The sequence below is a fragment of the Ixodes scapularis genome, unplaced genomic scaffold (genome assembly GCF_016920785.2).
Source record: "Ixodes scapularis isolate PalLabHiFi unplaced genomic scaffold, ASM1692078v2 PGA_scaffold2__306_contigs__length_199485367, whole genome shotgun sequence".
In the NCBI taxonomy this organism is placed as follows: domain Eukaryota; kingdom Metazoa; phylum Arthropoda; class Arachnida; order Ixodida; family Ixodidae; genus Ixodes; species Ixodes scapularis.
The window spans coordinates 127,254,433-127,398,611 of NW_024609857.1; the positions used below are offsets into that span (position 1 = coordinate 127,254,433).

The 144,179-nt window shown below is 47.0% G+C and overlaps 1 protein-coding gene across 1 annotated transcript; it reads left to right on the forward strand.

Annotated features, from left to right (window-relative positions):
• Positions 1–39,814: 39,814 nt before the first annotated feature.
• On the forward strand, positions 39,815–99,740 carry LOC120850176 (testicular acid phosphatase). Its single transcript, XM_040222609.3, has 4 exons — positions 39,815–40,146; positions 49,359–49,460; positions 52,118–52,414; positions 99,332–99,740. Exons 1-4 carry the CDS (start codon positions 39,824–39,826, stop codon positions 99,738–99,740), a joined length of 1,131 nt encoding a protein of 376 aa, XP_040078543.3. The 5' UTR covers positions 39,815–39,823.
• Positions 99,741–144,179: the final 44,439 nt, after the last annotated feature.

Consider the following 144,179-nt stretch of genomic DNA (forward strand, 5'->3'; position numbering starts at 1 on the left):
AGTAACTTTTAGAGCCCAAAGGAAACTCCTGAAAAAGCGCCAGCAGACGTGATCGACCTCTGCGCCGGTCATATGACGGCGGCGGCGCCCCGAAGCAGTTGAACTTGGGCGGCGGCGGCGACGGCGGCGTGGAGAAACGCGTTGAAGCGGCATCGCACAGCGCTCAGCGTGCGGCGGCGACGTGACTCTGCGGTGGCGGCGATGCAGCGCGGCTGCGCGCGGGCCTACCACGTTACCAGCGGCGGATCCCGCGGGCGCCAACTACAAATTCGGTTTGCGCCATAGATATAGCTCTAAATTTGTGTTCTTCGTTGTGAATTCATTCTATGATATTCTTTTTCCATCTAGCCTGTTTAAAAAAAAAAAGTTTTTTTTCCTTTGCATGTGTCCTTTAAAGGGGCCCTGCAATGACCTTTTTACTAATTTTTAATTTGCACCGAACCTGAGCGCACTGAACGTAGTAACTTAGTGAAACTTTTCTTTTCACGAAATTCCCTTTATTTTAAAAGTTATAAGCAAATTAAAATTACAAAAACAAGCAGAAAATAACCTCCTTCATGACGTCGTAGGTCCTGGCTTGAGTGGCCTTCAACTAGAGGAGGAGTAGTGAGCTCATCGAGCGCTCACGGCTGCCGCACTCCGAGTCGACGGCGCGAGAGGGCGCCATTGAAGCGTGTTCTGGATAGGATGTATGCAGCGGGCAGCCAGAGCAGCTCTCATTGCGTTTGCTGCGCGATTAAAGGCTAATTCGGCATGACACTTCATTGGCCACAAACGACAGCAACACGGGGTAAAGATCAGTTCAGAATGGGAGCTACTTTGCGCTGCCACACCGCGAAAGGCCAAAACGCAAGACAAAGCTTCTCGCCGAAGGCCTTCGGAACGCTCGGAGCCGGTCGGATGCTCCTGCCCAAACGACCGCAGATCCGCCGCGCACATCCGGGACCTTTCCGTGTCGGCGCCTGATCCCACTACTCCTTTCTAGTATGCGCCGCCTTTTCCACCGCTTGGTGGCGGGTATGTCGACGGGTCATTTCTTGTTTCCGTACTTTATGAACTGCATTTGTTTCTTTTTTGATCAAAAATACTGAACGAAAACTGCTTTTATAAATAAGTGAAACGGTTCGCGCCACTTATATTTTGTATTTCGACTAAAAAGAAGCTTTTAGCGGCTCTGACCAGTAGTAAGCCCAGGACCAAAGACGTCGCATTTTGCGCGCTTTCGGTACCGTGGGTCGCCCTCGTCGGTGGAGGAGGTTTCCGCGTCGTCCGGTTAAAATATGACGCACCGATATTTAGTTACTCTCTCCGTGCCTGCTGGCTTGCCCGAACCCCAAGAGACGTGGAAACCGCTTAAAAGGTGGACGCTTAAATATGATTGCAGGGCCCGTTTAAGTATATACACGCTAATGATAAATCTCTCTCCGCTGGTGCACTTGGTGCTGGGGTGACAAGCACGAACTGCGATACAAGAATGAGGTGCAGAAACTGGTGCTGGCGCATGTTCTTCCACTCCAGAGAATCGAACTCAGTATCCTTGATCTACTTGTAGTTGAAGAACCCACTTGCAGGCTTCTTCTTCTTTCTTGTGGCTTGTACAATTCCCTTCCCCCCCCCCCCCCCCCCAAAGAACGTGTTCCGGTCTTTCCCTTGCAAAGAAGAACACGCGTTACGGACGACTGATGCTCACGCATTCTTTACATTTTTTAGGGACAGCATTTTTGGCAATATAGAACGTTCAAAAAGCAGTCTTTGGTGGGAATCTAATCTTTTTTGACGTAAAGAACAATTCTCTCCCCGATCGGCACCTTTTATCTAAGAGAGTAGTTTGCTTCCACAATAGATTAAATGATGCAGCTTCATAGTATCACTCACTTATTCACTCTACACTTTGCTGTCGCGCACGTTTATGGGCCTCCTCGGCAAAAATGTGGATCCGGACCCGTGGACATCCGCATTCGATCCGCGTCTGATCCGCATCCGCAGACCATGACATCCGCATCCGATTCACAATCCAGCAAATCTGATTTCTTTTTATCCGTATCCCCCACCATAGACCTTTGCATCCTGTTTCCCCCCAGTATAGACCTTTGCAAAAATCGCCTTCTGCGCACTGCCGTGTACTGGGCTGTGGAACGCCTTCTGAGTTTGCATATAGACGGTGCGCATGCGTCCACAGCTCAGTGACTCAGCATTTTTCGCCCGGGTGATAAGCAATGCAAAGCTCTATCTATACTCTGTTCACCCTTAAGCTGAGACTAGAAGCACCGCTTTCAGCGCGAGCTTTCCGCCCTTGCTAGCACAAGTGTGAACGCGCGGACACGCGCAACCAAAGCAACGCGGAAGCCAGAGAGCTTGTGCTGAAGGCGGAGCTTCTAGTCTCAGCTTAAGGGTGGACGGAGTATAACGGCTGCAATAGCCCTATTGCTAAATTACCCAAACATAAAAGAGAATGCTGGGAGTGTCTGTACACGCGACAGACTCGCTCGCCTACCAGTATAAAATATTCGAAGTACCCAAAATAAAGCGTTGACAAACGCGCGTGCAAGATGCCATTTGCTTTAGGCATTTGCTTTAGAACAGTCGCTGCTGCAGACGCCAGCACGTGCAGAGCGTGTAACTACACTCACAGCATGCTCCTTGGTGCTTGGCCAATTGCAAAAGGTTTATTGGCCTTGAGACCCAGATTGAATTGTGTGGAAGCGTGCTTTTGCTCGGCCATGGTTCTCTATGAGGCACGTGTTGATGCCATCTGTCCACAATGCGGGTGGAGACAAAGCATCTACACTAAAGGCACAGAGGACGGGTGAGGGTTCAGAGCATGAGCTCTTTGATTCCAGTGCGGGAGTGCTGCCATGGGGCCTCCCATGGTTTCGTTGGTTTCGCCCTCGCGTGCGTAGCATCCGTTTTGCTGGAAGTTACCGCTCATTCACACTGGAAGCGGATCCGCGTTCCCAAAGCGGTTGCGAACGCGGTTGTATAAAGATCCAGTACAATTGCACGCGCACTTGATGTAATCGAGTGCGCGTGCCATTGTACTGGATCTTTATACAACCGCGTTCGCAACCGCTTTGCGAACGCGGATCCGCTTCCAGTGTGAATGAGTGGTAAGTGTAAAACAAAGCGTAGTTCTGCTTTTCACCACAAGAGCCGTGCCCATCGAATCTCCAGACAAATAGGCGCCCCCCAGGGCCGTGAGGGGTGATTCGGCTCCGAGACAGCGACCGTGCGGGAACGATGGTAATAAAGGTTGATTACATAGCAGCCTGCCTCGTCGATGCGCCAAGGAGAACGACGGAAGCCGACCGTGAGAATATACATCACTTGTATTGATATGAAATAAAATAATAGTGAGTTCTTGTAGATCGTATTCTACGGAACGCGGGCCCAGCGGGCGCGTGCTCAATTCATGGTTCAAAGTTACGGCACGAACTTCCGCTAGCAAAGCGTATAGCTTTCAAATACGGTTATTAAAAGTCTCAAATATTTATCTTTGACAGAACATCAGACAGCTTGTAGTGGAGGTCATATTTGTTTGCCATTAGTGTGTTCGCTAAACTGCCAGTCATGTGATCTGATATCGAACGCTACACAAAGGATACGTTAGGTTCCTATAGTGTGTCGAAGTTAAGGCTGAGGCTGTTTTGTGGATTAACAGAGGGATGCTTTTTGTTTCGTCTATCTGCGCTGGAATACGCCTCTATGCATCTCCTGTGTGTTCGACGATCCGAAAAGCACTACGGGACGACATTTATCAAGAGCAGTGATTCATAAAATCTACGTGGGAAGTATTTTTACAGCGGCAGTTGTTAGTGGGAATCTCCCGGGGAAAATCCATGGGCGTCCTTCGGGGTAACTCTCCGTGACGCTATTAATCACACGATCGTTCCCGGATGCTGTTAGAAAAAATAAATTACGTTTTTTAAGCTGGATTTGAACCAGCGATCTATGGATGGCAAAACTCGCGTCTTCTACAAACAACCTCCCTACCAACTGAAGTATCGACGGACAAATTTTTAGAGAATTCAGTGCAGTGTGCATTCCACATCTTTCTACCTTCGACGACGCTTCGGGATCTCGGGAGCATCGCGCGTAGGCGCGACGCCAGAGCACAACAAAATGCAGCGAGTGCGTGGTGCAGGCAGGACGTTCGAAAGAGACGCTCTGCTATTCTCACCTTGTCACTGCTGAGCCCAGCGTGCGATCTTCTCAGCCCACCACGCGCATGTTCCTTGCTTCAGAAAGCGAGCAAATCACGCGCCATACGCACAAACACTCAAATAAAAACCAACCAGGACCCTACTTTTTTTTTAAAGGTGTATAGACGATTGCAAGTGAAGCGACTGGCTGCCGCCACGGCCCTGCTCGTGCGGGCAAGCCCGTGCACCCGTGGAATAGACCCGTTGCCTAATAGACCTATTGCTATATTACACAAGAATTGAGGAGAATGCAGGGATTGTTTTTCTACGCGCCACACGCGCACGCCTTCCCCGTATAAAATATTCGAAGTAAATAACCAAACTAAGGCGTTGACGAACGCGCATGCAAGATGCCATTTGTTTTAGGTATTTGCTCTAGGAACGTTACTACTGGTGACGCCAGTACGTGCGGCGCGCGGAACACCAATCCCTGCATTCTCCTTGATGCTTGGGTAATCAGCAAGAGGTCTATTACGCAAGCATCAAAGATAAGGCCAGGAACGTAGGTACACGCGCTGCGCGTGCTGGCGTTTGCAACTGCGAAAGCAAAAATCTAAAGCAAGTGGCACTTCGCACTCGCGTTCCACAAACAATTTATTGTGAATATTTACTTCGATATTGTTTTTGTATTTGGAAGGCGAACGCGTGCGGCGCGTGCAGCAACGTTCCGAGCAGTTCCGAGCACTCTCTTTGGTGCTTGAGTAACTTAGCCACAGATCTATTGCAAGCTTGCCCGAGATACAGGCCCACGCTGCAAGTGCTTGCACATATGGGACAATAGTCGAGGCGCCCCGTTTGCAATGATCTACAGGTGTGGACTTGAAAAACACCACCAAGAAGACAAAGCATGCGCCTTAACCCCCCTCACCTCCCCAACACAAGTGGATCCACGCAGCGGCCCCTACCTTGCGTCAGCGTCGTCGACAGCGCGTTTGTAATGCCCGAGTGTCACTAAAGAGCGACAAACAGGCACAAACGACAGCGACAAGCCTCCGATACATGCAGCATGCTCATAATGGTATCTTTGGGCAGGCGTTTAGTAGTTCGGTGCTCGTGAAGTAAGCACAGGTGATTGCAAGCCTGCCAATGATACCCTCGCGTGCATGAAGCTCGTGTTTGAGCATTGCCTCCTTTTCAGTACGAAGCCCATCAAATCGCAAAAGACTGATTTTGGGCTTGTCGCTGTCGTTTGTTTCTGTTTGTCGCTCTAGTTGGACTCGGGCATAAAGACTTTGTTCTACTCCGACGTCGGGCGTAGCAAACGCGGCGCAACGAGGCGCACACAGATACCGATTGGTCGCACATATCAAGTTCGCGCTCGCCGGCCAGTGAAAGGCCGAGGTTCTGCACTACGCCGCGTTCGCTGCACTCAACATCGGGGTATTACAGAGCCTGTACAGTATCAAAAAGCAATGTTAGCACGTAGAAGGCAAGGCATGCGCGTGACATCATCGCTAAAATGAATCTGTGACCTGCCCCAAGTGGTAAGCGCGTCGAAGCTCGACGAGTGCCGCTGCAGAGCCGCAGACGCGTGCGCCCTGGCGTCGCCGCGTGCCGTATCCCGCTCATTGCCAGACGCTGCGAGACCCTCTGACTGCGATATTGACGCACGCTAGGCCGCCAGGCAGCGCTTACTGATGGTGAATTCGCGTGGTCGCCTCTCTCCTCTGACCTCGATTCAGCAGAGCGCCCCCTCCTCGCCGCCAGAGCTACTCGGGATCCTTTTCAGCCGATCACAACTGCTCGCTTCAGAGCGCTCCGAGATTCTCAGACCAGTCACGGAATTAAAATTTCTGGACATTGGTAATGCATAAAAACACGATCTTACAGCGTACAGTGGACGATTGAGCAAATTTTACGCTCGCAACGTGATGAAATAACTGTTGGGCCGTAAATTAGTTTACGCATCGGCATGTAAAAAAAAAAAAAAAAAGAAAACAGCAGTATGCGAATTGATTTTGCAGAACGTAACGAAAGCCAACACTTGGAAAGAGTTGTCAACTTATCGCGGTTTCGTCAGTGAACGCGCTGCGATAGCGGTCATGCGTACGACAGAACAGGCAAATATAAAATGATTAATAAACCGCATTTTTTTCACGGCGAAATATCGTGCAAGCATCGCAATGTGGCCCAAATCACAGTGCATTATATTCTGCTCTCCCTTTATTTTACAACACAAACCTTTCAACGCACTTTTACCAAACCTAAAAATTTCTTGAAGCGACCACAAAACCCGGTAAAACAGCGGCGAGCTCTGCGAGCTGTTTCTTCGTCGGTTAGGCTTAGCGGATTCACCGCCGTGAGATGAACGATCTCGTGAAAGCACTGGGAATACTTCACACGTCGACTTTTAGTGATACGGTCGCAAAGGAATGTCGTCCCGTCCGTCGTAATCCTCGCACCGTCGAATTCACAAGCACTTTGTAGAACCACATGTCAACCCCGCACACCACCACACACCACTGCCGGCCATCGTCAAAAAAACCACGTGATCCCCGTCCAAGTACCACGTGACGCCTGCGCCACTCCGCACTCCGACGGCTACACACGGAGTGCCAAAGAGCGCTCTGAGAGGGAGAGGCGCCCTCGGAATGAACCACCCGATCAGGCCGCAGCACTCTCTTTCAACCACCCGATCTCGCGCGCTCTGGAAAGAGCGCTCGAGAGCGCGCAGAAAGAACCACGCGAATTCGCCATGACAAAGCGGAAGAGTGTGCCGCTTCGCAGTGGCTCTCGTCGGACTTGTCCGTGTTTACCGCATGGAGTAGGTCGGGGACATAGAGTTATTATAGTGTACGCTAGAGGTTCAAGTGGCGCTAGTGTGCTGACGCAAATTGAAGCCGACAGCAACCAGTCGAAAATTGACTTCCGGTAATCCATTTCTATGGGAAAAAGTGAGTGCCTTTTTCTCCCTGCGCTTGATCATAAGATCAAATATCCCAAATAATTTGTACGTACTAAGTAGCTTGGAACATTTCTCAGTCAGGCCGACGAAATAATTGTTCAGTTACGGCGTTTTTCTTCCAAATTCATCGAATCAAAAACGGTGCTAAAACGGCTTCGTACGTGTATTTATGTGCACTGTCGGACACTGTTAGCGCGAACACGACGTCGGCGCTTTTCAGCACGAGGGACATACGTGCCAAACGAACGAAGAACATCTGGAAATTAAGGGAGACGGCAAGAGCTACAGTAACTACCCGTGCATGTACGATCAAAATAAATTGAAGGCCACGTAATCTATCCCGACTTTAAATAAGTAAGTACCGCTTTATTCTTTCTGCTCTGAGCGAAGTTATACGTTCTACGTTGAAAATATCACCCGCACGCTCGAAATCTTTGAGAACAAGTGCCCGTTAAAAGCTGCCCGCCAGAGAAAACAATACGAAAAGACACTTTGCATAGCCCACATAATTTATTCTCTACGTTTTGAATGTTTTCATCCGCTCATGCACGACGGGGTCATTTTCATACAGTGACAGGACTGGCATATTATCAATATATAAGCGTCACCTGAATGCTGCCGAGCCTTGAGCACACTCTATATTCCTTTCGATTGCAATTTCGCTTTGAATCGTCGCTTGTTTTTACACACCTGCTGCGGAACACACATTTGGGACTGAAATGTAGCGAAGTTAAACATCGTTCACTGATTTGATGAAAAAAAATGCGCTAACCAAAGCAATTACAATTTTACAGTGTTAATCAAGGTACATACTATTCGGTACAACCCAAATAACCAAAGTGTTCCGTGTTATTTTCCGGCGAAGAGACAAAATGCACGCGTGTTTTTCCATGGGAATGCACGGGGGCACCGCAAAAGTAGACTGGTTGCTGTCTGCTTCAATTTGGGTCACGGAAGTCGCATAGATACTATACTTCGTCTCACCCTAGCATGGACTAACCGCGAAGGCTGTGTTAGCGCATGCGGCCAGCCTTGATTGCCTTGACTAGAGCACTTGCTGCACGAGCGCTCGTGTAGCCGCCGCGGCTTCATTCAAAGTGACTAGCTCGCGCTTTGAGCACGCGCGGCTAACAATAGTACATACTAAGGTGAGACGAAGTATAGCGCCAGTTGAACCTCTGCGTACGTTAGAATAACTCTATGGTCGGGGACCTGCTAACAATAACGTCGTGCCTTTTCTGCTAGCTGGCATTGACTGTATAGTTGACTTCCCCCTTCCCCTTCCCCCCTCCCCCCGTTCGCCACGACCATCCGGGCAAACAAACCTGCAGGCTGTGGATAGACCTCGGAAAGGTCGTAATGAACATGAAAGAAAAAAAAAAAAAGACGGGAATTTTAGTTGCGGCGCGCCGAGAAAGATCGTCGTATAGACGAAGTACGCACGAGGCACGCGAGCAGAATGTAGAGAGGAAGCGAAAATGTCGTAAAAATTCTCGGAATCGTGCTCACAACGGGACGCAGAAACGAGAACTGCGCCAGAATGTAAGGATAGTGCGCAAGCCAGGCGAACTGACGTCGCTGTGACACACGTCGCGTATTAAAAAAAAAAAAGGAAAAAAAGTTTTTGTTTACTTTTTCTATCTCCGAGGTTTGAAACCTTACCACACATTTCAGTGCAGTTCAATTATCCGTTGAAGGGCAACTCCACTCCATTTTTACGATTTTGGGGTTATGATATATTTTAGTCAAAGTCGGCGACCCTGAATCATGAGATATAGTTTGTTTTTCAGTAGAGTGTAAAGTGTTGTAGATATCGCGTATCCAAGTTTCGTTCCAGCGGCATAGCGAAACCGAAACTACCGGCTTGAACAGTTTGGCAACACTGTTTAATCAGCGGCGCGTCGACGGCATGACGTAGATCTCGTCGCGCGCTCCTGAGCCGACGCACCGACACGGCGCCGGCTCAGTCGCGCGTGGAGTTTCAAAAGAGAAGGTAAGTTCCACTTTTTCTTTTTTACCGCCGAACGCCCTAAATATGCGCGAAATGTAGTGAATGTTAATGTGTATCTATAAATTTGCCGGCGGAAAAGCAAATCCGACTGCTATAAATAATACGACGCGGTCAGTGCCGGCAGAGCGTGACTGCGGTTGCTTCTTGCTCGCGGACCAAGAGAAAAAGAAATAAAGGGGGACATCTTGACTTAAACAGCGCAAATAAGTTACGTAAGGAAGAGACAACAGGAAGGAAAGAGCAACTCATTTTGGTAATGGAGGACAGATGAACAGATGGTACCCACAAGCGGCCCAAGCTGAGGTGCCGCTCTGTGTACGCTAGTTAGAGCTGAGGCGACCTGCGATCGAGTGGCGACTTTTTAATATCATCCGCGTTTCTCGTACTTCAAGACCTCTTCATAGCTGTTCCGGACTTATGTATACTACGCTCAAGGTACCGACAATTGCAAATGTGTCGTCCCGGTTGGTGCCCCATGCCTGCAAGTCCGTGCATTATGCGCGTGAACTTTGCCAGGGTGGCCATTGCGCGGGCTTCCACCATGTGCGGCGCCTAGATGCCGTGCTAGCAAACGTGTAGAGCGCGGTCGGCTCGGGTGACATGCACCGTTTATCCTCGTTTCCAGCTCCGGTGAAAGAAGAACTATGTAGACCGCGACCAAAAGAAAAGCATGACGATAATAGCCGACGTATTCAGATGATAGCGCAGCGCACAACGCAAGTTGTTTCCTTGTCACTCGCGAAAAACACTTCCGATCGCGTGAGGGACGCTTTACGTGAATGCAGCGTATCCCTTACCGTGTTCAGCATGCTATTTAAAATGGAGATTTTGGTCGTTTTAATGTTTCAGTATATGTTTGGCATCATGTAATCGGACAACCGTGGTAGCGCATTCCTGAGTTTGCTCTCATTTTTCTGTTTTTAGTTGAGAGTCATTGCCTGTCCGGTGCTGTGTTTTTTAGAGCGTAGCTCTTAGGCGCCCGTTTCCGGCTTGAGCGGCGTCGCCGTCGCCGTCACCGTCAGCGTAACTGCGCGGTGCATTATGGGAAATGCCCCATAATGCACCGCGTGGGACCCTCGTAACTTCACTGGTGACGTCAGGTGTGATGTCACGAGAGTCCCGCGCGGTGCAATATGGGACATTTCCCATGATGCACCGCGCGGAGAGGAGGACGAGGAAGGGAGGAGGAAGGTAGGTGGAGGAGGAGGAGGAGGGGGAGGAGCTTAAAGGATGAGGAGGAGGAAGAGGAGGGGAGGAGTAGCAGCGAGGATGAGGAGGAGGGAGGAGGCATATAGCCTCCCCTCAGTACCCTTCCCTCCTCCTCCTCAAGAGCTGCGCTTTAATAGACCGATCTCATCAGCCAGTTCGAGTACGCCACCGCTGCCGCAATGCATCGAGGGAACTTTAGTCTTTCTGCACGTGCGACAACCCCGCTGGAGCTCTGAGCGAATGGAGCCCGAGACGGCACGAGCCCTCTCGTGCACTGTCGTCTGCCCCCTGTGAACTGAAGTTATGGCAGTGACACGCATGCGCCGAACGCCTGTGAGATCGGTCTATTCAGCGTTACAGGGTGTTGTAGACGTCTTTCATTTTTTCTTCCCCGTAACTACCAACTAAACCAGTCCTCAACTCGCGGTAAGCACCTCTTGCCGTCAGCAGAATCGCAGAATGCCCCGGGAAACGAAGCGTCCGCGGCGTCCGTACGAGAACATAGGACGAAACCTACGTCGTTGCCGAGTGTTGCCTCACTAGCTCACCCGGTGCTAGTGTTGCTCACCCGCTGTCGGGCCACTAACCCAGCTGGAAGAAGATTTTTAATATCGGTTTTAATGAGAAATGCAGCGTCTGTTGGACGTGATATTTTGTGTATCACCGTTGTTTGACCCCCTAAAGCGATATCAGCCATTTGTATAGGATTAATTTTTGAGTGGACTTGTCCTTTAAGCAAAATGAGGACGCCAATCCCCCCAAAAAATTAAGTATTGCGATGTTTGTGATACTACATTTTGTCAACAACTTTACACATCCTGCTTGAAAGTTTTCGTAAATACGAACAAGCCCGGGAACTTTCGGACTTTTCAGACTCGAGCAAAAACGTAAAAATGCCCCTTGCGCGATCGCGCGTAACGTTTGCAATACAATTTTGCCCACTTCTTTTTTGTTTACTTATTCGAGAAACATTAGGAATTGAATTTCCTAATTTTCAAATATATATATATATATATATACATATATACATATATATAGCGGGTGCTTTTGCGAAGACTTTCAAAAATCCTAAAAATTAGGGTGATTGAAAAAAGAAGAAACTCTCTTCAGAAACAAACTACCAACCACGGCGGACGTCAGGAATTGCCAAAAACCTACTAATTAGCCAGATAATTAATTAAAACTTGTTAATCAACTTTTTAATTAGGGGAAATAGACATATGGTTCCAATTAGAAAGTTGCTGAGCGTTATTGAAAACTACTAAATCAGTCATTTTCAGAAAGACTTTAAGCGCGTGAGACGAGTAGTAGCGCACTAAAGTAACCACTCGTGGAGCGGGTACAAGGCTGGCGGTTGCGGTAAGGCGCCCGCGCGATTTTTCCGCCTCTTATCTAGCCCCAGCCTTGTACCTGCTCCACGAGTGGTAATTTTAGTGCGCTACTACTCTTCTCAAGCGCTTAAAGTCTTTCTGAAAATGACTGATTTAGTGGTTTTCGATAAGGCTCAGCAACTTTCTAATTGGAATCATATGTCGATTTCCACTAATTAAAAAGTTAATTAACAAGTTTTAATTAATTATCTGGCTAATTAGTAGGTTTTTGGCAATTCCTGACGTCCGCCGTGGCTGGTAGTTTGTTCCCGAAGAGAGTTTCTTTTTTTTTTTTTCAATCGCCCTAATTTTTAGGATTTTTGAAAGTCTTCGCAAAAACACCCGGTATATATATATCATAATCTGCTTAAACTTTGTCATCCTAGAACCACAGACACGCACGAACTTTGAGAAACTCATTATTTTATTATCTCCGAAAAGCGTCGTTAGTGGCGCTGCATACACTTTTCTGCGGTACGCTAACGCAAGGCTTGTAGTTTGTACCTAAAATGGTCTCATGGAATGCTCTTTAGAAATATACACCGGATCCAGGTGTAGCGGGCCGCTCATGGGCAGATTGAGGGCCTCAGACATCACCACCTGAAATAACCAAGGCTCTCAAACAGCTGCCTCTATTTCCCCGCAACTTCATCACACGCGGCTGGCACAAACTAGGCAACTGTGCCCGAGCTCGACGCCGTGCGTCCTTAAACGCAGTGAGAGGACGTCCGGCCCAGCCGAAAGGTTGCGCAGTACTTTTGTCAAATTCGTATCAGTTTGTCACCGAGACCACCAGAACCAGTGCCAGCCGATCAACTGTCTTGGACTTATTCTTATGTAATAGGCCGTCAACTGTCACCTCTGTTTCTGTAATACCAGGCATAAGTGACCACGAAGCAGTTGTAGCGACAATAGAATGTTCAAATGTACCACGATATAAAAGCCAACCAAAAAAGGTTTATATGTTCGGCAGAGCTGACTTTGATGGCCTAAGTTTTGATCTTATGAATTTTTTGCCTCGGTTTGAGGTACAAAGTGTATCTACCGATATAAACGCATTGTGGAATTTATTTAAGGATAAGATAAATGAACTGCATGACATTTACGTACAAACTAAGATAGTCAGTGCGAGGCGCAAGTAAGATAAGCCTTGAATGAATCCGGAAATTAAAGGTTCAATATATAGAAATAAGCGTATTTCCGCGCGGTATAAAAACACTAACGATTCATCTACACGCGATCATCTTAAAGGGGCACTGACACATCAAAATCATATTTTTTTTTATTATCCGAAACGATTGAAAACGATGCCGGGACATTACCCTCAAAATTTGAAATTTGGGAATTCAGTATTTGTGAAGTAAAAAAACAATTTCCAAATGCCGAATTCGAAGTTCCCGCGCGATCGGCGCCGGTGCCTTGACGTCAAAAATCGCGGAGACCTGAGAGTCGACTTTCTTTCACCACTCCCTGCTGTTGCCATGGCGACCCAAAGCGAGGAGGAAAGGAGTGAGCGGCGGCGTCGCGGCGGACCGGTTTTGAGCGGTGTCGCCTGTTTTCCGTTCGAGGATACAAATCCAGGAGACGGCACCACAACGAACTCCCGATTTTTGGTATTTAAAAAAGAAGGGCCGTAGTGCGTTCGCAATTGCGTTAAAAAACATGTTTTAGGATTGCCGTAATTAAATGTTATAGAGATGTCGCCTACAAAGCTTCTAAATTTCCTGATTTTTGACGTCACCGATCAAAAGAAGCGAGGAGGCGAGAGGCGGGAAAATCAAACGCCAAAAACAAAAAGGCGCGCGCGCGCGCGGGAAAATTTTTTTTCGCGATGCGGTTTTTTTTGCGTGTCTATGACTGCAACTTGCGTCGTTTTAGACAATAAAAATAAATACGACCTTTGGGGTGTCAGTGCCCCTTTAAAGAGCTTCAACGGGAGCTCAAAACTAAAATAAAAAAATGCAAAGTCTGATTATTTCTCATCATTTGGTTAAAAAATTAAAGATTGCCCTAAGGAGCTCTGGAAATATGCTAAATTTCAACGAAGAGATTGGGCGGGTGTCTCTCCACTTGTGATTGGCAACGCTCTTGTAACAGACGACAGCCTAAAAACAACTGCATTCAATGGGTATTTCAGGTCTGTCTTCTTAACTTCAACACCTGCGTCTCTACCGCCAAGTGTTGACGTAATTAATGATCCTATGGACAACATTACCTTAGATCATAACGGCATACGTTAATTATCAAGCAATATCAGACTGAGAAAGGCCACCGGACTGGACGGAATCCCCAACATTGTTTTGAAATCACGTGCTGATATCGTTGCGTCATATTTAACCATACTATACCCGAAATCGTTAGAAAGCGGCTGTCTCCCTGATGACTGGAAAAGCGGAAATGTGGTTCCAATACACAAGAACGGCGCAAAAAATAATGTAAGCAACTATAGGCCAATATCACTAACGAGTGAATGGTGCAAGATAATGGAACATATCTATTCAAGTTTGTTCCGTTATCTAAATAACCATAACTTCTTTTCTACAGTTCAGCACGGTTTCCGCCAAGGTTTATTATGTAATACACAATTACTCAAATTTTATCACGACCTTGCTTATTTGTTTGATAAAGGCTCGCAAACTGATTGTATTTTTTTGGAATTGAAGAAAGCATATGATGAAGTCGACCACTCGCTACTGCTTCACAAGCTGCGTAGTCTGAACATCGATACCAAAGTCCTGCAATGGATAGAAAATTATCTCGGTGACAGGAAACAACGTGTCGTCGTTAACGGAATTCACTCATCATATGTAGCCGTAACATCGGGTGTACCACAAGGTTCAGTTTTAGGCCCCTTCTTTTTCTGATTTTTATAAATGATATTACAAACGGAATCTCATCTCCCACCAGGTTGTATGCGGACGATTGTGTTTTGTAAAAAGAAATACTCGGAGACGCAGATGTTGAAGTTCTACAGAGTGACCTTGATAGCATTTTAGGGTGGTGCTACAGATGGAAGATGATTCTCAATACATCCAAATGTATCCATGTCAGATTTACACGAAAACTTAAAGTAATTCCTTAAGTTTTTCTTCTAGGTAACCAGCCTTTGGATCTTGCTACTGAGGTAAAATATCTTGGAGTGCTGTTGTCCAATGATCTGAGATGGAATAATCACGTCACGGGTTTATGTTCTAAAGCTAGCGGCATGTTACATTTCCTCCGTCGCAACTTTCGGCAAATTTGTGCAGACCTGAAAGAGACTCTTCATTTCTCTTGCGTTCGACCGATTTTAAAATACACGTGTATTGTGTGGGACCCATATACGCAAACATGTATTAATCAAGTAGAAAGGATTAAAAACCAAGCGGCTAGATTTGTTTCAAATAATAACTTCAGGGAAAGGTCCTCAAAAATAAAGCGCACACTGGGATGGAAATCTTTGCAGTTTAGAAGGAAATTTCTACGTTTAAAGTTTTTGCACAATTTTTATTATGGGAGCACACGTCTAGATAAGTCAAAACATTGTATAACGCCTTCCTACATTATCGGCAGGGCAGATAATTCCGAAAAATTCGAGAATTTTGTGCGAGGACTGATGTCCTAAAGTAATCGTTTTTTCCCCAGACGATCCACAAATTGAAGATGCTCCCGGATGCTTTAGTAGAACTTTCTTCTGTCTGCTCCTTTTTTGACACTATTATGTTGATGTAAGGTGCCCATCATCATTTGTTGTGTGATTTTTTTGTTTGTTAGCACTGTACTAAGGATATTGTTTTTTGTTGTTGTTTTATATGGCATCTTCTGTATATTTTGCTGTTCTGTGCTATTTCTCATGTACTATCTCTCCCCCCCCCCTTTACTGTAACGCCCACTGGGCGAAGTAGGTAATGAATAAATAAATTAAGAAAAAAAATTATGTCTGCGCTCGGTCTTCCACTGACGATGTCGAGAACTTTAGGCTGCATGAAATAGAACCTCGAGACATCCGATGATCATCTCCGAAAACTGGCTTAGGAAAGGTACGTCCGCCCCCAACTAGAACATGTATCAGTTATCTGGAGCCCCCGTCCGAAATACCTATAACCACTCGCGTCGAAGCAGCTCACAACCGCGCCGCACGCTTCGTAACATCACCCTATCTATTTAACGTAAGTGTTTCTCTCCTCAAACATCAGTGCTCACTGCCTTTGCTTGAAGTGCATCGCACCGTCTCCATCTTCCGCACAATTCGTAAGGTCTATTACACCAATTGTTATGCGAACATTTCTTTCCTTAAGGCGCCTAACAGATCATTCCATCGCAGCACAAACAGGAACATTTCTCTACATCGAAGTCCAAGATTGCGGGACATTCAGTTTAGTTCCCTAAACCGCACATAGATGGCGCCTAATGCTCCGATAAAGCTGAAGCAGCCTGAGAACAATCTTTTAGCTCCACCCACAAGCGGATTGCGCCCATCTGAAGTGCCTCCGCCGTCGAGAAAGTAGTTCGCTAGCAACGTTGCTTTTTCTTCCTCCAGGTAACGTGTCTTAAACTACTACAATATTTATTTAATTCATTCAGGACATTTAAATAAGTTAGAATACGTTTTTGTCAACAAAATAGCTGTTTAGTAAAGAAAGAAATTCATGTCCAATGTACCGTATTCCCAATTCATTTTCTGTCCAAGATACTGTCTAACATACCGTCTAACATACCTCTCAGCAGTGCTAAGCCTCGGGCCCGCTTCGAAATTTTCGTTGGCGATAGCGTCGCTGGATTCTCACGTTGTCGCGCAAAAACTGCTGCAAACGCAAGCCGATACCATTAAGATTTCGTGGCGTAACCTCGGGCACGTAAAACACGGTACAAAAAAGCAGAATAATTGTCACGAGAAACTAGCGTCGCGTTGCTAAGGCCAGCAGCCATGTTGAGCTTTTTTTTTTTTTTTCAAAAGGATCGCGATTGGTTTACGGGATCGTGACGTCATGAAAACGATTGGCTGGCGTTTCTCGGCGTAGGATTACATTTTCCTCTGAGAGGCATTTCCGGTTTTTTCTTAGCTTGCAGCCGACTATAGCTAAAGAAGGTAAAGCAGGGTCCGTTGCCGTCGAGAAGTCCCCCCCCCCCCCCCCCCTCCATTTTCTCCTTCTCTAATTCGGAGGCCGGGAGGCGTCGTGCGCTTGAGGTGCGGTAGGCTTCGGGCGAAAAGATTATCCCAGGATTTTCCATTGTAAACGAGTGATGGTGGCGGGGGGGGGGGGGGGGGGGGGGGTATTTTAAAACGTCCCTTTCGCATTTGAACCTTGCACATTTCGTCCCATTCTCATTTGGCCCTTCTTGTTTGAACCTTCTCATAAGATCCGAATCGTGTTTTTCGCAATTGGGCCCATTCTCATTTTGCCCGTTATCTGAAAACGTCCTATTCGCATTTTGACCGTACGCATTTCGTCCCATTCTCATTTGGCCCGCCTTGTTTGAACCTTCTCATGAGATCCAAATTGTATTTTTCGCAACTGGACCCATTCTGACTTCGCCCTTTCGCGCTACGACCGAATGGCACTAGTTCGCCATGCTTCTAACGTCGTTATGCCTTCGCGGTTTTGTTGATGAGACTTACCTTACTTGGGCCCCCAACATACCATCAGATATATGTTCTGTGTAAAGGTACGCACTGAGAATCGTACGATAACGCCTGCTTCCCTTCCTCTAAGCAAACGAGAAAAAACAAAGCTATGAACATTTAATTTGTAAACTTTGTTTGAACAGAAATAGCATAAATAAGAGCAGTGGTTCTCAACCATTGATGTTTCGCGGACCCCTTGCAGAAGGGCGTAGATGATGGAGGACCCCGTTCGCAGTGGTTCTCAACCATTGATGTTTCGCGGATCCCTTGTAGAAAGGCGGAGATGATGGAGGACCCCATTCGGGGTGCGGGGAATAGAAAGGTGTAGGTTATCATGATAATGATTTCATAAATGAATATAACTAATTGCTAGTGTGAAGTAGACTTATCTCATTGACATACACACGAGAGTACTCACCCGAAATCTGGAACGTTCCTTCTCAACGTGAAGAAAGACAACTAATATTGCCTTGCTTGACTGTTGAGACAGGTCTTCGCGGACCCCTAGGACGCCTTCGCAAACCCCCATTTGAGAACCACTGCATTATAGAAGTGGTGGCATTCTGCCAAGTCGAGAGGCCTCAAACAACGTGACATTTGGGAATATGATCTGGCTGCGATAAATAGTCGGTCTGTTTTATTGTCAGCTATTATTTTTTCACGACGACCTCGACGCACTGCTAAAATCATTAGCAGAGAAAGTATGCCTCTAGCGTGGCACACACACACACACACACACACGCACAAAATATATGAATGTATTTATTATTATTACCCTAAAAAACGATTTTGGTATAAAAAGAGTCAAGTGCGACGGGTCAAAGCGAGATATTTTTGAGAATGGCTGTTTTGAAAAGGACCGGGGGTGAAGGGCAACGCGAGAACGGGCCCAAATGAGGAGAATTGGAATGCCAAAGACGAAACGGGAAAAGGCCAAATGCGACGGGCCAAAACGAGAAGATCTTTTTGAGAATGGTTGTTTTGAGAAGGGCCAAGTAAGAAGGGCGAAACGAGAACGGACTCAAATGTGGAGGGTTGAAATGCGAAGGACGAAACGGGAAAGGGCCAAATGCGACAGGTCCAAGAGAGAAGGGCTTTTTGAGAATGGTTGTTTTGAGAAGGGCCAAGTCAGAAGGGCGAAACGTGAACGGGCTCAAATGATAACCATCCGGTGGGGGTGGGGGGCGGCGGTTTGTTTTTTTACTAGAGTTGGCCGTCTCTAGTTCAGCTTGGAGCCACAAAAGTTCTTTTTCTCCGTGATAAAATGTTTGGTTCTCGTCAAATTGTCCCGTCGCAGCGGATACACAAGTGGTCTCATTATCTAGCTGTACAAATCCGCACTTTATAAATAGTTACAGTTCTAACCTCAGCTAGGACTCTTATATCTGAAAACATTAAACTTGAGTCTCATTTTTTTATTTACTGTCAAAAATGGTTAGAAATATTATTCAACGCTGTTTGAACCCTTTTCCGGAGCACCGTTACGTCTTCCCGGTTACATTGAACTCTACCTATTAAAAAAGTTGACTCCCGTGGTATTTATTGTCATTTTTTGGGGGTTTTGCTTATTTGCGCGTAATACAAGCATGTGCAGGTATATTTTTGCGTGGATAAGTGAGGTAAATATTATAGTGCTGGGCGATTGATCGATTAACCTTCCAATTAATAGCGCAATCAATTTTCTGAACGACTAGTCGTTCTTTTAATTTGTATACGAGAAAAGACAAATTGAAACGCTTTTATTTTACTTCGTCTTGCTACCACTATAACGATGGTCAACAGGAACTGCCTCCATGCCAGAGAATGTGAACACACTTCTTTCTTCGAGGGAGGCAACACTTGGGTAATACCTCTTCAGATCGAGCTTTCAACTGCACACCGAACTATATCATAAGTAAGAAATGTACAGAGCGCGACACTGTTAGCGCGAACAAGCGATCGCCGGTTTTTCACTTTGTGATGCGATGATGCGGTTCAATAAGACAAGGGTTTCCGAGAGTCAATGTGGAGTCGCTCGTGATCTGGACATCATCAGAGGTTAGCAGGCGATAAGTTGGCTTTTACTGAGGTCAGTAACCCGCAACGCGCCACTAAAGCACTGCGGCAATCATCGAGCTCGCGCTGAAGGCGGAGCTTCTAGTCTAGGGAGAACGAAATATACAACAGCGATCTTTGTTGCCAGTACTTCCAGAGAAGCTGGCTTGCAATGTGACCATCTTGTGCATGTCGCGCGCGCGGAGCGTATTTTCCGAAAACATAACGAAAGGCCACACCTCCCGCAGCGCGCTCGTTTATGTGCTCAATTTTACATGTATAATCTTCACCGTACCTAGAAAGCGTAACAAGTTGTCACGAAGACCGCATCAAGAAACCGTCAAACGCCAACACCATTTATAGCGAATTAGGTCCCGCTAAGTTAAAAGTTACGAATGCATTGCAGAAATGCAAAATTGGACGGGCGAGGTATCGCCCACCAAATTTAGCTCACGGTGGTCACGTGACATCATCAGCGAGGTGGGACCACGTTTCTTCATCAGCATACCGTCGTCACGTGATACCAACCATGTGACAATGTCACGCTATCAGTGTTGGGTTAAGAACATTCAAAAAGTACTTCAAGTAAAGTACAAATTGAACGAGACGTGATGTACTTTAAGTAAAGTATTAAGTACACCGGGTGCAACGTACTTGAAGTCAAGTACTATAAATGCAATGTACTTTCAAAGTAAAGTACAAGTATTTTAACAAACCTTTTATGATGCCCTTTCATTCCCCTATAGTGATTTTTTAACTGGTATGCATTGCCCAGGTCCAGAGGTAATCAGGGGTGCATGGCCAATTTTTAAAAACAGCGGCGAATATTTGATAAAGTCAAGTGGCCACAGAGTAGTTATTTTCAGGAATTGAGCCAAATTCTTAAGTCCCTCTTCCGAATTTGGCGGCCCTTGCACTCGATTGTTGCACTCAAGGACGCTAAATATACTAGAAGAGAGCTTAACGTCAGCCCCGTGAGTGTGCAAGCGCGCTGGTGAAAATTCATCATAATGTGACACCTTAGATTGGAGTGCGAAAAAATGGAAGAACTTTCAGATAGAAGGAAAAGACAACAAAGAATGTCTCAAAACTTTGTGACGTTCTTCTCTGTTGTCTTTTACTTCGACTTGAAAACTTAATTGTTCCACACCACAGTCTCAGGCGCTACATTATGATTAATCTCGCTTTCCTAATATTTTAAACGTCCTCGCTTGCGCTGGCCGACCGAGAAGTAGCGAAAGTTCAAGAAGCTACGGGAAAGCCGCTACCAGCACAAATGGAGCGATGCGTCGTCTGCTCACGTTTCTGGCAAGAGTAGAATATCCCTGCCAGTTTTTCTTCGGAGTTGACAAGGCATAATTCCGTGATACAAATTTAACAAAAGAAAATTTAGGGTGTGTGCTTTGAAATCGGAAATTGTGCTTTCCTCGGAAAGTAAAAGAAAAAATACTTTAAATAAAGTACAAGTACATACCCGGAGAATGTACTTCAAGTAAAGTACAAGTTTCCTAATCCTACTTGAAGTAGTACTTTAAGTACAATGTACTTAAAGTATTTCCCAACACTGCCCGCTATACTACACAAGGCACGTGACTTGACACCATGGCGTGACACTAAAAATTACGATGTCAAGATACTATGACGCCACTCTACACTGTGTCACACGACGTGACGTTATGGAACACTACGACGCGACACTGTGACATCACGTGCTCCAACCACGTGACCATCGGACATATTGTACGTATGAAAGGGTTTAGAAAATCTCAAAAACAAATACCCAGCGCACTCATTATACGCTGCTCATTTTGTGTCTTGAGTATGCCCAAAGGATTAAGATTGATTTTAATTAATTATATTATGGTCATAGTTAAATAACTCGTTCAAGAACGGCAAGTCAAAAATGTATTCACACGTACACTTAAAAAAACACATCATTATTATAACTGCGCGGTAGAAATCCGCGTAATAATTTTTCGTTTCGGGTGCGTGGCGTTAGTTCTGCTTGATACGATTTTTTAACCTTGATTTGAGAAATTAGATGTAATATCGTATCTTCCTTACGAAAAATGCTTTCACCTCCCGGTAAAACGTTCTTGCTCCACCGTAAAACGAATTCGCGTTTCATTTACATTTCTTATTCAGGAACCGCAGGTGCGAACCCCGGGGGTTTGGCAAATATGTGCTAGGAATGAATGATGCACATCTATCATGTACAATTTATGGTTATATTAATTCACTTACTTCGTTATTATGCGCGAGAGACAGCTTTTTACTGCCCTAAACAACCCTGAATTCATTTGGAGAGCCGTGCCTTTTGTTCTTTTGTTGTTTGTAGAATTAACAGATCGCGACGAAAATATTACCATGATGTAGCTGGAGAACTGGAGCTTACATAACCGTTGTGAGCAACTCGGGATACGGAGTGGTTAATTTGTAAATCGAGTTTTAACTCAAATATTTCTCTGTAAATCACCGTACTCCCATACGTATAATGCTTTTTTTTTTCCAATTGCCAGTTGGCTACATTTATGTTAGACATACAGTCCTTAAATTTAGCACAATGAACAAAATGGGTGTCTATTAAAAAAAGTTCGCTGAGAGAAAAATAATGCGCCGTTAGAATTTCGTGAAATAAAAAAAAAAAATATCTAGGTCGTCCCATTGAGTTACGGGCCGTCTCGCCACCGCTGCCGATAGATGGCACACGTAGTGTCGGCGCGCTCCTGTCCCGGAATCCTGGCTATGTCACTGGTTCAACGAACAAATTAATTAATTCAGCTGTACTACGATGCATCCGCACATGAAACAAACTTCCAGTATCGTCACTATTGTTGACACCACACTGTTTTGTTAAAAATACTGATCTTGTTTTTTTCTATCTACTGCGTTTGTTTCCCTAATTAGGCTTACTTCGTTTATTATTCTATAGTATTGTCGGTTTTTCTCATACATTCAATTATGTATTTATTTTATATAGTTCAACTCACGTTTATTTGACACACTGAGTGCACTTCTACATTAGTTCTGTATATTATTATTTTCTACGTTTTCTTTATTTCTGTATCTGATTAAATGCTTCCCTTACACAAAGCTCTTAATGAGCCTGTAAGGTATTGTGAATAAATAAATAAATAAAGTTCTACAGTGCACGGGATGTGAATATTCTAGCTAGTATCGCCTAATTGTAGAGTGTAAAACTCAAGTTTGAATGCTGAGTTCCTGCGCGTTTCACGTACGCTCCGATGCGTTCTGCATCCTGTTGACTCCACAGCGCTTGTTCCCGATGCACGCAGCTGGTTCGCGCGTGACGTGGTCTGGCCTGCCGAAACACGTTTCACTAATCGCGGTACCCTTTCCATCACCATCATGTGCTCTCCTCTTTCCCTGGATTTGAAGCAATGAACGGGCGCGCTGTCGAGCAACAAGCGGATGGCAGCACGATCTTACGGTGTGGTGTCCTCGAAGTGCTATCGCATTAATCGCCGCGACTTTGATGGCATGGAACGGCCCATGTGTGACTGTAAGTTTTACTTTAACTGTTGATTTAAGACAAAAACAAATTTCGGGGACGTGAAAGGAAGGCACTAAGCAGTGTGACAAGTTACACGTCACGACGTGCCAATATTGTGATTGGTTAACGTTGAAAACGTTAATAAGATTGGAGGCAGAAAAAAATGTCAAGGACCTATGCTGGTTTCAGGGAACTAGCGTATAATCCTGAAACGAATTTTCAGAACAATTGTGAAGTACATCAGCGAGGTGCTTTAATGTACTTCTGTTTGGAACGGTAAACAACGTAATATGATACAGTAATATATTGTGGTAGTCTAAAAGTTTGACGGCAGTATTCTTAGATTGTACTAAAATGTACAAATTAGGCGTCAGACTTATTTAATATACCTGAAACATACGGTAATTGTTGAAAACCAAGTGTTGGTTCTGCTGGTTGTGTATACAAATTCCCTTGTTTGAAACTAGGTATTTATTCCTCACAAAATATATATGGCTAAAAAAACATAACAGATTTCCAAGGCGAAGAAACCCCAAAAAACTAGTTCCTTTTTTAAACGGTTGTTGTACTCAAACGAAATTTTTTTTTCTTTCTTAAAATTTATTTCTAAGCTTAAAGGGCAACTCCGGTCCATACTTTCGATTTTGGGATTATGACTGTTTTACTGCAGTCAGTGTCCCTGAATTGCAAGGTGTAATTTTTTTCTCTTTATTGTGCGTAGTTTTAAAGATATCAACGCCACAAAGTTTTGTTTAAGGCGCGGCCAACAAAACTGAAACTAGCCGCTCGAGGCCCCGGCAACACTGGAAATCAGCCGCTATGTGAACGCGACGTCAGGATCGTTCGCTCGCGTTCAACGAGTGCGCAGTCCGAGCGGCACCTACCTCTGTTGCGCTAGCCGTCTAAAGATAGGAAGTAAGTTGATTTTGTTTTAATTCTGTATACGTGGTGGTTATCCAGCATATGTAGCTAGAGTTCGTACGTATACCCTAAAGATAGCGACTGGAAAACCCGCGATCTCGTGCGATGCCGTACTCGGCGGCCGCCGCCGTGCGTGCATTATGCCGTACTCGCCGCTTCTATACCCAAAAGCTAGCGACTGGAAAATGAGTGAACTCGTTCGGTGCCGTACTCGGCGGCTGCCGCCGTGTGTGCGGTCTTCCGTACTCGTCGCAAGGCCTAAATTGTCATCGGGAGGGACTCCGTGGATGGAGCGGTGTTGCTCTACGCCGCGCTGCCAGTAACGTACAGTACTGGGGAACCTCTCGCTTTCGCGCTGCGGGTCAGACCCAGACACGAAGCTTTGAGGCTCTCCGGCGCGGGCCGCGGCGCCCGAACACACCTGTGCTGGGCTGTACACGCCTGTTTTTTCGTTCTTTTTTCCTCGGCCGCGTGAAAGCCGATGTCCAAAGTCCACTCGTCGAACAGCGTTCACCAATACCTTCTGCAACTTCCGGTCCGTTGGAAACTTGTGAAAAAGCAGCTCCGTGTTGCGCAGCGGGTTATTTGAGCAGCCCGCAGCGCTACAAGCTGCACTCGGCATCTTTCGAGGAACAGCTGGGCAGTCTTGGGCGCACCGAGTTGCTCGCTAAAATAAGTCTTGGAGTCCTTAGACGCAAATTAACAAAAGGCTATACCGAAGCTACACGGGCTACAGATAAAAGCAATGGCTAAACACGACAATCACAGGTAGCAACTCAAAGAAGCGCTCTCCGCGCAACGTCCGGAGTGGAGGAAAAAAAAGAGAACGATACTCACGTCACGGCCCAAAGTTGCTTTAGCGATCGGCAACCCGCTGGCCGCCCGCTAAGGAGCAGCGACTCGCGGCGGGTCGCATTTTTATTATCGGCATTAGTTGAGAATGCGACGTCCCACGGACGTAATATTTTGGCTGGGGCCCTCGATAAACTGAATCGAACAAGTGCACTTGCCCTCAAATCAATTAGAAAGATATTTGCAGACTGTCTTGAGGTGAGCGGGGTGGTATAATATTTAGATACTTGTATTGCTTATTTAAAGGGCAACTCCTGCCAAAACTCAATATGAAGTAAATTACTGGTATCGCTGTAGTGAATCAAAATTCTAAAATGTTATGGGATATGGACATTAGCCCTATCTTACCAGTTTACAAGCACTATACGTAAAAATTCGTTTCAGTAAGTTCATTTATTCTAAATGTGACAATGCAATGAAGCATTTGTCCTCCGTAGTATGTTCTCGCATGCGGCACTCTCCGATGCTGCGAACCAAACTCTTAGAAGAAAGGGTATCGATAGTCCCCCCTTAGGGGAGGAACGGTCTTGTAACCTATGTTCCTTTAGAAAGGGAGAAACTTTCGTCCCTGAAGCAGAGAGCGAATAGTTCCTCCGTCGCCTGCATCTCATTATGGCGGCCCCGGATCGAGCAAATCGAGCTCGATGAGGCTTAACGAGGACGCTACGTCTTTCGTACGGGACGAGAAGAGCAGCAAATAAAAGCGAAAACACGAGCTTTCCGCGAACTGTGTTTATTTTGAAGTCAGATTGCCTCTGCAGGCACAGAAACTGGCGCTTCAAAAGCAGTTACTCTGTGTTCTCGTCGTCAGCACTGCGATCTTCAACGGAGACAACCGCTACCCAGTTACTTGGCGCACTTTACGACTTAACTTTGCTGTTCCTCGATTCACAATTCCTTCGTCAACCACACACCACGGAGAAATGGCGAACGAATCCGCGAAACCAAAAGCCGCTTTCAAAAGAACAAACTCGAAGCCGCTGTTTATCGCGTGGCGTGAAAGAAGGCTAAATTGCTTGCCACCAGATGGCAGGGTCAAGCAGAGTAATTTCTTGATCAATGCGAAAATTCAGAGAAAGGGTGAGGAATGGATGAGTAATCTAAGTAAGAAAGATAGAAACGCAGCCAAGAAGTTTTGGGAGCACTTGAACTCACTCGGTGAAACGACGCAAGCTAGACAGAGGTTCATACTCTCGCATCAGGGAGATCAATTAGAGGGAGGTGATGCGATACGATATATAGGAGCAGTGATGGAGGAGACATTTCGGGAACGGGTACATGTGGAAGACAGGAGAACCAAGGGAAGTAGCAGGCCAGCTTGTGACATCGCGGATTTTGGACAAAGAGAATGGGAAATCATAAAAAAAATCGTAAGGGTGCAGGTGAGCTGGTGAATATTAACCATATTGAATTAACCTGAGACTGGGGTAGAGAAGAAACATCAAAACGTAGAAGGGACCGCTTTGCTGTAATCCCTCATTTTCATGACATCTCTCACAACCTGAAGGCATGTGTGAGGCAGTTTGGAGTAGACACTCTCTTTAGTTCAGATTTCAGATTAAGTAAACTGACGCCATTTCAAACAGGTGTGAATGAGTGCAAAAAGGCTCATCGGAAAAAAATCGGTATGTTGCGAGACTGGTGTTGTGTATGAGATCCCATTAGAGTGTGGATTTAAGTATGTAGGACAGACGTCACGCTGCATAAATGACAGATTAAACGACCATAAAAGAATCGTTAAGGACAATGCAGAAAACTCGGAAATAGCGAAACATATTCATGAATGTAACAACTGCACGGCACTCTAGTCCGAGACGAAAATAATACACAAAGAGAGGAACGATGTAAAGAGAGTACCAAGGGAGACCGTGCGGTTAAAATGTCTAGGCAACTGCATAAGTCAGGCTTCACTACAGTTTGGAAGCAATTCAAAAAGCTTTCTAAAAGTGTAATTTTTTAATTTTGTCATTTAGGTTGTTTTAAGTGCTTGTGATTTTTCAAAAGCTTGTAAAACTTTTTTGCTTTGTGTGGCTCTCCACGTGTATTGGCCCAACTATGGTTTCAGTGTTTGTTTTCTTTGTTTTTTTATGCGGAGAGGGCGTGTTGGGATTCAGAAGTATGAACTGTGTATAGAATAGTAGGGGAAGAGATCCTTTCGTTCAAGTTTGAGGGTGGATGGATGTTGCCTTATCGCGTCGACCTGTAAACGTTGTCAACGTTCTTGCATTGTGTGATGAAGGCTATGGCGCTTGATCTGTATAGACTTCGTCCTTTTGTGTTGGTGGAGATGACCTTGAGATTGAGACTATATAAGGAGAGGTGGACTAAATAAATGAGTTAGCTGAGTTTGAGACGTCGTCCAGTCTATTTTCTGTCCCTTCTATGTTTTGATGTTTCTTCTCTACCCCAGTCTCAGGTTAATTCAACATGGTTAAGACTGGGAAAAGGCGGAACGAAGAGTCCCTAGTGGCACGTCGACAGGCACAGATGGTATCCCAATCAAGCTGGTGAAGAATTTAGGTCCCAAATCTAAGGCAAAACTAAGGGAGGTAGTGAGCACTATGATAACAAAAGGAAATATTCCAGATGAATGGAGGCTTAGTAGGATTAGCATGATATATAAGGGAAAGGGAGATAAGTCTGATATTAGGAATTATCGTCTCATAACCGTGACACCAGATATTTACAGGTTGGTAATGCAGATTATAAACAACAGACTGGAGGAAGGGGTAGATTGCGAGGGCATACTGGGCGAGTTACAGAACGGGTTTTGGAAACAAAGAAGGTTGGAGGACAATTTATTTTCTCTAACACAGTGTATAGAAATAGCGCAAAAAGAAAACAGACAGCTCTAGCTGGCATTTCTGGATATCAGGGTGCCTATGACAATGTGAACCAAAGGAACCTGTGGGACATAGTGGAGAGCTTAAACCTAGATGAAGGACTAACAGCACTATTAAGGAACATTTACAAAGATAATAAGGTGATTATAACATGGGAAGGAAAGGCGACAGGGAAAATAGAGATAAGACGAGGCCTTAGGCAGGGGTGCCCGTTATCGCCTTTGCTGTTTATGTTGTATCTAAGAGGATTGGAGGATAGACTAGGGAAGAGTGGGCTTGGATTCGACCTTTCGTACAGTAAGCTAGGCCAAAAAATTCAGCAATCCTTACCGTGATTGATGTATGCGGATGATATCGCACTAAAGGCTTACAACAGGACAGAGTTGCAGGAAATAATGAGCATCTGTGGTAGGGAAAAAGAGAAATTAGGTTTAGAATTCAGTAGTGAAAAATGAGCAGTCATGATTTTTAATGATGATGAAGTTGAGAGGCTGAAGATACAGAATATTACATTTGAGAGAGCTAGTAAATACAAGTATCTAGGAGTATGGATATGCGATTGTGGAGAATATCTCAGTGAGCATGAAAAGTATATAATGGGTAAGGGCAACAGAAATGCAGCTGTAATGAAAAATAGAGCACTTTGGAATTACAACAGGTATGAGGTGGTGAGAGAGATGTGGAAAGGGGTCATGGTGCCTGGCTTGACGTTTGAAAACACAGTGCTATACATGAAATCCGAAGTGCATGCAAGACTAGAAATAAAACAGCGCGGAGTAGGTAGGCTGGCTTTGGGGGCACATTGCAAAACGCCAAACCAGGGAGTACAAGGAGACATGGGATGGGCGTCATTTGAGAGCAGGGAAGCGGTGAGCAAGATAGAATTTGAGTATCGGTTGAGGCAAATGGATGGGGAGCAATGGGCACGGAAGGTTTTCAGCTATTTTTACATGAGGAGTATAGACACGAAGTGAAGACAGCGCACTAGGAAATTAAAAGGAAAGTTTTTAGGCTATAGTGGAGATACGGAAGAGCAAGTCTCAGTTAAGAAAAAGTTAAGGCCACAGAAAGAGATCGGTGGCTAGAGGGAATGGAGACAAAGACGGCTCTGGAAAGCTATAGATTAAACAAAACAGTTTTTGCCAAAGAAAGCATTTATGACAATTCTAGGGGAAACTCATTGTTGTTTGAGGCGATGACGGGTGTTCTGCGAACCAGAACACACAGAGCGAAGTATCAGGAAATGGATGCAGTGTGCATTGCTGGTGGAGAGGAGGACAAGATGGCTGAGCACTTGATACTCTACTGTAAAAGTCTTCACCCTATGCCTACCGAAGACAACATATATTTAATAAAGTCATTGGGTTTGAGAGACAGCGAAGGGAGAGTGGATTTCAAGACTGTAGAGATTACAAAGCAAAAATTAAGTGAATGGTGGCAGAAAGATAGAGAAAACTAGGTGTTTTCTTATTAACTGATGGAAAGGAATTTTTTATAGCCTGACTTTTTTTGCAGTGCGGAGTGAATATAGATTTCACATTCAAATATTCTAAGCTGAAATGGTAAACAAAATGGCTAGGTGGCGTAGGCTACCGCCCCTATCCAAAGAGCTCAACCGGTTTCATCCATCCATCCATCCATTGCAAGTAGCTAGGCTGGGTGGTGCTAGGTACCGCCCAATTCATGTTCTGCAAAAATATTTTTATTTCTTCACGCCACCATTGCGCTTTGGGATCTTCGGGAACCTCTATTATACACACATGTAGACACATTGCACATACTACAAGCATCAGCTGAGCATGCACTAAGCGCATACACATACAGGGCACATACAAGCGTCAATACAATGGCACGCTAACCCGACCACTACATCCGAGCTCTGCGTTTCCGTCTTTTATACTGGCCGTTTTGAACGTACGGAATCTGTCGGTGACTGCCTAAGCAATAAAAATATTCCCAACACGTTGATTTTTTTCCTGCAATGTCATACCTCTGAGAGTATCTTGAATGGCTCAGGGGATGAATATTTTAATTAAAAAAAAACGCTCGATTATGCCGTAATTATTTGAAATGCAATAAATCAAGCCGCTCCATTGCGGTTCCAAGCCATGAGTTTGTTTTCTTCGCAGGGCACGCCGTAGCCAGTATTTTTATTGTAGTGTTTGTTTTTCTATTTGTGCTTTTCGCGCACGGCTGCAATGGCCGTCTTCAATTGATCTCTGTAAAGCGGATATTCACTCAGCTGAAAGTGATGCTTCACGGGCAGAGAAATCGCTTTTCCATCAACTTGAATGCAGTCAAAGCCGTGATTTGTGGCAGGTGTTAAGTGTACCGAGCTACTCCGTGGCGAGCTCGAAAACTTCTAGCGCTCATTCCAGCGCACCACTTGGAGGGCAGTTTCTTCAGGAACCGTATACCATATTTAAAAAGAAAAATAAAGGATAACTTTTTTTCGATTTTACCTACTATTTTTTGTAATGCTAAAATTCCGCACTGTAAATATATGTACTTTCCGTCATATTTTCGTACTGTTCAGTCCTTTCCCCAGAGCGCACTCGCACTCGGGGAGGAGACAACCGACAGTCACATTGGCCACTGTACGATAGAAGCTTACCGTTCAGACCAGCGTTCCAACATGACTATCCGCACGTCGATTGATTGCACCTAATCCCTCAAGTGGTCTTAAACTCTTTAAAGTAAAGCGGAATGTCAACCTGCGACACCCCGCTCCTCCTATCACGGCCCGAGTAGCGGCATCAATGCCCGACAGTTTACGTCGTCTCATCTTGTTTTTACACCACTGATACCCGAACACACGGTCACATCGGCGATAATCCTAGTCTTCTGTTCACAACGCACAACACTGCCATAAAAATGTTGCAGCTATGTTGCTGACACGCAGAAAAACAGAACCACGTTGATTGCCGGTTGGCACTTGGCATCGTAATACAGAACCGAACTCTGCACGGAAGGCACCCAGGCAGCCGTCAGCAAAACCTGCCGGTCTTGGACGCAGTTCCTGCGATTTCCCTAACCTGTGTCGAAAAAGTCGACACAGTTCCTCGTGGTTCCGCGTGGGTCCCGCAATCCCAAGGAGGTCATAAATACTAGGAGGGGGCTCGTTGAAATATATGTGAAGCCTAGTCATAAAAAGTTTAAACGATATTGTGCCCAACGTGACCACAGATATTTCTGGTAATTGGTGCGCGTGACACGTCACGTGCGTGATGGATGTTTGATTGTAGAAGGGTTCCTTGCATGCTTGCGCGCGCTCCTTCTGGTAGGTTTTATGAGATCGAAGTATAGACGCTTTGCAGCAGCTGTGCATGGACGCCGCCATAACTGACCTTCAGTTTTTGTTTCCTCTTATTTCGTTTATTTCACTTCATCATTACCATAGCAGGCCAGGTTATTGCCACATTAGATTCAACTGTGTTTTTTTCTAAAGCATCGGCCTTTGTAGAGGATCGTCAACTACCGTTTCAGTTGCTCGGCATCTCGGTAACACAAGAGAAGGTCAGCAATGGCGGCTGTAATTTGGCGCGTGTGTAAAGCGTCTATAGGCGTGAAGCAAGCAAGCAAGCAAGCAAGCGGTTGAGATTATAATGCAATTAAATGCAAAGGTGCAAGCGAGGTTGAGGCGGATCACGAGCAGACGACACACCGCTGCTCGTACACGGGACGATCAGGGCAATCGCCGCAAAGGAAAAAACGAAAGCCTGGCGTCGCCGGGGTGGCTGGTGCCACGGTGGCCGGGACGCTAATTTCCTCCGGCTACGGGATGGGCGCTTGCAGCGTGGTCGGCTGCCGCAATCGGACTGGCTTTTCTTCAGCGGGTGTTATTTTTCATTGGTAAGCCCTTGGCGTATTACACACACATAGTTTTACGGTAACAGGAATTGATCAACAATTCTCTTAGATTTCCGACGGTCGCCGAACTGCGGAAACAATGGTCGCGGCGGTGGCTAGACCCCATCGAAGTGGAGCGTGGTGTGCTCCGTGCACTTCCAATTGTCAATAGAACATCTTTCAACTTCGAGTGAAGTGAGTTGGTTCAATTTGTCACGACAGCAATAAAACGTCCCTGTGTACGACCTGCATAGCGGCCGCAATGAAAGGAAAAAGCCAATACGTATCGTAGCGTGATATAACATATGAGAGCGATGATAGCGCAGTTATCATTTGCAGGGGAGCGCGGAAATCATCGCCGTAAAAATTCGAAAGCATTGGTCCAACCTGTCGGGTCGACATAGTTACGCACTCATGTGTGTATATAATTTACTCTTGCTTTGGCTACTGCAGAAATTAGTGGCCAGAAGATAAAGAGAATACTCACCGCAGATGCACGGTACATAACCAAAAACATGCCAACAGCGCTAACGTTCCACGTTGCATACTATATTTTTCAGGATGGTAACGGTCTGTAGAAAAAAGAAGGCATAACGAAGCGCAGCAGGCGCAGAGTCGGTCGGCTGTGCGCAGGCCACAGTTTGTGGCTGTGATGACTGATGAATGAAACCCACCAGCACCACGCTCCCTGCTACCCGCAACCATTAAGTACGCGACGGTCACGTGCTGGGCCGATAAGTGAGGAGGGTAAGGAGGAAAATGAAAAAGAGGCGAGGCGTCAGGGGAGCATGGATTGTGGAGGCTACGCAGCTGACGTCATGCCCCCCCCCCCCTCCTACCTTTCTGATCTCCGTGCGCAATCCAGAGACGGCCATCTTACCCAGTGTATGTAGCGCTGCTGGGACTGCTCCGGAACTTTGCTGTTTTTAGCGGCTTCGTTTGCTCGTTTGATAAAATTAGTGGTAAAAACGTCAATGCAACCGAAATGTTCTGCACGTTTGAACTAGAAGACGGAATTACAGGTGGCCTTCGCTGCCGCTGAAGCTCAATCAACTTAACAACATTTATTAAACAACGTGCGCGAGGTGTCCGAAAAACGAAACCGAGGGCGAAAGCTTTCTCCCGTCTGCCTGGAGAAGGAGACAAACGTCTCTCTCGTTCCTCCCTTCTTCTCGTGCCCGCTTGTGGGCGCGTCAGTAAAGGGGGGAAGACGCGCCGTGTCTACCTTTTTCCTCAATTTTTTCTTAGAGTGTACGCATGTGATATGATGTAGGGTTTCAAATCAGTAATGCTAGATTAGGGAATTAATTATTAGTACAATAAGCGCTATTTTTGTATGCCTGAATTATCATTTCAGCCTAAAAGTCAACAAAACCAACCCCCACCTGTCGACGCGGAGAGCATTGGCGACATTAGTCGGTTGTTGCGCCATCAGATACTTTCGTCAGCATACGGACGCCATAGTTAGAAATTCAAAGTTTTTATTTCTACCTTTTAACCTAGGTAAGTGTGTTCAGTAAAAGTTTGATACACTTCAAGCACATTTTCCCGCCATTCCTGTACAACGATCTTGGCTCAATACGTTAAGAAACCTATTCATGCTATGTCCCCAAAGAGCCAACGATCCCTTTTACTTACGCTGTATATAGAGTGAGAATAAAGAAATGTTAGCAGCAGCTCGGTTTTGAGCAAATACATATTTGACAGGTTTTATCTGTATTTCATAATAACACACATTTTTCGGTTGCTAAGGTTACAAAGGGCACAAGAGATCTCGTCGACATCCGTACAAGAAAAGAACCTAATTGATGTACCTCGACACATACAGCAGTGCATTACTGTCACTACTGTGGCAACTGCCAACCAAGTTAATAAAGTAATCGTTAAGCTTGTTGGGTAGCGATTATCTTAAGTGTTTAGAATGTTGGCATGGTATTGGCATGGTGCTCTCGGAAGGTATCTTTGAGGAGAAGTCGAGACAGCCATCGCAAAAAACTTCAGGCAGGTGAAGGAAGTGTCCCCCAGCAAGATTAAAGTGGCAGCCAAAGAATTGTGTCAACACCTGGAGCTGACCAGCCTGGCAAACAAGGTTCAACAGGCCAAGAAGCCCCTAAGCGCGTTTTTCACCGCAAAAACGCACTAAGTAAAATGTCCGCTCAGGGCCATCGTGACTGAAAGAGACTCTTGGCAGAAGGAAGTGGGAGGATACCTTAGCAGGTAGCTAGACAATTTGTCCTTAGGGGCCCATTCCTATTCCGGAACTCCGAGGTGGTCTCACAGTTTTTTTTCTGAAGGGACTCGGAGTTATAGCGGAGGTTTTTAAGTAGACGTGGTAGGCCTGTTCTATTCAGTGCCGCATGATCAACTGTTCCTCGCCGTTAGGCGTTGCATTGGAAAAAATAGCGAGACTTCCTTCAGGAGTTCTATCGGTATGAGCTTTGAGTCTTTAATGAAAATGCTAACTTTATATTTTTTCTTAACTGTTGTGCCCTTTGATAATAACTTCTTTGCCAAAAGCAAGGGATATGGCCGCGCGCGTAGCTTGCCAAGTGGGCAGAGCGGCCGTGGTCTAACGGTTATCGTGCTTGCCCCCACGCGAAGACCCAGGTTTTGATTCCTGGGCGCCACGCGTCTTTTATTTATTCTTAAAATTTACTGTTCTGGTAAATTCGAGAACTCTCTTGCATCTTCGAGGTTAGAATGTTCTATGCGCGAACCTTCTACGCCGATTGTTCGAGAAGCCCACGCGTGTACAAAAGGGGCTCCGCGTGGCTAGCCGCAGTCAGTCTCGCCCAAGCGCTCGACCCTGCGATTTCGCCGACATCGACGCCCGCGATGCTCTGCTGTTTTCTTCTCTTCCCTTTTTGTTTTGGGCACAAGTTTGCCCCATTAAACGTTTAGTTTCTTCAGTTATTATCGCCTCATCAATAGTCATTCGTGACAATATGCATCGGGTCACGAGTCGCGCCAGTGTTGTGTGATATATTCTTAGCGGCATGTATCAGAGGAATATCCGAAGGCTTAGACATGGGAACGAACTTCAAGGCTTTTCGCTGCGTGGATGATGTTTTGGTGCTTGTGTGACATCCCCACGTCTGTAACGACGACATTATCAATAGAACTATAGCTGTTTTTTCCTCTAAATCACATGGCCTCACCTTCACCCACCAAACTATGGTTTCAAGACGGCTGCATTTCTTGGATTTAAACTTGCACTTCGAAGAGGTCCACGTATGCTGAAAGTACCAGCCACGCTCGAAGAAAGGCGTTTTGCCTTTTTCGAGGATTGTGTCGTCGTTGATGACAGCCTCCCTAGACAAGCCGTGTAGGCATAACATGGGCGAAAACTTTCTTTACCAGTTGTGACGCCTTAACACTGTGTGCTATCCAGAGTGTTTCTTGAAAGAAGTTGCAGAAACCCTGGTTTCAAAGGTTAAAAAAAGAAACGGAGGGGAAGCCGCCGACCAGGGAACAGAGACGAGACCGGTGGTAACCCACCCTCGTCCACGTGCTGTCCCACAGCCCAAAAAGAGTCGCCGCACACTTTGAGGTGCCCGTGGTATTCTCTTCTCCGTCAGAATTGTCCAGTGTGTGCTCAAAAATTAATAAAAAAAGGCAAAAAAAAAAAAAAAGCTGACTCTTGCGCCAAGAAACACGCCGCGCAGTACATTCGATGCGCAACGTCAGTTGCCTACAAAATACCTATGACTTGCGGAAAGAGCGTATATAGGGCAAACGGGGAGGTGCATCAACGACAGGGCATGGGAGCATGTTCTATCTGCTAGAAAGTTTCTATCGGGTAATCTAGCAATTAACTTTAATAGGTGTCCGTGTGCGCCTTATCTTGACGAGACAAAAATAATTAGGAAACTAAAAGAAAAGAAAAACTGAGAGAGAATTGTTTGAGGCCTAATGCTCTGTAGTAAAGCGAGAGGATAGCTGCGTAAGTGCACCATCAGTGCACTTAACTGAGAAAGAGTTTGGCATTTTGTGACGGAAGCTCGAATTTGTGTGCACATAGTAATTAGTGTTTCAATAAACGTTCAGTTGTAAGTTAGCGCTTGGTCCTGTTTCGTCTTCATCGTGTCCTCGTTTTTGAGGCGCTTTACAAGTTAAAGAATGACAACATTCCTCTTGTTGAAATTAGTAATTAAAGAAACGGATGATTGACGCTCACGGCCCAAGAACGTGTCTAAACGGTACCATAATTAATTTTAACGGGCTAACACCCGTTAACTACAACTTTTTTTTTTTTAATTTGTAAGTGAATACTTGACGAATACACCTAGAAAGGTGCGGCACGCCTAGAAGAACTTGGTTGATGATATCTAAAAATAAATGACTTATGACTGTCATGCCGGAAACGTACAGTGAGGGAATACGTCTGATTTATCTGTCAAGGCCTGGGGGAGGGGGCGGGCGGTTACAGATCCCTAAATCTTATTCATACACACTCACATAGCGCAAGAGAACCAGTAGCCTCTTTGTAGGACTCATGTGACCTTTAGAGGGGCAGACAACCCCTAATATATCTTTGTTATTATGTACCTGAGTAGGTGAACTGTCACAAACTAAACGTAAAAATATAGAGCAAGATTTACGCCATGTGTTAAATCTTTAGTTATGAGCGGCGCTAAATTTTCAACGCGTCTTAAAAGAAAAGAAGTTTAATTTAGAATTGCATTTAGAGACACTTAACTAACAAAATATATTATTAAGCGGCTGCATGACAGACGTGTGTTACAAGGTAGCGGTGTTTGGTTTGTGTAATATCGAAACACTAATCAACCATTTTTAGTGCGTTCAGTGCTTTTGTCCAAGAGCCCCTCACACCTCCCACCAGATGGACTTTGCTTAAGAAAGTATTGTGCCTGAAGAACCTCGCGAGAATTTCGTTTGTCTTTCAATACATTGATCCTAGCGTAATGCATATTTAAATAATCTTGAAAATCCCGGTTTGCCTCACAGTTTTGCATTCAATTGGATGATATATATTATAATGTCAAAAGGCGGTGTAGTTATAGACAGTCACATGTGGACGGTAGGATACATTAAAGTTGTCAAGCGAGAAATAATTGGTAAAAAAAGAATATTTAGAGCAGGGTGTTGAACCGGAACCGAACCGAACCGAAAACCGGAACCGAACCGGTATTTTTTCCGGAACTGAACCCGAACCCGAACCGTTATATTGTTATCGCGATGAACCCGAGCCGGAACTGAACCGGAAAAAAAAATAACGGTTACCGGCTCATGGCAAAACGGTTCGGCCACGCGCTGTTGACAATGAATGTGCTATCAATGCCATTTGTTTTTAGAGCGCAGCCCTTAGGGGCCCGTTTCCAGCCTCAGCGGCGTCGGCGTCGGCGTCGCCGTCGGCGTAACCGGGGGGGGGGGTCACGTGATCCCCCGAGGTCACGTGACCCCCCAGGTCACGTGACCCCCCTCCCACGAGATCACGTGACCCCCCGGGGTCACTTGACTACCCGCAGGTGGCGTGACCCCCCTCAGTACCCTTCCCTACTCCTCCTCAAGAGCTGCGCTCCAATTAGGCGTTACAAGGATTTGTAAACGGCTTTCATTTTTTAAGTGCCGTCAACTGACACACACCTCGCTTACATATTTTTCTTCTCCACTCAGTCTTAGGAATATAAACGCTGCATCCATGAATCTTGACAAACGCTGCATCCATGAATCTTGACATACGAACCAGTATTGCGCTGGTCGCGGCTTGCACGGAAAAAAAAAATTGGAAGGCTGTGCAAAAAAAAAAAAAAAAAGTCGCGTCACGGGATTTCATTTTCCTACAATCTCGTAAATCCTAAATGCTGCTGTGTGCTCATTTCATAACACGTTTCTAGAACGCGCGAGTTCTTGAAGCTTGCTTCCATCGGAATGAGAAAAGAAAAGGCTGTGGAGTTTGATAATGTTTGAGGGAGAGAAAGAAATTTTATTTACAGTTGAAATGAGCATTCATGAATTATATCTGCTCTTCGCTGCCCCAACCACCGGTCAGAGTATATCGAGCTATGAAGTGTCAAGATTTACATGCCGTATTTTTTCGTACCGGAAACTCGATAAATGCGGGAAAAAAAAAACAGGGATACAAACCCTAGTCGCTCGCGGAGAAGCGAAGCTGCGCGCACTTTCGAATTTGACAAAGGATCTGCCGAGCTTCTGTTGCTTCCGTCGCCTGTCCAGCGTAGTCATGGGACTCAAGCGGGCGCGTGCGCTCAAACCAACGCTCAGCAGACGCTGGAGTTAGCGCCCGTGACAGACAGCCCTGTCATCAGACAGTCGTTGTTTGCCGCTTGCATTGGCTACAGGCTTTTATAAACGTTATGCACTACTAGTTTCGACTACTTTTCATTTGTTTTCATCGGTGTCCTGCTGATTTCAGATGTTTCATTTGTAATTTATTTTGATGTTGCAATTTGTCATTTATAATTTCCGAACCGGTTCGCGAACCGGTTCGCGGATCGAATCAATCGAACCGGAACTGAACCGCAACAAAATAAATTTAGCTAAACCTGAACCGTAACCGAACCCGTATTTGTTTCGGTTCGACACACTGATTTAGAGATTGTTTTCGACACTTTTGTATTAGTTGTTTGCGAATATTTGAGTTTAAAAATTTAATCAGATAGTAAGTGCGCGAATAATTTGATTCGAATTTTTTTTTTTTTAATTTACAGCATCCAAATTATCGAATAGTTTGGCACGTCGAATGCCGATGACCAAAAATCGGGTTAATTTAAGAATGTTGTTTCTATGGTGACGGTTCTCGCTTGTCTATGCTAGATCTAAAGCAAGCCTGCTTTAAGAAGTCTTGACTTAGTGAATACTTTTTTAAAAGAAGTAGTTTGTTTTCGTTTGTTCCGGAGATGCCCTGGGGCTCTGAGTTGGACATTCGGCGAGAGAGCCGGCGAGAGGGCTGACCACCGCGATTGGCCAGTGCCAAGGTCAAGCGCTGGTCTATCGCATCGGTCGGCGATCTCGCCTACTTCCCCGCCGATCGCCCAGGTCAGAGCCCCTGCCCGCTTCTAGCAGCTGCTACCGGCGCAGAAATGAGCACGCACAAAGAAACGGCGCCGTGACGCGCACCAAACTAAATCACGAAAATACCAGAAAGAACAAGAACTGTCATATGGAGCTGTATACAGAGAAAAAAAGCAAACAAAAAACTGTAATTGGAGGCGCATACGAAGACACCTGGAATAACAAAAAACATATCTGTCCGCCCACTTATTATTCTCCCCTGAGTTTTTTTCGTTTTTCAAGAACGGTCTCTCGTTTCAACTATTATGCTTACCTATATATTAAGTTTCTTTTCCAGTTTACATTTTCTTATTTATTTGCCGACCCTGGAGACAGTGACCAATCCTCAGTTCGGCGCCTTAGCCACAATGTTTGGAGACCCTCGGTCTAAGCGTTGCTTGTTTAGTGTCTGTTCATTGCCGATAAAAGTTTGGCGTTGAATATTCAATTACATATTATACTGTTTGGCAAATATTCGGCGCTACTAAATCCGAATTAGGTCCGAGCTGAGAATTTACTATTCGCAAAACTTTTTTTTTATATAGTTTTGTGGCATGACAATCTAACTCTAAAAAAGACCGTAGTACTACTACTATAAGCCTGATTCACATGGTGCGATTTTCCCCGTGATTTCGCAGCTGCGGTCTTGAGCACCTCAGCCTCCACCGCGCTTCCTCCACGCGAGCGACATCGCACTGCGAAATCGCAAGTAAAATCGCACTTTGTGAAAATGGGCTGTACAAGGTAAGTAATAATTGTTTTAGTGTAAATATAAAATCTACAACCCTGTACCCAGCACGATGAAAAAGAAATAACAAAAAGTAAGAAACATATATTTACTGTGACTTTTCAGGATTTAAATTAACCTCGACGTACGGCTATTTTAGTACCACCAATCTTGAAGCAATTCCGCTACAACAGGTATAAAACCTTCTTGTAAGGTTAATTCACATTTATAATGCAATTAATTCAGATGTGCAAGAGAGCTGAACAAGAATGACAATAATAATCCCCGGAGGGGGGGAACAAAGAAGAGAAAGAACCAACATAAATCTCCAAACGCAGCTAGGTGACTGGTGCGTGACCGAAAAATTCCGCCTGGTACTCATATCAAACCAGGGACCTCTTCATTTTCAGTGGAGCGCTCTACCAACGAGCTAACCAGGAGTTGGTGGCATCTGATAAAACCTGTTTGCTATACTGAGGTGTAACTCCTGATTTGTTCTGTTGGTAGAGAGTTCCACTGGAAATAGAGAGGTCCCTGGTTCGATACCAGGACCAGGCGGATTTCTTCGGTCGCGTACCAGTCACCTAACTTTGTTTGGAGATTTGTGTTTGTCGTTAGTCTCCTTTGTTCCCCCCTCTCAAGGGATTATAATCGGAATTCACGTGTTAAAAAAATTTACGAGGGCAATTTGTGTTGTCTAAATCGTAAATAATGTAATACATTTCTTTTTTCAGAATCAGAAAAGCAGCATGGTCCATCCGTCGATGCAAGCCTTTTGTCTTCTTGTGGTGTCATCATCGCACGTCTGCGTTGACGCTGATCAAAATGAGTTTGTGCCTCGAGATTTAGACGTCGTGATTGGTCTTCTACGTCATGGTGACAGAGCACCACTGGGGACATTTCCGACTGACCTGAACCCGAACAGCACGTACTGGAAATACGGCTATGGGAATCTCACCGATCGGGGTATAGAAACCATGCGGAACGTCGGCAAATACGTCCGGGAACGTTATCAAGGTTTCTTGACGGATGACCCCGAAGAAACACAGGTCCGAAGCAGTTTCTCTTATCGGTAAGTGTTTTTATTGTATCGTAGACTTCATTGAGTCTAAAACACAATCATTGAACAGTGGCTCTTTAAAACGCACATAGGTTTTCCGCGATATAAACTTAAATCTTAGAGTAGCAATTTCTAGATCTTTTTAGGTAACTTTTCTTCGACAGAGCGTATATTGAATATTAACCATAAAAAATATTTTATCGTTATTCTTTCATGCTAAGACTGTAATATAAGGCCATCGAAGAGTTCCTTTTCAATAATTGTTCAATCTAAAAAAATAAATAAAGGGAGATACGTATAATTTTGTCCAAGGATCATGCTGGAAAAAATTTCAGATGTACAAAGAGGCACACAATTATTTAAGCTATATCCTACCTACACCTAAACTAAGTTTTATAATGATAATTAGTGCATCTATTGTGTTTTGAATTTAGGGTAGCGGCCAAGTTACGCTTTTCAGTATATTTCCTTTATATTTATTCTTTAATATTGACCACTGTGATTAAGTAGCTGATTTTTCTGTTGGGCCATTAACTATTTGAATTTGCACGATGCCTCATTTTTTTGCAGACTGGTGAAATTTTATCTTGAGGGTATTTTGACACACAGACCCGAGGCAATATATCGCTAATAACGAAGGCGATAAATGGTGCTATAGGTCGTACGCTAAAATACAAAGTAGAAGGATAGCGTGCACTATACAGATGTGTCACGCAAGTCAGGAAATCTGCGGATTCTTGGAGACAAATGTGAAGCATAATGTGGCACCAGAAAAGGGCTACCTGGAGATTGCACCTCGGTATGAAAGTTCTAAATACGATAAAAGAAAATGCCCAACCCTCAATAGATAGCCGTCCTTGGTTTTGCCTAGTTCGTCCCAAAATAAACTTACACATAACGCACATAAAAAAAGCCGACTCCTACAAATCGCAGAGCGAAGGTTACATCGGCAGCAATGGGGCAACTTTATTCTCAACTGTAGGTTATCTTGCCATTTTCGCCGAGTTTGCAGGGGCCCTTCCTTACTGTGTTTGGAACCACTCAAAGATAAAGTTGGGACGTGATTTATCGGCAAAAAGCACGCACATTCAAAGCACATGTAAAGAAGAGCAGCAGCCGCTCCGTGGCCGCCATTGACGAAAAGCTGGCGTTGGCTGCCTTAAGGAATTCGAAACATATAGCTATAACAGATGGATAAAGCACTCAACTTTTGGATTTTACGAACGGAGTGACAGCTATCATCATCATCGTTTCTCTAATAAAGGGTGGCTAAGTTAATTTATTAAAAAAATGGTTTATACATGTAAGGATTTCTAATAAAGATAGAGCGATATTGAAGCTAGGAATGAACTTAACAATTGGCGATGAAAAGTACATATTTTTCAAGCTTCTCCTTTCCCTCTACCTTTTCTGACCATAGCCTCCTTTGTTCTGACTCATCGTGCGCATCGTGCGCCGTGTTGCCAACCAACACCACAGAGGTAAGCAGAAGGCCTTCGCACCGTCATCCCAGTCAGATCGATCGAGGCCTAAGATTGGGCACGAGTGCTGCGTCAGTGTTCGACCGGAGCTCGTGTCCAATCAGCGCGTCCAAGGTCGGACTCGGGCCCAATAGCCGAGTTAGCGTAATCCGACTGTGATGACGTTTTATGAAGGGAGAGGAGACGATGCGGAGACGATGGGGGGCATTATTCTAGGTGGCGTTGCGCCAACTCGCTGGCGCCGGCGCGCCGGGAGTGAAGGGGACTCGGATAACCGTTCAAACCGACGCGGGCGCGAGCGGGCGGTTTAGGTAGGTTCGTCTGCTGCGGAAGGAGCGTTTTTCGTGATCGGTCTGTGTCTCGGGGTTTCGGTGTCCGTAGGAAACTCATTATGTTTGCAAAAACCCTTTAAATACAAATACTTTTCGTCGCCACACCGTCTGCTGTGCCAAGTGGTGCGGAAATTCTTAGAAATGCGCGGTCAAGTTTTGGATACCCGAACGAAAGGTAAGGTTCGCTTCTTTGATGTTCTAGTTTAGGTTACAAAGGATCATTGCCGTAGGGCAGGAAAAGCAGCTGATTTCTTTAAGCGAAATATAAAAAGTCATGCTAAAAAAAGTAATTGTTATGCCCTTTTATGCTTTTGTTCCGATCAATCTTTTTACGATCGAATCAAATTGCCACAATGATGGTATAGCGCGATATTTATTTTCATTGAATACGTTGACTCGTCGCAACGGAAGATGTGAATTGGGTTGTATTTACAAATTCCCTCATTTTTGCTTTAACCATGGCTAATTGGAAAGTAGGAAACGCACGAAAGACTTGAAAACTTCGTTTTCCACACTTATTGTTTGATTTCTTAACGTTTCCTGTTGTAGCTTGTAAGACCCGTGACACTTTTGCACTGATAACTGCAGTTAGCCATCAAATTAATTTACCTTCTAGAAACTCTCGATGCGAAAGCGTTGGATAGGGTAAGCTCCTGTGTCAGCTACTTATTTATTAGCTAAGTGAGACATGTAGTTAGTGGCGATCATGATTTTGTTTTTCTTTTGATTCCGGCAGTATTTAACGTAAAAAGTAAAATGCAGTTTTGATGGCATCGAATTTGAATGTAATGTCGGGTCGTCTCTGCAACCACCATATCTACACGGATACAAGTGTGAAAGTTTGTGCCGAGAAAACAAAAGGGGTGGCGGTACAGCTATCTATTTCAAAGATAACTTGCGGTACCGGGTTATGGACAATATAACGAGAATAAATGAAGATATAGAAAGCTTACTTGTTGAAGTCTCAAACACCGTAGTTGGTGCTTTGTACAGGCCACCGTCTGGCAATGTGTATGAATTTATGGCTTTTATTGAAACCACGCTGTGTTTTCTTGGATCTGTATCCGCCTCATTTATAAATCTCGGGGACATAAATATTAATACGCTATCGGACTATCACCACGCGAGAGAATTCCGAGACGTAATTCATCAGTATGCATGTAGCAATATAATAACAGTACCAACCAGAGTCACTCCAGACACTGCAACAGCCCTTGACATCTGCCTCACGAACGTAGATATAAATCATGTTACGGCCGGTGCTATTTTATACGACATCAGTGACCATCTGCCCATATTCTGCATAAGGTCTTTTACCAATTGGAAACAAAATCGTTCTATGGAAAAGTTTTGGTACCGCATAATTAACGAAGAAACGCTTAGTACTTTTGGCTACCTAATAGAACGGGAAAGTTGGGTCGACGTCTTTAAAGAATACAATCCTACAGTTGCCTATAAAAGCTTCTTGACGAAATTTAAACACTGTTATGATGCTGCTTTTCCTCTCCGGGAAAGTAAACAAGGGCCTAGAAAAATTAGAAAACCGTGGATAACTGGTAAACTGTATAAAAGAATACGAAAAAAAAAAAAAACTGCATGTATCATGCTTTTATAAAAAAATCGTGATCCCGCTCTATTGGATGACTCCAAAAAGTTTAGAAACAAATTGAACTCCGACCCAAAAAAAGCAACGTGTGAATATTATCAAAATAAATTTTTGCATATTCACAATGACCTCAAGAAAGTGTGGGAGACGATTAACTATCTAACGAGCAGGAAGCAAACACGCAGTAGCGTGAAGGAAATGTTGATAAATAACAAGACTGTTGTCGGTACAGAACTTGTTGACGAAATGAATCGGCACTTTACTAGCATAGGCACGTGCGCGGGAAAATATGCAAGCTCAGATAACTGCATGCTGGCAGGAAATCAAATGGAATCTATCATGCTTTTTCCAACGACATCAACTGAGATTGATAAGATAATAGGTAGTTTAAAAAAATGATGTTGCAGCTGGGGACGATGAAATAAAAGTTCTACCAATTAAGTACACCGCGAACATAATAGGTCCAATATTATCCCACATAATAAACATGATGCTTGAATGCGGTAATTTTCCTGATGAATTAAAAATCGCGAAAGTAATTCCTGTCTACAAGGGTGGCGGAGAGACCTTAATTAATAATTATAGGCCCATTTCAGTACTCCCGGTTTTCTCCAAGATTTTCGAGCGTGTAATCAACGACAGGATAACAGCTTTTTTTAAAAAAGATATTATATATTACTCCTGCTCAGTATGGTTTCCAGAAGGAAAAGTCTGCAGAAGAAGCGCTAATCGACATTAAAGATAAAATTGCGGAAAACATTGAAAACAGATTGGTCACACTGGGATTGTTTTTGGATTTAAAAAAGGCGTTCGACACTGTGAAACCATGATATTTTACTTAAAAAACTTAATATATATGGTATACGAGGAATAGCGCTAAAATTAATTAAAAGCTATCTAAATGAACGCTACCAATATGTATGCTTAAATAATTGGTCATCCAGCAAAATGAAAATAAAACATGGCATTCCCCAAGGCTCTATTCTAGGGCCTCTACTATTCCTTGTCTATATAAACGATATAACGGAAATACCTGGCTCCCCTCAGTTAATAATGTACGCAGACGACACAAACGTATTTTTTGCTGGTGAGAAAAAACAGATCGTAGAAAAATTAGCCAATGATTATCTTTTAAAACTCTCAAAATGGTTAGAAACAAATCGCTTAGGTCTAAATACCAGTAAAACAAAATATGTGATTTTTAAGCCAATAAACAAACGCGATCACAGTACTATCAACATAACATTTGAAGGTACGTTGCTGGAGCAAGCTACAGAACAAAACTTTTTGGGGTTGTGGTTTACTGAGGACCTCTCTTGGTCAACTCATGTTAATATGCTCAAGGCTGAACTGTCCCGAGTTACTGGTAGCATATACAAAGTGCACAGTTTACTACCGACCTGGCTTAAACAAACATTATACTACTCTCTATTTTACTCAAAAATGAGCTATGGCATTTTGGTGTGGGGAACTACAACAGAAACTATTTACAACAAACTAATTATCTTGCAGAAAAAAATCTTGCTTATGTATGAAAATTATAAAGGAGACAGAAGAAATTTAAGCACACAACCACTTTTTAATAAATATAATATGCTAAAAGCAGATCAAGTATTTTATTTCAAATTATTACAATTGATACACAGAAGCAAGCTCCACACTACAGCAACATACAATCTGAGCACGTACAATTTTGAAACCCAATAAGGAAGATGCCGGCAATAAGAACTAACTATGGCCGAAAAAGGCTAAATTTCCAGATAAATAAAACTCTGAATAGAAAAGATATGTCCGTAGATTTCCATCAACCTTTTAATAGTTTTAAATGTGCTCGTAGAAGGATGCTTGTCGCAAGTGAAATTGCTTTTTCGTTAATGTTAGTGCCGTAAACTTCATGAGTGTTATAAATATGTCTGATTTTTGTGCATATTTCCATTCCTTGTTTCTTGATGTTTAAGTGTGAGAAAAAAACCTTTTATTGATTTTTATTAATACCACTGTGCGGTGACAAATTTTAATGTGATGTATTGTATACTTGTATTTTTTTTTTTTGCAGTTTACAACAGAAGCATGTCTTTGTTCCTGGTCGTTTTCAATGATCAGCGTCTTTTTTTTATTTTTTTTTCTTATGGTATATGAAACTCTAATTTTATTTATATATTTTTAGGATGTTGCAGAAATGCTTCGTTTCATTTACTACTAACAGATCGGTTTGGCAAATGGCGCATTTTGTGTCTCTGATGTATTTTCCATTGTGTTTTTGTACTGCACTGCTGAACTGTACGGGGGGCAGAGGCGCTGTCAGGCACCAAGCCTTTATCTCTGCCCCCACGCGGAACTTCCCGCAAAACAAATAAATAAAAAACAAACAAAAAAAAAAAAACGTATGATAGTTTAGATTGGCTAGCTGGCTGATACCGAATCAATTTACAGGTTCCGCCCGAGCTGCAAAACTGCAATAAAATGAATGTAGCTGACTTGCTTCCTGGGCAAGTCTGTGAAGACAGAGCGACTGTTCATCGAAGCCTGTGCATGGAGACAGCGGCTCCGCTCAGCCAAGCTCAGCGCATTGCAGAAGACGGGACCACGCTGACCGACCAACACATAGGAGATTTTTTTGAGTCACTGTACCAACATCCTGTTTAATGAAAGAAGCGCAAGAGATGATCGTATATTTTATTGCGCGCCTTTCGTGTGTGCGAAGAAACAAAGAGCGAAATCGCATGAGCCTGGAAAACCCAGCAAAGAGCGGAACCGGGTGAACGGGGGGGGGGGGGGGGGGGGGCGGATGAATGGGTCCTATTTAATTTGGCGCCGCCCAACCTTCTGAATCCGTCACAGACCCATGTAAGATGGCGCCGCCCTATGGTTTTGGTGGGCCACCATCTTGATTTTAGCATCGCCACCCAGACCTCAGGGGATTCAATTGGCGCTGCGGACGCCCATTTGGCAACATATGGGCAGTATAGGAAGATGCATCTCTCTGGCTCTAACCTCTATCCAACTTTATTATTGCGTACGACATGGGATGTTGTATCGAGGGTACGACATAAAAACTACAAAGACACTTAACACTGCTAACGTGTCAGAATGCGAAGCATTCGTATACGTAACGCATTCCTTCATGCTACGCGCCGCGCAGAGCCCGGCCGGGCGACCTCTGCGGAGACTGCCCGGGCGGGCTCTGTGGCCGGCCACCCGCTCCCTCTTACCGGCAGCCGGGCCGCTCTGCCATGTCGATGGGGCGGCGTTCCTTGGAACTATGCCGCGCACCTGCGAATGGGAGTCTATCCATCAAATCTCTGCTACAGAATACAGGCTTCGCTCCATCGGACAGGGGCATTTAGGTGCCGTCTGGCGCGGCTTCAAAAGTTGATAACGCAGGGTCCGGTCCATAAAACCAGATAATGCTTTCGCATTAAAAAAAAAAAAAAAAAAAGGCGGTTCGATATGTGGCTTTGGGTCTGTGGGGAACCGGTGAAAATGAACTCCGAAAAAAATCTAGCAACAAAATGAACGGCGTCTGAAATTTCAGTCGTTGTCACACATTAACTCCAGTGTTGTAGGCGTTACCGGAAAAAGTACCGATATACGTCACTCGTCCCTTGCAAATTAAAGGAACGTGTTATCGACCAACGTTACTTTAAAATAAAAGAAACGCCTTATAGTTACCGTTACCTACAAAAGGTAGCGTACGTTACTTTTTGCGTTACTTTTTTAATTATGAATGAACACGTTTTACTGCTTTGACGTTAACGGTTTCACCTATATACTCACCAAAGAAAGCCGCCCAAAACTGAACAAACTAAAAGGCTTTAACGCCTAGAGAAAAAAAATTGAAGTGCAATGCTTTTTGAATGTTTGGGAAAAATGGGTAACGAGTAATGTAACTACGCTGCCCGTTACTCGAAATAAGTAACGTAAGTGCAATACCCGTTACTGTTAAAAAAAGGTAAAGTAAGGAGTACGTTACTACGTTACCAAAGAAAGTAACGCGGTACCGGTAACGCCGTTACTTGTAACGCATTACCGCCAATACCGATTAATTCCATGTGGTGAGTGACGGTCTCTCGAAGGTGTTTTGAAAAATCGGTCGCCGACTTATACCCGTGCCACACGGGCAACTCGAATGCCATTTACAACGAATGACATTTGTGTGATCGGCGAATCAGCTCGCAATCTGTCGCGCGTGGAATGCACCACGCCCGGAGTGTCGCGCGCTGATTGGCCGTCCGCTCAAATGTCATTCGTCGTAAATGGCATTCGAGTTGCCGGTGTGGCACGGGTATTAGACCTGTCTTGATAATATGACTGAATATTCTTTGTTTCAATGCTGTGATAAGTCGGGGGCTTTTTGTAGATCGTATATTGCAGATTGCAAGCTCTGCGTCTGTGTGTGCTTATATAGTGCTCAAAATAACGGCGTGAGCTCCCGCTAGCAATGCGAAGCTTTTGCGTACAATTTATAGTGAATAAATTTGGCAGCTGCGTTTTCATACTTCGCTGTCTTTGTCCCTTCCTTTTTCCCTGTCTCGTTTAGTTAAGAATGTCTTTGTTGTCGTTTTGTATTCGGTCACCGCGGCGCTAATCTTGGTATCTTTCAGCCTAAATTGTAAGCTTAAGTCCTACACACTATTCTTGTAACTACACCCATCTTTCGTTTCTTTGCTTCGATGTTATGTTCTGCTCTGGAAACACAGCTATAGATGCTGCACACTCGATCGAGTGAAGGAAGTTCGTCAAACTAACTTGAAGCAGAGTGTGCTCTTCAGCAGTGTGGCACACCACTAGAATATACTAAGCGTGCTTACTTAAAGTGACACTCAATTAGCCTGTCTGACAGAGGTGTAAAAGAGGCTGGCCATCGCACAATAGATTTGTTTATTCTATCCGTTAGCACGCCTGTCCCATGAACACCACGTGACTTGAACAATTTTCAGCCACTGAGAGCAAGCACGTTAAACTCGATATATGGCCGATTGGAATTTAGGGTGCTCGCTCACTACCACCAATTTAAGGATATTTTCGCCTTGTGATTGACCCGAAGAACTCTTAGAACTCTCTTTAAACTCGCCAAACCTCCATTCGGCGGCTCAAACCAAATAATGACAACACTCATTCCATATGGGATTATGCTTCATAATAGGCATAATCGTTATTGTTTGTACCGCATTGTGGAAGGAAGGGGTGGTGTATATAATACCTTTAACGTGTGTGAGTGTTTGCATAGGACAAACCGGATGGTGCGTTAATGACAGGCTAAGGGAACACGAACTGGCAGTAAGATCTTCGCCCTCGGGTAATCTTGCGATACACTGCAACCGATGCGATTGCGGCGCAAAGCTTCTGGAAACCGTTATCCTGAGCAGAAACCGTAACAAAATGATTAGGGAAATTTCGGAGGCGTTTTTCACAAAGAATTGCAACGGCGACACGTGCATTAGCGCCCCATCGATAGCATTGTACGATTTGGAGGTGGCGCATCTAGAGTGCTTTGTTAGCTCAAGCTAGAAAAATTATATGTAGATTATTTGACAATGTATTTACAGGACGTGGATGGTTGCTCATAGGGCATATATGTTTCTTCTTTGGTGTAAGTCAGATTAAACCCCAGGTGCAAATGCGTTCTACTGTGTGTATGTCTTCTTTTTTGGTCCTTGTTTTTTAGCGCTTTTAATCCTGAAATGTACCGCCAACTAGCCCAAGTGAATACCCTTCTGCTTGCACTCTTAACCTGTATAAGAAACTGCAGCGAAACAGGATGTAAGGATAAGAAGTTTACGTCCTTTGTTAATTGCTTGGCAGGTGCGTCATGAGTGCACTTCTTCTGCTAGAGGAACTCTACCCGTCCAAATCGCCCGATGAATCCAATCTGGCAAGAATGCCCGAGGATAACGATAAGTATACGTAAGTAAGCGTAGGCTGGTACGACCTGTTATTCATAATTGTGGGTGCTAAAACCCTTCTTGCGTTATGGACATAGCGAAGTCCAGTAAATTGTTATGCAATTAGTTTTAGTAAGGAGCGGCTGAAAACAGCCAATGGAAGGATGAGAGAATTTCTGAATAACATATCAATTTTCGCGTATGTTTTTTAGCAAGGATATGATTTGCAGTATTATTTAAAAAAGAATTTCTTAATACTATATCAGTTTTCGGCTATGTATTTTAGCAAGGATATGATTTGTTGTATTATTTAAAAAAAAAGAAACTGTGGAAATTGTTATTGTGTTTTAAATGAATAACATAGTTCTGATTCAACGCTTGCTTCAAGAGTAAGGGAGAAAAAAACGTAAAAATAGTTTCTAGACAAGAACACAAGGACAAACTGGCTCCATAAAAGTAGGTCTTGTGTGTAGAGTAAGCGGCAAAAAAAAAAAAATAATAAACGATAAAATATTTTTAGGTTTTTTTCAAATTTTAAAACACTAAATATATAGATTTTAAATTTAAATGTAGAATATAGAATATCTAGATTGCAGTATAGATTTGTTAAATTTAAGTGTAGAGTGTATAGTTACGATATTGCGGTAAGTAAACTTACTGAGCGGAGTAAGCGAAACAAAAAGTTAGGTATCATAACTGTAGCATATGTCTCACGTAGACAAGTGCAAATCAACAGGAAAAAAAAAAAGAAAAAGAAAAAAAAAAGAAACTTGCTTAAATTGCCACTTTAATGTATATGCCCATAGCTCCGTATATACTGACAAAGCCTGGCAGATAGCCACGAGAACCGGCCACCGAAATGAAAAAGGTGGAGCGGCAGACAACGGATGAGAGGAGAGCCACGTGACTGACGCCCTGCTGCGGCGGGACGCCAAAACGAAGCGGCGAGACGCCAAAACGCGGACGCGAGAACCCGAAAAGTACGTTTCTGGTTCTCGCCGCTGCAAAAGCTGTGCGCTGACGTCCAGGTTCCCCGAGAAATGGCTCTTTGATGCTCTGTGCTATAAGATCCTCGCGCTCGAAATCTGGGACCGGGCACTCTATGGCTCCGTCGTCGAACTGCCAGTCCTTGTGAGTATAGAGAAGGCCATGATACGCCTCACTTGGCTTTGAATCTCGATAGGAAGCAACGCAACTGGCGAGACAAAATGAAACGCCCTATAATAAGAACGAAAAAAAAAATCGGAAATATAAAGTGTGTATGCATGCTGGTTTCAATAGCCAGTCGGTGTACCTGAAGTTGTCAAGTGAGCCTAAGCATGTTTATTTGAAACAGCTTCCAGCCCCCTTCCCCTCTCCGAAAAAAAAAACAACAATTCCGCTTACGCCAATGCATAATGCACCGTCCTGCTTAAGCATTGGTGTGTGATGTGCTGAACATACGCGGTGCCTTGTATTAAACACGAAGAATAACAGAGACAAAAACAAAATAAAATATGGCTAGCAGCAATAATTGCAGTGCTTGTTGCCTGCATAATACTAAGAATATAATTTTACCTGCCAGCTAAAATCTAAGATTAAAAAAAAAAAAAAAACACCTGGCCGTGGTTGATCCGAAAGAGAGTGTTTTTTTATTTTTTTACTCTGCAGCAAGTAAATACGGTACTTCGTTTTCCTTCGTACATAGCTTTTTATATAGGGGTATGAGTACGTCCTGTTTTCCCTCCGCTACGTACCTATCAAGCTCGGTGGGCATTGCATAAGGGGATAATTGTCAGGGTAAGTTGGCTAATTTACAGAAATCTCTCGATTAACTTTTAATTTTTGGTTCTTGGAGTCATGGTGGAATTGCAGTATTGACGGCCGTCGGTACTAAATACCACACAAACTAAAAAAAAAGCGAAAATGTTATGTTTTTTTTATATTAAGTGATAAACGTTCGCGTTTTTTGTTCGGATTTAAAAACTATGCTCAGAAAGAGCGCGTAAGGTCCCACCCACACTGACGCTCGGAAAAGTGGCGTTATTGTTTCAATCCTGTCGCCACTCTCTCGGCAGCGTGTCCTTGGTGGGTGCGCCGACGGCACCAGTGACGACGTAAGCGCCACGACATTGTCACTCTTTCAGGCATCAGGATAGCTCGTTAGATTCACTTGCACCTCCTGCACCGGTGCAGAAAAGTGTAGGGCGGTGTACTTCCGATCGTATCTCAATGCACATACCGGAAGTCCACTGCCCTACACTTTTCTGCACAGGTGCAAGTGGTGCGGGTAAATCGAAGGAACTATTGCGGGAAGTGCTTGATAATGCCCTTGCTTTGAGCGAAAACGTTTGAATCCGAGGAAAAACGCGAAAAATTTATCGATTAGTATCTACGAAAAACATTACCTTTTCGGAAAATATTCAAATTCGCCTCGCCGTTAATAATGATTGTCAATACGGCAACTGCAACATGGCCCCTAAAGCCAATAATTAAAAGTTTATTAACGTAACTTAGTTAATTAGTCAACCTACCATGCCGAGAATTTTTTCATATTACATTCGCCGAACTCGATAAATGCACGGTGAAAACGGCACTCATCATCTAACTCTCGCCCCCTTAAAAAAAAGTCTGGTCGATTTAGAATGAAACGCCCCCTTTCATCCACCCACTGAACCTTTTTTTTTTTCTTCTTGGCAGGTTAATTTGCGAGCCTCAAATCAAAAAGCAATTATTGAAGCTGCTGGATCCATTTAGCGGCTTGCTGGACCTGACCTGGTTCCTTATTAGAGCCACACATGAGCTCGGACTTTCTTTATTGAGTGACGCAACCAAGGTTCCAGAAGGTCTCGACGCCGTACAGGTTGAGAAGGAGTACGGCTTAAGCATCCCTAGCTGGTTCGAGGATCGACTCGATCTGCTATCCTACAATTCTCGAAGGCTCTACGCCCTGATTGCGCAAGCGTTAATAAGGAACATGGGAGGTGAACTTCTCAGGTAAGATGTTTTGACACGGCGCGTGCCGAGGATCTCATGTACCGCATTTCGCATTTGAGTTATACGACAATTTTCTGCCTTCCTAACAAAGCTGCACTTTTTCTACGACACTGTGAGACTCACCCGCGCCATAATGCGTCCATGGAGCACGCACAATCGAGTACAACGTTATCTGTAATTACCGTTCGATGCACAATCAATTTTACGCTCCGTTTTACGTCAGGTCTGACCTCAACCAAGCCCATGATTTCATGCGGCCAATTCAACAAAGTCCAAAGTGCATCTTAGGGCGCTCGTCGTGCAACCAGCTACGCACAAACAAAAGCGCAGGGTCACGGCGCATTCAGTGCGCGCGATTGGTTTCACCGGTGGTACCAAACGCACGAAGACGACGAGCACAACCAGGACGATACACTGCCGGCACTGATTGATTGGCACCGGTCGGATTGTAGCGTTGTCTGCGTTCATCCTTGATCTGAAACGGAGTATAAAGGTCCCGCCCTAAGCACGTTGAGCCGGAGCGATAAGCAGCTCGTGTAGACGAGTGTACTATATAGGTATACGATTCAGCCTAATCGTGCGCATAATGCTTTGGCGGGCACCCATGTTCCGCACAGATATATTGTCACGGGTGGTGACCAAAAAAAAAAACAGGAAATAAAAAGGAAGAAATAAACGTTTAGTGTGGCGAACTTGTGCCAAAAATAAAAGGGTAGAAAGGATAATAACAGAGCTTCGGATGCTGGGGTGAAACTGACTCGCTCGCCTGGCGGAATCTCTTATGTACCCTCGTGGGTTTCTGGATCGTTCGGCGTAAAAGGTTCGGCGCGTAGAACATTCTAACCTCGAATCAGCCAAGACGGTTCTCGAAATCACCAGAACATCACATTACAGTGTCAACAAAAATGTGTGGCCGCGGCCAGGATGCGAACCCTGGCCTTCCGCGTGGAAGGCAAGCGCGATAACCGTTAGGCCACGCGCGTGCTGCCTACGTGACCAGCTGCGCGCGCGGCATTACTCCCCCCTTTAAAAAGTGCATCGTCCCGATGCAACCCAAAAACAAAACAAAGCAAATAAAAAGTGAAAGCCGTTTACAAATCCCTGTAACGCCGAATTGGAGCGCAGCTCTTGAGGAGGAGGAGTGAAGGGTACTGAGGGGAGGGTAGACCCCTCCTCCTCCCCTCATTCTTTAATATGCTCCGGGGGGGCGGTCACGTGACCTCGGGGGGGGGGGGGGGTGTCACGTGACTTCGGGGAGGGGGGTCACGTGACCTCAGAGGGGTCACGTGACCAAAGGGTCACGTGGGGTCTTGGGGTCACGTGGGGTCTTGGGGTCACGTGACCTTGAGATGACCTTGGGAGGGGTCACGTGACCTTGAGATGACCTTGGGAGGGGTCACGTGACCTGGAGGGGTCACGTGACCTTGGGGGTCACGTGACCTTGGGATGACCTTGGTTACGCCGACGGCGACGGCGACGCCGCTCAAGCCGGGAACTGGCCCCTAAGAGCTGCGCTCTAAAAGTGAAAGCCGTTTACAACTTCCTGTAACGCCGAATTGGAGCGCAGCTCTTGAGGAGGAGGAGTGGAGGGTATATTCCTCCTCCTCCCTCGTGGTCATGCCTGCTAGTCCTCCTCCCCTCCTGCTCCCCCTCCCTCTCCTTTACCACCTTTACCGGGCGGGGGAAGAGGGGGGAGGAGGAGGAGCGGAGGGGGAGGAGGAGGAGGGGGAGGGGCGACGCCGACGCCGCACAGGTTGGAAACGGGTCATGTGACCCCCTCCCCCCGAAGTCACGTGACCCGCCCGGACCATACTACACAATGAGGGGAGGAGGAGGAGAAGGAGGGGGAGGAGGAGGAGGAGGGGGAGGAGGAGCAGAGGGAGGGGCGCGGTTACGCCGACGGCGACGCCAACGGCGACGCCGACGCCGCTCAGGCTGGAAACGGGCCCCTAAGAGCTGCGCTCTAAAAGAACGGTAAACTAAAGAGTCATTTGGAACACATGAGGTCCACAGTCCTATCGAGCGTAGTACGGCTTCAGTCGAACGACGTGGACGACTTCCGGTAGTGGAGGGCGGCGTGACGAGGTCCGTGTTCCGTCGGGCATCACCTCGTAGTTCAGCTCGCCGAGGCGACGAAGTACCTTGTATGGTCCAAAGTACCGTTTCAGCAGTTTCTCACTGAGGCCGCGGCGACGGATGGGCGTCTACACCCACACCCTGTCTCCGGGCTGGAAGTGAACGTCCCTGCGACGAAGGTTGTAGCAGCCCGCGTCGACGCGTTGCTGGTCTTGAATCATGAGTCGGGCGAGCTGGCGGATTTCTTCGGCGCGTTAAGCAACCGCCTGGGCGTCGTCACTCTCATTGTCAGATGGCTCATGTGGCAGCATTGCGTCCAGCATGGTCGTTACCTTCCGACAATGTACCAGCTGGAAAGGGGTAAATCCAGTGGTCTCCTGAACCGCCGTATTGTAGGCGAACGTGACATAGGGCAACACCTCGTCCCACGTCTTGTGCTCTACGTCGACGTACATAGAGATCATATCGGCGATTGCCTTGTTGAGTCGCTCGGTCAGCCCATTGGTCTGCGGATGGTATGCAGTGGTTCGACGATGGGCGGTGTACCTGAGACAAAGGATCTCTTGCGTCAGCTGGGCCATGAACGAAGATCCACGGTCTGTGATGAGGACTTCAGGGGCGCCGTGCCGGAGGACAATGGACTCGATGAAAAACCTAGCGACTTCAACAGCCGTGCCTGCTGGAAGGGCTTTCGTCTCGGCGTACCGTGTGAGATAATCGGTGGCGACAATAATCCAGCGGTTTCCCGATGTTGACGGCGGGAAGGGACCAAGTAAATCCATTCCGATCTGCTGGAACGGTATAGACGGGGGAGAAATCGGATGCAGAAGTCCTGACGGCTTCGTTGGCGGTTTCTTACGTCGCTGACACTCGTGGCATGATCGAATGTATAGGTGAACGGTCTTCGGTAGCCTCGGCCAGTAGTACTTTTCTCGAATCCTGGCGAGCGTCCTGCTGTAGCCAAGGTGTCGAGCCGTTGGGTCGTCATGGCATCCTTGAAATATTTCGTCTCGAAGGCTGGCAGGAACAGCCAATAGCCATGCTCTGTTGTTGTTGACGAAGTTCTCCTTGTACAGCACCCCTTGCCGCATGGAGAATGTATGCAGGATTCTTAAGAAAGCACGGGGAACCGAACTCGCTTGTCCCTCTAAGTGCTCGATGAGCGCTCGCAGTTGAGGGTCGTCTCGTTGGAACGCTGCCATGTCGCTGACATCCAAAGCGCCGAGGAAACACTCATCGTCGTCGTCTTCGATACAGGAAGGACCGGCCTCGACAGGAGGGAGCGAGCTCTTGACAGGCAGTCGGCGTCATGGTGCTTCCGGCCGGACTTTTACACAACGGTCATGTTGAACTCCTGCAGTCGTAGGCTCCACCGGGCGAAGCGTCCGGAGGTGTCTTTCAGATTCGCGAGCCAGCAGAGCGAGTGGTGGTCCGTGACCACGCGAAAAGGACTTCCATACAGATATGGGCGAAACTTTGTTATTGCCCAGACGACAGCAAGGCACTCCTCTTCAGTTGTAGAGTAGTTCCTCTCCGCCTTAGACAGTGTCCGACTCGCGTATGTGATGACTCGCTCTGCCTCGTCCTGCCTTTGAACAAGCACCGCGCCAAGTCCGGTGTTACTGGCGTCCGTGTGGATCTCTGTATCAGCGAACTGGTCGAAATGGCCAAGAATCGGGGGCGCCTGGAGTCTTCGTTTCGGCTCATCGAAAGGCCGCTGGTGTTCGTCTGTCCATTCGAACTTTACGGCGTCCTTCGTGAAGTGCGTCAGCGGTGCGGACAGCTTGGCGAAGTCCCGAACAAATCGTCTGTAGTAGGCACAAAGTCCGAGGAATCTCCTCACGGCCTTCTTGTCAGACGGCGGCGTGAATGCAGCTACGGCGCGGGTCTTCTCGGGCTAAGGAACTTAAGTTCACCATAGGCGAATCGACACTTCGTTGGCTTGAGTGACAGGCCGGCGGTCTTGATAGCTTGAAGCACGGCTCGAAGTCTTTTCAGGTGCTCGTCGAAATCTCGTGAAAATACCACGACGTCGTCGAGGTAGACGAGGCAGCTCTGCCATTTCAGACCTGCCAGCACGGTGTCCATGACACGCTGGAAGGTGGCTGGCGCAGTACAAAGCCCGAACGGCATCACTTTGAATTCGTATAGTCCGTCGGGAGTGACGAAGGCAGTTTTCTCCCGGTCGCGTTCGTAGACTTCAATCTGCCAGTAGCCACTCTTCAGATCCATCGACGAAAAATATCGGGAGTGGCGCAGTCGGTCTAACGTATCGTCGATGCGGGGGAGCGGATAGACGTCCTTCTTCGTCACAGCGTTCAGTCGACGATAGTCCACGCAGAACCGCAGGGTTCCGTCCTTCTTCTTTACAAGGACGACTGGGGACGCCCATTGACTTCTTGAGGGTTGAATGATGTCGTCGTCGAGCATTTCTTGGACTTGATCCTGATTCACCTTCCTTTCCTTTAAGGAGACTCGATACGGCGACTGGTAGACAGGGAACGCGTCGTCGTCGGTAATAACGCGATGTTTCGCCATTGGTGTTTGGCGAACTTTCGACGACGTGGCAAAACAATCACGGTATTCAGCGAGGAGATCAACCAGTTGCCGGCGCTTAGGAGCTGTGAGCTCGGGGTCAATGTCGATCGGCGGCGGCGGCGTGCTGTTCTGCTATGACGACGAGGTTTCTTCGGAGATTGCGGTGACCACGGCTGGCGCCTGAAGCTCCTCAATGTGGCCCACAGTGGTACCCCTCGTTAGGTGCTGCGGCTCCTCTCGGAAGTTTGTCACAAGAACAGTTGCACGTCCTTCTTGGAGATCCGTTATGCTTCGTGCGACGCCAATTCCTTTCTCAAGGAGCAGTTGGACGCTGCCTTCCAAAAGAGCTTCACCGTGCATGGCTGCATCGGTTATGACAGTGACGAAAACACTCGACCGCGGCGGTAAGTTCACATGATCGGCGATAACTCGGATCGCGGTTGACGTCGTGTTGGTCTTCACCGGCGGTAAAACAGGCTTTCGCAGCGTCAGCTGGTTTGCCCCGAGGTCGATGACGGCGCCATACTCGCAGAGAAAGTCCATTCCGAGGATACCGTCCCTTGAACAGCCTTGCAGAACGACGAACTTCACAGGGCACATCTCACCGTGGATCTCGACGCGAGCAGTGCGTCTCCCGACTGGTGTGATGAGGTGCCCTCCGGCGGTTCGTATTTGTGGTCCATCCCACAGCGTGGTGACTTTTCGAAGGCGGCGGGAGAGCCTCCCACTCAAGACCGAGTAGTCTGCTTCGGTGTCCACGAGTGCTGATGCGTCGTGCCCGTCAATGACGACGTTTAGGTTATTGGACACCGCTGCCGGGGCGTCGTTTCGGTCTCTGGTAGCGTTCCAGTGGGGGCCCTCCGACGTTCGTGGAGGATCTTGGCGTCGGTCGTCTTCGGCGACTCCACCTCCAGGGGTTGCCGCGCATAGTTTTCCCGGCGTGGAGCGAGGAACGACAGGCTTTCACGTCGGGGTCGGTGCATCGGCGAAGCTGGACATCGTGGCGAAGGCGACCGGAACTCTCGGCGGAACGCAGGCTCGGGGGACTGAGGTCGTCGCAGGTACTCGTCGATTTCCCGAGGGCGTTCACCATAACGGGGTCGCGGGTCGTTCGGGTGGAACCCGCGGAGCCCGAGTCGACGGTATGGGCATCGGTGGTAGGTGTGGTCTGCTTCCCCGCATTGGAAGCACAGAGGGCGTCGGTCGGGCGTTCGCCACACATCGGTCTACCGGGGTGCACGGGGCTCCTGGCTGGCGTACTGGAACTGGTCCTTGCGGCGTCGGTCGTACTGCGGCGCAGGAGACTGACGTCGGGGCGGCGCGACATAGGCGCGAGTAGGAGGCGGTGGCCGTCGGGCCACTGCGGCGTAAGTTAGCGTGGGTTCTTCGGGGACTGCCACGCCGATGGGAGCCTCTGGTTAGATGGCTCTCTGCACTTCTTGCCGCACGACCTCGGCGATGGAGATCGAGGCGGGGCGATCAGTGTCGGGTAGAATTTTCCGGAGCTCTTCCCGGACGATGTCCCGGACAATTTCACGAAGGTTGTCAGCGCGGATGCGGCCCTCGTCGATTCGGGAAGATGCCAGCGTCGAAGCAACAGGCGTGTCGGCGAGTCGGTTGTAGTGGCTGGCTCAGGCTTGCAGGGCACGCTCGATGTTCGTTGCCTCGGCGACAAAGTCTTCGACAGTTGTCAGAGGGCTGCGGACAAGGCCACCAAAGATGTTTTCTCTCACGCCCCGCATGAGGATTCGTAGCTTCTTCTCTTCTGTAGCCCGAGGGTCGGCGCGGGCGCTCAGGCACAGGATGTCCTCTACGAAGCCGGTGACACTCTCGTTGGGACCCTGGGTTCTGGTTCGCAGTAGGTCCTCGGCTCTCTCTCGGCGGCGGTGGTTGATGAAGGTAGCCTTGAGATCGGTCTTGAAAATGTCCCACGACGTCAGGGAGGACTCATGATTCTCGTACCAGTGCTTGGCGGTCCCCTCAAGCGAAAAATAGACATCGTGCAGGCGCTGCTCGTCTGTCCAGGAATTGTGGCGGGCAACGCGTTCATACTGGTCAATCCAGTCTTCGACGTCTTCGTACTGCTCGCCGTGGAATGGAGCCGGTGTCCGAGGAGCGACGGGTCGGTAGACGACGGCAGGAGCGGCGGGGGTCGGCGACTGGTTGGCCATCGTCGGCTGCCTGGTCCTGGGTGGTCAGAGTCCGTATTCCGGGTGTAGCCCTTGGGTTCGGCGACTTGATCGAGTCTCGATCTGGTATTCGTTGGGTTCTCGGGAGCTTGGGTTCGGACTTGTATTGCGGGAACTCGGAGGGCTGCGCTGCACGGACATGCGGTACCCAGCACCCCCACTAAAATGTCACGGGTGGTGACCAAAAAAAACAGAAAATAAAAAGGAAGAAATAAACGTTTAATGTGGCGAACTTGTGCCAAAAATAAAAGGGTACAAACGATAATAACAGAGCGTCGCGGGCGTCGAAGTCGGCGTAGCAGCAAAGTCGGACGCTGGGGTGAAACTGACTCGCTCGCCTGGCGGAATCGCTTATGTACCCTCGTGGGTTTCTGTATCGTTCGGCGTAGAAGGTTCGGCGCGTAGAACATTCTAACCTCGAATCAGCCAAGACGGTTCTCGAATTCACCAGAACATCACATTACAGAGTCAACAAAAATGTGTGGCCGCGGCCACGATTCGAACCCTGGCCTTCCGCGTGGAAGGCAAGCGCGATAACCGTTAAACCACGCGCGTGCTTTTTTTTTTTCTTTATTGCATTAGGCTACGCGCGTGCTGCCTACTTGACCAGCTGCGCGCGTAGCAATATGGAGGGCGGTCCAAAGCAAACCGCTAATAAAGCACGCAAAGAAAAAAAAAAAAAAAGAAAAAAAAAAACAGAATTTGTTTTTAATTTTCTTTTTTATAACTTTTTCCTTCCGTTTTTGTTTAGTAAAGCGTGCGGAAGTGTATGAAAGAGAATTTATGGACAGTCTACCGAGACGCCAGAGACGGGAAAAAAATGTTCTTGGATGGGAGGAAACGGAGACACTGAAGACTGCTTACGTGTAATATACACTAAAAAAAAAAGCCCATGCGTCTGCTTTCCCGCACAACACTCGGAGAGCCAATCACCGTAACCTACGGAGGCAGCTCAGCGAATGACGATGCCGAAACATATGTTTAGACCAAAAAACGCGGTCTGAGTTGCGACATTAAGCAATGCAAGGGTGACGTTTTGCATTGCTTAATGTCACAACTCAGTCTGCGTTTTTTGGTCTAAACATATATTTCGGCATCGTCATTCGCTGTTCTGCCTCCGTAGGTTGCGGTGATGGGCTCTCCGAGTGTTGTGCGGGCAAGCAGACGCACGGGATTTTTTAGAGTGTAATGCGAGAGCATTCCTACCCGCGGCGCGTTCCAACAAGCAGCACTTCACGTCTTCCTTCTGCACACGACGCTCTGGCGGTGGCATCACAATCCCCCACTGTGCAGGTGCGGCGAAACCCGCAGGCTTCACGACGGCTTCTGTGACGAAGCATTTGCTGTGCTGTGCTTTTCTTCGTGTTTTTTTTTTTTTTTTCTGAGGCGCGTCCGCTTTCTTTTGGAGCGCCCCCGATGGCTACCGTGATGAAGCATCTGCATTGCTGTGGTTTTGTCTGTTTTATTTCTGAGGTGCGTGCTTGATGAGGTAGTTTTATTACTATCTTTCGGGCACAACGCCGACGATTTTTCGCGTAATGGGGCAAGTAAGGAAATTCAGTGGGAAAAAAAAAAAAAAGGACTCATGGCGGGAGGTTGAAAGTGAAAAGGCTCACTTTGGTGGGATCTTTGAGTGACTTCGAGGGGAGAATACAACAAAAGAAACTGCTGTCCAAAAATCAAGGTGCGTGTTCGTTTTAAAGCGTCGGGGCATTGATCGAAAATTGAGCGTGAAGGTGCGAACTGATGCCGAGCTTAGTTTATAGCCCTTGTCGCTACATAATACCAACCAGCATAGCGCACGAAAACTATAAAATCATTATAATTAAAAAATAAAAGGAAAACATGCCAATCCCAGTTAAGCCACAGCAATCACCACAATCCACGTCCGAGTTTAGCGTCCCTTGTGGTGTGTTTCCGTTGTTTGAGATAATTTTAAGCGCATCCTGAAAGCAATTTTCTCGCATGTGTTGGCTGCATTCTCGACATCTGTTGCAGATGCGTCATGAATAATGCAACATACTTTACCCTAAAAAATATTCAGTCAGCTAGACTGCTCCTATGACGCGAAGTCTTCGTTCCCCACCGAGGTATTAACTATAAAGGCAGCTAGACAAAATATTCTACAATAAAGTGCCCTTACAAAAATATGTATGGACACTTCTAGGACGTTCTATAGAGCAGCGTCCATAGGCAGAACAAAAGACGTCTATAGGCAGACCACAACCTCTGTTGCCTCCGTGAAGTCGTCCTATGGCTGCCCTATAGAATATTGGCCAATGGACGTTCTATGGACGTCCTATTCTATGGATGATGTGTGGTCATCCTATGCCCTCTCTATGGTAAGACGCCATATAGAGTCCATAGGGACTCTATAGGGTGTCTACACAAGGTCTTTACGGTGTCTATAGGGTGCTTGCAGAAAACCCATACGAAGTCTACAAGGTGTCCCTAGGGAGTCCACAGGGAAGCCATACAATGTCTACACAGGGTCCTCATGGGGTCTGCAGAGAAGCCATACAAGGTTTACAGGGAGTCCCTACAGGGTCCGCAGAGAAGCCACTCAGGGGGTCTGCTACGGGGTCCGCACCGACCAACCTTTCTAGAGAAAGTCAGTTGGGAAACGCTAAAGAGCTTGCTCTGAAAAAGCGGCACCTGATCTGTACTCGAAAACCGAACTAATTTCGATCGCAACGCCACCATTCCACCCGCAGAGGCCACTCGGACAACTGCACGACCGCGTGTGCTGGTTTAGGACTATCGATATTCGACAACATGTGACTGTTCTGCTTTGGCTTTAATCGGCCACTTTGGCGCCGAAACATATACGGTAGAGAGGGGTTTCAGGGATGCCAACCCCCGTCTCCCAGGCGGACGTTACGCGAATTGCAACCGAAGTTAGGACGCACCCAAGTTGGGACGCGCTACCTGAAGTCGTTGGTGAGGCATGGCTGTAAAAAGAAATATTAATTGTGCCGCAAATCCCTGTAAGCTAAAAGTGTATGCAAACATCACGCCCTTGTCATTTTGTACTATCTCCAATAAAGGTTTCTAGAAAAAGAGCTTTTTCCCATTTGTTTTACGCGAAAACGTGCTCTGTAAAGGTCATTTTAAAGAGTGTAGGGTCCTTAGGGGTCTGCAAAGAAGCCATACAAGGTCTATAGGGAGTACGTACGGGGTCCACAGGGAAGCCATACAGGGTCCCCAGGGTAGACATACAGGGTCTACACGGGCTCCTTATGAAGTCTGCAGAGAAGCCATACAGGGTCTGCACGGAGTCCCTACAGGGTCCATAGAGAAGCCACTTTAAGCGATGGTGGTACCGCGGTGTGAGAATCGCACTCCCTAGCTCCTAGATGATTGGCCTCATAATAAAATGGCTTGCCTACACTTTCGTGACGTGAAAAAAAAAAAAAACATAAAGTAAGGTTTTGATACTGCGCGCATACAGCATACCTAGAATTACTTACGCGTCGCGCGCAGACCCAGCCTAGTATACCGCTGTTTTACGACGATCATCTACATGACCGCAATTTCGATAGGCACCAGTGCGCCCCCTATGGGTTGTGAAAGTTGCGAATATCTACGGGAGCCGCAGCGACCCACATTTATCTACCTCCCACTGAGAAAGTAAAAACATTATTCCGGCACCATACTAAACACTTCCATCTCCACAATGAATATACCCTGAGGTTGGATATGCCTCCAGACATCAATGTAACATATTGATACCCGGAACTTAATTAACAACTCTTTAACTCAGACACCTCGCTACACCTAAAGAAAACGTCTACCCGACATCACTTTATTAATGTACCAATATATAGCTCACACCATAGAGAGGCAATAGGATGTCCATAGACTCACCAGGTCCATAGAACGGAAATAGGAAGGAAGGAAAAACTTTTTCTTTCGCGAAGATCTCTATAGCATTGTTGTGTCCATTCTGTGGCAAACCAGTGGTACATAGACGGTCTAAGAACTGTCTACAGGAATCCATAGGATGGACAAAGGGGTAATAGAACGGCTAAAGTATGGACATAGGACGTTCATACATATTTTTGTAGGGGTGACACCACCACAGCGACGGACCAAGCATGCGCGCTGTAACCTTTCGTACTTCAACTATCGCCCTTCTCTTCTTCGTAAGTTTTCATCACTTCATCGGCCAGACACTTGACCGAAAATGGACAGTTTCAAGAGATTTCTAATTTTTGAGCAATCCACATGTTTTCCAGTGATAGGGCATCATCACTTAACAATTTTCCAATTATAAATGAGAACGACTGACAGCTCTGCGGAGATTTCGGAGCACTTAAGTCGCATGCTGCACCCGATCTGTGTTTCTCGGCACATGCTATCAACTTTATTGCAGTTGTTGACAGAGCAAACGCTCGCAGCATGATATATGTCTCATTAATGCAAACCATATAATCTTTGTGGTGTCGACCGACGTGACTGGTTTATTACTATACTCTTTGTAGGCTTTAGAATGTTTAGCAATTCCTTTCGCCCTTATCCTGCTTCTGTTAAACAAGGTGCAGCAGTACTGACGTATCACTTGCGTAAATACATTTTCCTGAGAAAAAAAAAACGATTTTAGGGCACCGTGTAATACCACTGTGCGCAATTACACTGCTAAAATATTGACTCGTTTTCCGCCCTTTTTAAAGAACCAGAAAAAAAGTCTTAATCGCTCTGCAAGCTTGATATGCTGCTCGGTTTGAAGAGTTATTATTTACCGAGTCAAGCATCAATGTGCACGGATGGTACTACCTATGGAGAATTGTCTCAAACTTAAGTGAGTTGCATGGACGTTAGTCAAAATATAATAAATAAAAAAAAGAAGAAACGTTCAGCCTTTTCACTCTCGTGAAGAAGAAAGATCAGCGGAGCTGTACTCGACACACTATGTGCTTATTCTTAGTAAAACATATAAAATAGCGCAACAGAAAGACAAGGACAAGAAGTATACAGGACAGGCGCTAACTTTCAACTAGTTTTATTCATGAAAATTGAACACATATATACACACGACAGGCAAAGCAGCCCCACGCAAAAGTTGATTAATTTTTCACCCGATCACTCAAAAACTGAAATTCATTACAATGAAGAACAATAGAAGTGTCGCTGACACATGCCGTCCCACTTTTTTTTTATAAAGAAAGCTTCCAATAGCTCTCGTTTGTTTTTCGCGCTGTTTCCTACGATGTATTCCCACCAACGCGCCCAACTATCCATCCGTCTATTATAGCTTGAAAGGTTGCCGCCATCTACGAGCGACGGCGGAAACCATACTGGTTGTGTGCTTGCCGTCGTCGCGTATAGATGGCGGTAGCAGTCAAGGTAGGTTTGTGTCGACATACACGGACACGACCTGGGGAACCTAACCATTCACAACTCCGTTTAAAAAAAAAAAAAAGCCTTTGCATTGATTTATTTTTTGTCTTTTGGGAGCATTTATTGTCGCAGCCACCTGCACAAAAGTTAAAAAAGACCCCCACTACCCTTGGTGTTTTAGTTTTTCCCCAATGTAGCCCTGCATCCCAAGAAACCTGAGTGCTCGCTTCGCTGCAGAACACAGTGGCAGCCAATATCTTCTCTAAAAGGGGGATTAACAAATTACAAATCGCAGAATACAATTGGACTACAGAAATGCGATTTGCGCTAAGACAATCTGCGAATGTCTTGGATTGCTCCTTGACTGAGCGCACATCGCACTGTCTTAGGCTAGTGTCTCTGAGCTTCGCCACTGGCTAGGATCCTTCCGTCTTTGGCAGTGATTGACTGTGTTATACTCTGTCTCATCCTACGATGGACTAAGACCAAAGCCACGTGCCGTCAGGTCCAATCACGTTCCACGCTATATTATGACACGCTTAACATTGATTAGGGGTGGACGAATAATGCTTGAATCCAAAAACGCCGCATCGTTTCTATAGCTTCAACCCTGCAAATAGCCTATATGTCGTGGGCTTCTATGCAATGCAAAATTGTTGAGTCACTCAGTGCCCTGCGATTCAAACCACTGTCCACCCGAGACGCAAGCACCGATACGTGCATCGAAGCGAAATACCGCACAATTTCTAAGTGGCTCGTGATTGTACCTGGCGGTCCGTAGCTTTCGCCTTTAGTCCATCGTAGGGTGAGACGAAGTATAGTGTCCTCAAAGAAAGGTAAACAGGCATGCAGATTTACTTGAAGTGTTACAACAGCTGTGAAGGGGATCCCGAACTCAGAACGTACAGTTATGAAAGTAAAAAGTAAGGAGCGAAATTTTAAATTTGGCTAAGACTCAACGTTTGACAACAAATTAGGAAGAGGCAGATTGTGGCTGGTCTCGGCTTCATTTTGTAGAAGGCGCCAATGGACAGCATCCACGTCGAGCTGAATGAGCGAGTCGTCTCTGACGCCTACCTCCCTCGCTCGCCGACCAAGGAGTTTCAGGTTGTCATTCGAGATGTACAGTGAAAAAATACGTAGTACTTGGACAATATGAGCTTAAATAACCCTTCATCTTTCACTGGCGTACCTTTCGGTTTCTGAAAGTGATTCGATCCAAACTGGTAATAGAACGCGCAAAGTTTAGTTCCCATTCTTTGAAATATATCACACATCGAGAGATAATAAAAAAAATGGACGCTGAAAAAAACAGGGTTGGGGGATTCCGCTCGTACTGTTCGCAGGGGGGGGGGGGGGGGGGTTTGTTCAGATATCGTGTTGGAGTGCGATGCTAATATAGGCGGATCACGTTTTTTGCTGGAAATTCTTCCCCCGGATATATATGTAAGTTCTGAAGCACTTTCTTCATATCGCAAACAACTATTCCTACGTTTGAATATCGTCTGAGCTAAATCAGAACTCTCCCTGCTAAAAATACTTTATTTTTTTTTTTCTTTTGTTTTTGGCCGACGAGCCGCACCTAACTTACCAGAACATTTATGCCAAGAATTACCTAATTGTTGTATCGGGGATGCAATAAGCGCGCATTGCCGAGCGCGTGCTCACGCGCTTCGGGAACCCGTTCTTGTGACGCCGTGCCCAGCTACCGGCGTAACGTCCCCCCCCCCCCTCGGGTGTTCGGTCACCCGATGGCTCCGGCAGTCTTGCAATAGACCTTGTACAGCGAAGAACCCCATCGGCCTGGCCCTCTGGACACTACACACTGACGACGAGGGTGGGATGCATGAAGGGGAAAGAGGCTGGTCTAAGCTTTAAAACAGGTGTGACTCCGAAGTTCTTCAAAGCTCGAAGTATGCCGTTCACACTGAAGCCAGCTGTAGAGGAAGAGCTAAAAAGGCTAAAAGCGGCTGGCGTCATTGAAGCAGTAGCACATAGTGTCTACGCCACACCAGTCGTTCCGGTAATCAAGAAGGTCGGGTCTGTACGTCTATGGGGGGACTATAAAACAACAGTTAACCCATGGCTAAATGTAGAAGAGTACCATTGCCCAGGTTGGAAGACAAGCTAGGAACGGCGGAGTGAGCGATGGTTTTCTCCGAAATTGACCTATGTCGGGCGTACCAGCAGGTTCCAGTCCATCCCGAGTCACAACAGTATCTTACCATCAACACGCACAAGGGCCTGTTGTGTGTCAAGCGCTTGGCTTTTGGTATCGCGTTAGCACCAGCAATATTTCAGCAGATAATGGATAGTTTGCTAGCGGGAACCGAAGGAGTTACATGTTATTTCGACGATATCCTGATAACGGGGAAGACAGCTGTGGATCATCTCAAGAATTTAGAGCAAGTACAGAAGAGGCCAAGTGACAAGGGTGCCCGAGTCAAGTCTGAAGTTCCTAGGACATCAGATCAGCGAACAAGGGATAGCTGTGCCGGGAGAAAATGTGCAAGCAATCCAAAATACGCCTAGGTTACAAGAGTCCAAACAGTTACAGTCGTTCCTGGGGATGGTCACATTCTACGGAAAGTTTCTCCCTGATTTCTCGACTACGCTAGCGCCGCTGAACGAGCTATTAAAAAAGTATGTCACCTGAGCCTGGAGCAATCGTAATCGTAATCGTAATCTTTATTTGCTCAGGAGAGCCGTGGCACCGCGGAAAGGCGACAGCCCGTACCATGGAGGCCCGCGGTGCCACGTCTAGTGATGATGATTATGAGATGATATATACAAGGGGGGGGAGGACGACGCGGCCTTCTCAACATCGCAAGCAGCGTTGCTTTGGGGTTTGCCAAGACACTTCTATCGGCTGTAAGAAGTGCCTGGGCGAACGGTGCTGTCCGGAGGCTTCACCGTGCGGCTGGGAAAGCCTTGGCAGTTTGATGGTGTTGAGGACGACGTGCTCTTCTGATCCGCCGCACGAGTCTTGGAGGTTGGGCGGCGGTAGGCCAGTAGGCAAGCGAGCCAAGGTGACCTTCGGAAGGCAGTTCAGTGGACCTTCTGGATGGTAAAGCCCTGGAGGTTGATGGTGCGCTCGCTCGCTTCGTTGAAGGCAGCGGCTCCAGGCGGTGGCCCAGTCAAAGTAGACTGCTGCCGCCCCCGATGCATTGACGTCCAGGGCTAGAACGTAGCGCCCCGGTCACCCGGTATAGCTTCCTGGCATCGTCGTCGTCCAGCAAGCGCTGTCAAGACGCTTTTGACATGATGAAGAAGCTTCTGGTTGTCGCACCTGTTCTGGCACACTACGACCCAAAAGCAGACCCTCAAGTATCATGTGATGCATCGGCATACGGTCTTGGAGCTGTCCTGTCTAGTGTGTTCTCCAGAGGTGACATTCGACCTGTTGGCCTGGACGAAAGGAACCAGCTTGGACAGCGTTTGGATTCGAACTGATTTTTTAATCTTGCGCGCTGCAGAGGCATCTCCACCTCGTCGTCATCGTCTGTGCGACATGAGCTGGCCGTGAGTGTCGCTACAAGGTTCCCACCTGTAGAGCGGGAGGCCCCGAGAGGGCTCATGTGATGTGCTTTGGGCTGTTTGTGCGCAGCGAAGGTGGAGACGGGGCGGCAGGGGTTGCAGCAGCAGCTGAGGAAGAGATGTTGGCTAGATATGCCAGCTCGACGTAGTCGGCTTGGTGACGTCACGACGGCCGTTGATGTCGAGTGTGACTGTCATGGGTTTTCGATCAAGCTATCGGAACGGTCCGCCGTATGCCGGTACCAGAGGTCGATGGAATTGGTCGCGTCGCAAGAAAACGTGCGAGCACGTCTCAAGGTCTTGGCTAACGAAGACGTGTCGATGGCTCCGTTGAGCTTGTAGAGCGGGACGGAGAAGACGAAAGTTTTGTCGAAGGTCGTTGACGTAGCCATTGGGGTCTTCTCTTGACTCAGATGAAGGTGGAGAGAAGAAATCGCCAGGTAGGCGCAGTGGCGTGCCGTAGACCAACGGGCCGCAAAACCGCCAAGATCTGCCTTGAGCGCCGAGCGAAGGCCCAACACAACGAGAGGAAGGCGGTCGGCCCAATGTTCTCGCGGCTCCTACCTGGCAAGAGCTGCCTTCAACTGGCGGTGCAACCGTTCTAACATGGCGTTAGCCGACGGATGATAAGAGGTGGTGTGGATGTGTCTGATGCCCAGGATGGTGGTGAAGGTGGCAAACAGAGCGGACTGAGATTGCCGCCCTCTGACAGTAGTGACCGCAGCATGGCAGCCGAAACGAGTCACCCAGCCGTCGACGAAGGCTGCAGCGACTGTTTTTGCTGTGATGTCAGGTACAGGGAATGCCTCGGGCCATCTCGTGAATCTGTCCACGCACGTCAGCAAATAAGGGGCTCTCTGTGATGATGGAAAGAGTGCCACAAGGTCGATGTGGATGTGTGCAAACCTGGAGTCCGGTGGACGAACGGGTGAGAGGAGGGTGATTGTGTGTCGGGTGATTTTAACGCGTTGGCATTGAACGCACGTTCGTGCCCAGCGACGTAATTCCCCATTCATATTCCACCAGAAGAAGCGAGCAGTTATAAGTTTCTGTGAGGCGCCGATTCCGGGGTGGCTCTTGTTGTGTAGATGGTGGAAAAGAGCGCGACGAAACGCTGGTGGTATGAACGGGCGGGACACGCCAGTTGATGTTTCGCAGGTTACCGTTATCGGGGAAAAGGGGAGGGGAACGTCTGCAAACTTTAATCAAATACTTTACTAGGGGAATACATTCCATTCCTCTCAAATACAATAACCTCGGCGCGGACAGGCTTTCTAGGCTTGGCGAAAGCCATCTATCGCGGGGGAGGTCTCGGTTATCGGGCGGAAAATGATGATGATGATGATGATGCTTGTTCTACATACCAAATTGATTGTTGTGAAAATGCTGGAGACACGTGCCGCGCACCACTTCTGGGAAGAACATGGTGTCTAAAATCTAGCTCAGTGCTGCGCCAAATACTTTGATGCGCTGTGCCGCCTTGATCTTCACAAGGGTTGCACGTTGCACGTGCCTAGTGCATCAAAGCACCTTGCGCTACTTCTGAAACGGGGGATCGGTAGCCGAGTGGGCTAAAGCGCACACCCAGCTCGACGCGCGTGGAGCGAAAGCTCGCGCTGCAGAACCCAGGGATCCTGGGTTCGAGCCCCACCCCTGCCCGCTTCGATCTGGATGAGCATCGTACCGGCGTGCGCTCGTGTATCACTACTGCGTGGTGCACGTTAAAGACCCCAGGCTAGCGGTTGTACTGCGCTGGCTAAATTGCTCATCTGCAGCGTGTGACTCGTCGCAACTTTAATGGCTGACCAACTACACGCTGTATAAATATCCCCATAACCCAAAATTAGTTTTGAAACATAGAGGGGCATTAGGTAAAATAGGAGACGGCACCGCCGCGGCCGCCGCGAACATCCAGGTGCGCATGCGCGTCAACAGACGCGGACCTCCCCTCCGTCAGGGCCGGATTCGGCGATGTAGGCGTTCTGTCTAATCCAAATGAGCGGAGTGGAATGTATTCGCCCTGGTAAAGTATTTGCTTTAGTGATCCGGGAGAGGCGCGCAAGCGCTGGAGCTCAGGATCGTTTCCTTGAGCGGTTGCCGTCTCTCCCCGGTCTGGCGGATGTGCCGAAGAAAGAGCACCGACGCGGGAGAGTGCATCAGCAGCAGTATTTTTATGGCCGCTGACATGACGGAGATCGACGGTGAACTCTGATATGAAGCACAGGTGCCGGGTCTCACGCGCTGTGTGGTCGCTGTGGTTTCGTTGGAATGCGAACGTCAAGGGCTTGTAGTCTGTAAGAACGTGGAAGTTCCGGCCCTTGAGGAAGTGGCAAAGGTGCTTGATTGACAAGTACACCCCTAGAAGTTCGCGTGTAAAAGTGCTATACTTTTGTTCTGGGTTCTTCAGTTTACGCGAGAAAAATCCGAGAGGCTGCCAGCCATTGACGCTCTGTTGAAGAACCGCACTGACAGCTACACACTTAATCTGGGGCCACCTAGGGAGCCACCTATAGCCAGGACAAATGAGATCCAACTTATCACGGCAAATTTTGGGGCCACCTAAAACTGCCAGCCCGTTTGCCGTCCCTTTTCAGGTGGCCCCAAAATTTGCCTTGCCAAGTTGGATCTTGCCGGCCCGTTTTAAAGCTGGCCTGTTTTATAGCTGGCCCATTTTCTAGCTGGCCCGTTTTCTAGCTGGCCCGTCTTCTACGTGGCTCGTTTTCTGCTGGTTATAAAAATGTCCCGTCGTCCACTCCCCCGCAGAGTATCTCGAAGGTTCCAGGACTATGATCCACGAAGAAAGCCAGGGGATTGAGAAGTACTGGAAAGTTTCACCGTAAAAATAAAGCTGTGACGTGGCACTGAGCCTGACGTCTTCTTGTGAGACGTCATACACATAGTCACGTCGCAACTTTATATTTGAGTCGCAGACTATAGTGGAAAAGCATTGCCAAGCTCAATTTGTATACTTTAGAGATCGACTTCCCGAGTGCTCTAGGGGAAAGTAAACATACAGGAATTGTTTCAAGTGCAAGGCCGATGGTTTCTAAACATTTAAAAGAACAGTGGGTCCGCAGGTAAACAATCCATTTATTTGTTTAAATTAGATGCACAGCTGAAGATACAGGTTGTGATTTGTTGTAATAAATAGCACATTCAAACAATAAATAGAAAAGTACGTGAAAACTTTGTCACTTGCTGAAGCATTGGTGGAAGCATGATCGTTGCTTTCACTTGACACACTTGGCGAACTAGGATCCGCCGCAGTTGAAGGTGCGCTACCCAAGCCAAGTGTGTTGCAGTCAGCCGGAGCTTCGTGCCACAAGACGGGTCTCCGCAGCACGTCCGAAGGCCAGTTGCCTCTGTCGTCAAGGCATGATGCAGCTGCGATTGAGATTTTTCATCATTTTATTATAAGAGAATAAGGGAGACAGAACATTTCTTGTATCTTAATAACGTTCTAAAATTTATCAAACAGCTGTCTTTTTTTTTAGAAAGTATACCTTGCTGGACGTTAGAGTCTATTCAGATGCTGAGTCATCGGCCACAAACATGGCCACTAACATAACGTTTATTCATATGCTCTACGGAAAACAAAAGAAAGCAAAATAAATTCGCCGATTAGATAACCGCAATTGCTTTCGGCGGCCATGCTTGTTTGTAGTTACTCTACATTAAAAAGCAGTCTGACGTCATATGGATAGACCCTATTGCTTTGGTGGCAGTTTGAAGAGTGGGAACAAAACAGTAAATTTTGACGCCACCAGGCAAGAGAGCTGAGGCTGTTCACTTGCCAGGATCTACAGGTCCATGGCTATATAATACAGGCTGCGCCATGAAGCCCCAGCTAAATCGTTGCTCAAAAGCTACAGGTTGCACATAAAAAGCTAATTTTGTTTAATATAAATATTCATAAAGTTTGACATTCAAATAATTTTGGTGTAAGAATATTTGAATAATTAACTTTCTGTAATTACTAAATTTAAAAGTATGATCAGGTCAGGGTAAGGGGCTTGCTAAACTGCGTCAAATATAGTAAAACAGACAGTTTGACATTTTGTTTTTTTAAAAATATTGTTTAATACAATACATTTCTTAAATTCAGTGAGCCTAATTAAAGCTTATAGGGGGCATTCATTGGTCGCCATATTTGAGGGCGATGTTTAGGGCGCATGCCCAGAACGAGCTTACATTAATTGCCTGCTAAGAACGGCGATCTTGATGGTGTGGAATGCACTTTGTAAAAGAACTGTGTAAGCTCGCCGTCAGCACGCGTTCAGCAACCACGCACACGGAGATGGCCGCCAGTGAATACTCCCTATAAACTCATTCACACAAAAATAACGTTTCGGCCGACGTCGACGGTCGCGTGAGCAAACGAGGGTGCACGCACAAGGGCAAACTAAGTGTATTCTAAATGTTATATTCATCATCAACTTTAGTATAAATGTTCCTTGTGTGGCCGTCCTTTGCTCAACGCGATAGTCGACGCCGGCCGAGACGCGCGACTATATACCTCGGACGGGGCAAGCTGATGAGTGCGCCGTATACGCCGTGCTCTATCGGCGGGCACTTCGGCAGGAGAAAAGTACCCCCTTATAAACTGCTATTTACACCTTGTCGCTGTAAAATGCTGTTGGCCACCGTCGAGGCATAGCCGGCTAGCTTTCTTTGCCTCACCTTACCATCGGCAAACCGTAGGGGCTGCGACTGTGTCCCGACAACATTAAAAAATTTTCACCCACCACGAGTGCTTTTGCACAGCCGAGCCGGCGTCAAATGCGAAGAGTCCGCGCTTGTAGCCGTTATGGTAAGTCCATGCTAAGGTGATACGAATTAAACCTGCGTTCCGCTTTCCACCGACGACGTCAGCCGGTATCCGAATAATATGAAAAGAGGCGATTCCAAACGTGCTTCTTATAAGTACAAAAATATTGTGTATAGATACCTGTATCGTCCAGGACAGGGTCTCACTTGTCCTCTGTTGGCGAAAATAAAAGTTACTAGTTAGAATTCTTTCAGCAATTGACTCGAATCCGTTATTAGCCAATGAGCTACATAATTACCCAGTCGGTTATCCCGAAGAGGACTGTGCCCGCAGTAACGGCACCAGCCAAGTTGGCTCAGTAATGGTGGTCGTGCTGGTCGTGCCGCCAGATCAGCGGGCCGTGTCAACCCATCGCATTCACAAGTTTCCTCATGGTTACACCGCCCGCGTCGAATTCCTTTGGTATTCTTCGACGTGAGCATCCTGAAGAACTAACTCACTGTCCCGCGGCTTCGGCGCATTCTCAAACATAGTCTTACATCACCATGATAAGAAAACAAATGTGACCCGCAGATGCTTCCGATTAGATTCTTACTTTGTACGTTCGAAATTCATCGTCCGTGCACACCGAGAAGAGAAATGATCCTTATGCGCATGCGTGCCCGCTGGCTGCGCTCGCGGGGAATGCTGGGCGGCCTCAACTGCAGCCATCTAGCGGAGAGCAGAGTGTTTTTTTTCCCGCTATTATACGCATAGCCGGCCCGTTTTTGCCGGCCCTGCACAAACGGGCCGCAATAAATTACAGGGCCGCCTGCGGAGCCACCTATATAGCCATTCGCAGCATCAAAGGAGAGAAGGGCCAACTGCAGCCGTGACGCTGTACACGGCTATTTTGACGGGGCCGGATCAGTTCGCGGCTAAGTCCTGAAAACTTTGAACGTCACGGCTATGGCCGTGACGTTTGACGGCTCCAGATTAAGAGTGTACGCATGACGCGTCGGTGACGAGTTGTAGTTCGGCGTCTAGAACGGGGTGACTAAGCATTGCAGCGTCAGCGAGCGCCTTTTTCGTTGAAGAGAAAGCAGAGGCTGCATCTTCGTTCCACTCAAGCGGCGCAGAGGGCTCTTTCTTGGTGGCGAGCGGGTCGGTCAACGGCTTGATCATTTGCGCGCCACTCGGTAGGAAGCGGTATGTGGGGAAGCGGGTAGCGGCCAGGCTGGGTGTTGGCATTGAGGGCGCGGTAATCGCAACATACTCTCCAGCCTCCTGGGCCTCTCTTGGGGACCATCTGAAGTGGGGAGGCCCAGTTGCTCGATGATGGACGAACAATACCAAGTTCAAGCATATGCTCAAACTCACGACGAGCAATGGAAAGGCGTTCTTCAGGCAGGTGTCGAGGACGAGCGAAAACGGGGGGGGGGGGGGGGGGGGGGGGCAGAGGTGGCAGTGTGGTGAGTGATGTTATGCACGCTTCACCGGCGACTCCCTAGTGTGTGACCTCGTGATCTTGGGAAAATTTGCGAGGATTTTTTCATAGGCCGATTATGGTGAAAATGTTCGAAATACTGGTGCCATGGTCGTGGAGAGCACGCCATTCAGGGAGAGACATGTCGTATGGTTGATGAGGCGTCGTGAATAGATGTCGACGGCCAGCTTGTAGAAACTGAGGAAGTCCGCTCCCAGGGTGGCCTGCTTAATGTCGGCAAAGATGAAGAGCCATTGGAATATGCGGTGCAGTCCATGGTTTATCGTGAGGGACCGCTGACCGTAGGTTGCTATGGGCGAGGGAGAGGTCTTTTGTTTGCGTTGTTGGTCTAAAAGAGATTCCGGTAGAACGCTGACCTCGGCTCCCGTGTCGACCAGCAAGTGATGGCCAGCCATCTTGTCAACTACATAAAAGAGAGACTCTCCTGTTGACCGGTATCATTTGCCGCCGTCAGTGACCGGTCTTCATAGTTTCTCGCCGAAGAGCAGGGTTGGGCTGCACTTGCGGGCAGCGTTGACGAAGGTACGGTGGTACCAACAGATGCCCGAGCTCGAGTCAACTTGACTGCTCTTGGAAAAAGTGGAGCGCTCTACTAAGGTTGAGAAAAAGCACAGGCTTCGGCGGGAGTGCGACCGTCGTTGATGGCGTTTTGACAAGGGTGCGAGGGTGGCAAGCTGACGACTCAGGGCCTCGACATGGTCCTCAAGACGAAACGGACTGAAATCTTCCGAAGTTGTTATGGGTGCTCGGTTAGTGACAGCCCTCATGCCAGGGGCTCGCTGCCAAGGTTGACTGGGAGGGGTCACCGTCAGGGAGCGTTCGACGTGACGGAATGAGCCATGGAGCAGCAGAACTTGAAGGAGCGAGTTCGGTTCCGGGTCACCAAATCTGTTGGAGCGGGGACAAAAGGAACCAGCTGGGACAGCGTTTGGATTCTAACTAATTTTTTTAATATCGCGCGTAGCAGAGGCACCTCCACCTCGTCGTTATCGTCTGTGCAACATTAGCAGGCCGTGAGTGTCGCTACAGGCTTATCGCGTTTGCGCCGAGAACTTTGACACCGAGTGAGAAAAACTACAGCCAGCTAGAAAAAGAGGCACTAGCCACTGTATTCAGCGTGAAGAAATTTCACGTGTACCTGTTTGGACGATCCTTCTTGTTAATCACAGAAAACGAACCGCTGCAAACAAATGTTGGCCCCAAGAAGGGAATTCCAAACATTGCCGCGGCACGTCTCCAGGGGCGGGCGACCACCCTGTCCGCCTACCAGTACCGGTTGGTTTACCGGCCGGGACGACTGAACGTGGAAGCAGTCTATTTGTCACGACTTCCCGTTCCTAAGTGCAGAGAAGAGTGTTATGTACATTTAATTACACTGAAGCTATGTACATATATACAGGTCAGGTTCGGGACAGTACATGATGGACTGGCGGTTCGATCAGCGGTCCGAACTGCACGAGCACGAGCACTCACAAACCTTGTCACTCGTCGTCTTCTTCCATTGACGCGAAGGTACGCTCGCATTCGCGCCTAGCAGGCGCATATCTTACACTCCTCCCTACTAGACTAAGGCACATAGTCGTTAAGATAAGTAGGGCGGCGTGTTGCTCTTTGAGGTCTCGAAGAGTTGCTAGGGGAAACTGTTGTAGAACCAGCTGGTTGGACTGCTGGTGTGGCATCGGACCTAACGTCCGCTTCTTCGGAGACCGCTTCAGGTAGAGCAGTTAAACTGAAGTCAACTGAAGAGTTATCTTCCGAGTTTCCTGCAGAAGTTGTCGCTGACCTCCTGCGCAACTGGTCAACATGGCGACGCCAAGATCGTCCATCTTCGGTTTCAATCCTATAGGATAGTGGACCGGTCACGGCTGTGACTACTCCAGGGGTCCACTTGGCACCGGACAAGTAATTTCTTGCATAAACGTTTTCGCCTACTGTAACTAGTCGTGCCTTCTTCCCTTCCTGGAGAAACTTGTCCTCTTGTTTCCATGATGAATGGAACTGAGAATCTGGATGCAGGCGATCTAATGCTGTTTTCAGGCGTCGGTTCATCAATAGTTCCGCAGGACTCCTGCCCGTTGAGGAATGTGGCAGTGTATGTTGACGGAACAAAATCGCGCCAAATCGACGTTTACGTCGCCTGAATTTATGTGAGTGAGTGCCTCCTTGGTTTCTCTCACCATTCGTTCGGCCTGGCCATTCGATGAAGGGTGGTAAGGTGCCACTGCCACGTGTCGAATCTGGTTGCGGCTTGTAAATTCCTTGAATTCGGCCGAAACGAAGGCTGTGCCATTATCACTGACAATGACGTCTGGCACTCCGTGTACGGCAAACAGCATCCTCAGTTTCTGTACGACGGCTGAGGAAGACATAGAATTCATAATACATACATCGAGCCATTTCGAGAATGAATCGACCACGATCAGAAAGATCTTTCTCTTGAAAGGTCCTGCAAAGTCAACGTGTAGACGTGACCAGGGATGTTGCGTCGTCTCCCAGGGATGCACTGGTGCCCGTGGCATTGATGGTCTGTGTTCTTGGCATGTGGAGCAATTTGCAGCCTTTTCTTCAATGTCATGGTCGATGCCAGGCCACCAGACTGTACTCCTCGCTAGTGCCTTCATCCTTACAATGCCTGGATGGGCTGTGTGTAAGATGTCGAGTACAGTGGATTGTGCCACTTTGGGAATAACAAGCCGGCTTCCCCAAATGATGCATCCCTTATAAGTTGATAGTTCATCTTTCCTAGTTGTATAGGGTTTGAACTGTTCGTGTTGCTTGTCATCTGGCCACCCATGCATGATCCAGCGCTGGACTCACGCAAGCACGGAATCTTTTCTCGTGGATGCTGCAATTTTTTCGGAGTTCCAAGGCTGTTCTGGAGCGGTCTCTAGCATCCATACGTCTGCGACTGGAATGTCGTCCAGCCCTGTTGCAGGTATAGGCAGTCGACTGAGTGCATCAGCGTTTCCTATCTTGCTTCCCGGACGGTACTGCAGATCGTAGTGGTATGCGGCTAGCATTAGACTCCACCTGAGAACTCTTGGTGACACCATAGCTGGAATTTCCTTGTGCGGACTCAGCAATCCTAGCAGAGGCTTATGATCGGTGATTATGGTCACCGGGCGGCCATAGATGTACTGGTGAAACTTTTTGACACCATATATGATCGCCAGGGCCTCACGATCAGTTTGCGAGTAATTTCGCTCAGCTTTGCTTAGGGTTCTGGACCCGTAAGCTATTGGTGACTCTTGCCGAGAGTCGGCCACGTGACTCAAGACAGCTCCAAGACCGTAAGGCGAAGCATCGCAGGTCAATAATAAAGGATTGCTGATATCGTAGTGAGCCAGAACTGCCGTTGATTTGAGCAGTTCTTTCGCCTTGCGATAAGCCTCAGCTTCGAGAACGGTCCATGTCCAGCTCGCCCCCTTATCCAGCAGTCTGTACAACGGCTCCAAGGTGTGAGCAGCTCCCTTGAGGAAACGATGGTAGAAGTTAAGCAAGCCCAGGAATGACTGTAGTTCCTGTTTGTTCTTGGGCTCTGGAGCTTCATGAATGGCCTTGACCTTGTCTTCAGTTGGTCGCACCCCGTCCTTGTCAATCCTGAATCCCCAAAACACGACTTGCATGGTGTTGAACGTACATTTTGCCTTGTTAAGGCGTAAACCGTCTTCCTTGAATCGCTGCAGCACAGCTCGCAGGCGTCTATCGTGCTGTTCTTTGGATTCTCCGCCGATAAGTATGTCATCTAAAAAAATTAGTACTCCTTCAATTCCGGCAAGTAACTCCTCCATATAACGCTGGAAGATCGCTACGGCGACGGATACTCCAAATGGAAGACGGTTAACCTTGAAAAGTCCCTTGTGCGTCGTGATGGTGAAAAGCTTTGCCGACTCATCATCGACGGTCAACTGCTGGTAGGCCTGTGCAAGGTCAAGGTGTGTAAGGCGACGGCAACCCGCTAAGTTGCTCAGGAGTTGCTCTGGCGTGGGCAATGGGTAAGATTCCCACTTCACTGCCTTGTTTACGGTACTTTTATAGTCACCGCAAATCCGCAATTCACCACTCTTTTTCAGGATTGGAACTATCGGTGTAGCCTAATTTGAGTGTTTTACAGGTTCAAGGATTCCCTGCTGGACCAACTTTTCTAGTTCTTGCTCCACTTTCGGACGCATCGCATAGGGAACTTGCCTTGACTTGCAGAACTTAGGTGCAGCAGATCTGTCGACCTCCACACGGATGGGTGGTCCCCGACTCTTTCCCAGGCCAGCGTCGAAGATTTCCTTGAACTCCTCCAGGAATCCGCTACCCTCCTGGGTGTTCCTGAGTTGATGGACACCTGTGAGGCCGATTCCTAGATGCTTGAACCAGTTTCGTCCAAGAAGGCTTGCGTACTCTCCCTTGACCACCAGAAGTGGCAGAGCTGCCGACCTTTCTTTGTGTTTAACCTCCACGAGTACTCTTCCTAGGACGATAACAGGCTCCTTCGTATATGTGCGTAGCGCAACCGTAGATGGTTTCAGCCTCTGATTTGGAATATGAAGTCGTGCCATTGTTCTCCTGCTTATGACAGAGAACATGCATCCTGAGTCAACCTCCATCGCTGTTGGCTGTCCGTCGATGTCGACGTCTACGAGGATAGCAGGTTCGTTGGACGAGAGGTTGTACAGCTCGTACATCTTGGTGGTATCGCCGTCTAAAAGATCAGCTTGCGCCGTCCCCCGTCTTGCTCTTGGAGGACTTTTCCTAGCCTTCTTTTGAAGACAGGCTTTGACAATATGTCCTTTGCGGCCACAGAACAGGCATGTGGCGTTCTTGAAGTGGCAATCCTGAGGAGAGTGTGCCCCGTTGCATCGATAGCACACGGAAGTCGCTTGCTTGGTTTCAGGCTTCGCATGATGTTGTGCAGGCGGTGACGGTCCAGGTCCATCTTTAGCCACGCTGTGGATTTGGCTGACGTCCTTAGGCGTAGTCCTAATCTCCATGGCATTGTTCTTCGCACATTCCGCTGCTATTGCCAACTTCTCCGCTTGAGCCAACGTAAGCTCGGCTTCGCTCAGCAGACGTCGTTGCAAGGCCTCATCGTTAACTTCACAGACAATCTGGTCGCGCAAACTGCTGTCGAGGGCGTCTCCGAAGTTGCAGGTCACTGCAATACGGCGTAAGTCCGCGATGTACGCAGCCATGGGTTCGTCGCTGTGCTGTGCCCGCTTATGAAACTTAAAGCGTTCCACGATCTCCGAGGGCTTTGGTGCAAAGTGATTTCCCAACTTCTTAATGATGTCAGCGTAGTCCGTCTCTGAAGGTGTCGTTGGCGCGCAGAGGGAATGCAGTATTGCATAGGTCTCGGCTCCGCAAACGCTGCAGAACACGGCTCGCTTCATCTTGGGTGTAGCGATCCCATGGGCTTCAAAGTGGAATTCCAGCCGTTGAAGGTATAATGGCCATGTCTCCGGCTTACCTGCCTGGAAAGCTTCAAATGTCAGCGATATCCTTTCAACCATGATGAGTTGCCGGAGTCTCGCCCGCTTTTTTCGATTTCCTCGTCGCCAAATTTGTTATGTACATTTAATTACACTGAAGCTATGTACATATATACAGGTCAGGTTCGGGACAGTACATGATGGACTGGTGGTTCGATCAGCGGTCCGAACTGCACGAGCACGAGCACTCACAAACCTTGTCACTCGTCGTCTTCTTCCATTGACGCGAAGGTACGCTCGCATTCGCGCCTAGCAGGCGCACGTCTCCAGGGGCGGGCGACCACCCTGTCCGCCTACCAGTACCGGTTGGTTTACCGGCCGGGACGACTGAACGTGGAAGCAGTCTGTTTGTCACGACTTCCCGTTCCTAAGTGCAGAGAAGAGGATTGCGTTGATGACGTCGCCGCGTTTCTCAATCTCCGCCTGCATTTTTTTCCAGTGAGTAGCCAGCAGATGGCTCAGATGACCGCGAAAGATAAAGAGCTCTCTCAAGTCGCCAGATTCCTCTTCGCGTCATGGCCCACAAAGCTAGAAAATGGACTAAAGAGATACTATGCAAGCAGGAACCAGCTGACCTGGCACCAGAATTGCCTGTTGTGGGAAACGAGGGTTGTGAATCCACAAGGACTGCGCGAACGCGTTCTGGAAGAGCTGCATGAAGGGCACCCGGGAATCGCTGGGATGAAAGAACAGGCGCGCAGCTATGTATGGTGGCCAGAGGTAGATGCAGACATCGAAGACCGCGTCAAGTTGTGCGACCCGTGCCAGCAACAGCACAGTCTTCCCGGTCCAACCCCGCTGCATCTTTAATTTTGGCCAACTCGTCCGCGGCAAAGGCTGCACTTGGATTTTGCGGGACCCAAACAAAACCACAGGTGTCTGGTGAGCGTCGACTCCCACTCCAAGTGGTCCGAGGTTTTAGTGATGAACACCACCTCGGCTGAAGCTACTAATGAAAAGCTCAGGGAGCTGTTTAGTCGTTTCAGTCTGCCAGATGTTACTGTTAGCGACAATGGCCCCCTATTTTGTTCGAAAGATTTCTACAGTTTCTTGCGAAAGGACGGCATGAGACACGACAGGACCGCCCCCTAACACCCGTCCAGTAAAGGTGTATCCACACGACGGACCAAATTGCTGTTTTGGTCCGCGGGCCACGCATCACGTGATCTTACGTCACCGCTTTTCGAGGTCCGCCGGCGGTCCGCGGCCGCGCTTGTGAGAAATGCCAAGCGCTTTTCTCGCCCCGACCTTGGCGGCGGACCGCGGCGTTTTTAGTATAATTAAGTGCTAAGTCTGGCAACAAGCTGACTTTTGTTGTTTATATTGGAATCCAAATCCAAAGTCGTGTTCTTTTGGCGCCAACTGTTGAAGACAAAGAAGACGAACCCTATGTTGTGCGACGATGGCGGCATGGTGCGACGATGCAACTTTTTACTTCATCGCGCTCGTGGAGCAATTCCCCGCTCTGTGGGACAATAGATGCATGCCCTTTTCGGTTCACCTATGTCCTCCTCGTCCTCAATAGTCAACGCCAGGCTTTCGTTTAACCTCCATCTTGGCTCCTTACAAATAGCCTCAAAGCAGATCGTTGCATGTGTTTGGCGGCGCTGTGAGGTCGAGGGTTAGACCGGCCCGTTCACTCTGTCGTCTGCTCTTTTGGTCCGCCATGTGGATGCTCATTGCAGCCGGGCGGCCCGCGGGCCGCGCATCAAGTGATCCATCGGTCCGCGGCCCGGTCCGTCGTGTGGATACACCTTAACGAACTGGCCGAGCGCTTCATTCGTATCCTAAAAGAAGCTTTACGAAACGGCATGCCAGATCGACCCCTGTCCCTGTGACGGGAAAATTGCTTGTTCACTTAAAGGAACCCACCTCACTCCACAACCCAACGAGGTAGAGGGGCTTAGAGCGATAAACCGGGGTTCCGGTCTGCACTCGAAAGTTAAGGTGTATCCACACGACGGACCAAATTGCTGTTTTGGTCCGCGGGCCGCGCATCACGTGATCTTACGTCACCGGTTTTCGACGTCCGCCGGCGGTCTGCGGCCCGCGCTTGTGAGAGATGCCAAGCGACTTTTCTCGCCCGGACCTTGGCGGCGGACCGCGGCGTTTTTAGTATAATTGAAGTGCTAAGTCTGGCAACAAGCTGACTTTTGTTGTTTGGATTGGCAAATCATAAGTCGTGTCCTTTTGGCGCCAACTGTTGAAGACGAAGAAGACGAACCTTTTGTTGTGCGACGATGGCGGCATGGTGCGACGATTCAACTTTTTACTTCATCGCGCTCATGAAGCAATTCCCCGCTCTGTGGGACAATAGGTGCATGCCCTTTTCGGTTCACTTAGGGCCACCGCGGCCAAACGTCTCTTTCGTTCAACCTCCATCTTGGCTCCTTGCAAATAGCCTCAAAGAGCTCGCTGCATGCGTTTGGTGGAGCTGTGAGGTCGAGGGTTAGACCGGCCCGTTCACTCTGTCGTCTGCTCTTTTGGTCCGCCGTGTGGATGCTCATTGCAGCCGGGCGGCCCGCGGGCCGCGCGTCACGTGATGAATCGGTCCGCGGCCCGGTCCGTCGTGTGGATACACGCAAATTTGACCACTCGTCACATGACCAAACCAAAAACGTGACGTCACAGGAAAGATGTCAGCGCCCATGCAGCGGCTGGCCCCAGCTGGACCGGAGCATTGGCCGGAGCTTGTTGGTTGCTTTGTTTGTTGTCGTTCGTTTCGGCGAGTTGATTTTAGACGCGGAAGCCGTCATATGAGGTTGTATGAGGCCGATCGAAAGCGACTTCAGAGTTCAGCGTGGCGTCTGACGTAAGTATAACGTGAAAATACGAAGAAACGGTGTGCATTTTGTCATTGACCGACGGGGATATTGCCACGAAGGAGACAATCGGCCCTACGTTGCTCGGACCTCGGATTGATTCGAACACCGCTAGGTTAACGAGAAACGTCGTTTCTGTGCTCTCGTTGACCATCGGAACCTTCGAGATCTGCAGTAAAGCGTGTGCAATATATTTGGATACACAGTTTAGCGACGGAAATTGCGTGAGTCGTGCTTGGCAGTGTGCAATCGTGGTGCCGCTTCGTTCAAATGACCGAAGGCTCACTTTGGTTGTGCGGTGCACCGGAGAGCTGCCTTGCCGCTTGTAGTTCCCGTGCCGTGCTAAATGATACTGTGCGGCTTCCTAAATTGTTCCGGCGTAGACGCGCACTTTCACGGAGCACAGGTGTGCAGCGCGCCGAAGAGCTGCCTTCAAGCTGGTAGTTCCTGTGCCTTGCTTTAGGTGATGTTGTGCTGCCTACTAAATTGTTCTGGCGTAGACGTGCACTTTCACGGAGCACATCTGTTGCAGTTGGTATTGATTCCGCTGGTCTGTCGCACGCTTCGTCGACACCAAAGTTTCATCAACACTATTTACGCGAATTGCAAGCTGTAGGGACATTTCATCACGCATGTTACCTACCCAGTCCACCCGTTCACGCCGCTTTGCGACCACAGTCTGCAGCGGCTCATTACCAGAAAAGTGGTCCCACATTGATTTCAGTTCAGCTCGTCCACGGCAGTCGCCAGACCCCGAAGGAGAGGATTTATTCGGTTAGAATGTCACTAAAGCAATGCAGCCTAATTCTTTAGTGGTCAGGATAGACTCTTTTCTGTCTGTTTTGTTATGTTGTCACGGATGCTTGCTCCAGTCCTATTTTCTATCAATATTTACCATTCTGGAAAGTTCCAGGCCATGCTCAGCTGTCATTGTATGTTCTGGTGGAGGTGCTGCGCACTTTACCCATAGTCCTTCACTCTGTGTGGACCCTGGCGGCTCCTCAGCCGAGTTGCCCGATAAAGAGACACGGGTGGCACATTATCTCGAGTCTTAAACCCCCGGCGAGCCGTGAACCAAGTCCTATCCCCAGCCCGGCAGAAAAACTGCAAGACGAGCGAGTACCACAAGGACGAAACTCGGAAATACACCACGAAGAACTTGAAATCCAAGCCAGTCGCTGCTACCAGCAAGAACCACCGGAATTAGGTTTCTTGCCAGAAAAACCGAAGCTGACTAAGCCAACAATGACAAACCTGTAGCAGCAAACCACGTCCGCTCCCACCATCGTTTGTATGCCCGTCGCACCTTGCACTCTGATGCCCTTTCACAGTGCATAATACGTCGAGGGCTGGATTGAACAATATTGTCACGGGTGGTGACCAGAATAACAATAAATAAACAGGAAGAACTAAACGTTTAATGTGGCGAACTTGTGCCAAAACAAAAAGAGAATAGAAAATAATAACAAAGCGTCGCGAGCGTCGAGGTCGCCGAGACAGCAGAGTCGAGCGCTGGGGCGAAACTGACTCGACAAGGTCGCGGGCGGCCTCTTATCTAGAGTGCGTCGCTATCTCGAAGATTCGGCGAAAGCGGCTCGAGCGTCGCGTGATCGGGCGAGAATGAACACGCACTTTCTAGAAAACAAAATCAGGAATAAATGATAGAAGCTACGTGCGGTACATGAATAAACGAGAACTTTCTGGAGGTCCGTGACCGAGCGTTGCTTTCTCAGCCATGGGCGCGGCATTATCCCCCCTTTAAAAGTGCATCGTCCCGATGCAGCACAAAAACGGAAAACAAAAAAACAAAAGGACAGCAGAATTGCTAGCCGGAGTTCACAGTCCACAGTTCACTCGTCGACGAGAGTGGAGAGTCCTATCGTTCGTAATACGGCTTCAGCCGGACGACATGCACCACCTCGGGTCGCGGCTGACGTCTTGTAGATGGACGCGTTCCGTCGGGTAGAACTTCGTAGTTCAGATCGCCGAGGCGTCGGATGATCTTGTAGGGCCCAAAGTAGCGCTTCAGGAGTTTTTCGCTGAGACCGCGACGACGAATCGGCGTCCACACCCAAACCCTGTCTCCGGGCTGGAAGTGGACGTCCCGACGACGAAGATTGTAGCGGCCAGTGTCGATACGTTGTTGGGCTTGAATCCGGAGTCTGGCGAGCTGACGGACTTCTTCTGCCCTTTGGGCAACCACCTGGGCGTCGTCGCTTGCGTCGACAGCCGGTTCGTGGGGTAACATAGCGTCCAGCATTGTCGTTACCTTGCGCCCATGCACCAGTTGAAAGGGTGTCACTCCGGTGGTCTCTTGTACGGCCGTGTTGTAGGCAAAGGTGACATACGGCAACACCTCGTCCCATGTCTTGTGCTCCACGTCGACGTACATGGAAATCATGTCGGCGATGGTCTTGTTGAGTCTTTCCGTCAGCCCGTTGGTCTGAGGGTGGTACGCCATGGTGCGACGATGGCTGGTGTGGCTGAGACGAAGGACATCTTGTGTCAGCTGGGCCATGAACGAGGATCCACGGTCTGAGATCAGGACCTCGGGAGCGCCGTGCCGGAGGACAATGGATTCAATGAAAAACTTGGCAACTTCCACAGCAGTTCCGAAAGGAAGGGCTTTCGTTTCGGCGTATCGCGTGAGATAATCTGTGGCGACGATGATCCAGCGATTACCTGACGTCGACGGCGGAAAAGGGCCAAGTAGATCCATTCCGATCTGCTGGAAGGGTGCCGTTGGCGGAGGAATTGACTGCAAGAGTCCGGCCGGCCTCGTTGGAGGTTTCTTTCGTCGCTGGCATTCATGGCATGATCGTGTGTATAGGTGGACGGTTTTGGGGAGCTTGGGCCAGTAATACTTTTCACGAATACGGGCCAGTGTCCGGCTGTAACCAAGGTGTCCGGACGTCGGGTCGTCGTGGCAGGCTTGGAAGATCTCCTCTAGAAGGTCGGTCGGGATTACCAGCAGCCACGTGGAGTTGTTGTTGCCGAAGTTCTCTTTGTAGAGAACTCCTTGTCTAATGGCGAAGGTCGGCAGGGTTCGTGAAAAAACGCGTGGTATGGCACTCCCACGCCCTTCCAGGTACTCTATTAGTGCGCGCAGCTCAGGATCGTCTCGTTGACGTCGGGCCATGTCGTCGCTGTTCCCTGCGCCCAGGAAACACTCGTCGTCATCGTCGTCGTTGCTGTCGGAGGGTGTTTCTACGGGAGCTCTGGACAGGCAGTCGGCGTCGCTGTGCCTGCGGCCTGACTTGTAGACTACTGTCATGTTGAACTCTTGTAGTCGGAGACTCCATCGCGCAAGGCGTCCTGACGGGTCCTTGATGTTCGCAAGCCAGCAGAGCGAATGGTGGTCCGTGACTACGCGGAACGGACTTCCATATAAGTACGGACGAAACTTCGTGATCGCCCAGACGACCGCAAGGCATTCTTTTTCAGTCGTGGAGTAATTTCGCTCCGCCTTGGACAATGTCCGACTTGCGTAGGCGATGACTCGCTCGGTGCCCTCTTGTACTTGAACCAGTACCGCGCCAAGTCCTGCGTTGCTTGCGTCTGTGTGAATCTCGGTTTCCGCATCCTGGTCAAAATATCCAAGAACAGGAGGCGCCTGCAGTCGTCGCTTCAGCTCGTCAAATGCCTGCTGCTGCTCCTCGGCCCATTCGAACTTCTCGGCGTCCTTCGTGAGGTTTGTGAGCGGTGCGGAAATCCTTGCGAAATCTCGAACGAAGCGCCGATAGTAGGCACATAGCCCAAGGAACCTTCGCACGGCCTTCTTGTCCGTCGGCGCTGGAAATGCTGCGACGGCGCGAGTCTTCTCTGGGTCGGGGCGAACGCCTTCATTACTGACCACGTGACCTAGGAACTTCAGCTCGTCATAGGCGAACCGACACTTTGACGGCTTCAGGGTGAGTCCGGCGGTCCGTATGGCTTGGAGAACAGCTCGTAGTCGTCGCAGGTGCTCGTCGAAGTCGCTGGAAAACACTATGACGTCGTCGAGGTAGACGAGACAGCTCTGCCACTTCAGTCCTGCCAGTACGGTGTCCATGACATGCTGGAAAGTTGCTGGCGCCGTGCACAGTCCGAAGGGCATCACCTTGAACTCGTACAGCCCATCCGGCGTAACGAAAGCTGTCTTCTCTCGGTCCCGTTCGTCGACTTCGATCTGCCAGTAGCCGCTCTTCAGGTCCATCGATGAAAAGTATCGGGAGTGGCGCAGCCGATCTAACGTGTCGTCGATGCGGGGGAGTGGATAGACGTCTTTCTTCGTCACCGCGTTCAGCTGCCGGTAGTCCACGCAGAACCTAAGCGTTCCGTCCTTCTTCTTAACCAGTACGACTGGAGAGGCCCAGGGACTGCTTGAAGGTTGGATTATGTCGTCGTTCAGCATCTCTTGAACTTGCTCCTGGATCACTTCCCTTTCTTTAGCGGAGACTCTGTACGGTGACCGATGCACAGGCCGCGCGTCGTCCTCGGTAACGATGCGGTGCTTCGCAACGGTGGTTTGGCGCACCTTTGACGACGTGGCAAAGCAGTCGCGGTATTCGGTGAGGAGGTCACTGAGCTGTCGTCGTTTAAGGCCCAGAAGCTTAGGGTCAATGTCGAGCTGCGCTGGCGACGTACTGTCTTGCTGGGGTGGCGAGGATTCGTGAGTAATGGCGGCGATAGCGGCGGAGTTTCGGAGTTCCTCGACCTGGCCCACGGCTGCACCTTTTGTGAGGTGTTGCGCTTCATTTCGGAAGTTCGTCACGAGGACCACAGTGCGGCCATCCTGAAGTTCAGCAACTCCTCTTGCGACGCCTATTCCTCTTCCAAGAAGCAACTGGAGGCTTCCTTCGAGCAGAACTTCGCCGCAGAAAGCTTCGGTGATCCCGACGGGTACGAAAACACTCGACCGCGGCGGTAAGTTCACGTGGCTTGCGAGGACTCGGACCGCAGACGACGTCGCTATGGGTTCCTCCGGTGGTGAAACAGGTTTTCGTAGCGTCAACCGGTTTGCTCCGAGGTCGATGACGGCGCCATACTCGCAGAGGAAGTCCATTCCGAGGATAACGTCCCTCGAACAGTCTTGCAGAACGACGAACTTGACAGGGCACGTTTCACCGTGGATCTCGACGCGAGCAGTGCATCTCCCGACTGGTGTGATGAGATGTCCTCCGGCGGTTCGTATTTGGGGTCCTTCCCACGGCGTCATGACTTTTCGAAGGCGGCGGGAGAGCCTCCCACTCAAGACTGAGTAGTCTGCTCCGGTGTCCACGAGTGCCGATGCGTCGTGGCCGTCGATGACGACGTTTAGGTTGTTGGACACCGTTGCAGGCGCATCGTAGTGATGCGTGGCGTCGGGAGAGTGGGAGCGCTCCGGCGTTCTTGGAGGCTCTTTACTCGGGTCGTCTTCGGCAACGGCACCTCCAGGCGTTGCCGCACTTAGTTTTCCCGGCGACGCAAGGGCGACAGGCTCTCTCGGCGGGGTCGTGGCGCTGGAGACGCTGAACGTCTGGGCGACGGTGAGCGGGACTCACGGCGGAGCGGCGTTGAAGATGGCGAACGTCGGAGATACTCCTCGATGTCACGAGGACGTTCGTCGTACCTTGGGCGCGGGTCGTTCGGGTGGAACCCGCGCAGCCCCAGTTGTCGGTAGGGGCATCGACGGTAAATGTGGCCGGCTTCACCGCAGTGATAACACAACGGGCGTCGATCGGCCGACCTCCACACGTCGGTCTTTCGTGGCGCAGCTTGTTCTGGGCGAACGTACGCCCGATCTTCGTGGCGTCGGGAATACTGCGGCGCTGGAGGTTCACGTCGAGGTGGTGCCGTATACGGGTGAGCAGGGGGTGGTCGTCGGGTAGCTGCGGCGTAGCTCAGCTTCGGTGGTTCAGGAGCGGCGCTGGCGAGAACTTGTGGCTGCAGCGCCTGCTGCAGTTCTTCGCGGACAATCTCGGCGACTGAGGGCGTAGCCGGGCTTGTGGCAGCAGGTAGTAGCTTCCTGATTTCCTCCCGCACGACATCCCGGATAATCTCGCGGAGGTCCGGGCTGTTGTAGCTGGAAGTCGAGAGGGCAGCGACGCCGGGAAGTCGCTGGTAATGGGAGGCCCGTGCTTGAAGGGCACGTTCAATGTTCGTTGCCTCCGTGATGAATCCTTCGACTGTGATAGGCGGGGCTCGCACAAGGCCGCCGAAGATGTTTTCCTTGACGCCTCGCATCAGGATTCTCAGCTTCTTTGCTTCGGAGGCTTGAGGATCGGCGCGGTTGCTGAGTCGCAGGACATCCTCCACGAAGCTAACGACGCTCTCGTTAGGTCCTTGGATCCTCGTTTGTAGAAGTTCTTCCGCGTGTTCTCTTCGTTGTTGGTTCGAGAATGTTCTTCGTAACTCAGCCTTGAGTTGCTCCCAGGAAGTGATCGATGCTTCGTGGTTCTCGAACCAATTCCGGGCGGTTGCTTCCAAGGCAAAGTAGGCATTTTGAAGACACTGTTCTGGTGTCCACCCGTTATGACGGGCCACTCGTTCGTACTGTTGGAACCAGTCCTCGATGTCCTCGTGTGCGTCTCCGTGGAACGGCGTCGGAGTTTTGGGTGCGACGGGCAGGTATACGACGGCAGGAGCAGCCGGGGCCTGCGCCTGGTCGGCCATCGTCGTCTTCTTCGGCTTGGGCTTGTCCAGTAGCAAACCGTATTCAGGATCCTCTCCCTTGATGCGCCGGTTGGTCCGAGTTTCGGGTTCCGCGGGGAGTGGTCTTCTCACTGGGCTTGGTACCGGACTTGCACTGCGGGATCTTGGACGGGAACGCTGTACAGGCATGCGGTACCCCGCACCTCCACCAAAATGTCACGGGTGGTGACCAGAATAACAATAAATAAACAGGAAGAACTGAACGTTTAATGTGGCGAACTTGTGCCAAAACAAAGAGAGAATAGAAAATAATAACAAAGCGTCGCGAGCGTCGAGGTCGCCGAGACAGCAGAGTCGAGCGCTGGGGCGAAACTGACTCGACAAGGTCGCGGGCGGCCTCTTATCTAGAGTGCGTCGCTACCTCGAAGATTCGGCGAAAGCGGCTCGAGCGTCGCGTGATCGGGCGAGAATGAACACGCACTTTCTAGAAAACAAAATCAGGAATAAATGATAGAAGCTACGTGCGGTACATGAATAAACGAGAACTTTCTGGAGGTCCGTGACCGAGCGTTGCTTTCTCAGCCCTGGGCGCGGCAATATGACCGTGTCGCCCGCCACAGTGGGAAGATGGACAACCAGCTCCTGCAGAACCTATACTTCTCATGGAAGAAACTGCGAGGCACTGGTTTGAGAACCACGAATCCTCCTTAACGTCGTCGGAAGTTTGCAAGATCGAGCTGAAGTGCACGTTCATCAGCCAACATTGACGAGAGAGAGCCAAATTCCTGATACTGTCGAGTACACGGCCCCAACTAGAGTGCCACCACCTTCGTGGAGGATGTTTTGCTTCTGATCGAGCACCCACGCCAACCCTGATGCTACAAAAGACAAGAAACTAAGAATTCCATGTCCCTCATCTGAGGGACACCACCTTCGGTAGCCTTGTCCGCAACCCCACGACACCAGTCGAAGGGTTCATATCAATGAGGCTTCCAACATTGAATGTACATTGCAGGCCCGAGCCTGTCACTATCAACAACTCCCCAACGTCTCGACACTCCAGTCATCCAGCTGCAACTTCGACGCCAGGCCCCAGACATCCGTGATATCATCCACAACGGTGTCCAGGAGGAGATAAGGAAGCTAGTCCCCGCCATCAGTTGCACGGCTTTTATTTTGATCACCGAGATTGTTTCAGAAGAAGTTCGACAGGCATTTCTACTGGAGACTGCTTCGAGCAAAGCGGCATCTGACGAACCGAGGGCAACTTATGCCACAAATTCACAACGACCACCACCGGCTACCCGTTACTATTCAATGCGAATTCAACGAGACACCCCAACGCCGAAGCATTCCCGACATCGGGAAGAACCAGTGTAGGTCCGCGCTGAAAAAAGTACACCAAGGAAAACAGAGGTACTGCGATTGGCCGACCGGAAACCACTCTGCTACCGCTGCATGAGGCCGACCATGTCTACTGGAGATGCCCGTACCAATGAATTGGCCTGCAAGAATTCGTGCGAACGACCCTCGACCTCATTTCGACGAGCGTCTGCGGAAGATTAAGGATTCTCTTCGGCGGTCTTTGTCGCTGTTGCCGACATTACCCCGAAGCTCGTGATCTACTTCATCTGGACGGGAGGTAAGCATGGCAAAGCAGGTGAGCGGCAATGCAAGAAGAGTTGATCTGGTGACGGTTGTCGTCCAAGAACAATACCTAATAATTTGCTGACACTAATTATTCGTGTCCACGCCACGAAACACACAATTTCCAACTTTGAGGGAGAATGCCGCTCAGTGATTTAAAAAAATAGAATGGTTGGTTGCTCTCAAAAGTGGACTGCAAGCATCACGAGACTTCACTATGCCACACAAGACTTACACAAGTGGCAGTGGTCGTGGGATGCAGAATGAATCTTCATTTCAAAATGGAAGTAAAATGGCTTGGATAGCAAACAAACATTGTTGCCAGCTATCAAGTCAACGGTACAGCAAAAGGCACAGCCACATAAGCAATTCATGCCCGAGCTTGCTACTTTGATGCAGAAAGCTACCAGGAAAATTTTGCGTATTAGAAGCCAGCCCTGCAGCTTCAGTGCATCAGATGTCAGTGGCCGCACATGACGTATGATCACAAGATGGCATCAGTCGGTCGAAGTTGCTACTCGGCCAAACTGAACACCGACGTGCCAGGAGCGTCATCCCACAACAAGGTCCACAGGTATTACGACTGAACGCCTGACAGGAGACTGTCGCAGAAAGAACTCGTTCTGGAACCATTAACTAAGAATCAATAATTATGTAATCCAGTGGAAATAAACATATTTGATACACTAACCAGATAAACATATTTCCGCTTGCCTTTACGTCTTGAGAGTTTATACACCAAGAATTGTGTTCACCGCACGTGCAGGTCCTTTTGAGGACACTCGCATCTCTGACCCTTCAATATTAATTAATGGGACATACCAGACTGGCAGACTTGTTGCATTAGGCTGGACTCATTCCACTTCTCCTGAACATGTGGGACATCCGAAAACCAACTCCAGTGATGTGAAAATGTTATTTATTAATTTATTCCCTCCAGAAGCCTTCGTAGGCATTGCAAAGAGGATACTTAAAACTACACACATGATAACAACATTAAAGCACACTACTGTAACTTGTTGATTGCAAAAACAAACACACCTCCAAGCATATACTTTAATAGTTTGTGTTGATGCATTGTTATATAGCAGGACACTTCATAAACGTATGACACAAGAGACCCTTTGCAGAACCCCATCAAGCAACACAACTGTTACCATTTTTTTTTTCGGCGTAAAGCACACAAATGGGCCCCAGTTCACGTAGAATGCTAAAGCAGCATTAGAGTCCAATAGGCGCTGAGCCGAGTTCACAGTGATGGCGGACATAACATTCTTGTTATGTCCGCGCTCTGTCTTTCTTATTGGCTCGAGGGGGCTGTGGCGGTTGCACATTTCCAGGTTACAATGATACAAAGTATAGGCAAGCCATACTTTTCAAAAAAGTATATTGAAGAGACCGAAAGGAATGGTCAACATTTTTCAACAAGACTGCTCTTCAGGCAAGGAATGAACACAAATATGAATCATCTTATCCAAGTAATTAGTACAAGTACATATATTGAGGTATTTAGCGCACAAGCTAGAGAGAAGAAGGAGAGGACAGAAAAGAGCGCTTTACAGGAGAAGTGCCCGATGCAAAAGCCCAAATGTCAACTTTACAACAAGTAAATAATTGACTGACTAATGCAATGCACTCTTGATGAAAAAAAGTATTGCTGCAAGAAATCCTACGAAAAAGAAAAAGGTGCAGTTAATCTATGCATACACCGAAATAGTAAAATATAACAAAAATATCGCAAGGGTGCAGGCGAGCTGGTGAATATTAACCATGTTGAATTAACCTGAGACTGGGCCGATAAGAAACATCAAAACGTAGAAGGGACAGAAAATAGATAGGACGACGTCTCAGGCTCAGACGTAGTCCTGTCTATTTTCTGTCCCTTCTACGTTTTGATGTTTCTTTTCTAGCCCAGTCTCAGGTTAATTCAACAAGACCAAAACAGTTGACCCTATTGCAAGTCGAATAGCTTTGAAGCAGGTGCCTGCAACGATTTATTCATCCCCACACTCAATAAAACGTCATCCTTGTAACTGAAAATAAGTGTGCACTTCGCACTCACCAAAAAAAAAGGAAGAAAAGCGGTCGAATGTAGAATCGTCGATTAGCACAAAGGGTACAAAGATCGCAGAAGCTTCCTCGCTAAAAGTTGCTGAGATTATGTACTTCTCAAATTCCCCTAGGCCCTACATCCGACACATACATTTCGCGTCGATTTTCAGACATTTCAACGTTCAAACAAAGCTAAGAGAATGCGAAAATTTCATGCAAAAAGCACTCAAAGTTCTATCGATCCTCGAACAGATCCCGAATCCGAGCACCGGTACGGCGATACGGCTGATGCTGTCTCACAGGTGTTAATATCCAGATGATCCAGAGCGATCTTGCGCAAAAAGTGTATAAAGTCTCATTCCTTCATATCTTCACATTATACCTACGTCAGCGAGCACGAAAAAGCCCGAAATCGTCGGAAAGCAGCTGCACATCACGGCTGCCACGCACCGAACAAACTCGCATCCGCCAGCTCTGGGCGCTGCCATCTTAACTGTGACGTCACGGTTCTTGTGAGGTCACGTGACGAGTGGTCACATTTGCGTAAAACATGGCGGCAACCGGGGTGGGTGCCACTTCCGAACTTCCGGTTTATCACTCTAAGCCCCTGTACCTCGTTGCCACAACCCTTCAGAGTCCGGCGGAGTTGCTACTTGGACGGCGGCTCACTACCCGGCTGGATAGACTTCGACCCTGCATCGATGAAATTGTTCACTGCAAGCAGGATATGCTACAGGTGAAACACAGCGGTCATTCGCAACATCTCGTACTTGGGGATAAGGTCTATGTCAAGAACTTCCGGCCGGCGAGCTGCTGGTTTCCCGGATTTGTCGTGGCTCGGTCGGGACCAGTGTTTTACAGGCTCCGCGTGACTACGCCGAGGGGAACCTTCGTGTGGTGGCGACACCAAGACTATCAGCGATTGCGGGAGACCTTTACCCTGGAGACGCCAGAGGGCGACTTGCTGTACCGAGTGCCCTGCCAACATCGTCACCCCGAGGGCAAGGGGAGCTTGAGAACGAGCCGCCTGCAGGTCAGCCATCGATGTTCGAGGGGCAAGAAACTGGATCAACTCCCTATGCGCCCCCCCCCCCCCCCCCCCTTACCACAGCTTCAAGGAACACTTCATCGGTACCCTCTCCGACACCGGCGTTTGCCTGATAGGTTTTCGCCATAAAGAAGGAAAGTGTGCCGTCGTATTCTTATCTAAAACCGTAAATACTTCAGGTTTCTTTCGTGTGTGGGTTTGTTTTATCGCAATAATTCGCGCGGACGTTCCTGTGACCGCCGTCGAAGGGTGTATTTTTTATTTTTTTTTTACCAAGTCTGGGGAAATGTTGTATTGGTGATACAATAAGCGCGTACCGCGGAGAGCGTGCTCACGCACCTCGGGACCCCGTTCTTGTGACGCCATGCTACCGGTGTAATAAAACTTTGGTGGGGGCTAGTTGGTTCATATCAGATTAAAAGGTTAAAAGGCGCGAACAAACAGGACGAAAAAAGACACACGCGTCTGTCCGTGTCGTACGTGTGCCTTTTTTCGTCCTGTTTGTCTACGCCTTTTAACCTTTCACCGCCGTAACCTTGTACCCCGGGTGTTCGGTCACCCGATGGCTCCGGCAGTGTTGCAATAAATCTTGTACGGCGAAGAACCCCATCGGCCTAATCCTCTGGATACCACTTTTTTTTTTTTTTTGGTTGACGGGTTGCACTTAACTCACCAGAACATTCATGCCAAGAATTACCCATTGACAAGACGCTATTAGTGGCCTGCAAACATTGCGGAGGTACAATGCTCCCTGTCCTTCACGTGGCTGCTTGAGATGTGCCGACTTGGCCCAATGCGCGCTATTGTAAGCCTTGTTTCGTATCTTTCGCAATAATTCAAAATGCCGACGCGGGCGTGTATGTTTGTGCTTAAAAGAAAGGATACTGCGAACAAAATAGCGGGTGCACGAGAAAAGAATTAGACAGTACTGGCGCTAAATTCACAGTTTAACATTTATTTCAGAAATAAATAAACACCCGTATGATTGCGGAATGAACAGGGGTGCTGCAAGATTAAGTGTTTTCTTTTTATCTAAACGAACAGACGTTTAGTTGACGAACTAATGTTTTCATTTTTTTTGCGTAGGTTGGCAACAATTACTTAAATGTTTAGTCTGCACTTTTCACAATGATATTGGTGTTCTGTTTTGTTAAATACAAATGACACCTGGAAATTACTTAGTGGAGAGACAAATTTCTCCCTGACGTTAATCAAAGCGACCAATTATATTTGAATGCCGAAAAAAAAAAAACTTAAACCAAGTAGTTGAGTGGTTTGATTGGTAGCATTGGCTTCTACATGCTTCTACAGTTTACTGCCCACGGACGGTACAGGCATTTTGTTCCCACTCTTCGTTCGTCTCACACTTGCTTTTATGTTTATTTTTGGCTTTTTCGATGATACGATGGCGACGCCTGGATCGTCAAACAATAGCGGGTGGTGTTCTCCAGACCATGTCGTTACACCATCGTATGAAGTGGCTTTAGTCTTTCCGATACGCTGGGCTAGAAGAGATGTGACGATCGCTTGCTTTTGACAAAACTGGAGTGAGTGGTCCCTCGATTAAGCCTTTAAAGTGCAGTCAAAGCCTGAAGTCGATAGCAACTCCACACCTGTGGCGTCCTGCTCTCGCCTATTCTCTTTCTATCGTACATTCTGGCGTGCTCACTAAAGGTCTGTTCACACATACAGCGGAGCGCTAAGTCAGCGCTACGTGAGCGCCTGAAAGAGCGCTCATGTGGCGTCTCCTAGTGCGTGACGTAGTTCTAATATAGCGCGCGATTAGCGCTTTTTTAGCGCCTTGTCAGCGCTTCAGTAGCACCTTGTTAGCGTTTCAGTAGCGCCTTGTTAGCGCTTCTCGCGCCGCAGTTACTGCTGCGAATTAGCGCGTGCACTGCGGTTCCGGTTCCCGTGGTTGGGTGTGCATCGGCAGCATCATGGTGGACATATGGGACGCTGAAATAGAAACGCGACAAATGCTGTTAAATACGCAATTAGTGCATATGTCTGTGGACGGCTTAACGCCCAGAAGAGCCTTCTGGTGCGTGAAACCTTTCGCCACCGAGATACCGACGGGTACCTGGCGAACGTTGTTCCCAGGCTGAGGGACCGAGACACAGAGCTCTTTCGAAGGTGGATTATATTTTTGAACTGCGTGTCTTCGAAACCAGGGTCACGCATGTCGAAGAGAAAGCGACGAGGTCGTACCCAATCAATTAGTCGCTCAAAGTCTATGGCTCTGGATCGTCTGCCCGACCGTCTGCTTGAAGAGCGGCTCTTTTACTTCCTGTTATTTCAGTGCCAAAGAAAAAACAACTACGGAATCGCCGTGCACGTGCTGTTCCGCAGCAGCAAGCACGACACAAGGAGCCTCAGAGCGCTTACACTGCTCTACTGAAGCGCTAACTGGGCGCCTACTGAAGCGCTTCTGGAGCGCTAACCGAGCGCTACGTCACGCGCAAGTCGGTGCAACATGAGCGCAGCCAAGAGCACTTATGAGGCGCTAACTGAGTTCTTCGCTGTATTTGTAAACCGGTCTTTCGAGTGCAGAGTAGCGCTGCTGGGAAATCAGAAAGGACAGTCCGCTTGGTAGGCTGAATCAAGGTCTCGTCCGCGCGATTGCCATACTTTCCCGTCTAGAGTTTATCACGCAATAATATCAGCCCGCAGCGTCCGCTGCAAAGATGGCGCGAAGTAACGCACGTTTGAAATCGTATGTTAGGAGTCACTGTAACCGGAATCGAATTCACGTATTACTATTGACCCTTTTGCTGTTTACAAATATGAACAGCCGCTTGCGTTCCAAACGACTTCCGGTAGCTCCGTCTTTGGAAGCCTGTTAAGCTTGCTTATGTGAGCATTGCTGGAAAGCATAAATGCTACATGGACAACAAAGTTAAAGATTTCCTTCGGTTGTACAATTTAACGTCTTGGAGGAGGCCCAAGCTGGTTTATAAGAATATCCTATACTTTTTTTTAACAGATCTCGTGCTTCTTCGTTCTTTTGGCGTTCAACTGGATAATTGGTTGTTGAACGCTTCATCGACAATTCAAGCAGCTGTGTTAGGGTGTACTTTGTCCATTATTTTTCTGATCTGGAAGTCAAAGACTAGAGCACCGCCTGGTGACGTTTGCCATGAAAAGGGTCTAACATCCATGCCAAAAGCAAGGAGGCAGGCTTTCACTATGTCCCGATGTCAACTTTCTCTGGCGTCCGCACCTATCTTCTTCCGCTTAAAGATTATAGCTTACAAGCAAGATTGTAGTTTTCCTCAAAACGTGCCGTACACGATACGCGCGTTGGAGTGGTATGGAAGGGCATATACGTGTATTTCGCTACACATTTCCTCCGTGCGGAAGAGTGGATCGGCCCCAGAATATCGTGAACTAAGAGCAAAGCAAACAGACACAGGCCTGTTCCTTTTTAATTGTTTGTGTTTACCCTGTGATGTGGTCTGCAATTATAAATAACATTGCGCATATAAGACGGCGCAGTAGTTTAATTAGGCAGCAACAGAAAAACATAAAAGGTGCCTTTTGCGGAGACGATTTTTTGTATCCTATAGACACTTTACACACGCGCCAGATTGAGCCGCCATAGCCGCCCTTCTCTTGTCTTACCGAGATGCCGAGTCACTGAAGCGGGCGTTGACGAGTCTCCACAAGGGCCTAGCTGGGGAGAAGGACACAGTAGCACTTAAAGTGGCAATAACCTGACCTGCTGTGGCAATGGTGAAGTGAAGCGAACTGAATAAGAGGGAACAACAATTGAAGGTCAGTTATGGCGGCGCCCATGCACAGCTGCTGCAAAGCGTCTATAGACCTATTGCTATATTACCCAAGCATCAACGAGAACGCAGGGATTGGTGTTCCACACGCCGCACGGGCACGCCCTCCCCGTATAAGAGATTCGAAGTAAATAACCAAAATAAAGCGTTCGCGAACGCGCGTGCAAGATTGTCACGATTGTTAACCGGAGAAGAAAAGAGAAGAAGACGAGAAGACGAACAAGGCGTGGTGTGTGACAAAGGAAGGAAGAAGAGGCGTGGAACGAGTATCTAGAGTAACGAGACAGCGCTGGTCCGTTGAACAGCACAGCGACTTCGGCTACGCTCGGGAGGAAGCCCACCCGAAGCCCGCTCCCGGGAGTCTACCGTAAACCAACGAGTTGTCTTTCGCCAGAGCGGCAAGATGATGATCTTCTTCAGGGAAAGAGATCAGGGGGCTACGTTGCACGTTTCGGACTCCCAGGGGACTAGGGAGAAAGAAGTGCCGTTACCAACGCTCTTTGGATGTTGATCGGTAGGTTCGCTGATGACGCGTTGCGTGGTGCTGCTAAGATACGTTCATTCACACATACGTCCCTTCCTTCTCCCTAGTCGCCAGGGAGTCCAAAACGTGCAACATAGCCCCCCTGCAAGCGCACACGAGCAGGGACACTTTAAGGTCGTGAGTGCCCGGGGCGGAGACTTGGTTTTAGGGATCCAAGACTATACTGTACTGGATGTTTGCTTATGCTTTTCGCTTCGTTTATTTATGTAAATTTATATGCACATAGGGTGGAATTTCGTAACCTGTTCGTCCTGTTCCCCTGATTTCGGGGTCCGCCTCGGTTGAACGTGACAAAGATGCAACTTGTTTTAGGCATTTGTTTTAGAAAAGTTAGTACTGCGGAGGCCAGCACGTGCGGCGCGTGGAACACCAATCCCTGCATTCTCCTTGATGCGAGGGTAATTTAGCAATAGGTCTACATGCACAACATAGTGAATGGAACAGTTAAATGCCAGAAAAACGTAAATACCGATTTATGATTTTCAGCAGAAGAGCGTTTTGTTACGCATATTAATACGCAATTCAAATTTATTCAAATTTTACTTGGACAATCTTTAATGTATAGCTATTTTTACTGTATATCTACCGCATTCCACGTTTCAACATTTCAGCTTTGCGTGTTCCCAAATACGTAATTTTCGATATTATGAGACAACCTCGAGAATACCATCCATTTAAAAACTGTATTTAATTTTCTTGTTTTTTTTTTAAAGTATTATTTATCATCTACGCCGTTGGTTCAAAACAGTCGTTATAGTCGGCAAGCACGGCTGATGGTATCCAAGTAATCAAAATGACCATATGACCCCCTTCAGACCCTGGAAGGGCACTTATCGTCTATCCATTCGTCTCAACACGCCATGCACGCCCCTCTAGAAATCCTAATGTTTTTCTTACCACTGAGCGATATCAACTTTCGTATTTCGCCCCGTCCATGACGAATGCCAGCTCTTAAGATAAAACTGCCATATATTCTTCTTATTCTTCCAGGGACATTTCCACGCTCCTCGAGGACCGATATCAGCTCGCAGGCAACAACACTAAGAACGCTCCTGTTGCCATCCCAGGACTACAAAATGCGACGCGCCATAGCAAATTCCTGCTTTTCTCTTATCACGACCTGAATATCATGGCAACTCTGATGGCTCTCAACGAAACGTTTTCCCAAAAACCACATTATGGCTCTTTGGTGCTCTTCCAGGTGACGAAAAAAGATCAGAGTGAACCCGAGATCACGATCTTGTATAGAAATGGGACTGCAGAACCCGAGGTGTTCCCGATAGTTGGCTGCCCTATGCCATGCAGCGTAAACAAATTTATCAAAGTGGTTAGGGATCAGTTTCCTGAAGCGTTTACGGCAGAATCCTGCGGGTTACCCAGTAACTATACTATTTTGTAGACGCACGTTTTGACGAGCAAACAAAACTGGAAATATGAAATTTGTGAAAAACGAATTAAACATTGCGAGCATTACCAGCGTTCTTGCATCTGATTTTGTTGGGGTTGCATTGTTTCTGGGGGGAAAATGACTAAGTACAGTTAAAACACAAATATGCAAAAAAAAAAAAAAAAGAATCGAAGCTAGATATCTAGTCTTACGTTATACATCTCAGAAAACAAAATCAGGCTTATTTTTTGTGCTTTACAACAATCGCTAGAATTCGTTTAACATACCCATATTTGTAGGTACGTGTCGTCCCTACATTTAAAGATGAAGTGAAAATCTTTTTAGTTTATGAATTTTCTGTGCTATTACGGTTTTGTTTTCGAACGTGTGTTTTATAGCCGTTACTAAAAATATATTAGATCGCAGAAAAAAAAAATAAAGCGACGAGTTGCAAGGATTTGCGGATGTTAACACCCAATACCTTATTAATTGGGGACAGCAAAAATTCTGAGAGATGTCTTCTTTATAGCGTTGACAAAATACTTCGCAATATGAAGCAGCTAAGAGTTTGGAATGTGTCGAAGCCATATATTTATGAAAAGGCTACTTACTACAAAAATTGCTTGGGTAGCGAAAGGGCTGAGAAGAGATACTCCAACGGTATCTCAAGATACGAATACCGAGATACATGCATTCGAGGGCCCAAATGCAGATACTGAGAAACATTCGTCTTTTATGTAATTGGATATTCCTGATATACTTTCGCAAAACGAAAACAGAAAGTATTCCAGAATACCGATACAGATACATAGTGATATAATTTTTTTCCACGAACAAGGCCATGCTCCCGGAATAGATATAATAATGCAATAAATTTCAAACAACGTCATATTTATTGCGAGTATAAATATGGCATGCAATCGGAAAATCAGAATTCTGAAGCAATACACATGTTTAGCTGATCAGAAAAAGAGCTTATTATCATTGCACCTCCGATTTGATTAAAGTACCAGTCTAGCAAAAGATAAAATTGTCTCTTTTGACGCCTAAACAAATAAATACCGCCTTGATGGCAAGGAGTTCCTGGAGCAGTGCGACGTCTTTCTGGGGGGGGGGGGGGGGGGGTGTCAAGGTAGCGAAGGACTTCCGCCCTCACAAGGCACTGTCCTGACCTTGCTAAAGAAGAGAAATTACCGTCTTCGAAATTCGTAATATACGTGGTTGTAGCCTGAACGAAATTAGCCCTGTTTCGCCTCATTTCTTGCTTGGAACATTATACTTTTAATTGTGTCAAATACGCCCCCGGCCCTTTTTTAGAGGATGTAATGTGGCGGTCCCATATAATCAATTCTTAGACCTAGTAAATTCTTGACAACAAATGTATCAAGATACTTAAGCCTGGGAAAGCATCGCGATGCAATCAGTGTTGTACGGAACGGCGTTCCAAGAAACGGCGTTCCTGGAACACGTTCCTTTTAGGAGGGACGAAGGAACGCCGCAGTTCCATTCTGCCTCGGTGGAAGTGGAACGGGAACTCGTTCCATTTTTACTGGAACGGCTTTCCTTCTTTGTCTAGTGGGGTAATTTTTACTTAATTTTCAAGAGGAAAATTCTGAAAGTATAATCACAATATTGTTGCGAAGAGCTGGATCTCGTTAACTTTTTGGTTACTTATCTCAGGGCTTGTTTTATGTGGTTCTCGCTTGGTAGCAGTCGGGTGCCGGGAAGCTGGTGGGCATTGTTACTTTTTCCAGCGCTCCGGGACTGCGGTACAAAAAGCAAAAGTTTTAGTCAAAGGAAAAAAGGAAGAAAGAGGGTCGTTTTAAACTCGGCTCCTTTCTTAGCTTCCACGAATCCTTATACACCCAGAAATCTGATGCCGACAACAGCCATCACTGCACTGCTACAAAAAGACCTACAGCTAAGTCAAAAGAACTGGTTACCAGACATCGACCGCTCCCTTGTATCCCGAGCATTGGTCATTTAAAAGATACACAAAAATTAACCTTTAATAATTTTCCCCTTGTCCCCCACCTTCAAAAAATATATATATATAAAAAATACAAATTCGTGAAGAAACACTTATAGTTTTCAAGACCAACCTTCCAAAGAGCCCTACCCCCTACTTCACTTGCTCGTTTTGCGGACAGCAACAGTTGTTATGTTCGAACAAGGAACTTTGTTAGATTGAAACGCGTTAGGTTATTGCAAAACGCTCGTGCGATGTAGGGTAACAGCACATTTGGCTCGTCTGAATCGGTTACCACAAACACCAATATGGTTAAAAGCTGAGATTTTTAAAGGTGAATGAATATATCAACAAATGAAACCGTGCTTGTTTTCTTCTCCGGTGGCCCTTCCATCACGGCATTCAAATTCGGATGTTGCCGTTAATTAATAATAATAAGCTTTATTTACAATATAAGTATGGTTGGAGCTGAGGAAAAAAGCTGGCCAAGCAGCTTGACGGGTCCTCAACCCCTTTACAGTCACACAGCAGTTGCAAAGAATACATATACATGAAATTATATAATACTTAAAATAACACAACATACATGCTAAATTTCAAAAGCGGTAATACAAGTTACATAACAGTAATCAAGTAATACAGTGATACGTGTACAAAATTGAGAGCAACGTTATGAGTGCTTATTTTGATGGGGTAGATAGGGGAAAAAAAAGACTCGCTCGATCTAACTAAATATGGTACTTAGCAAAATACAAATGTAACGTATATGTAACGATACGTTCCATTTTTTAACTGTAACGGGAACGAGTTCCTTTTTCACATATCGAACACGTAACGGGAACGCGTTCCAAAAATTAGAAGGAACGAGGAACGACCTTACGTTCCTTTTTTTTTAAAGAACGTGTACAACACTGGATGCAATCGATACATCGTAAAAGCACTCCACCACAGAGATACAAATCTATTTTTCAAATCTATCTTGGTATAGAGATCCAAAGACTCGAAAATATCTCTAAGATTCTATCGGGATACATTTTTATCCCGACACCACCCCTGCTCTGGGTAGCAATACTCTAAATTAGCACAAAGTTACTCTAGAAGCCTTAATAACTAGAGACACGTTTTCCTCCGTTATAACCTGAAAATACAGGACACCATAGCCCTCTGACAACTTAAGAAGCGCGTGTCGTGGAGAGACCTCAGCATCCTATTATCGTGCCTCAGTCAATAATATAGCGGCATTACATGCACGACAAGAAATCCCAATAACAAACTGGGAAACAAGAATAGACGGATCTCACCAGCCAGTTTGACTACGCCACCGCTGCCGCAATGCATCGAGGGAACTTTTTTTGCACGTGCAACAACCTTGCTGGAGCTCTTCACGTATAGAGCACGAGAAGGCACAAGCCCTCGCGCGCACGGCCGTCTGCCTCCTGTGAACTAAAGTTATGGCGGCTTTACGCATGCGAGCAACGCTTACCCCCCATTCACACTGGAAGCGGATCCGCGTTCGCGAAGCGGTTGCGAACGCGGTTGTATAAAGATCCAGTACAAATGCACGCGCATTTGATGTCATCAAATGCGCGTGCAATTGTACTGAATCCTTATACAACCGCGTTCGCAACCGCTTTGCGAACGCGGTTGTATAAGGATTCAGTACAATTGCACGCGCATTTGATGACATCAAATGCGCGTGCAATTGCACTCGGTTGTATAAGGATTCAGTACAATTGCACGCGCATTTGATGACATCAAATGCGCGTGCAATTGCACTGGATCTTTATACAACCGCGTTCGCAACCGCTTCGCGAACGCGGATCCGCTTCCAGTGTGAATGGGGGGTTAGTGAGATCGGTCTATTCTAAACACAATAAACCACGCTTTGCATTTATTCAGCTGTCAGTAACCACATACCGACATACATAAAGTAATCTGCAAACATCGCAATGTTGCCACGCCCTGCCCTGTCCTGCCCTTGCTCTCATATACTATTGGCGACGTGCGCGATCGAAAGCGTCGGTGTGGTCGGCCTGTCACGATTGGCCGAATGCTGACTATGACCTTAGCAAAGGATTTCTCATCGACGGTAATAAAGAGAATGTAAGAACTTTAATTTGGACGGTGTTTGCAGCGCTGCATTGAAAGCGCAATGATTTCAAGCTTCCACCATACTAATTACAAACATCATCGAAATAAATAACGTCACGAGAGGGAACCATAGGAGGGCGCCACAGAAACATCTCGCCGCTAATAGGGAGTATTCACTAGATAAGCAATATCAAACTCTACGCACGCTTCTGGATTATATCCACGAAGCTGGCATAGAAGTACATATATAATTCCCTTCCCCCATACCGCGAGTCCAGGCCGCGATGCCATTGACTCATTCCTCTCCCCCTCCCCCTTAAAGCGGTTCAAATAAACGTTTTATACTACTACTACTAGCGGCCATAGCCCTCTGCGCGACTGCTGAGCGCGTGCTCATCGCGAGCTTGCACAGTTCTTTCGCAACGTGCATTCCACACCATCAAGATTTCCGGTCTTAGCAACCTAATAATGTGAGTTCGTTCTGAGCCTGCGCTCTATACACCACCCACAAATATGGCGTCCAGTGAATACTGCTTATACGGTGTTCGTCTGCTCCTTGCGCACCTCGCGCTTTTGTTTACCCCCCAAACTCGTCCACGTGCTTTTGTCTCACCACGACGGCAACCAATGACGGCGAGCGCATGGTTGCCTCGACATCGGGCTTTCCGCGCGCGTTCCATATGTTGCCCTCGGATTGGTGTGCTCCTCCTCGCGTTCCGATGCGCCAATGACGCATTTTGGGACACTTGCTCGCCGTATGGTTTGAATGAAGTGATCGGTTTCGCTAGTAATCGTCCTTGCGCCATTTAGAACATGCACTGCGGTAATAAGAAGATGAACTATGTTAACATTACATCATTTTTAAACGGCTCTTAGTATTTGATGTGATAGAGAATCTTAACGGGTATTTGGAGTCATTTGGGTGTTTATGCATTATCTTTGTCTGAGACATCTTGATGGTTTTTTTTGAACTGAGAGAATTTTGAGAGGAATAGAAATCTCGATTATGTTTGATAGATATATTGTATTCAAATGGTGAACGAAACTGTTTTTGTGAGTCGGATAGGTTAGCAGTTTAAGAGAGGAAGAGTTTAAATTGACATGGTGAAATTGGTAAAATTTATGAATACGTTTTGTTTTTTAATCTTAGGTATGTCGGAAGCCAATATCGCTTCTAGATATATTGACTTTCCCCTGGTGCTTTTTCCTTTTGCCTATACAGAGGCTATATACAGCTACTTTAAACAAAACAAATATTTATATTATTTTAGATCGTGTATTCCAAAACACACACTTCCCACCAATTTCCTTAATAATAAAAAAAAACGTTAGACTAGGATATGAAAAGCTGCCAGGGGTAAAGCAAGAAATATAAGTCAGCTGGTGGTAAATTTATTTCCCCGCATCGAAGAAGCGCCTACAGTATACGCTCTAGCCGCGTCTTCAATCTGGCTACAACATTAAATACGCACTGCAGCCGCGTCTATACAAAAAATTCCTTTCCACTTCAGATTAGACGCAGCCGATGCTTCAAGCGCGAGATCCGGGCTTTCAGTGTCCCTGCCAAGCACGCGCGCTCGTGCAGTGCAAGCAGTGTTGGGGGCCACATGCCCGAGCTTGTAACGTCGGTTGCGTCTGCATGCACTTAAGCTGAAGCGAAGCAGTCTAATACCCAATTCACACGGCAGCTTAGCTCCCCTAGCTGAAGGTACCTGTAGTAAACGGCGTTCTTGATCACACGAAAAATAAACGGAGCACTTTAAGTTAATGTTGATTGCATTCCTGCTAAACCACGAGAGGAGCTCGTGAAAAACAATTATTCCTCGAAATAAGTTTGACGCGCAGTTTCTTATTATTGCGTGTTAAATATCACATTTAAAGCCTAAATATACTTTGTGTTTGCTTTTGCGGAACTTTATTTATTTTTTCTCAAAGTCTAAGGGCGCACCTAAATGAGTCTTGCTTTAAAACGTCCGACCCGTCTGGCCACATTGGCCCTAAATCATCTGCGTTTACGAGTTTCCATTACGAGGTGGGCGACCTTTTTCAGTTTAGCAGCTCCTTTTTTCCGTAAAGTTCTCACTCAAGTAGCTAAATAGTGCCCGACAGAAACGAACCACGTCGTATAGTCTCACGGTTACGGCAGTCACGCCATTGAAAGGGATGGACGACGACGAGGATAAAAGGTCCCGTCCGGGAGAGTCGGGCGACTCGTCTACAACCTCAAAAAACAGCTCGCAGTGGTCCATCGTTTTCGGGTTCATAGTGCCGCTGCTGCTAGCTGGAGTATGCGTTCCTCGATTATGTATTATTCCATCACATTTCTGTTCACAATCTTTTCATAATTTGCTACTTACATATATTCCATTTGTTATAACGCATTAAACAAGATATATTTATATATCTGTGATTTTTATTTTGAGTTCGTGGGTCCGAGGCTACTCCCTGTAGCTATAAATGGAGCTTGGCGAGCTCCGTTAAACACAGGACCTCCCTTGGCGAAAGGGACCTTTATACGCCGTGTGATCACGATCTCCAGCTCCCTTTACTACAGGTGCCTGTGCCAAATTTACCTTTACGCTGCCGTGTGAATTGGGTATTATACCCCATTCAAACGGTCGTTGAGGTACCTTTAGCTAAGGGACCTTTATGTCCACCGGCGAATCTGTTCGCGATCCTCCGCGCGTGACAACTGCTCGCGAGCCAATAGAGTTGGCTGATTCGCCGATTGAAAAGGGACCTATGTTAAATATACCTTTATGCTAGCCGTGTAAATGGGGCATTAAGTTCTATCGTATTTACCACTAGAAAAGTAATATCTTTTTAAAACCGAAAAGAAATAAGATAAAACTGTATGAAACTAAAAAAAATTCGAAGTTTTACCCTTTTGTTATGTCAAGATTTCAATGTCATAAAATAATGGGGGATAAGCGCATCTACATTATGAAGTGACCACGAAGCGTTTGTAGTAAGAATGCAAAGGGGGTGACTGCGTTATGAAGGCTTTTCTAGCTCAATTGAGCTATGAGTTTGCTTTCTTATACGAGAAGAGAGGTTCATGCTGACATATGAACTTGACTATTTTTTTTTCTTTATTTTTTTGTCCGTAAGCTATATAATTTTTGTGCTATTTTGGAATAAACTAAGCGGCGAGTGCCCCTCGCACTGTTCTGGTCTCTTTTGTTCTTTCGTTTCCATCAGCGCTCTTTTATAGTAGTGCACAATGAACCAACTGGCTCACACCACCACGTCGCTGCTATTTGTACTGAGGTTCTCGTGTCTGTTTGCGTTAAGAGTTACTCCACAAAGTGGCTTAAACTCGAAGTTTGATGGCCGACCGGCTTATGCGAACATAATTTGCATAAGCCCCGCTCCACTCGCATATGCACACACTTGAGCCTGAAAGTAAGGCATCTTTTGCAAATATGTACAAACATACGCCTTCCACAAAGTTTATCGCCCTCGTGGCTCTGTTGACACAGTGTGCCAGTTTTCACGAGCGGGTTACCGGTAAACAATAGCATATTGAACGCAAGTTGCTCCTCAGGCCGATATTCGGTAGACGCCTCGGAACAAAAGGTCGGAAGTCAGGACAACGGTGGAAGAAACACAGTTAGGTGATGCCACTCGCCGCTCTTCCCGCGGGGAGCAAGCAAACAGATCGTATTCGGAGCTAGCCTCGAACCAGGAGTAGTTAGTTCCGCGCCACCGCGGAGGGCGCTGCGGTATGGGGTCCCGCCTCGGTGGCCACGGTGTCGGCGGCGTAGCGTGCTCGCCTTTCTCGCGGTGTGGTGGTGTGGTGGTATGGTGGTGTGGTGGTGGTGTGTGGCCAGTGGCTGGCCTCGTGTTTTGTTTTGGTGCTGTGTCGATCACAGGTGCCACCATCGTGCACGAAGGTGAGCCTTACCCCGAAGAAGAAGAGGCCATGCTATAAGGATGGGAAAGAAGTGCTTCCTTCCCAACTGCAATTGTGGGAACCGGAACTGTGCAGAGCGAGCTCTTGTTTAAAGCTCCATCGAATGACGCTTTCCTGAAGCAGTGGTGCAATAAACACGATTTGGGAGGGACTCGATGCTTGGGCGCCATCTATCCTCGTGTGAGTGAAGCCTGGAGCACGGTGGAAGAAACACGGTTTGGAAGGGACCCCATAGTTGGGCGCCATATATCCCCGTGCGAGTGAAGCGTGCTCGGTGCCCGTACATAATGTAACCGCCACGTCGGACGGAGAGTCATCATCTAAATGTGTTTCTTCCTCCGTAATCAAGACGCATTTTGTCCCGCGGGAAACCTAACTGTGTTACAAAGAAGCGATAATGCTCAGTCGGTATGGCATAGTGAGTGAATACCGGCGCTCCGTCTGTGTGCATCTTCTCTGCTCTGAGTCCTTGTTCGCGCTGTTTTACCTGTAAACATAAGTGAATATCATTATCACATACGCAAAATTAAACTTTCTTTGGGATCTCACATCCTGCGCAATTAACAGACTTGCATAAAAAAATGCAACTCTGCTTTTTGGCTTTTCACTTTCAAGGCCATATATATCGGCCATATATAACCTAAAAAAACTTAAATAAATAGATTAAAAAAAAAGAAATTGCTTGCGATTTTCTTTTTTTAATTTATACACAAAAACATAGAATCTTAAGTACTTTGGGGTTTCTTCCCCTAAAGGTTGTGCAAATGACATAACAACCAAGAAATGAGAGTAGAAAAACGAAACAAAGACAAGCGACAATTGCGTTCCGATACTATCTAATAGCATGCCCAGTCTCTTAAATATACATTGGGGTTTATGAGATGTGAGAATAAATATAATATTAGATCGCGATAGCTTGCCTTTAAGCGATTCCTGATTTTTGGTGGCTACGCAGTACTTTCCGCGAATTTCATTCGTGGCACAAAGTTAAGTAATTGCAGCGATATTGGAAGACTCCTATACCTGGTGTGAGTCGCCGCGTGACCCAATGGGTGCATTAATAAATTCAATAGGCCTCCGAAGTTTGTCATTTTCTTTTCCAGGAAACGGGAGAGGGTTTAGAGCGTGCGACACTAGAGCGCCGACGTTAGAGCGCGCGACACGAGGGCGCTGCGACAGTAGCGCGCTTGACACCAGAGCGCATGTCACGAGAGCACACGACCAGTTGAGCGCGCAACACGAGATCGCACGACCAGTTGAGCGCGCAACACGAGAGCGCACGACCAGTTGAGCGCGCGGCACGAGAGCGCAAAACCAGTTGAGCGCGCGACACGAGAGCGCACCCCATTTGAGCGAACACCGCAAAATTGTGATGTACCCGCGGCTAATCAGACAACAAATTGTGCGACTCATCGGATTGAAGCATGCATAGATGATTTTTTATTTATTGAATATGCCTTCAATAAAAAATAAAGATAAAACGGGTACGATTCTTCCTTGCCAATTGTTTACTGCCATCGGAGAGAAAAGGGGACAGGGTAGTGGGGTGAGGCATATAAGTACAGGGAAAGTTTCCAGTTGAGTGAAGCAGCAAGTCTAAGATTTCTTCACAGTGCTGCGGTGTGCCTCTCGGATATACTATACATAGTTTACTTTTAGCTATATTTGGTCTATTCTTGACAGGCATTTGGGCTGCGATCTATTTGGTGGCTATTTAGACGTCCCTCGCATCAGTTTATATGTTATTCTGACGTTCGTGTCTGTAATGAAGAAAGTTCACCTCTAAAGAGTATTAGTAAAACATTCATCAATGGAAAGCTCAGCTGAATTTTATCGGATGCAGATATTTCCAGCCTTTTGACGGATACAGGAACCCCCCCCCCCCCCCCCCCCTGCAATTCTGTGATGTACAAAATCAAAGAACTAATGAAGCTAGGCGAGCTGCAATGTTTTTTCTGCAAAAATGCACGCGACAGATATTCTTTTTTTTTTTGCTCTGCTGTCAGCTTTTCGTAACAAGTCTTGGTTTGTCACACGCAAAAGTTTCGTCGACGTATTTCGCACAGTCATTGCTGAATTCCGCGTCATAAATCCCCGCGAATTTCACATAAAACACGCAATGCCCGAACAAGTGGTCAGTCCGGTCGGGCCGCTCGCGCTGGACTGGTTGTGCGCTCTCGTGACGGGCGCTCTCAGGACACGCCGGCTAATGTCAGTGCGCTCTCGAGTCGCGCGCGCTAACGTCGCAGCGCTCTTGAGTCGCGCACTCTAACGTCGCGGCGCTCTAGTGTCGCGCGCTCTAACGTCGCGGCGCTCTACTGTCGGCGCTCTTGTGTCGTGCGCTCTAGTGTTGTACAGCCCCAGAAAACGCCGTCCAGTATTTCGTCCGTTGCACTTTAAATCAAATTTGAGCGGGCTGATGTTGTCCCACTTGCGTTACCTGGTATCGGCGCAGTCGGTGCATCGGAGGCGAGCGCCGCCATGCGGCTAGAGCGTCGCCACATTCCTTCTCCGCCTTCGCTCTCTCCGTACGAATGAGACGACGGACGCGCGTGTCGGATCTCGGAGGCCGTGGCCTTGACCTAGACTTGCTCGCGCTGAGATGAATGAGGTCACGATTCACCTGAGGTCCGAGGAGTCGGATCTCCCGAGTCGCATCGTGTGTTCTAATGGCTGGTCTTCAGCGCTTGCAAGAATCGGCCGTTGAGGGTGAAAGATATGGCCATCCGTTCGAAATACAAGCGCGAGATTGCCATTCGCAGGGAGTTTGGATCATGGTTAACTTATTGCGAACGTGAGAGGCAAGCACGTGTCCAAGGGGGGGGGGGGGGGGGGGGGGGGGGGAGGATAAAGCTTGGTTGTACAAAAAAGCAGCGACATTCTTTGAAGAATGCCGCCTGCTATCTTGGGTCATACCAGGCGGCACTACAGTTGACGCGCGGGTGTAAAAAAACAAAACATAAAAATAAAATGTGTGCTTGTTAGAGGAGGAGGGAGAGGAAATGCCTATGAGGTCGGATTGCAGTGCATGCTATGAGCTCATGTCGCCAATCAAATAACGCCGACTGTGCAACGTCACGGCTTTCATCGTCTTTCTTTGAGAACATCCTTCGAGGCTGGTTGACCGTGACAGTGCGCTTTTAGCCTCTGTATGTATTTGTGTGTTTTTCAGCTGTTGACTGCGTTCTGACACAAGTACAGGAAGGCCGTCTGCTATCTTGAGCCGATCCAGGTGGCGCAGTCGACGCGCGCGGGTGTAAAAAAACAGAACATAAATATAAAAGGTGTGCGCGTCAGAGAAGGAGGGAGATGTCGCTATCTGTTTTTTTTTTCAGGGGCATTAGCCACGGAGCCCATGGGCATCCCCCCCCCCCCCCCTCCGGAATCTTCCATTATGCTGAGGGGCCTCCTCTCCCCCTTCCCCATCATACAGCAGTTTGTCATGGGCGTTCCGAATCAAAATTCTGGCTACGTGCCTGTTGAGAGGTATATTTAAATTTTCATTGCAGTATCTCTTGAAAGGGATGATCAAGGCGCTTGGAAATGAAAGGGGGGTGTTAGAGATGTCAGCAGCCAAACTCAAATAATGAATAGTGTAGATGTCATAAAAAAGACAAGACGGGCAATTTTGTCTCTAGCGGCTAGTCTAGGTTTTATTTAAAAGCTATGACACGATGTAAAATAGTTGGCATAAGTGACGTAACGTCGTGCCTTATTTCGAATAGATTCAAACTCGTTAAAAAGGTATGCTTCACAAAAATACCAGCTAATATCAGCATACTCTGGTTTTGACCTGGCAAACATTAAAATGCGGTTAGTTCTAGGATCTTAGATAGGCGATAAATAGTACGTTTAATGTATTCTAGTGTTCTAGTAGCCTAGTACCCTAGTCACATTTAGCAGAGGACCTCCAAGCGAGATCGCTTGCAAATCTGACTCCTAGGCACGAGGGGCCCACCATATTGATTTACACTTATTGTTTTACTAGACATATTGTTAATGTAAAGGTCGGCACATATGTCCACCTTCTCGACAGACTCCCCCAGGAGCCGAATGTTCTTGAGCCACCTGTGTGACAGCTTCTCGATTCCCTGCTTAAAGGCGGGCACTCAAAATTTTCTTCAGCGTGGCAGAAGATTCCCCCTCTTTTCTTTTTTTCCTCCTCCCCTTTCCTCCTCCATTTTCCTCCTCGCTTTTTTCGGCCTTCTCGCACGAGTGCTAATGGGCTTACCGGCCCCCCGACGAAATCTCCGTAACCCTTCAAGGTTCTCTGCTTCAATCCCAAACACCAGGGATTAGTTTGGCAGGCTGGATATGAGGTCGGAAGGGTTCGGGCTGGCTCGCTTTTCTTTTTTTGTTTTGTTTTGCTCTTTTTCTGCAGTTCTAAAAAACACTCAGATAGTCAACACCAACTTGCCCAACAACAGGTTATTTTACATTCAGATACTTCCGCATGCGGCCACACACGCTACAACACCGCATATTTATTTCGAGTGAACGGAACTTGAACATCACAGCAGAAGGAAAAAAGATGGGTATTTTTATCCGAACTTTGAGCTCTACCCAGATAATTGAAAATTTGTCGTTCTAGCAACGGCACACTGAAGAGTGATTGTATCATTATTGTGTTTTCTTGTTTTTTGTTTTTTGTACAAACTAATGATCATGAGTAATTACAAGTCAAAGATATTGCAGTCAGAGGGACACAGTCTGACCATTTCTGGGGCATAATATATAGCTTCGTACTACAGGTGTTTTCTAGAGTGACGGCCGCCTCGTTGAAGCTACTAAGAAGAGTAAAAACAAACTTCCATAAAAACTGAAACAATTTATTGTATATTTCATCTATCTTCAGCCTTTGAAAAAAATTTCTTCGTGGCCAAACGTGCATTTAGTTTCTGTCAACAAATGTAACTGAAAACTTGACACCCGACAAATATTTTGCGTATCAACAAAGAGAACGGGAAACACGGAGATTGAACCGCAAAATCACAATTTTCTTGGCGTAAAATAGTGCAACTAGCAATAGTAGCATATTATGCCATTTATTAAAAGACAGCAGGTATTACGAAGTTTTCATTCTCTTCTGTTCGCATTTGTTCGCTGATGAAGAAATGGAATGACCAGATAGCCTCTGCAGCCCTTACTATAATTGTTTGGGGCTTTGTCAGGGTGGGCGAAGGCCATCTCCAAAAAAATACCCAGGAGTTCGGATGGTGTGCTACCGCAAGTTTTGGGGCTGCTTGGCAAATTTAGGCGTCTGGCGTTCCCCGCCTACTTAGAAAAGAAGCGGAACAGCGGTCAGCTCAACGTCGTCACCAAGCGGGAAATCATGCCGAATTGTGTCCTTGAACACGTGCGAGATGTTTACCCGAACCCAGCCGGGATTCGCCACAATTCATTTACAAAAAAAAACTGTAAAAAGGGGTAGGCTTAAACGATTTGGCAGTTTTTGAATATAGTCATGCGGACTAACTGTCCACAAGTACGGAAAGAAATGCAGTAGAAATGCAGAGCTCTATTGTGTTCTTTACGTCTATACTTGTATTTCGCGCTGTACGCCAATTAAAATGAATTCTGCAATATCTGTAGATTATGCCTGGCTATGATGTCTTTAAAAGAAAAGTAATCAAGCAAGTTCGGTATCGTGCCACAATTTGTGCATATACAATTTTATGTGGAATTCAAAGTCAAAACAGTACTTCCGCGGGAAATAATGCATCCGTCGTTCTTCGTCTTCCTGAAGCTATGAACTACCGATCTCGGCTACAGGACTTTTGGTACACAAAATATCACGCTCAGTAGAAAATTCGCCTTTTCTACCAAAAGTACTGGAAATTATTTATTTTTCAAACAGGTCGGGTGGTGATGCGTGTTTGAGTGTAGGACCGTTGACTGGGCACTGGTTTGCGCAAAGAGTGCAGTGCTTCCCTTCATGCTGCCCGCGACGAGTGTTGAAATTTGAATATAGTAGAAATAAAATCAACTGACACCCTTAGAATTATTTTAAACTTGCGCTTTCTTCAGGCATTAAGATTTTGATCGTACCTTTTATTCATTGTCGTCTTCGATGAGGGAACAACTTGCCGAGGAGGCCGCGCTGTCCGCGTACGCGATTTGACAGATAAGGTCGCGAATGCTTTTCACGAATCTTTAAAGACCAAGCATAAAAATGAAAGACGCAGCCACTTTACGCCAATGAAACCAACTTTATGTTTTGGGCAGACGTCTTGTGAGAGTTGCAGTATTTTAATTATGCCTAATAAATTAAATGTTTATGACTAAGTACCAAACTATTTTAGATGTATTAAGAACCAAAATGTCAATTGGAAAGTTCTAGAGCTGCTTGAGAAACACCCGATTAGCTGTTTGCAACGTGATACGGCTCGCGTGGCTTCCTTCTGACTAGTAATAGAGCTTATGAAACATGACAAAATACCCCCTGATAAAGCGCCCGCCCCATCATAGACTCAATTTCGAATGTCCCGGGATTTGTTTTCATAGGCCGGAAAAAAAAAAAGAAATGCATGCAAGACGCGTGCCCCACGCTTTCTTTATATCAGAAAAGAACTGCCCTCTGTTTTATATACAACGTTTATTTTTTTTTTCACCTACTAGATATTAGAAAAAAACGTCGAAATTAACGTTTTGTGGATGTAAGCTATACGGGCCAGGCGAAGATTGGGTTCAAGAAAGAACGCAACAAAAACCGACTAATTACCTAAAATTCGCAAATTAACCTTTTAATTAGAGAAGAAAACGGCATCTTGTATTTAGAAAGTTGTTGGCCATAATCGCAAGCCACCAAACCGTCCATTCTTAAAAAGATGTAACGCGCGTACACCATTATACGGCGTCCTCCTAATTTGGGCGCGAAAATATAGTTCTGATTTTATGTGGGCTCCATCTCCGCGTGGCACAGCCTAACGCCATGAAGCCAAAGCGACAAATCATGCGCATCGCTGTGACAACGCCACTGTAGAAGGGGCGAGGAGTGCGGTGGCCAAAAAGATTGCGGTAACACGATTCGCGTCCAAGTTAGGCTTTTTAGGACGCCGTGAGCCACTTCACGTCCACTACATCTCTTTAAAAATGAATGATTTGGTGTTTTTGATGACTACAGATAAGGCACCAACCGAAATTGCGTAACTCTGACGTCTTTTTTAGAAAAATGTCTAGTCGTTAAAAAAAAATATCGCCCTGTATAAGCACGATTGTAAGGCAGTTCTTTACGTCCGGCGACATCATTACGGCATGGAAGGAGACGTTGACCACAGATCATACTCTGTGTATGATCTGTGGTCACTGTGTTTTTTTTTTTTGTACGAGAATGAGCAAACATTTGATACCAAATAAAATAGATTTAGCATTCACCAAATTCGGCTTGTTTAGATGATTCAAAACGATATTTGATTTGATTACACTTATTTTGTACCCGCACACGCCTACTTTATTCCCTAATGAGTTACAAGTGATAATTACATTGTTTTTTGTTGTTTTTTGTCGTGTGAGGTCATCACAATTTATTATTAACAATCGGAGCTATGCGGTTACGCAGAGGAGGCGCATTTGAAGATATTAAAAATTGTTCTGAATACACAAACAACTTCAAACGTCTTGCTGTTTGGGTCGTTTCCTACACGCAGGACCAATAATAAAGCCAAAACCTTATAGAGGGGACTATCTCTGTCAACTCAACGCACGAACACGATGTGAAGCGTGTCTGCGTACGTTGGGAAAAAGATACCGGCGAGCAAACCATAGCGTCGAATGTCCATGTATCAAAATGTCCGTGCACCGAAATATCCGCGCACCGAAAAGTCCCACACCGAAAAGTCTTTGCAGCGAAAAGTCCGTGCACTGAAATGTCTGTGCACCAAAAAGTCCGCACCGAAATGCCCTACAGCAAAACGTTCTACACCGAAAAGTACTAGACCCACTACGGATGGGATCCTCCGTCACCTCTGCCGGTTTACGAACCATGATGATTCAGAACCACTGGTCTACGGAGCGCCATCCTTGATATACAGAAAACGCCGCTCGTACTTCCCGTTGTCGCCATGAATCCGCCTAAACAACGAAAGATGCCAAATCAGATATTTATATTAAAATTGATACTTCAATGACTACTTCTTTGAGCAGAACAAGGCATTTGTGCTCTCACAACAGCAAAGAATCGTCTTCCCAACCAATGCTAAAAAAGAGCCAATGCAACTCGTTGGGAAGAGCAAGTTCCAAGCTCGCTCAAAACAGCTACTCGGTCAGCTCCCTGTCGCAGGTGTGCCGGCTGGCTTCTGGATAATCTTTTCAAATCCTTAAAGCTTTCATTTCCTCCACCCCAAACTTGTGAAAAAAAAAAAAAAAAATCGGAAAATGGCGAGGAGGAAACGAGAGGCGATTTTTTGTTTTTTCACAGTGGCGAGAAGGAAAGTGAGGGTCGGGTTCCTTCTCTCTGCTTGCGGGCCGGCCTTTAAACCACTGTTTGGGAGTGCCTTACACTCACGCATGGACAGCTGCTTCTATCATATCAATGACTCCGAAAAGGCGGCCTTGCAAGTTTTAGAGCGTAGCTCTTAGGCGCCCGTTTCCGGCTTGAGCAGGCGTCGCCGTCGGCGTCAGCGTAACCGTAAGGTCACGTGACCCCCCAAGGTCACGTGACCCCCAGATCACGTAACCCCACCAGGTCACGCGACACCCCCAGGTCACGTGACCCCCGGGAGGATGAGGAGGAGGTGAAGGAGAAGGAGGGGGTGGAGGAGGAGGATGAGGGGAGGGGCGGAGGAGGAGTAGCAGGCAGGATCACGAGGGAGGAGGGGTATACCCTCCCCTCAGTACCCTTCCCTCCTCCTCCTCAAGAGCTGCGCTCCAATTCGGCATTACAGGGAGTTGTAAACGGCTTTCATTTTTTACTGTCACACAATAGACGATAATCACTGGGGGACCGGTCAGGTCATGTCATACGCATGCACGACCAAACGTCCGACCCATCAGACTCCGCTCAATCACTAGGTCGTGTGCATTCACGTGAGGCCTTGATTGCCGATGTCTGATCGGGATCAGTCATAATTTTTGGCATGTCGTACGAGCAATGCGGACGTTTGGTCGCGCATGGGTATGGCCTGGCGGTGCCGCGTATTTGTAAACAATGGGCGACACGTGGCATGGCAACGCCGCTCGCGCCGCATTGGCTGCTCCTCGAAGAGGACGTTGCGCCGTCACACATAGCAACACGCGATTGCTGCGCCGGTCGGAAGGCGTTCCTGGGGCCCCCCGGGGGGGGGGGGGGGGGGGGGGGGGGTTTAGGTTAACATGCGTTCCAGTGGTATATGCGCAACGTCCACTGCCGGCTGGCGCAGCAACCGCGCGTGTCTATGTTTCGGTTATGTTTTAAGAACATCTTTAATATGTTCGCAACTTTCACGACCTATAGGGGGCGCACTGGTGCCTATAAAAATGGCTGTCATCTGGGGGGTCGTCCTTGAACACTAGCACGAGGCTGGGTCTGCGATGCGTAAGTAATTATAGTTTTGCTATGTACGAGCAGCAATATTAAAGCCTTACTTTATTTTTTCCCGTGATGAGGGGGTACGCAAGCACATTTATTGTGAAGGCCATCATCCAGGAGCTAGAGAGCGCGATTCTCAACACCCCCGGTACCACCATCGCTGAAAGTTGCGAATAGAGTTCGTGCAACGCGCTCGCGGCAAAAGTTTAAATGGAATACACTGGAATGCCGCAGAAAAAGTCTTCGTTTAAACTTTTTCCACAGTATATTTTACTCCCAGACTGGCACCTCCCGCGAAACCTGGCTGTTTCCACCTATTACCCAATCGCGCATGTGGATCCTACTCATAAAGTGCACGAATATAGGTGCAAGACTGCAGCATTTAAGAGCTCATTTTCTCCATAAACAGTCTGCAATTGGTAGAAATTACTTTTTAGTGTTGTCTCAGTTTTATCAGAATATGCCTTTGATACTGCTTTAGAAACGGTAGGCTTATTTGATTGAAAAGAGTGCGTGAAAAATAAATCACAGGCAGAAGTTTTATTAGCAAAGTAGATTATAATTGTTTTTGTGTATAGGTGCTGAAGACCTTGTTGTGTTCAGAAAGATAGTGTTTTGTGTGTCGTCTATTTGTTTTCAAAGCCGCGAAGTGTGATAGGGTGCGTTGACTGACGCGCAATCTGATGGGTGCTTTGGATGTCAAAAGATCTGTCGGAATAGTTTTTGAACTTGCGAGGCTTAAAAGGTTGCTTCAGTGTAGCGATGCATTGATGTATTTTATTGTACTTTATAGATGCTTTGTTCTTAGTTTGTTGAAGATGATCAACTGTTCATTTGAATTTGTTTAATGCGTATGCCAGCTGTTGTGCCGATAGGCGCTGCGGGTACTGTGCATAAACAAATATTTAAATATGTGTGAGACGACGCAGCGTCCCTTCGAGGAGATGCCAATCCGGCGCGAGCCGCCTTGCCATGCCGCGTATCGCCCACTGTTAACAAATGCTCGGCTTGGCGCGAAGTACTTATCACATGCTAAATAAAACAAAATAATTTGAGAACGGTTTTGCTGTACAAGCGCGGGTGTGAGGCACTCCCACAAGTCGCCCCTGTGCCGTACTATCCTGGCAAAGGCAGGGGGTAACACAGAATGTAATGTTTAAGGGCGCGTTTACACTTGCGGATTCGCGAACGGATCAACGCATGCGGGAAGTGGATTTTGCAGCCGGCTGACAAAATCGACACGTCGCTGGAGGAAAATATGGATCAGTCTGGGACCCATAGTCAGATTTTCCAACTGCGACGAGCCAATTTCGCCTCCCGGCTCCAATATCTATTTTCCGCCCGCGCGGATCCGCCGGTGAGTTCGCAAGTGTTAAGCACCATTAGTTTGTAGAAACTGCACACATGTGGAGACTGGATGGCGTGGAGCGGCCCTGCGTCGTGCAAGGTAAGCGCGTGAGCGCTCCGCCGATGTCTTACTTGTGGCCGGTTCCATGTTCTGCGGTTGCTGTCAAGATGCGACTTTCTCAGAGCTCGACAAATCGACATTCACAACGCATTTGAGGAGATGGTCCAGGCGCAACGGGAGACCCAAATTCTATGGCTTTCCAAGACTACCACTGGGAGACAAGTCTTGCGCCGAATGGAAATAACCCTACACCAGGAGAGGGATATCAAGTTTACAATACCGACAGAGTGGACAAGCAGCATGCGGTGCGTCCCACTGCCTAAAACTATGAACTCAGAGCATAACCTAGGACGAAGACTTGCCAGAGCAAAAGCAGTCGACAAGCTGCACTCTGGGAAAGAGCACGTGTTCCATGCGGACGCAGGACCCTACCCCCGGCGAACCTGGAAAATACGTAATAGCGGTACATATCTCCCAACGTGACACGGTTGCTACAATCAAGGCAACGGACGTAGATGAAAAGGAAGAAGCTGCTGCGGCCCTACCGCCTATGCAAGCAGAGCTCCAGGGTGTAAAGATCGCTACCATCACAACTGACTCGCGAACGGCTCTATTGAACATGAGTCGGGGAAGAACTGTACACGCGGCGCACCTGCTGTACAAGAGAAGACCCGCAAGCTACGACGCAACACTCACGTTGACCTGGGTGCCCGGACACTCTGGGCATACAGGCAACGAGATGGCCCACTCACTCGTGGTGCGCGCACTTTATTACTGTGTCACCAGGGAGTCAGGCCTCCTCACGATCAGTGGCGACCACAGTTACGGGGCCTGACCCTACACGCGGGGCCCCTTAACCTATGGCGAGCTCCTGAGGGGCCTCCGGCTCCAACGGAAGACCCTGGCCGGGCCCCACAAGGGGCTCTTCCGACAGCAGGAAACCATCTGAAGGAAGTTGCAGCTCCGCAACACTCTTACCCCCCCCCCCCCCCCCCCCCCCCCCCCCACAACCTGAAGAGGACCTGGCCGGACCTCTTCAGCGGGAGGTGCGAGGAGTGTGGCAGCGGCGACGGGTCCTGGCGGCACACCTATTGGGAGTGCTCGGGGGCCCTGCTGCCTGCTGCCCTACGGGAGCTGCAACCCGAGCAAGACGACAGGCCGCCTGTCTGGGAGACCATCCTGGCGGCCGAGGATCTGGACACTCAGATAGCGGCCATCACTCAGGCACAAGAAATTGAAGACCGGCTGAGAACCCGACTACGACAAAGAGTCAACCCTCCCATACTCCCCATCACCTAATCCCGAACCCTTGGTGGCCTTGCGGCCTAGTAATTTGGTTCAATAAAGTCGTTCACTCACACTCTCGAGTACGGATCGAAGGCACTTGTTCAAAGCATACCCTATGGCAGTTTCCCAACTGAGGTTTTCTATAACATTATTCCGGAGTAACGTGCACACGTGCACTTGTAGTCGCTTTTTTCCGTCTAGTGGAAGTAGCTCCTTGGCTCCCGGAGCCGCTGAAGGAGCCCATTGCGGCAAAGTGAGCGTCTGCTTTCTTTACTCTTCTTTCTGCCACTCTTTTCTGCGCTCTTTCTTCGGGGAAGCCGGGAGCGCGCTGGTTTCACCGAGCACTGCTCCGCTGTATGTCTGAACACGTGTTGTTTTCCCCTGGCAGGGAGTGACCTAGAGTCAGTCTTGGGTAAGTTACTTTTAAAAAGTAATTAGTTACAGTTACAGATAGTTTGTCAAAATGTATTTAAGTTACAGTTACTTAAATATAAAAGTAACGCGTTACAGTTACAGTTACTTCGTGATATAACTTAGTTACTTTGAAGATACTGAAAAAAAATATCTTGAGGGCATTGACGACAACTCACAATGACTGCGATTACTACTTATTGCCTTCCTCTTTCTCTTAAAGGTCATCTAAAAAGAATTTTTTTTAACAGTTTGGCTGTGACACGCGCGTGAAGAACTACATTTTACGTAAAAAAAAGTTTTTCGAGCATTATGGACGGCGCGAGATTTATTTGAAATTCTGGGAGTGAAGTCTATGACGTCACGAGTCATTCCGGAATGACCATTTCGGTCATGAAGGCGAAACCGATCCACCTCTCCTCCACGCGGCCGAAATTCCGAGAGAGAAAACAAGTGGAAAGGAGGTGACTACCAACTAATACCCAATTCAGACGGCAGCGTAAAGGTACCTTTAGCTTAGATCCCTTAGCTGAAGGCACTTGTACTAAAAGGCGTTCTTGAACACACGATAAGTAAACGGAGCAGTTTGAGCTGATGTCGATTGCATTCCTGCTAAACTGCGAGAGGAGCACGTGAGAAACAATTATTCCTCGAAATCGGTTTGACACCCAGTTTTTGATTTTTGTGTGTGAAATATCATTTAAAACCTAAATATTATTGGTGTTTGCTTTTGCGGCACGTAATTGTTTTTCTCTCAGTCTAAGGGCGCATCTAATTGAGTCTTGTTTTAAAACGTCCGACCCGTCTGGCCACACTGGCCTTAAATCGTCTGCGTTTACCAGTTTCCATTGCGCGGAGGGCGACCTTTTTCTGCTAAACAGCTCCATTGTTTCCGGAAAGTTCTCACTATAGCAGCTAAACAGTGCCCGGCATAAATGAACCACGTTGGGGGGGGGGGGGGGGGGGGGTTGTCGTACAGGCAAAAAAAAAAGGGGGGGAGAAGTTGTTCTTGCTGGAATGCAGAACTACGTCAGAGTCTCACGGTTACGCCAGTCACGCCATCGAAAGGGAAGGAAGACGACGAGGACGAAGGGTCCTGGGCGGGAGAGTCGGACGACTCATCTACAACCTCGAAAAACAGCTCGCACTGGTCCATCGTGTTCGGGTTCGTAGCAGACATTGTTTTCCACGCTCCACCGCTGCTACCTGCTAGCTGGAGTATGCGTTCCTCGGTAATGTAATATTTCATCACATTTGGGTTCACAATCATTTCATAATTTGCTTATGTGTATTCAATTTGTTATAATGCATTAAACAAGTTATATTTATATGTCTGTGATTTTTATTTTGAGTTCGTGGGTCCGAGGCTGCTCCCTGTATAGCTGTAAAGGGAGCTTGGCGAGCTCCGTTTAACACAGGACCGCCCTTGGGGAAAAGGACCTTTATGCGCCGTGTGATCACGATCCCCAGCTCCCTTTACTACAGGTACCTGCGCCAAATTTACCTTTACGCTGCTGTGTGAATTGGGTATTAATCGCGTCTCGCGCCTTCAATATTGCTCTAAAATTCGTTTTTCGCGTAAAAATAATTTTTTGACACGCGTGTCTCTAACAGATCGTTAAAATTTTTTTTTCTTTTCAGGTTGTTTTAAGAGCTCTATTCTTGTTCTTTCTCAGTCGGGTCCATTATAATAATAGGGAGGGGAGCAAAAGGCTAAACTATGCCGACCTGAATAAAGTGGAAAAGACCGTTAGTATGAAACAAGCTAAAGAAAGGAGTGAACAAATACAACACAAGGTCGTCTTGGAAGGCGTTCCGCTTTTCTGTTTCATTTTTTTCCGTGCAACGCAGAACAAAAGGCTCGACCGTGTATCACTAGCTCACGGCCAGTGGGAAAGGGGAAATCGACCAGTAGAAGCATTGCCTCTTTCCCCGGGCAGTGTCTACCGGCGGCGACTCGCTTTCGCAAAGAATAGCTGCGACTGCTGCGGCGCCCACAACAGAGGCTCTCGTTCGGCATTAAATAGTTCACCGCTAAAGAGGGGTGCGTCATTTTTACATTGTTTATTGCGTTCCGGACGGTAGAGAAAACATATTAATTAAAAAATGTCGCGATTCCGCTGCAAAGCAAACATCGAAGGGGGGATCGGTGGCCGAGTGGGCTGAAGCGCACACCCAGCTCGACGCGCGTGGAGCGAAAGCTCGCGCTGCAAAACCCAGAGATCCCACCCGTGTCCGTTTCGATCTGGATGAACATCGCACCGGCGTGCGGTCGTGTATCACTACTGCGTGGTGCACGTTAAAGACCCCAAACTAGCGGTTGTATTGCACTGGCTACATTGCTCATCTACAGCTGGGAGACTCGTCGCAACTTTAAATGGCAGACCAACTACACGCTGTATAAATATCCCCATAACCCAATTTTTTGCAACCGTCGAGCTTTTTCCCCCACTTGCAGCCGCGAGTGGCAGACGAAGGAACTACGGCAAGAGCATTACATGACCCGGCTCGGCTCTAAGCTGCAGCATAACGCTCGCTAACGTCAGCAGAGAGAGAGAGAGGAGGCGTCCTCCGAGAGAGCACACGGGAAGCTACACTGCACCCCGAATTACGTCACTTGGGGGGGACCAGGTGTTCCCCTGAAGACTGGGAGTGAGTTGAGGGGTACCAGAAGTGGCAATATTTATCTTTTGTTTTTGACACAAAAACTAGGACACACAAGGGCGAAGTCGGTTCTGTTTTTTACTTCCGAAGTGCTATAGGGCAACTTCCACAAATTTTTGACCGAATTCCGGAAATCTTGGCACCCCCCCTCTTTTAAGGATCTGTTATAGTCCGACGTCAAGCGTACCAAAGCGGCGAAGTGCAGCACACACAGATACTTATTGGTCGCAGATATCGAGCTCCTTCTCGCCGGACGATGAAACGCGAGCGTTCTACACTACGCTGCGTTCTCTGCGCTCAACATCGGGGTAAAACAGAGCCTTTAGGTGTCTAGGCGATGCGTATTTCCGCGAGGTGGCTCTGTCGCTTGGCTATTACAGGGGTTCTGTAATAGTTACAGAACCCCTGTAACTATTACATCAGACAGGAAGTGGGAAATGGAGATTCGAAACAGGGTGAGAGAGGAGGAGGCAGCTCGGTGGGCAGAAACGGCGAAGTCCAAGTCGACGCTATATATGTACAGTCGATATAAGCACAACATTTCGGCAGAGACTAGACTATACGACAACAGCCTGGGCAGCCGGCTCCTCTTTGAGTCACGCGCAGGAGGGCTGCGAACGCAGATGTATCGCCGTCGCTTCGACCAGACGGTGGAATCTGCAGCATGCCGTGTGTGTAGTCAGGCGGATGAGACAATTGAACACATTGTGCTGTCGTGCACCGGTCTGCAACCAGTTCAACCGGCGGAGTGTGGACAGGCAACCCGGGAGCTCGCACTGGCAGAGGCACTCGGCTTTGGGTCTGCTTCCAGCTCAGTGGCAGACTCTGCGGGTGGGACTAACGGCAACAACAACACCGACGCTACACCGAGAACCAACGGAGGGTGGCGTGAGCAGGTGGAAGCCACGAAGCGAAGATTAGAGAACTGGTGGATGCTCGTTCACCAACGGGGATAACCGAATTCCCACTGGCTAGGTTCCAAACTCTACGGGACCGCCCGATTCAAAAGGGAACAGCCGCAAACCATCATCATCATCATCAGATGCGGGTGTGTTCGATGAGGCCGGGAAGTGTGAAGACGGGGCGAGAGAGCCACGCACAAAAATGTTGTGATTAAAGCAAGTGTTAGATGCGCTTTTCCGCGCGATGAAAAAGGAAAAATAGAAGTAGAAGAAATGAAGGGCGTTTACAGTTCTCTGTAATGCCGAATAGACCATTTGCTATATTACCCAAGCATCAAGGAGAATGCAGGGATTGGTGTTCCACGCGTCACACGCGCACGCCTTCCCCGTATAAAAGATTCGAAGTAAATAACCAAAAATAAAGCGCTGACGAACGCGCGTGCAAGATGCCATTTGTTTTAGGTATTCGCTTTAGAAAAGTTACTACTGCTGAGGCCAGCACGTGCGGTGCGTGGAACACCAATCCCTGCAATCTCCTTGATGCTTGGGTAATATAGCAATAGGTCTATTAGAGCGGAGCTTTTGAGGAGGAGGAGGGGAGACCACGCAGGGGAGAGTCCTGTGTGACTTCACGAGAGTAAAACGTTTCCCGCTAAATTTAGCGGGAAATGTTTCCGCTAAATTTAGCTGGAAAAATGGTGTGCCTGTTTTGACAGGACCGTCATGAAAGGAAGAAACACGCTCCAGACGGCGTACGCAGACTATTGTTCTTGTAAAATGTATTAGCAGTGTGCCTGCGGCTGTAAGCAATACCACTTGAGCTTCAGCCTAAGCCAACGTTACTAGATTACCTCAGTTGTGGAACTCCCGCGGAAAGGGGTACCACCCCTCAGTCACTTCAGTCCGTCTCCCGTCGTTTAAAGCGCCATATAGACTTTCGTTTCATAACTGTGTGTTCCGTAGAGCAGAACTGGAGCGCCATCTAGACGCTGTGTACGCTGCAGTTACCATAACGGCCGTCCGGCAGGCCGAACGACGGGAGGTGAGTCGTGGTGAGTGAGGGGGGAGGGGGTACTGCTCGTGCAAGCTGCATCGATGAGCAGTTCCGTAACTGAGCTAATCTGATAACGTTGACCCTCGTGACATCATTATGGAAAAGATCCCACAATGCAACGCACAGTTACGGCAACGGCGACGCCGCTCAAGCCGCAAACGGGCGCCTAAGAGATGCCGCTCTAAGATAGTCTAAAATAATTGAAAACATTATGGCTAATGTGAGAAATGCATGTAAAATTACATTATTGTGGGCAAAGCAGCAAAGTCGCGATTTTTGACAATCGGGAAAAGTTTCAAAGTTGCCGCGAATATCCTTCTAAACCTCGCAAGGTCGGCGACATTGAAGGTCCAAGAGGCTGTGGCTTCTACCAGTTAATTTTCTTATGTTCACCTACCCCTGTATACTCCATGGAGTTATGTCGATGTCCGGTGTTCTACGCTGTAGTTTCAGTGTGGCGACTTGAGATTCAAGGGTCCTGTCGCGATCGACGTGTTTGATGTGCCCGCCTCATCGAGGGAACAGGCCTCGAGATCGTCAAGAATACGTTTGATATGAATCGTCGCAGCCTAATGTTTCTCTTTATTCGTTTGGTTCTGTCCCCTGACTTCAGCCACGCCCCAAAATTGTAGCGGCACAAATGTTTGTTTCCAACTGTTTTGTGGGGACATTGATAACGGTGCACTCACCTCACGACGCGGTATGATTCATAAGATGCTCGACTGACGCCACCAACATGCTGCCTCGCCGCGACTTTCTCCGCTTCTAGGTTGACCTTAACAAATGTAATGAACTAGTGAAATGGCGGCTTCAAATTATTATGTATTATTCTGTAACGTGTGGCGCCCCTGCAAAGTCTAGTAGTTTCGCTCAGTTGCATTGTAAGTCAAGGCAGCAAAGTAATAATTGACTCGTCCTACCACTATGGAACATGAAAGCGTTATGGGAAAAAGGTTATAATTGTGCCCTTCCGTCATCGTTCACGATACGAGGTAGACAACCTTCTGGACATCTTTTCTTGTATCGTGCAAAGCAACGCAGGTACCTTTGCCACATAGCGCCAATGTCGTTTAGCTCAATCGGAAGAGAGCTTCGGTCCCTCCGTTCGCGAGTCGCGTTTGAGACCGATGCCTACATGTCGCACAGCAGACGACGCACTATTTTCTCGAGAGTGAAGGGCCTGATAAGCCATCCGGAGAGCCGGCGCCTAGCAGCTGACAACGTACGATTGAAAGGCACACCTCTGACAAACATCCGTCACATGTTTTTCTTGCTATAACTGGCCGAGAGAGAGGGGCGAAGGAATACAAATGTGAACACCGTAACGTCACCACCCTTATAGAGAAAGTTTTTGTCCCCCTCCCTCTGACGGGAAGTTACGCGGAGCGCAAGTTCGTCTGCTTCTTATGCAGGGTTTGAGGTGACGTCAGAACGCCAAGCACTGATTGGTTCAGAATAAATGATAGTGGGTAGACCTCAAGGCAGCTTGCTTTGAGCTCTACGTACTATTCTTCAATACGAGCCAATCACAGCTCGGCGTCTTTGTGACGTCACCGCAACCTCTGCGCAAGAAGCAGGCGACTTGCTCTCCACATTGCAGGAAGGCGCGGCGTAACCGAGCTTGTGGTTGCACGTCAAAGATCCTCAGGTGGTCCAAAAGAATCCTGTCCTCCGGTGGGGCGTGCTAGACGCCCTTTTGTTGGTTTGGCTCGTAAAACCGCCAAGTCTGACTTGTCTGTGAAAACATTTTTGTTTTGTTGACTTGTCTGTAAACTGGATATAGCGTTGTGAATTTGGCGGACGTCACGCTGAATACAAAATATCATTTGAACTGTTCTCGTTGCTGTTGCTGGAATCCCTCTGAAAATAGCCAAGTGATGCAAAAACGGAGCTAATCAGTAGTCCGCCATGAATAAAGAAAATAAATATTAACAGTTCAAAAAATCTTAGTCGTTTGTGTTTTGCCAGGGTGTCATATTTGTTTTAGTACGCTCAACTTTGGTGGATGTGTCGACGCCAGTCCGCCAAGATAATGAGGAAATACTGAGAACGAGAATATCTGCTTTCTAAGCATCACTGCGGACGGGACTTCCGAAGTTCTGTTTGCGTCAGGTTATGTGATAAGGCAATAAAAAGATGAAAACTAATAAATTAATATCTCGAAATTGTTACCAATTCGCAAGTCGTTTAGATTGGTTAAGCCTAATTATAATTGCGATTGGAATTGTAAATGCAACACGTTCTATTGAAGCGTTTCCTTAAAAGTTACTTAACCGAAGTTTGAAATTAACCACCCTAGAGTGACGGTTATGCTTATCCCCAAATCTAATGTCAGCTGAGGTGTAACACACTAAAAGCAGCACTCATGTAATAACCCCCCTCCCTCCCCTTCCAAAAAAAAAACACAAAAAACAACAAAAATACAATGTGTTTGCATCTAAACATTGTGGCTCACTAACTAGATGCAGCGGGAGCGTGATGCCAATCATATGGCTCTGTTTTCTATGCAACATTTAAAGGTTCTTCTAACGCAGACTCGTTTCAAGAGCGCACAGACACGTATTATCTTATCTGCGTTTTGTTTATGAAACAGGTACCCACAAGATCAGCAATGTTTTTCTGCGGCATCTTTGAAACGAAGCCTGCTGTCGATCGTGCTTCCAAAGATAATACCCGAAGGTCAAACGAATGGTCATGTCAGACTTACTCAAAGGTATGGTCACACAGAACACAGCCGAATTAGCTAAGAAGCCACAACTGTAGCGCTGGAATATTATTTTAGCAGCAGCGGTGTAAAGGATACTATTGCGCCGTCAGCAGTGATCGTCTCTGCAGGTGAGTTACTTCTTGCCTTCTATTAGGTGCATAAATTGAATCAGTTTTTTTTATGACTCGTAATCAACGGAGTGCAATTAAACTTTTTACAAAGGTGTCTTTAGATTGGGAATTTATCATACTCAATGTTTTTGAGTGTAAGTTTCTGAAAAAAAAAAAGTAGCAAGCCAAAAAGACCGTTGTCATTGCTATGGCCAGGGAGGCAAACGAAAACAAACCGCCTCGTTGACGCTGTACACTCACATGTGGTACAACACACGCTCGGATTTGCTGGATCTGCTTTCTTTGCTCATTTCAAGGAGGCTTTCGTGTTTTTGGTTCATGTTGTGCCACCTGTGAGGAGCCTCGTCAGCCAGACGGGTAGTTTCCGTTTTCTTCTCCGGTCATATGAATAACGTTTTGTTTTTTCTTTTTGGCACGAATATTTTTTTAGAACCCTACACTTACCAATTTTGAGCATGACAAATGCCCCAAATAAACCCATATTTGTGACAAGTTTAATCGGACTTCATTCTTTGGCTGACATACATTTTCTTTAAGCCCGAATATCGCTCATAAACGTGCTGTAGAATGCTAACTCAAATAATTGTGGCACCACTCAGGAACCAAGCACCCGCCCTGACAAGATCACGATATTGAGAAGAGACGACAGTGCTTTGTCCTGATAAAGGAGGAAATCGAACAACAAGATTTGAAATAATTTCAATTAAAATGTTATTCATGATATATTTGGATCGCGTGAATGTAATATGGCTTGCCCCTGTGTCTCTATTCGTATTTTGTTTTCTCTACGAAAGCTATAACTGACCCTTCGTTTGGTAGCCTCTCTCCATAAAATGCACGTTCGGCACACGTCTACTTTAAAAAAGATACGAGATTTTCGTTACTAATACGGTCGATTAAAAAACGTTTGCCCTTACTTGAATGACGTCTCTGCAACGAAGGCACCGGGCTCCGTGTTCACGTGAAGTTATAAAAACGGGGTGCAATATTTAAAATATAAATATCCTTCTTTACCTTTTCAGTGACTTTTACGAGGAGCTATATTGCAATTGCAATTTTCAAGGTAGGCAATACGATAGTCGTTTTAAACTTCCAAGATTTGTGAACAGACGATATGTTTACTCGAAATATTTAAAACCTACAAAAATACAAAAAAAAGCTACTAAAAAACGAGTTTAGTGGAATGTTCTCGCGTATTTTTGTCCCGTAAATCTGAATATCACGAGGATTTGATCCCAACATATGAAAACACGCAACTCCCCCCCCCCCCCCCCCCCCTCAAAAGAAAAAAAAAATTGCTATGTATGTCGCCATACCCAGAGGTCTCAACTGCCTGGCGCTTGGTACTCATGGGGGAACGCCTGCAGCGATCTAGAATGTTCCCGGTAATGCTTGCGTAAGGTGCGGAAATGGTGAGATTTCTGTATAGCGCGTCACAATTCCCCTCCTCCCACCGAACGCGCGGAATTAGGGGCTTGAGCGCTATTTTAAAAGGGCTGTTGTGGCTAACTCGCGCGTCGATCTCAAATGTAGGTTTGACATTTGTGATCCTAAGAGCCAATTGAAGATGACTTTGGTGTTTTATCTCTCAAATACAGAACCCTTTAAGTTTCCCTTTAATTGAATTTCTTTATTTTGTTTACTTTACGATCCCCAATCTTAAACGAAAATATGCTGGGCCCCAGGTTGCTAGGCCCGTTACAAACAGTGTCAGGTTTACATGGCGAGCCCTCAAATTTATTAATTGAAATTGGACTATGCATATCTTTATCTTCACAATGTTAAATCAGTGAAACATTACTATGAATGCTTGTTTTATGCAGATTAACTACCATGTGCCAGTTCTGGAGTGGAGTCATTTGTGTGGTGCTGCTGCCATTATTAGTTGTCTCCGTTGACGCACCCGCTGATGAGCTGGCTCCCGAGAATCTAGACCTTGTAATCGGTCTGTTTCGTCACGGCGACCGTGCACCGATGCTCAGTTATCCCAATGACCCTCATCATGACAGCAAATACTGGCATCACGGTTATGGGGAACTGACCCTTCGGGGCATACAAACAATGATTGACCTTGGCAGTTATCTCCGGGCCCGCTATCAGTATTTTCTTTCTAATGATACGAAGGAGACAAAAGTGCGAAGCAGCCCGACCTCTCGGTGAGCACCCATATTTGAAATAGTTTATGTAGCCTATTCAATTTTATAGCTTATATACAAATAGATTGAAGTATGCTAAAACTGGTCTCTCGTAAAATGGGCTCAATTGATCATTTGCTGGGGACGAGGAAATATCTGACTTGACTCTCTTCGAAAATAAGAGGGTAAATTCTGTAAAGTCAAAATGTACCTGTCAATAAACAAACTGAATCATTTTAATAATTTTTGAATAACAAAAACCATTGCATGTATAAGGTATGTTTGTAAACTTTAACTGAGACATCAAGAGCATAAATGTATGCTCAACGTACTTACTGAAATCCAAGATAATGGAATAATTGGGTTCGACCTATATTCACGGTAACATGTATATTGAGCTGACCTCTTTGTTCGTAGAAATGTAGAAGCGTATTGGATATTTTCACGGTCTTGGCGAGTACATGAATACGGGGACAGTTCTCAACGGGGCTCGTGTGCCGTGTGCATCATTCGCGGACCTTACTTAAGTGTGCGGGAGGACCCTGTCCACTCGTGTCTGTAAAGTGTAGCCTCAACAGATTTTTTCATTATATTGGCACAACACATTAACCAGGACGCACCTAATGAAAGCCTATGCCATTGCCTTGGTATAGATGCTTCACAAGTGCCTCCTTTCTACTGTATGAACTGCACCCGGCTACAGGATCACGTCAGTGGAAGACAGGGGAGCAATGGTTTCCTATACCAATTACGAGACTTCCCGAAGGACACGACAAATACACGTAAGTTCCGTAAGTAAAAGGGCGTCAATATCTTTGAAAAAAAATACAAAAAAAACCAGCGAGTGTCAATGCAACTGTTTGCAATATGCAGAAGCATGTTTTATTGCGTCAATCCTTCACAAAAAAAGAGTAAAACTGTCACATGCGAAATTTGGGATATGACGTCTACGTAGGGCGGAGTTAAATATATTTTTTTATTAGAACCGCTTTAATTCAGGTCGTGTTTTCTGCTGTTGACAACTAACAGAAACATCTGAAAAAATATATTTGTGTAAACTCCACCAGTAAGAAACACTTACTAAATTTATCAACGTTATTTCCGGTGTATAAGTCGTACTTTTTTATATTTCAAAATTTCCGTGGTGTTTATGAGGATGCGCGGCTTAGATGCATTTCTTAAAGTAAGTATGGACATTAACTGCGGAGATTTGCCACAAAGGTCATAATTCTCGTTCGATTCGTTGACGATAATATTAAAACATATCGTCGCTTGCGTATATATAGAGATCATAATATATATATCCAGGCTTTTCAATGCAGTTTCGCCGGGCCGACCATACAACAGCATAGATACGATTTAAAGGGAAAATAAAGTGGTTCTGCATTCGAGAAAAAAAGAAACCACTTGAATCGTCTTCACTTGGCCTCCAGGATCACAAATATATATAAAAAATATTACTGAAGGTTTTTGGGCGAGGTAGCCAGAAGAGCGCTTTCAAAGTAGCGATGAGGCTCCTCCTTCCCGTCCTGCTCGGTGGGAGGAGGGAATCGTGACGTATTATACAGAGATCTCGGCAGTTTACCCGCCTTCCGCAAGCCTTACCCGAGCAATCAAAAACACTGTGCGCGTTCACTGACAAGCGGAACGCGCAAGGCAGTTGAAACATCTGTGTATGACGTCAAACCCAGCTGTTGGATTTTCTGTTTTTCTTGCTCTATTAATACGTTCGCGTCGAATATTAGTGATTTATATTTATTTATTTGTATTTTTGTTATTGATGATCACTGGTTTGTATTACCATGTTCTATATTGGAATGTTTAGTTTCCCGTCCCTTGTGTAATGAGGTATTATGAAAATAAATAAATAGATCAATATTCATATTCACAAGACAAAAAAAATGCTAGTAATTACCTCTATCGTTTTTTTCAGCGTATTTTTAAATAAAGGAGCAACTTATGTACAAACTCAGTCTTATCAAAAAGAGTCTTTACACGGGTGTGCAACGTATACGAAGGTTGAACTTACAGACCGCAGACTGCGGTAGGTCGTTTTAGGTAATTCCTGCCATTTACGTCATTTTCAACATGAAATTTCAGCGTGTGTTTCCAATTCGTCAACTCGGAATAAACGCTTCTCAAATTGTGTTGCTATGGAAAGTTAATGAATGTTTTTTTGTCTCAGGGTTAGCGCGGCCATAACCATGGATTACTTGTTCATCTAAGGGGGATTTATAAAAGCGTGTTAAGTCAACCTTCTTGCTCGATTTTGATAACGATGAATGCCTTCTGTAATGAAAGCAAAATATGTGGTGGTTTACAGAATTCTATGTCTCAGTGAAATGAAGAAACTTTGGAAGCAGGCAGTTACCCCAAATGGCCATAATGAAGGCCTGGTTCAATTCCTGGCGGGAGCTACCGCTGCACTGCATCTTAGCGTGGAGGATCAGGCGCCCATCATCCCCGTGTTGCTTGACGCCATGGTTGTTCAGAAGGAGTACGCTTTGCCTTTGCTGCCTTGGTTCGAGGAACGGTACAGCAATCTGTCCGCCGCTTACAAACAGATAAGCACCATGATGGCCAAGGCCGCCATTACGAACATGGGAGGCGAAATATTAAGGTGAACGTTTTATTGCAATCTCGTGAAGCAGGTAAAGTCTATTTATTTTCGAACTACAATATATAAGGTTTTTTGTCTGGAGGTAAAGTGTTTCTGACTGATAGAAGCGGGGGAAAAATTGTAGCGACGACGTGAGTTGCATGAGAGAGAGTTTTTATTAGCCCTTACATTGCTGCCGCAGATTTGATAACAATTTCCTGCGGTACAATCGTAAGAGAATACGAGTGTTCAGACATGAAGGAATGATAATTAACCAGGCTGCTGTATTTATACTAAACACGGCACTAGTGTCGCTTTCACGATGTTCCTGTATCATATTAGAGCTCCATTATTTTTTCAAGCCTTTACCACAACACTCACTATAACTCAAAAAGAAATTAAAAAAAAAAATCGCCTTTTCACGCTATGCTGAAATATTCATAACTCAATAAGGTCATTTTGTTGCTATCACATCGCTCGCCACTAGGCAGTTCTTATGGACCAACAGCCGTGATATCCATTCAGTACGTCTAAGGGCCCTAGCTCCTATTACGCAAATAAATCTTGTAAACTAGGAGCACATGTTGAACGTTAACAGATTGATTGTAAGTATACATAGGGAGGAGACGCTTGTGTACACGATGAACACGCAACAACTTTTAGGGAGAAAATCTTTTGTTATTGAGGTTATGCTATTCTTAAAGCAGCACTTGGCGACTTCATGCATCGATACGTATTCTGACACTTACTGTGCTTGCATAACTTGAGCCAGAACTCACACTTAGAGCTTAAAGGGATGCTGAACCGAAATTCGGATTTTACAAAATAAGCTTGCAGAAGTGCTCAACAGGGCGCCATAAACCGCGAAACATCACTCATATACAGATGTCGGCATTTAAGGTCGCTCTCACTCACCCTCACCCTCACAGCCACACTCACCTAAGCCCCTCACTCACAGTCACCCTCACAGCTACACTCGCCTTCGGCCCCTCACTCACCCTCATCCTCACAGTCACACTCACCTTCAGCCCTTCACTCACCCTACTGAACCTCACGGCCCTCACGCCCCTCACATACTCATGGCCCTCACGAACCTCAAGCACTCAAGGCCCTCACGCACTCATGGCCCTCACGCCACTCACCGCCCTCACGCCACTCACAGCCCTCACGCCCCTCACCGCCCTCACGCACTCATAGCCATCACGCCACTCACCGCCCTCACGGCCCTCACGCACTCATGGCCCTCACGCCACTCACCGCCCTCACGCCCCTCACCGCCCTCACGCACTCATAGCCATCACACCACTCAACGCCCTCACGCCACTCACCGCCCTCACGCCACTCACCGCCCTCACGCCCCTCACGCACTCACCGCCCTCACGCACTCATGGCCCTCACGCCACTCACCGCCTTCACGCCCTCACCGCCCTCACGGCCGTCATACCCCTCACGCCTTTCACGTACTCATGGCCCTCACGCCACTCAGGCCAGCTTTAGATGGGGCAATTTCGCCCAGAAACTTGACGTCGCAACACCAGCAACACGGGCCGCCCGCGATCACACGCAGCAACCAATTTCTGCAATTTGCCATCATCATCATGAAATTTTATTTTTCTTGCACTATTTAGACACAATTACGCGTTATAAACGTGTTTTTATGCATTTAAATCTCGTTGAGAATACTAATGTACTTTTCTGAAACAGTTTCTTTCAAAAACGATCGATTTCAGACCAGAACCAAGTCTTTCGGTGTCATCATCTCCGGCACGAGGTATCACGTGAAAATTTTGCGTCCCTGGCTGATTGGATGGAGCCGCGTGAAACGTCTTCGAATTGCTCCGAGTTGCTTGATTATTTCGAGCCGGACCCCATCTCAGCAATTCGTGTCGATCTAGGGAAAGCTAGGGAACAACCCGCCATCAACACCAAAATTGCTGAGAAAGATTCTCCGTCTGAAGGTGGCCTCACGCACTCACCGCCCTCACGCCCCTCACGCACTCATGGCCCTCACCCCCCCCCCCCCCCCTTGCACTCACTGCCCTCACGGCCCTCACGCCCCTCACGCCTCTCATGCCACTCACTGCCCTCACGCACTCATGGCCCTCACACCCCTCACGCACTTACCGCCCTCACACCCGTCACGCACTCATGGCCCTCACCGCCCTCACGGCCCTCACGCACTCATGGCCCTCACCGCCCTCACAGCCCTTACGGCCTTCACTCACCCTCGCACTCATGAATTTTCCTGGTTCAGAAACTCACTCACCCTCACCTCACCTGTGGGGATGAGGGTAAGTGAGGGTGAGTGAGAGCCCTCAAGAGTGAGGTTTGCCGAGGTATGCTCATATAGCCATATCTCGAGCAGATGGCCGTATTTCTGGAAAATAAAGGAGCGAATGAGGGAAAATGTTGACGTCATCTTATCGCAGAAAAGTTGAGAAGGAGGAGAAATGGCCTCGCTCCCTTTTCTCTCCGCGCCCTCGCGGAGTCAAAGCGAAAAGTGGAGGAAATGAGAATCGCGAAATCACGCGTCTCTTCGGCCTTGTGCGAGCGCGCTCATCTTTTACAAAAATACGATGATCCGTGAGAGATTCCGCTTTTCCGCTTTATGAGTGACGTCTTGGGATTTGTAGAGTCCCACCTATCGATTATGCGTTGTTTTCTGAAATTCGATTTTCGGCGCTGCATTCCTTTAATGTTAAATATACTTGGGCGAAACGCTATAGACCTGTTTCGTGCATTCTCGCCCCAGCCACCTAATAGGCGTATCCGGTATGGGCGACGAAAAAATATTGAAACGTTTGAGCCTGTAAATAGTAAAAAAAAAATAGTGTGGAGGCATAACGAGAATATCTGACGGTTACGCTTATATCCTAAATGTCTTCTATTGGCGTGGCGACGGCAAAACAATGTTTTCGCCCATACTGGAAGTGACGACAATTCAAGATGGTGGCGCCCTTGTGAAAGAGGTCTATAGCTTTGAGCAAAGTCCAGTCGAGCGCTGGTTGGCACTTGTGGCGCCTATTCTGGATAAGGTTAACAAACACAAACACGGCCATAATTCGGTCTCTTCGCGAGAGCTGTTACCTCACCAATGAAAAAAAAAAAAATTGTTCCCGTCAGAATTCCGACTAATAATATTTCAGAGGAATATATGAATAGTTAAATACGTATCTGTAAAAAAATCTACTCGTCGCGTTAAAGGGCCCATGAAAAAAAACACAAATCTTTTTTGAAGAGTTTGGTTGGAACACGGGTGTCGAAATATAATTTTACATGAGAAAAAAATATTTTTAGAGCAATATTGACGAAAAGAGATTACTTTGAAATTCTGCGGGCGAAGTTCATGATGTCACGGAATGGGTATTCGCTACACGAAATGGTAATTCGCTCCTTCCATCTAAACCTGACGGCGAAGCCGATCCACCTTTCCTCCCCGCGCTCGAAATGCCGAGGGTGAAAATAAGCGGAAAGGAGGTGACTACCGACTAAATTGCGCCTCGCGCCCTCAATTTTGTTCAAATTTTTTTTTCACGCAAAATAAAAATTGTTTTTACACGCGTGTCCTAACCAGATTGCAAGCATTTTTTTTTCAGGGGTTTCTTGAGTTGCGAAGTTTTGCCGGCACTTTAGTGCGCAAAGGTTTTTGAAGGGTAAAATAACAAAAGAAGCATACGAAGTAAGTTCTGTTATAGGGCAAGTTAAAATACTCTTCGCAGGAATTCAATGTAATGATGGAAAGTTGAAACATAATGCGTAACACTATTAAAGTCACGTTTGCAATATGCTTACATTTGAGGGGAGAATAGGATTCGCTTCTTCTTTTTATAGACATATAATGTTCGCTTAATTATGACTTCGCTAAAACAAAAAAAAAACAAAAAAAAAACATATTCAATACAAAGACTAAACTATTGCCCTACACTGCTGCTTTTCCTAAACACAGGGACATCGCAGACCACCTTGAAATGCGCTACAAGGCTCCTTCCGAGAACGCTACGAGCGTTTTTAGCTATGGGCGTCAACAGCGGTTTGCAACCGGCGTGAGGCTTCAGCTCCTCTCCTACCACGACCTCAACCTGATGGCCACACTCATGGGACTGGACTCCACATTTTCTGAGAAACCACATTACGGATCTATTGTGCTTTTCGAGGTCACAGCATCAAGCGAAGAGGAGCCAGAAATCAGAGTACTCTACAGGAATGGAACGCAGGGTCTCGTTAAGGCCTCCATTCAAGGCTGTACTTCACCCTGCACTGTGTCCAAGTTTATATTAGTCGTTCGAGAGCGATTTCCCACGAGCTTCAGTCCAGAAATATGCGGTTATCCAAAAGGCCACACTGTACTGTAGCAATGTTAAAATTGACCTTGAGAGATTCATCAGTATAAGCAGTCAGAAATATGTTATCTAAATAATAAGTCGAAAAACTCGCCAATACTTATGCATTTGCGATATCTTGTAAACTTGTAAACTACTTATGTATTTGCGATATCTTGTAAAATATTGTCTTATGTATTATATATCATTGTTCTTAAAATAATTTCAGAAATATAATAAAATTTACAACATATCAAGCACACCCACCATACTGATTGCTTCCCTTATTACTGAGAAGATTTCCGAAGTGTTATTTGAAATGAACAAATGCTTTGTTCGGAAAATGTGATCGACCGTTTCGGAACATGAAGCAGAGAGTGTAAAAAAAAGAGTAGAATAATATCCAACAAGAAACTAGTTAAACTTTTCAACTAACCACGCTAGCTTGCACATTTTAATGAGATATTTGTGTCTCGTCGTCAAAATATGTCATAGCCGTTGTACAAATCGGACAACTAAATTTTGCTCCGGCGTTTTTGTTAGTAATAAAAAGTTCAGTAAAAAGGCGCATTTTTTTTTTTTTTGCGAGTCTAGTATCGCGAAACCTAGTATCGGGAAACAGATACACCGTTTATAGGAAACGACAAAAGACGCTTGCATCCGAAAAAAAAAACGATGCACGCGCTTCTCGCTCTTGGGACGACCATTTGCTGAAATATCACCGAGGCACTTCAACTCAAGGGGGTTGAAGACCGACGACCAGTTTGCGCTTTCCACTTTTCTCTCCATTCCCCCGTTCTCCCTTCTGCCCTGTCCACCGTTGCCTGTTTCCTCCTCCCCCAGGGTGAGGAGGATCTTCTGCCTTGCAGAATCTCGAGTCTGGTCGTCGGCCTTTAAAGACGAGGGCAGAACGCTGCAAATTCTGACCGCTGACCTCGGCGGTGCCGAAAGAAGGAATGAGAAAGTGAGAGAAAGAAGATCGGAGAAAGAGAGCAGGCGAAAGGTCAGGCGTGTTTGGTTTGCCAGGACGGGTTGAGGGTGCTCGAGCGCTTGTCAACATTACTTATGTTTACACAATTCGGAATTCCAGTGCTTTCCTGCAAAGTAAGCTAGAAGAACACAAGCTACAGATCCTATAGATGATGTTTTGCTGCTTCTTTGTGCACATTAAGGCATTGCCAGCGATATGGGCCTATCGGGACTACCAAGTGGGACCGCCGATGTCCGCCTCTATGCTCCGCCCTCCCGAAGCGGCCCGAACGCATGAGACCGTTGATTGATTGATTGGAGTTTTATAGCGCGGAAGCAACTAGGCCAAAATGCGCCGGGTGCATAAACTATTGCACGAAAAGGGTTGGGGAGCAGACTCAGCTATAGTAGCTGGTGATAGAATAAAATTATGAACATGAATCGTGCCAAAAAATATGGATATAAATTTAGGTAAGCATAAAAGTTATAATCAATAAGAAATTATCTGAAAAAAAAACATGGTGGAAAAGGAGGTGTTATAACAGGTGTCGATACCCTGTGATATTAAGAAACTCCAAAACTTTACATGTGGGATGAAATGGAAGATGGGATCCAAAAATAGTAGCAAAACATGCTCGTCGTTTTTGATCCAAGTGCCTACAGTGCCAAAGAATATGTAGGAGAGTCAATGTTTTGCCAGTGCTCACAGCGCGGGGTATCGTCATTACAAAGTAAATCTAGATGCGTTAAACGTGTGTATCCAATACGCAAGCAGCACATCAAGACCTCGTGGAACCGGTTCCTCTGGTGGGGTCTCCCATAATCTTAAAGAACGTTTGATATTATGTAGTTTACTGTCTGTTTCTTGATTATATTCTAACTGCCAAAGCTCATAAATTGATTTTTTAATAACTGGTTTAAAATCCTCACAGGGTAGGCCAACCGATGCTTTTAGGCCACCATTAACAGAGGCAGCCAATCTATCTGCTGCTTCATTACCTGGAATGGCTACATGGTTTGGCACCCAGTATAGCTTTATATCAAGGCCAAGTGGGGGAGCGCGATTCATTTGAACACACGCTTGTTGCACGAGGTGATTCTTCGTAACGGTAAGAGAACGTACAGCCAGAAGAGCCCTCTGGGAATCTACAAACAAAATGGCCTTCTTCACACGGTCTTCTATGATTTGTTCAAACGCTATGAGCAAAGCGTAAAGCTCAGCAGTGAAAATACTTGCAACACTGTCGACACGTCTCGCTCTACTAAAGTGTTCCGAATAAACTGCGGAACCTAGAAAAGACGAGCTTTTGGCCTCCTCATTAAAAACTCACACATAGTCTTGATATTTCTCTTGTAATGCGAGAAATTCCTTGCGAAGAACCCGATGGTTAATTGACCTTTCATTATATTCTGTGAGTGATCAGCCACATGATAATCTTACTGTCTCCCAAGGAGCAACAGTTTGTGCTTCCTTAATCAAGTTACTTTCAGGAAGAGCCAGCTGCAGGGAGGCAGAAGTGCTCTGAAGCCGGAAGCTTAATGGGCGTATTATGCTAGGTTTGTTTCCCAAAGGCCGCAAAAACATGGAGGTGTGAATAAAATTATTTGATGAATGCGCAGGATCAGATTTCACTTTGTACCAGTAACACAAGCCAAGATACTGTCTGCACTTCTCTAGTGACATTTGATGTTCATCTACATGCAGGCTCAGCACAGGCAATGTCCGAAATGTGGCAAGTCGAAGGCCAAGATGATGAACTGGATCTAGCATTTTTAAGACAGATTTCTGTGCTGACCCGTACACAATTGCACCATAGTCCAGACTAGAGTCACTGTATGGGTTCCCAGAGTAACGAAACTCCGAAGGTTCGTTCTAGAACCGCGGCGCGGTGCTGAAACCGAAACTAAGGCGCCGCCATCTTGGGTCCACGCTTGGACGGGGGTGTGAAGGCAATAGTGACATGCATTGGAGCGTGTTGAAGGAGCTGGTTCATTCCGTGATACCCCGAATGAACCAGCTGTAACCGGCACTCACCTCACAAAGCTTGCTTGTTGCAGTGGGCTCGAAACCTTTCCGTTTTACTATGGCCAGCCATGCCTTCTTACTCCGTCTTGCAGTTGCGTTCGTTGCAAGCGGGATCCGGAAGGGTTTCTTTCCATCCTCCAACCTGCTGCCGCACCCGAATGCGCAACAGGCAGGCATTCGGCCACTAAGTACACAACCTTCTTGTTTTTGACGTCGGTAACCGCGTGGAAGCGACAGCGCGTAGACAAGCGTTCGATGAGCAGTTGTTTGCTGAACCCAAGTTTGTGGCGATTAGAGCTGCTTGAAGCGCTGATGGATGTGAGTCAAGTGGTGCTTGTGTCACGTGATCGCTACCGTCCAATGATGCTCACCAAGCGAAAACATGATCGGCTAGATTGAGTATGAACTATGTTGTCGGCAAAACGCAAAAAGAAAAGGAATGCGTTACTCGGGGAACCCATACAGTGACTCTAGTCTAGACGGGAGCGGACCAGTGGGTTGTACAATCAATTGAGACATCGCCTGTCAGACCCCCGAATGTGTGCAAAAGCACTTTGAGAATATTAGACGACCGCAAGCATTTCTCCTTCAGCTCCTTTACGTGAGCCAGAAAGGTAAGTTTCTTGTCAAAAATAACCCCTAAAAATTTGTGCTCATATTTTACAGGTATTGCAGCGCTATTGAGCTGAAAACAAGCATTAAGCAAGAGACTACGACGTAGCGAAAAGGGCGCACACACTGTTTTCTCAGATTTGAATTTATATATCTCTCAACATTCCATTGTCAGATGGGACGCAAGGGAAAAAGCTGCGTGGTGCAGCTTGAGGGCGCCTGCGCCCTTACACACGACGGCAGTGGGCAGGAACAGAAGAACAGTTCCAATAAAAGTACACTGACACATTCAACGTAATGGGGCACTATGCATATCTCAGTGAAAGGAACAGTTACACAATTCTTACACAAAATGTAGATCTAAATGATGAAGGACATCGATCAATTTTTTCTTGGGGTTTGTTTCTATGGAAATATTATTATGCAAAAGAATGTTGAGATAAAGCGGTAAGTTATAACATAAAGATTGGGCGCGATAAGATGTGCGGCAAAATGGCAATGACCAAGCAATGTTGTGACGCATGTTATATGCGGGTGTGTGGCGAGTGAGTTTAAACATAACTAACAGGACATCATTGTTAGTCGCGACAGCACTCTCATACATACACAACAATTTGAAAGCATAAAGAGAGGTTGACTTCATAATACTGAACTTGAAAAAATATCGTTCGGTGTGCGCGCACCATGAGACATTCGCAATCAGGCTTACTGCCCTTTTTTGCGCAAGAAGTAATTTGAGTTTGTTTTGTTTTGTGGTTGTTCCCCAGATGATATGACAGTAAGTAATAATAGCTAGTAAAAATGCATTATAAATGAGGAATTTAACACTTGTAGGAAGCGAGTATCTATGGCGACACAGTACGCCAATTATTTTGTTAATTTTTATGCGTGAATGTTGAATCTGTGCATCCCAGTTAAGCGTCTCGGAAAACACAACGCCTAAGCATTTCATCGTTGGTACGATATTGATCCTGTTTTGTCCTAGTAGAACTTGGATAACTTCAGATATTACTTTATTCTTCGTTCGAAATATTATATCTTTAGTTTTGTTAGTATTAACCTTCAAGTGATTTTTTTCGGACCATTGGTGCAAGTATGAAAGGAATTGATTGCCACATGCAGACAACTCGCCAACCGTTTTTCCTGTTACAAGCATTGTAAGATCATCAGCATAGGCAATAATATTTACTGAAAGGGGAGCATAAAAATATCATTAACATATATAAAAAATAATAGAAGGCCTAAAATACTACCTTGCGGTACACCAGATTACAGTTTCTTTAGCTCTGATGAGAAGTAATTATGTGATACCATCTGATTACGGTGCATTACTTAAAAACCATTTTCATCGGCCCATTTGCTCATTTTGTTTATTGAGACTTCAAAGTAGCGCTTGCAACTTGAGAGATTGCAGGACGAAAAGGAAATCTGCACATCATCCACATATAATGAATATGAAACTGATGAAGGTACCACTGCAGCAAGGCTGTTTATCTTCACCACAAACAAAGTGACGCTCAATACATTCCCTTGAGGGACGCCATTTTCCCGAAGAAAAACATCCGAATGTGTGGAACCAAACCTAACCGGAAAATATCGGTTAATCAAAAACTTCCTTATTTTGCGCAACATGCGGCCACGGACACTGCATGTGTATAAGTCTTTTAGAATCCCGTTACGCCAAGTAGTATCATAAGCTTTCTCTAGGTCAAAAAATACCGAAACAGAGTGCTGTCAATGAACAAATGCTTCACGTGTGAAAGTTTCCAGAAGAACAAGATGATCGAATGTTGATCGCCCCATTCTGAACCCACACTGATTCCGATCTAAGATTTTCTCAGTCGCTAAAAGGTGTACTAATCGCCTATTTATTAGTTTTTCGCAAGTTTTCTCAGGGAAACTAGTCATTGCAATGGGCGATGACCTACTGGTAGAGTCTTTACCGTGTTTCAGGAGGGGAATTGTATGTACCCGCTTCCAGCACCGAGGAAATGAAAAAGCCTTCCACAAATGATTAAAAAAGGTTAACAAATGGCCTAGAGATTCAAGAGACAAGTGCTGAAACATTTTATAGTGGATTTGGTCAGGGCCAGGTGCCGACTGCTTTTTTGATTCAAGGGCCACCTCGAGTTTGCACATTGCGATAGGCTGGTTGTATACAAGAGTGTCTGATCCCGACATAGCAATCGGCAGCCTTTCTGCTACAGCTCTGAACTTTTTAACTTTTGCAGAATAATTAGATGAGCTAGACACTTCTCAAAAACGTTCCGCAAGAACATTTGCCTGGCCCTTCAAGGTTGGCGAAGGCAGGGAAAATGAGGTGTGGTAAAAGAGGGGAGTTACCCTTAATTTTTCTCACTCGGTCCCATACCTCCTTAGCAGTGACAAAACTGTTCACCTAGAAAACATATTTCATTCATGAGCTTTTCTTGGCTTGTTTCTTTGTCCAATGAGCCTTTGCTTTAGATTTGTTTCAACTCGATCGTATTCCAGACCGTTGGGTAGCGGCAAAAAGTGGGCCAGGCCCTGTTTTGACATCTAAGCGTAACAGTACAATCTTTGTTCCACCAAGGCTTGCAGCGCTTCGGAAGATTTTTAGATGTTTGTGGAATGGAGGCAGATGATACGGTCAGTAACATACAAGGTGTTTTCTTCAGGGGACATAGCTAAAAATTCAGTTGGGTCAAGCACTGCTTCCAATACAAAAAGAGCCCAGTCGGCTTTGTCTAATTTCCACCTACGGCTACGTGTTGAACGTGAAGGAGGTGCTACAGGGTACTTTCTAAAATAACAGGAGAGTAGTCTGTCCCAAAAGGGTTATCTAGGACCTTCCAAAAAAAAAAAAAACAAGGAAGTAAAATTAAGGATGAAAAAGACAAATCGGTGGAAGTGAAAGCATTATGAGGTTTACTAGTTTACTCGATACTAAAAATGTAGGATCTTGTCCATTTAAAAGGCAATGGCCGGATGACAATAAAAATCTCTCAGTGACACCACCACGAGAGTCTTGGAGAGGACTACCCCACATGAAGTAATGGGCGTTAAAATTCCCCAAGATTAAAAAAAAGGTTGCGGAAGTTGCGCCGCAAATCCATGCAGGTCATGTAAATGCAGTGGAATATTTGGTTGCAGGTAAAGTGTGCGGGCTTCTTCTAACTCCGATTCTCACAAACCCTGTCTCCGGATGAATATGTCACTTCAATACTTCGCTCTCGGCAAAAGGGTTTATTCACTCACTCATTGCCTTGGGAAGGTTTTCGGGATCGGGGAACGGTCATCAGCGAGGCCGGGGGAGAGTCCGCTGCCACAGCAGCTGCTCCATGTCCCAGCGGTGGTCGTCCACACCGCGTCATGGGGACGTCGTCGTCCAGGGTCGCTGTCCGGTCCGTTTGTCGAGTCCGCCGCTCGACGTAGTGCCCGCACCTTCCCCGCGCCTGCGTCCGTCTCCCGCCAAATCCCGCGCCAGCGTCTTCGTCTCCTTGTCACCGCTGCACCATCCTTCGTGTCCCGCCGTTCGAGAGCGCTGCCGTCCAAGAGGGCTTCCTTTGTCCGGCTTCCCCTTTTCAAGCCTTGGGTCCTTCCTTCTGGGAAGCCAGTCCCGTGACGTCAGGCGGCTTAGGGGAGTGGTCCAGCAGGACCTCGTGCTGCGCGAGGTCACCGCCGCTCCCCCGAGGCATGACGTATCTCGGAGGCCGGAAATTAGGGCCCGGGGGGTCGGCGCGGGGTAGGGCAGCCAGATCTCCACA

Coding starts and splice junctions, on each gene's coding strand:
- LOC120850176 (XM_040222609.3), top strand. CDS start 39,824: ATGGTCCATCCGTCGATGCAAGCCTTTTGTCTTCTTGTGGTGTCATCA. Junction 40,147..49,358: donor CGAAGCAGTTTCTCTTATCG/GTAAGTGTTTTT, acceptor ATTGCTTGGCAG/GTGCGTCATGAGTGCACTTC. Junction 49,461..52,117: donor GAGGATAACGATAAGTATAC/GTAAGTAAGCGT, acceptor TCTTCTTGGCAG/GTTAATTTGCGAGCCTCAAA.